This window comes from Mastigoproctus giganteus, chromosome 6, assembly GCF_048544385.1.
Source record: "Mastigoproctus giganteus isolate SK-2022 chromosome 6, ASM4854438v1, whole genome shotgun sequence".
Taxonomy (NCBI): domain Eukaryota; kingdom Metazoa; phylum Arthropoda; class Arachnida; order Uropygi; family Thelyphonidae; genus Mastigoproctus; species Mastigoproctus giganteus.
Genome location: NC_143580.1, coordinates 114,662,556 through 114,806,734, shown reverse-complemented (window position 1 = coordinate 114,806,734; position 144,179 = coordinate 114,662,556). Strand labels below are relative to the sequence as shown.

The 144,179-nt window shown below is 39.0% G+C and overlaps 1 protein-coding gene across 1 annotated transcript; it reads right to left on the bottom strand.

The window, feature by feature from the left end:
• Positions 1 to 35,203: 35,203 nt before the first annotated feature.
• On the bottom strand, positions 35,204 to 117,288 carry LOC150084518 (insulin-like). The gene is made up of 4 exons (XM_090375270.1): positions 117,169 to 117,288; positions 47,527 to 47,757; positions 46,525 to 46,799; positions 35,204 to 35,564 (listed from the first exon to the last, which is right to left on the bottom strand). Exons 2-4 carry the CDS (start codon positions 47,708 to 47,710, stop codon positions 35,427 to 35,429), a joined length of 597 nt encoding a protein of 198 aa, XP_090231396.1. The 5' UTR covers positions 47,711 to 47,757; positions 117,169 to 117,288; the 3' UTR covers positions 35,204 to 35,426.
• Positions 117,289 to 144,179: the final 26,891 nt, after the last annotated feature.

The window sequence follows — 144,179 nt, the reverse complement described above, 5'->3', positions numbered from 1 at the left end:
CTTGGATCACATTAGTAAATGCCAATACCAACGGTTCATTTTATATTCCGACTCTCTTAGCATGTTACAGGCTTTAATATCTGTGAGATATAATCCTCATCCAGTTCTGTCTAGTATTCAGCAGAAGATTCACTTCCTCCGTAGACGTGAATATGATATCCGCTTCTGCTGGATTCCCAGCCACATTGGGATTAGGGGAAATGATTTGGCTGACGCCGCAGCCAAATCAGCAATTCCCAATAATAACCGCTGCCTGTCAGTCCCTATACAGACCAGGCAAATAATACACGAGAAGATACACTCCCAATGGCAGGATTCGTGGAATAGACAGACTGTGAATAAATTATATTATATAAAGCCTGTAATTGAACCGTGGCAGTCTAGTCTGCGCAGGAATCGTAAGGAGGAAGTTGTTCTTGCCCGGACCCGCATAGGACACAGTCATTTAACTCATTCGTTTTTGCTGAGGGCTAATGACCCTCCTATGTGTGAGTCCTGTGGCACAATTTTAACAATCCGGCTGAGCCGTATACACTCAGTCAGATTTTATCTGACAATGACCATGTGTCTGCTATTTTTAGCTTTTTGAAATCAGTAAACCATTTTACCCATATTTAAAAAATCAGCTCTTTTAATGTTTCTTGTTTACTGATATTTGCCTTTTACCGTTTATACTTGTTTTGCTACTTTGACTTGGTGACCTAATTCGTTAGGCCACTAAAAATTTTATTTTTTAATGACCAGGTTTTGGCGCATTATAGCCTTAGTCGCTGATGCGCCAATAAAACCCAACAACAAACAAACAAACAATCCGTTTAGCTGCTAACATAATCGCAGGTCATCCAATTCTATCCCTAATGAGAATAGTATTTTCTCCAATTTCAATTTAAACATTCTTGATTTTCCTTGATTGCCTTATCACATTTTATAGTCTTCATTGAAGTAATTAGAAATATTATTCGGCCAATAACATTATCTGTCCGTTTAGCTGCTAGCATAATCGCAGGTCATCTAATTCTATCCATAATGAGAATAGTATTTTCTCCAATTTCAATTTAAACATTCTTGATTTTCTCCTCAATTTCCCCAATTCTAATTCTTGAGCTAGCTGTAACAATCATTCAAGCATTTGTATTGACAATATTAGTGACTCTCTACTCAACTGAAATTCATTAATGACCTAAATTTCCCATCCATTCCACATAGTAGATATATAAGCCCATGACCCTTGACTTAGAGCTGCAGGAACTCTCTGTCTTACTAGAGGTTGTGCTTACTGATTTCACAATAACTCCATGGTTTCGGTAATTATTTTTTATCAATATTATTCTGATTGCGAGATGTATCCCGATAAGCATCATTTCAAGGCCTTCATACCTCAACAGTGTTAAAAGTCTTAAGATTGGGATAATTCTATTTATTATTTCTGAAGTATTTTAATTCATCTCCTTCTTTTGATCGTTTTTCCATGCTAGCCTAACCCAAAATGTTGATTTAGGCTCAACTTGACCTCCAAGTGGAATTTATCCTTTCAACCCAATACATGTTCCTATGTCTCAAGCAACAAATATTTAGGTGTAACATTGGATGACAGATTATCATTCTTGCCTCATGCATCAAAACTGTTAGAAGAAATCAGGAACTTCACTGACTCCGTGATTAGAATCTCTAAAAAAGAATGGAGATCGACGAATAAAACCCTTTCATTATACTATAAGACAATATTCTTACCGATAGTGTCTTATTCCGCCAGTGTATGGTTCAGAAATGTTATCAGAGTGAAAACACGTGCCAAACTGATATCCTTACAACGCTCCGTTCTTTTGGCTATCAATTGTGCTCCTAGAACAGTATCTAATAATGCTTTACTGGTGTTAGGTGGAATGATGCCCATTGACCCGTTTATTATATACAGAGCAATGACTCACTGTTTGACGAAGGGCCTTGCTACTGAAATATTGGGGATTTCCTTAGATCCAGCAAACAACTTAAAGGTAGAAAAGACCAGAATCTGGGAGGAACTTGTAAATGTGTGGCAAATCCGTTGGGATGAAAGTGAGCACGGATTGGTTACTAGGAAATTTGTTCCTAAAGTTGATTTTGTAACAAAGATTCAAGTTTTCCCGTGGTTTACACCCTATATGACCACATCTTATTTACTCACAGGTCATGGTTCCCTCCATTCGAAAGAGGACTGGAACATGATTCTTATTGTACCTGCGGAGGCTTGGACACGTGGGACCATGTACTGTTCCATTGCCTATTATACTCACAGGCCAGATTGGACCTACAAACTGCAGTTCCAGATTTCACGGAGGCTAATGTAAACATACTTGTGGAAAATAAAACTAAGTTCAAGGCATTACAGATTTTCTCCACTTTGGCTTTCAAGAAGAGAATTAAGCTGAGAGCTCAAACTGCTAGGCAATTTACTTAATAGATCTTGAAAATCTAAAGTAATAGAGGGAAATCGGCTTTTGGGGCATAGTTGCCATATTGTGATACGTCACCTAACCCAGGTCCACAGTATAAAACAACGGGTGTGATTTCTAGATCTGGTGTGACTAGGACTCTATTCACAGTGACTTCTTGGACGTGGACTTCAGGCAAAACGCGTTCGACGGCTATCTATACTATCAACAATACTGTTTGTACAAAACTGGAGACAAACTAACTTTCTGCTTTTCTGTGTTGGATATTATCTATTGGACACATCTGATCCGCTTTGGAGGCTGAAGCAAACACGTACTAATAGTGAAACTACAGCTATGATTTTGTGTAAGTTCATGGCTCTGAGGTTAAGACTTGTAAAGAATCCTTCAGCTTGGGAGAAGGCATAAAACGTAAGTTGCTATGATGGTTGCTGTTGTGTTTGCCCGAGTTAGACTTTGGTAACAACTAAATGTTTATATTGTGAATAGTGTATGTAATGTAATGTTAAAAGCTTTATTCATTTTTGGTGCTGCTCCTGGCCTTGTTTGGACTCGGCATTATTATGAGTAAACTTAATTAATTAGCGATAAATGTTAAATTGGTATAATTTAAGCATTGAGTGCCATGTTTACCTAAAAATAGGTAGTGGTACTATTATGGGTAACTATGCCACTAGGGTTTTTTTTTTTTTTTTTTTTTTTTTTGCAAGAGAGGTCTGGACAACCTGGGAGCGGGATTGCTGGCGCCCACCGGTATTGGACTACCACTGCTGGGTGCGGGTTTTTATGCACATAAGCACATATAGGATAGTAGACCCAGGCCAGTTTCATCATGCCTGGGGATGGGCACCAGGCGGCAGCTGCCCAGGTGTTGGCTGCTCCCTGGTGGCGAAGTGGCCTAGAGTTTCTACACCATCATAGAGAACAAAGGTGGAGATGGGCTATTGCCTTGGAGCCAACATGACACACACACACACAGGACGATACCAGGGGTTTCCCCCAGCTCCGCGTTGTATACTGTGGTGGGCCCCTAGTGGGACCCACCATTGCCCACACTTTGTCACGAGAGGGCAGATGAAGCACCCAGTAGATTTTTTAAGTACTCTGGCAGGCTCTGCCACCTAGTTTCCGAAGATTTCAATGGCAAGAGCCTATAAAAAAAAGGGGAGCATTGTGGTAAATTTACAGCTGAATTAGGGTATAGGTTTAATTGAGAGAGGTTAAATTTTGCGTTAAGTCAATTGAGTTACTTTATGGGCATACTCGGTAAGTTAAGTTTTAGTAGGGGTGAGACTGAAGGCTGGGGGAACAGATAGAGATAGGGAAGGCAACCTCGTTAGAATCAGTGGGGACAGGCCCCACCAGAAGAAGAGGAGGCAGGGGAGAGAGAGAGAGTGTGTGTGTGTAGAGTGTGTTTAGTGTCAAACGGCACCAGGGGTTTCCCCCATCTCCGCGTACTATACATTGTGGGTGTGAAACAGAACAGTTTAAAGGTGTATGGATTTTGTATATGTGCAGTGTCGTGTATCGTTGTTCCTCTGGTCATTTAGCCGCTGGGCCCCTAATGGGACCCAACGTTGTCCACACTCTGCTCCGTGGAGGCAGACCAGATACACCAGTATTGTAGTTATTTACTCTGGCAGGTCCTGCCACCTAATTTCCTGAGATTTCAGTGGCTAGGATCTAAAAAAAAACCGCTATAGATAGGGGTCAGCCAAAAGCAGTACTAGTTATTGGAGGTAGGGGAGAGGAGGAGCGGGAACCGGTCTCCCCTCCTGCCAGGGGATGGGGATTTAAAGTAACCTGGGTTAGGGCACCCTGTTTAGATCGCCAAATGGCGGAAGGTCAGTTCCAGGATGCGGTTCCCAACACCCCGGCTGGGGGAGGGGGACTAGAAGGTCATTCCATATGTTATATTTGTATTTGTCGTCCTTCAGTTGTATTTCCAGTTCTTCCATTTGCTAGTTTCGGTTTTGGTGAGGAATAGGTTTTACTTCTTTTTAGCCATTGCTGACTCACTGCTGGGTAAAGGCCTCTCCCAAAACCTTCCATCTTTTTCTATCCCGCGTCGTGGTTGTCCAGTTTCCTGTCACCACTGAATTGTAAAATGTTTTTGCTCTTAATTCGTGCTTTCTACAGCATCACCGCTATTGCCTAAAGTCCAGAGTTGTGAGCAATGCGTACCCGAATCTCTCGAAATCAGTTCATTATATGGAAATTCTCTTTGCTATACGGAAACTATTTGAAAATAATAATGACAGGGGAAATCAAAAAAGTGCGCTATATAGAATAATTCGTTATATGGAAGTTTGTTAAAGAGAGGTCCGAATATATATATACAGGTGTCTCAAAAATATTGATACAAACGTTTAGGGTAGGTAGGTAATATCTAAAGGAATGTGAATCGCATAGGAACACATAACCGGAACCGTCACCGTAAGTCGGTACACGGCGCTGTTCATCAATTCGCGAGAGGTAAAATTTTCTGGTTTACTCATTCAAGCAGTAGTCGCCGCACGAAGAGGATGCATCGATATACGAACTGTAAGCTGTCAGACATGCACCTAGTGTATGGATTAGCAGAGGGCCCACACGGTGTGCGCCCCCATGCGGCACAACATCGCTTCGCAATAAATGTGTGGGCAGGTATGGTCGGTGACTGCTTAGTCGGCCCATGCCTGTTATCATCCCGCATGAACTCCGCTAAATATCGGATCTTTCTTGAACATGTTCTACCAGGGTTACTTGACGATGTTCCAGCAAATGTGAGACGCAACATTTGGTTTCAACATGACGGGGCGACTGCCCATTATGGAAGGTGTGTTCGCGACCATTCGAACAGGCGTTTTGGGCGTCGATGGATTGGCCGTGGTGGACCCGTTGCCTGGCCCCCACGCTCACCTGATTTATCGAGCCTTGATTTCTTTCTGTGGGGGCCCTCAACTCTATCGTGTATGAATCGCCTGTGGAGACGGAAATGGAAATGGATCTCTTGGCGAGACTCGTCTGCGCTGCTGCTACTGTCAAAGAAACTCCAGGTGTGTTCGACCGTGTCCGCCAATCCATGCTGCGTCAGTCTCACGCATCCATCTCGTACTCCATTGTTAATATTATGTCAAATAAATGTTTGCCACTAATTACTTATTGTGTAATTTCTGCTTCTTGTGCCTCTGCTACTACTACTTTGGGTTATGGGTTCCTAGTCGATTCACATTCCTTTAGATGTTACCTACCTTCCCTAAAAGGTTGTACCAATAGTTTTGAGACACCCTGTATATTAAATGTAATTTTAAAAATTAAAATTTCAGTGGATGAAAAAAGTTTTAGTTGATGAAAAAAAGGTTTCAGTTGGTGAAAAATTAATAACTTAATACTACAATAGCTACTACTTTGCTGCTACAATAGCTACACTTGATACTTTAATAAACGGATTTAATAATAATAATAATAAAAGCGCAAAGCAGCATTAATATACTTCTTTCTCCATATACTTCTTTCTCCTCTTAGAAGAGGACTGGTCGACGGAGATTAGGAAGATAGAAGAGAGTGCAAAAAAAATAAAGGAATGACATTTTGATGTTAGATTGAGGGTAACCGTGGTATTAACAAAATTAATCCCAAGAAGAAGAAGAAGAAGAAGAAGAGACTGGCGCCTACGCGATAGCATCGAGGCCAAAACGTGTGAAATATCACAAATAGGATATGATAAACCAACCACAAAATACTATAAAATAAAACAAACAAAAATAGAAAACAGATAAAAGACGACCATTGTGTCCATCCTCGAAAGAGGGTCCTTGGACACAATAATCGTGTAAATTACTTCAATGTAATGCAAATCATCGGTACGGACAAACAACGACCGACAAAATGCCAGCCCGCCGAAGCAATAACCGCGCACCACGTAGGCCCCAACTTTAAACTAACGAAATATGTTTAAAATTTTTATATGCATGTTACTTCTACTTTTCCCATTTTTCCTTCTTTTTGCTTTTACTTCGGTCTTCGTTTATTTATTTATTTCTTCGCTCTTTTTTCCATTCTGATTCCCTTTTATTTTATTTAATGAACGTTAATAACATTTTGGTCTGAATAACATTTGTTATTCCGAGTACTTTTTTATTAACAACATTCGTATGCAAAATTTTTATAATATTTAGTTTTATTTTATTTTAACTTCTGCATTTGATTAATTTTAAAAGTTCGCAGTGGTAGTTTAGCCGGCACGATACACTGCCGCCTGCCACTTTGGAGAAGCCTGGGTTCGATTCCTGTCTGACTGGAGGAATATTTCACAGACTTCTTCAATCGGGGCTGTAATTGCCATGAAAATCGGCCTGTAAACACGCCCATTGTAGAAGCAAAAGACTTGGCTAGTATTGAGATTAGTCACCCACTGTGTTATACTGTACATACACATTGTTTAATCACAATGTATACGAGGGGGTATAATAAAGTTCGTACCCTGACCTAGCCCCTAGGTAATCGTACACCAGAGATGGAGCCCGGAATCTGAGGAAGGACGCTATGGTTAACAAAGTGGAGTATCTAGCAGTGATCAAGTTTCTGCATTTGCAGGGCAAGAAAGCTCAGGAAATTGACGAAGAAATGAAAGCTGTGTATGGGCAGAATTGTCCATCCTACAGTATGGCACTGTAAAAAAGTGAAAACGGGAGTTCCAGTACGGTCGTTCAAGTATCTTTGACGATCCAAGAGAAGGAAGGCCATCAACATCAACAGACAGTGAGACGATTGCTAAGGTTGAGTAGCTAGTGCTGAGTGACAGACGTATGAAAATCCATTTCATCGCAAATGCAGCGGGAATTAGTTATGGGTCTGCTCACAGCATTTTACATGATCATCTGCACATGTCTAAAGTCTCCGTACGATGGGTTCCAAGATTGCTGACGCCTTTGCAGAAGCAATGTCAAATGCAACGTTTTCACCAACTGTTGGATTTGTGTAATGTGGATGTTGAGAACTTTTCTGATCGGTTGGTGACAAATACTGGGTGTACCGGTATGATCGGAAGACTAAAGCCATGTCAAAGCAGTGGAGGCACACCTCCTCCCCACCTCCCAAAAAGGCAAAGACCACTCCATCTGGAAAGAAGGTAATGAACGTGTTTTGGGACAGAAAAGGGAATATCCTGACAGATTACCTACCACTTGGTTCCGCACTTATCGGAGAATACAGAATTTTTTAAAAATTTCGCGACGCTTTGAAGGTGAAAAGGCGTGGAATGTTAACGAAAGGTGTCTGTCTTCTGTCAGATTATGCACTGGCTCACACGGCCGTTGCCAGTGTTACCCGGTCCAACTTTGTTGCCCGGTGCGGCTTCAAACTACTGCAACACCCACCCTATTCTCCTAACCTAGCGCCGTCAGACTTCTTGTTTCGAGGAATGAAGAAACCATCGCGTGGACACCGCTTTGATTCGTCTCAGTCATCAATGAAGTGAAATCGTGGTTTCAGGCAAAAAGTGCGGACTTCTATGTTCAAAAAAATAAACTGATCCATAAATGGAAGAAATGTGTTACTATACATGGAGAGTACATAGAAAACGATTGAAGTTCCTGCGAAGTTTCACTTTTTTATGGCTATTATTTCTAGGTAAGGGTACGAACCTTTTATACCCCCCTCGTATGTACAGGAATATATACATTAGAGTAAACTTTAAAAGTTTATTCTGTAATGTATATATTTTTGAATAAAAATAAAATAAAATATGGACGTGGTGGGAGTGAAGTGGGAGATGACTATGAAAGGAAGCTGAATTGTTTCTCTACCAACAGCTGCAATTATCAAGTAATTATTATCTAAATAGTATATCTAGAAATATGTCAGAAAGTTTATGAGGAAAGTTCGAAAACAGTTTTCTTCTTTCTTTCTTTTTTTTTTTAATGAAATACTTCAGCTAATATATTGTCGATTTCCTGATTGATCTTAGTGCATTTATCTGTCCCTCTTACAACGGGAGATAAATAGATAAAGCTTTTTATTAATATAGATAATAAATAACAGCTTAAAAACAGCACTCACCACTTTTACCTGCTTTCTGCGTTCAACAAGAAAACTTTTCAACTGCGAGATGTAATACTGAAGGCGGCCTTGATGAAGTTACTGGAGAAAGGAGCATCAATTGCTCGCTTTTAATGCAATGCAGTGACATACGAGAAGTTTCTCTGCACCGAGGTTGTAGGTATGAAAGAATTTCAAACATTTATTTACCGTGATTTGTAATATATAATCTTCCCTTTTGACTTATAGGATCAATTTAACTGATAGCAATTTTATCATATTTTGTTACTGTATGGATAATTAGACAGATTTTATAAACTACTTTTAAGCAATTTTTCTCCTATTAAAATATTTTGATTATATGGCAATGAACAGATTTTGAACTGTTTGAAGCTTATCAAAAAGACGCACTTTTTTCTTTGTTTAATTCGGATGTAGTAATATCTTAATAGTTCTCTCGTTTTCTCTTTCTCAGCTTTCTACTTTTATGTACGCCGTATTTATGTGGGCAGACCACATAGATGTGAGATGATGGTTTTTAAGCGCATTAATCACTTATTCCACATTGTCCCATTGTGTGTTATGTCTGTAGAAATGTGTGTCCACAGGCCGATTTTCACGTTGCCTGGGTTGAAAAACCCGGAATAACTCACGAGGAGGAACACTGCTTCCTCCGCCTGAGATCGGCTAACTACAGCTTCAATTGAAGAGGATTTTAGAAATTTTTTCAGTTGTCGGCGGGAATCGAACCTAGACCTAACCGAACGAGGACAACTGGTAAAACTACTATACTGTTACGGGACAAGCGAGGGGAGTTTAATTATTTTGACTTCTGTGTTTGAGGAGAACTGGGCGACTGGCACCACGTAATGCACTCATGTAGCATCTACCTGGACCTACGTAATCAACTGTTATTGGATATAAATTTAACCACACTTAGTCCGAAAAGCAACCTGTTAAAATCAAAAGAAGCGTTTTTAGCTTTTAGCAGGTATGCCTCAGCAGTCTTCAAAAGGCGTTGGTATCATACTCCACGTCTGATCCCACAACATAGACATCCACACCAGACGTTCCTGAAACCGTTGTAATCTTCTCTCATCACCGGCCACTTTCAGAACTGAATGAACACCTAATTGGACATCTTCCACGCTGGCATGACGGCACTGAACTGATATAAATCAAACTCAGACACTTCCCGTTGGACCTTCCCAACTTTGCAGACCTCCCTTGTTCTGCACGCTTTCTTCCTTTCCCTGGCCTTTGGTGGGCTCCCAGACTAGGGGTGATTCCTACTTCTTCCTTCCCACCTCTTCTTTCCGCTGGAGGATGCCTTCTTTCCTCATCCTCCTTCTTTTCCACCACTTGTACTATCTTCCCCACTCTCTTCCCTTTTTTTTTTTTTTTTTTTTTGTCTTCGTCCAGAAAGCTCAGGCGACCCTGGCGGAGATTAGCCAGAGTATCAAAGCAGCCTGGCTCACCTCCCAGTGGTGGTGGCGGGCAACGTAGGGTTCCACTAGGGCCCCTGCGGCCAAGTAGCCAGAGACACAACAACAGAACATAACAATACTGCATAAACCAGACACCACTTTTTCCTGGCTTATGCAGTAGTTCTGCATTTCAACATAGAGTACATACGGCGCAGATGTGGGAAGCCACAGGCGGCGCCTAAGCCTAAATACTATGCCACTATTTTGATTCCTGCTACTCTTTTCCTAACAGCCCCTTGCGGGATGAAATGTTCCTGTGCAGGAAGAATTACTTTTTTTTTTTTTTTTCTTTTTAATTCCCACTCTTCCTCTTAAGCTGACACCCCGGCTGCTGCTCTCCTTACTGCGTCCGGGTGCGGGATCTCACATATTTTTTATTTTTTCCCGCGTACTGCCGTCTTCGGGCTCCCCAGACGAGGACAGACTCACTCTCTCCCTCTCTTGTTCTAAGGAGTATTTTTCCCTCCTTTCTCACAGTCAGTCCCGAATTGGGACTTCTCTGGGCTGGGAAGTTCCCTCCTCTTTTCCCCTCTTCCTCATTATCTGGAATTTAATTCCTCCCTGAGAAATTCTTTCCTCAAGGAGGAGGAAAGCTAGTAGTAGGGAAGGCATTGCCCTCTTGCGGGTAGGAACGAGTACCTGGAAGCAGTCTTCCAGGTGATTGCTGTTTCTAAAGATCACACACATAGTTTTGCTTTTATTTTTTCCCCTTTCCTGCCATTCTCTCCGTGCGGGATAAAAAGCTCCTGTGCGAGAGGAAATACTTTTTTTTCTTTTCCTCCCTTCTATTCCTCTATCTTCATCTGGCACCGGATTTTCTTGTGCAGGATCAATTTTTTTTTTTTTTTTTTTTTTTTACACTACACTGATATGACCTAATCTTAACAGGGTCTGTAAAAATTTAACACGGCAACGAGGCGGAGATGAACCTACACAGAAAAAAAAATTTCACATTTCTAACCCTTTTTCGCGATGGTATGTTACATTAATGACTAGCATCACAAATAGAAATATAAACAAAATATATTTATTAATAGTTAAGGCAAAGCTAAGTAATATTTGACAGGTGCTCTTAAAATATTCCAAAATGAGCATTTGCAACCTTTATACAACAGTTTTGGAAATACCACAATTATGGCTGAAATGTTATCAGAAGCCCTCAATTTGCTTCAGTTTATCATTTTAAATGGAAAACAAAATGAAAAGTTCACCTGGTGCAAACTAATATTTAGTTGAACCGCCTCTGGCCCTCTGACAGCAGCACACCGTCGAGGCATTGACAAGATCAATTTGTGAAGATAATCAACTGATAGTTCGTGGTACCAAACACGAATTATGAAGTTCACGAAGGGTCTTTGGTTTCTTTCTGACAACTGCAGATTCCACACGATGCCAACGGTTCTCTATAGGATTCAGGTCCGGACTGTTTCCTGACCAGCTAACAGTTGTAATGGACCGTAATTCCAACCATTTTTACAACTCTAAAAAAATGTAAACACATTACTGTCGAACCTCTAATGCAGAAATGAAGCTAAAGTAACCACAGAAGTGCCGTCTTACACTTTTCGCCTGATGACAAGGAGCAGAGTCGTCCTGAAAGATGCAATTACTTGGCAGGTTGAAATGGTCTCTAATGGTGGGCAGCAATTTGCCTTCCAATATAGCCAAGTATCCATTGACATTTACGGAACCTTTTATAAACGGCAGGTGACCTACGCTGCGATACGAAATGCACTCACATATCATTTGGCTGGTAGGAAATTTCACTGTAGATATCATGCAGTCTGGCTGGTAGTGAATGTCACTGTAGACATCATACAGTCTGGATGGTATTCTTCACCACGTCTACGGTGAATCGTTTGTCTCTCATCCGAGAGCGATGCATGTTGAATTTCTTCTCATCCGAGAAAATAACTGACTTCCACTGCTCGGAGGTCCACTGGACATGCTCCTTACACCAAATTAATCGGGCCTTTTTCATTTTTTGTGTGAGGAGGGACTTCTTCTTAGGACGGCGGGCTACAGGTCCATTTTTGAAGAGGCGTCTTCTGACTGTTACTGCACTTGCTACTACCCCTGTATGTTCTTCCCATTCTCTTTTCAGCGCAGACGAACAAGCTTTACGGTTTTTAAGGCATAAGCGCTTCAAAACGCGGTCCTGTTTTGGCATAGAGACCCTGCGTCCGGTTCTTTTTTTCCAATCAGTAGAACCAATATTCTTGAGTTTGGAAAGAAATCTACTCACTGTCGGCTGGTTACAAGACACTCTATAAGCAATATGACGGGAAGAACATCCTTCCTCACTTAAAGTAACAATAGCACTCGTTCTTCGTGACGTCAACTGCACGTAACTCGCCATCCTGTCACAAGCAAGGAATGACTGTCACTCTTGCAGAGCGTGCTTATATAGCTGAAAGTAACAGCTGATGCAGTATTACGTCATCACCTACGCGTGCCAATTTTATCTGATGCAATCTGTAAGAAATATTGCCATGTACTTGCGTTATTCGGACGACAATTACAATTTTAAATGGTGATGCACTTTCTTTGAACACCAGTGTATATTCTAGGAGCCGCCCAAACAGAAAATACAAAAAAAAAAAAAAAAATTTCGACGATAATTATTTTGTTATATGGGACTTCTGGTATTTTAAGGTTATGGTTATCAATGTTAAATTTAGGCAGAAATTAATATTTATTCAGCGCTCAAAATTATTGGCAATTTCTAGAGTATGTAGAACCGTATCGTCTAATGCAATACAAGTCCCAGCAAGCCGTCTTCCTTTAGACTTATATATAACTTATAGAACTTTTTATTTTTTAAGACAAGGAATTTCAATCACCTTCATGAATATCACAGCTGATGTAATAGTTGGTAGGACTGAGGCTAAGAAGGATATTTTGAGCCAGTTGACCAATATATGGCAACGTAGGTGGTACGCTAGTAAAACTGGAGAAGTGGCCAGACTGTTTATAGCGAGGGTTACATTTCTATTTATGAATAAAGTTAACAGTTGGTTTTTTCCTGTAATGCAATTGTCATATATCTTAACTTGCCGTTTTCACAGTGCCGTTTTAACCATTGCCGTTTCACAATGATCACCTTCCTTCCTTCCACACCGTGTGGAAACGTCATGAGTTTGAGTCGTCTTTCCTTGCCTTTCCATCTCTGCTAAATCTACTGAATATTATCCATACTTGCGTTAATTTCAAAGAGCTATATAATATAGATTTGAATAAAACTGATAACTTCACTTGGGTGTTAGAATTGGACAAGAAATAAAAATACCGCTTACTTTTAATAATAAAATTTTAAATAAATAAACATTCTTTATTGTACAGGTAAGTGTGTACAATAGTGCCTATCACGGCAACAATGCCAGGGGTTACAAAGGTTGAATTAAATAGAGCAGTATTAGGGACATACGGGACAAGGACATACCTAATTACATGAGGGCGATCAATTAAAATCATTAAACATAGGACACCAGGAATGTATTGATATTGAACTTGTCATTGTCCTTAGGCTTTATGCATTAAGATTGCATTAGTCAGTGTTGCTGCATCACAAATCGGCTCATTGATACACTTTCAGATGACATTGTTGTTCATAAGGCATTCTTGAGTGTGAATGGTTGATCAGGTTGCTTCTATACTTCTTACTGGTGACAAATTTCAGGAGGTCACCATCAATGCTCAGTAACCTGATTAGCATTTGGTTGGGCAGGAATCGATCAGATAACGTAAGCCTATTGCAAGCTTATTGGAGTTAGCGATTAGTACAGGCGTAGCTGGGGTTGGGCAATCCGACAAGCACAGCTTTCCCCAGAGGTTAGGCTGGGAGATAAGCCCAGTGTTCATTTTTGCGGTGAAGATGAGTTTTTTTTTTTTTTTTTCTTCGACCAAGAATGGTAGCCTTCTTATTTTTAGCGCATTTGTCATTTTAGTTGCTCTATTGCCAATGGGAACTCGAAGCTTATTTCAGGCCCATCTTAATAACCTTGGTGTATAAATTCCCTTTACATTGGTTGGAGGCAGCAGATGCAGGTTTCAACGCCATAAAGAATTATGAATATATACAAGACAAAATATTTGGTGTTACCAGTTAGGGATCATGAATGTTAATCAGCTGATTTTTTGTTAACTGACGAAGCCAATCCACTTCGACCTGAAGTTTGTCAATATGATGCCTGAAGGTCAGTTTTGGGTCAAGCGTCACCCCTAGGTCGGAGTGCTCCTTTGTGTTAGTAATGAAGATGCCGGCGATAGAAGTTTGCAGACGAGATGGATTCTGCTGGAGGGAAAAATTCAACTATGCTGATTTGGAAGGATTGATAGTTTGAATTGCTCTAAATATTTTTCTGTGTCAGCTAGTTTCAGTAAATCTGTATCACGACAAAAAACAAAACTTGTAAAAAAAAAAGTGATCCAAGTTCTTTCTCAAGCTTTAGAAAACCTTCACCGTGGAAAGGCTTGAGATCAAAAAGTTGTGCCAAGTTCATTATAGGCTCAGCCATAAAAAGCATTGAGAAGGAAAAGTAATGCCAAGTTAGCAAACTTAACTGACCAGGTTAAAACGTTTGTCATACACTTGGCGGATTCACCACATTATTTAAATTGCAGTTCATTGTAGGTTCTTAAAGTTGTGAATCTGCCAAGTTTATGGGAAACTTTTAATCTGGTTAGTCAATAGCAAAATTGGCATAACTTTAACATCGAGCCTATAACGAACTTGGCGTAACTTTTTGATATCAGTGCTTTTCTAGCTGAGATTATGATGAATTTGGCATCACTGTTTGATCTTAAACATTTTAACGCTGGAAGTTTTTGTAAAGCTTGAGAAAGAAATAGGCTCACTTTTATCAACAGAATTACCTCAACAATTCAACAGAATTACCTCAACAATTCAACAGAATTGGTCACCTCAACTAACGCTAGACACCGACTAACATGGTGTAAGGAGTGCGAATCCTGGACTGTCGAGCAGTGGAAAACAGTCCTATGGACAGACGAGTTGAGGTTCGCAAACTACCAGTCTGTTGGTCGTTCCTGGGTGTGGCGAATGTCAGGGCAACAGTTCCTTCCTGACTGTATCCTCAGAACTGTGAAGTTTGGTAGAGGCAGCGTCATGGTATGGGGGATCCTTTCATGGTTTGGCTTGGGCCCATTAGTCGTTATCGACAAAACCATGAATGCTGTACAATGCCAGGATAACCTGGACAATTATGCACTTATAACATTATGACAATATTTCGGGGAAGGCCCATACCTGTATCAGCAATACAACGCGCCATGCCATACAGCTCGGTTCATAACAGAGTGGTTTAAGAACATGGGTGTGGAAAAGCTGGATTGGCCAGCCCAGAATTATCCAACTTTTCCCAATCGAGCATCTTTGGGATGCATTGCACCGTCGGATACGTGCACGTCGAGATCGCCCAAAGATAAAGGCTGAACTTATGGCTGTGTTAAAGGCCGAGTGGAAGAACATATCACCTGACATTTATAAAAAGTTGGTTGAGAGTATGCCGCGAATATTGAAGGCCGTCATAAAAGCAAAAGGTTTCAGCACAAAATATTAAACGACACAATAAAAGCTCTTTTTTTGTCTAACCGGATATTAATGATAGGGCAATGTATAGCCATATAGCGTGTGCTCGTCGGCCAAATTGCATATTGTGCTTGATGAAAAGAAATCCAGAATAACTCACGGGGAAAAAACTCGCTGGATATTGAATAGGTACAGCCTTAATTGAAGAGGATTTAGAAATTCTTCCAGTCTTGTACGGGAATCGAACCTAGATCCCCAAAAGAATTCCAGGTAATGATGTAACTTGCCACTTAAACTGTCACGGAGTATAATGTGTGATCACAGCACTGATTTTTTTAATAACCACAATATCAAATATCTTTAAATGCAGTAGACTTTTCGAAATCATTACCAAATTAAATCGTCACAAGGCAGACTCAGTCCTCCATCAAGGAAAGTGTACAACAAAAGTATCGTATATCAAGAGGTTTTATAAACTAATTTATAAACGCATTGTAGCGGAAGATGTTTCTAACAACAAGACAAACTAAAATTCAGGCATAAGGTACTTAGTTCGTATTTATTGATTAACAATAATACGTATTAGTTCGTATTTATTGATTAACAGTAATCGCTAATTTCTTTAATTTGGTAATAAAATATTTTTAAAATGTTCTTTTCTTTCTTTTTTTTTATATTTGAAAATGCGCTGGTAAAGCTTACGAGTTAATATTATAGTATAATTTGAATATATATTTTTTTGAAAAATCCATATGGCAGTCAATATTATAAATCTTGTCAAGCTGTACTCAACTTGTAGCAAATGTATAATGATTTCTTTTGCCATAAATTACGTCTTCCGTGACAGTGTAGTGGTTTTACCACTTGCCACTCCTGACATTCGAAACATGATAATTTGAAATTCCCATTGTGTAATGAATAAATTAATAACTGTTAATCAAATTCGTTTTTCATTCTGCAATCATTTCTTCTTCTTATTATTTTTTCCAAATTTTGGGGAATTGAATTTACTCATTAATGACAGATGTGTATTAAATATTTATTAAATGTATATTAAATGTATATTAAACGTATATATGTGTGCGTGTGAATAATTTTGCTTTCAAAATCAAATCCAAGTCTCTGGGATTACAGGCACCTCCACCACGGGGGACATCACTGTGCACGCACCACTATTTGGTCATCTCTGGGCTTACCAATAGGGGTGGTTGAAGTTAGTTTGTAACGATAAACAGAAGCTTTATGATTACTATCAATTTGTGTAAGTTAGTAGATTTTTCTAAAGTTACGAGTAATCAGATACTACAATATATTTTCATAATGTGCTTTCTGTTTTATTCATCAAGGTATATATAAATAACTTACCCTACTCAACATTTGTTCCTCTTGGATTTATTGCTGTGGAGGACTCTCCCAGTCTCGTCCTTTTGAAGTTTAGAAAGTAACTGTGCCTAATAATTGTAGTACAACTGATTCAATAGAAGTGGTACAGCTGGCGGTCTTAACCTTGTCAACAAAGATGCGGGCCTATTTTTCCTGGGTAGTTAGTTTCTTATATAGTCCAATGCAGGTGTTTTGTGTGTGTGTGTGTGTGTCTGTGTGCATGTGTGTGCGCGTGCGCTCGTGAAGGAATGTCGCATGTTTGGTTTACAAAGTTTCCAAAGCGATTGCTTACGATATCCTGTAGCTACTGACACATATGTGTTATCCTTCCCCTCAAACATATCTATAAAAGGCAAACCAGAAAAATATTGCATATTTGTTCTTTGCTAATTTTTTTCGTTATGTGCACTCGCTTATAACTGAAGAACGAGATATCCGATCGTCACGAAATTTTGGGACAAAGTGAAGCATATATAGGGGTTCAGGGGCTATAATGCCTTTTGTTCAATGTCTCCATGCAACGCATTGCAACTGATCAGGTAATATACCATTATTACGTTCCCAACTTGCATTATTAATGTAAGTAAACCATTATCTATGCAAAAATGGTTTATATAAGCAAACCTGTTTTTTTCCATAGATAATCAAATAATCAAATAATCGATAATGACGAAGAAAAAATTATCAGATTAAAAAATGGATAACAGATCGACAAACACTTATTAGATAAATAATGGCTACGGGTTGTTTTGTTCTGCGTCAAAGCAACTTAGGTAATGAGGCGCCAAAGTAATGTATCTGTTGGGTGTATTTTATGATTGGTTCGCTTGATGAAAAATCTTAGCTACCAGGAAAAAACCTCTAATCCCTCGTTTGAAAGTAGTAAATTCGGCCACAGTGCGAATAAAGCAATACAAATTACCTCAGTCGATTCGAACCTATGCTCTTCCCACCCAGTGCGGAAGGACAGGGATTGTAACCATTTTGCTAATCGCGCGGATGTTGGATATGGGATTAATAGTGAAGATCACTTGACCAGTTCGACAGATAAAACATCATTATTATGCGCTATCTGTATCCTTTTATTTGCCAAAATTTGGTCTCGCCCGTACAATCACCTGGGTAGAAGGGTATACAGAGAAATATAACATTTTTAGTGACTCACAGCTTTTAGTGCAAGTAGATTACAGATATGTACATAAACCTTCTTAGATAAAGTATTTACTTCAAAGCTGCTTTATTATTATTATTATTATTATCCGTTTAATAATACCGTTTTCTAAGCATTTGCTATTTATTTTTTAGTTATTATCCGTTTATTAACCACAAGAAACTGTGGGTCACCCCGGGACGGCAGTGTGCCAGGAGGGCGAGAGATTTACATACCGAGGTGCGAGGTACCACATGTACAATGTACAAGAGTACATGCGTGCTCGACCCGAGATATTTACATAATTGAACTTACATACGTGTCAAATAAAACAAAGTTTATAGCAATAGACATCAGAATTCAAAAAAATAAAAATAATAAAAAAATAAAAATAAAAAAAACATGAAAATAAAAAATACATTAAAAAATAAATAAAAAAAATACATTAAAAAATAAATAAAAAAATACATTAAAAATAAATAAAAAAAAATAAAAAATAAATAAATAATAAAAAAATAAAAAAATGCAGCAGGCAAAAAGTCCAGGTGTAGGTGATCGTCACAGGGTTAATAGTTGGTAATAGTTCTTGAGGCATTCCTTTCTGTAGAGCTTATCCTCACAGAACTTATCAGGGTTGATGCCCAGTTTATTTGGAGGCAGTTGGCCGAAACATGCCCGTAAGGGAATCAATGTTTATAAGTGTAAACCGGAGAGGGTGGCAGGAGTCGCGGCGTTCACCTCTTGTCTTCTTTGGGCCAGAGATTAATGGGGATACAGATGGAGAATCTATTCAGCCTGTGATAAGCCGTGCTAGCATGAATACATTTCTTGTCGTAATGAGAAGTCTCCAAGGAGTGGTCCCTATGTTAGCTTGGAGGATGGATCTGGAGATAGTAAAAGGGTGATCCACCACCCTGTTCATTCATCTGAGCAACCAATATTCCAGGCTGAGGTACTTTTTTTAGGTGGGAGGCAGGAACAGATGACCAAATTTCAGATGCGTAGAGAGGGATAGGGGTAATGCACCTCAGAATGTACCGACAAAACAGCGCTGGCTAATGCACACCAACGAACTCCTGACGTACTACCCAAAGTGCCGCGTATGTCTTCTGTCTCATCCTTTACAAGTAGACAAACATATACATATGATTGTCTACTTGTAAAGGCTACATATGTCTACTTTACAAGTAGACAAACATATGTAGCCTAAGAAATATATCATAAACCGATATATACAGTGGCAGACAAAAAAACTGCATCACCTTAAAAAAAGTAACATTTGTAGTGAAACGTTGTAAGGACCTGTCCTTACAACTGTTATTAATAGTGGTTTTGTTAAATATTGGAAAATTATTTATTTTAAACAGTCAGCCTTCAGTAATATACCGGGTTTTAGAAAACAATGGATTTTGAAAATTGTAGTTCAGACACTCCCAGCTTTAATTATATTCCTTGTTTGGCCTACTATCCTTAAGTAAGTTGATGATTGAAATAGCAACTGTGGGGGGGGCGGGGGAGCGGTTTCGAACTCACGGAACAATGGGTTAACCGATCTGGAAAAATTCATAGTAAAAGTATACTGAGCAAAGGCAGCACCCCACCCTTAATCAAACAATAGACTGTTACTAAACCTGTTTGGGGAAAGAGACAGCACACGATAGAGGAGGAAATTCGAGAATGGGAGTACGCACTTAAAAATTTCATGGGGCGATTAATAGCATGTGAGGTCACAAAGAGGATCCGGAAACTTCAAGACTTCTGGAACTTCCGGTCATCCTTCTAGAACCTTCGAGAAAATTCTGGATGCCGGAAGTTCAGGCAACAAAGTTGGAGGTCAAGACTGGGATGGGAATGAGAAAATGAGATAGGAGATGAAAGGGGCGAAATAGCTAATGATTGGTCAGAAATAAGGGGTGGGGGATAGAACAAAAAGGCGATGCGAGGCTAGGAAAGCAGAGACAAAGTCAGTCAGTTGAGCAAGTGCTGAAATGGTTACGATGGAATAATCAGTTGAGAAAATTCCGGTAAAGTTTAAGACAGCTCGGTCTGTCAGTCAGTCGTGAAAGTTTAAATATTTTTTAAGAAAGCCAGTCAGTTGAGCAAGTGTTGACAAGTTTAAGATGGAATAGTAAGTTGAATAAATTTTGATAAGCTTTAAAAGTCAGTGTGTCAAGCAGTTGAGTGAGTGCTGAAAATATATAAGATGTAGGAATCAGTTAAGTAAGTCTTGATGGGTTTAAGAATGCGGCCCGTCTGTCGAGTAAGTCCTGAGGAAAGCAGCAACCCGAATAGTCAGGGAGACAGAGTTGAGATTTTTGTAGGCGTGAGTGAAAATGAGTTAGTCAAGGAGACAAAGTTGAGATTTTTGTAGGAGTTAGTTAAAGTGATTTTTTCCTGACCGAGTTTTCCTGAGTGAGTTTTTCTGAGAGAGTGTTCCGGAGTGGAGATCATGAAGACGGTCCCCGAGAGGGAAGCGTCGCAGAGCTAAACCTAAAATAAGGGAAATGTATAAGTTTCCAAAGAGTTAAGAAAATGTGTAGTGGGGGAGTTGAGAAGTGAACCTGTTAAAGAAGCGGTAAGGAAGCTGAAAATCCCCGCATAAAGATATCGGTGAGCAGCGCACATTAAAGATTACAGCAGTCCACTTACTAGGCGATGAGTTCTAGGGAGAGATGGTTATTGCCATATATAAATGTCTACAGCAGCTCCAAGCGCAGAGATGAACGCCATGGAGGATGATCCAACTCGACAGCATAAGTGCGTGCCAAAACACGCAAATCCTCTATAGACAAATTAAAAAAGCACCTTAGAGCACGTGTAGTTATAGCCAGGGAGAGTTTGACCCATTAAAATGTATATATATATATATATATATATATATATATATATATATATATATATATATATATATATATATATATATATGTAATAAGGAGTATAGGAGAGAAACAGAACGTTGATCTAAATCTAAAGATAAAATGCAGAACAGTAGGAATAGACATATATGCATGTATGTACAGCATATATATATTGTCTTTAGTTAGCGGTTGCTCATTACCTATATTTTGGAAAGGGGTTAATAAATATGGTATTAGGAAGGATGTTTATATATAATCGCAAGAAATTATACATATATACTTTTTGTACTCATGTTACTTTATTGTGAGCAATCAACGGCTTGGATGCTGATTGGTGGCTAGTGAGACTAAAATCCTGGACCTGATGATATACTTTTATCCAAGAGACATGAAGAAGAATAATGTGCAATCCAAATAAAATATTTGTGCGTATGTAATAAGGAATATACGAGAGGGATAGAATGTTGATCTAAGTCTTAAAATAAAATACAGAACAGTAGGAATATATAAATATATATATATGTAAGTACAAGATATATTATATTGTCATTAGTCTAGGGGTTGCTCATTACCTATATTTTGGAAAGGGGTTAATTAAGATGGTATTAAGAAGAATGTTTATGTATAATCACAAGAAATTATACCTATATACATTATGTACTCATGTTACTCCTTTGTGAGAAATCAATGGCTTGGATATTGATGGGTGACAAGTGAGAAAAAATCCTGGCCCCGAGGATTGACATCTATCCAAGTGACATGAAGAAAATGATGTGATTGATTTATTAATTAGTCTAATCAATACTGCATACATTATATAATTATTTGCTTGATATAGATCAACTGAATTATGATCACTGCCATCAATTACCTATATTTGTAAATAATATTAATAAACAAATTTGTATATGGTTCATATATGAGTTGTGTCAGTCCTTCTGAACACTGAGCCAATAGTCCGTGAGAGGAATACATTATTACGGAAACCCCCCTAGGGCCTAGAATCTTCTGGGAGTTAACAAGTCAGGTGCTATGTAGGAGGGGATTAAAGGGGGGCATAGTAGAGTTTAGTGAAGAATTAATTAAATAAGACTATAAAGTACAGGAGTAGGAAAAGATATAAATAAAGGAATTGAATAAATAAAAAAAAAATATATATATAATAAAGACAAGTAAAATAACAAACTTTTTCCCCCCCACAACGTATAAGATATTGTTTGATCAGTCATTTTGTTTGTCGCAAAGCAAAGGTATTACGTCATATAATGCTTCTATTGCACAAGACAGTAATTGCAAGGTATTGCATCAGCCGTTTCTATAAATACAGCGGTTGAAGGGTATACACGCTCATTAGTATCCTGTTTTGCGGAGGTGTAAGCATGGCTCCATATGTTCAGTTGACACCAAGAAAAAAAGTGTAGCTCTTGCTCTGTCCCAGGAAGGGCTTTCTAGTCACTTTCTTAGTCACTTAGATCTTGGGAAGACGTAGTCCAGGCCGTAAGAAAGTGACTACGCCTTCCCAAAATCGATATTTGAAACGGCTATGCCTTCGTAATCTCCATGCTAGTGCTCTTGATCTAAAACTGGACTTTGAGATGGCCTCTGGTGTTGAAACAAGTGCACGAACTATCCAAAGCCGACTTTCGGAATGTGGTCTACATGCCCATCGGCCCAAGAAGAAGCCTTTGTTACCCAACAAATGAAGAAGAAGTGACTTGCTTGGCTAAAACACATGTTTCATGGACAAAAGAGCAATGGGACATCATCATCTTTTCTGACGAATCGAAATTCAACCTGCATGGCTCGGATGGGAAGCGATATGTCAGAAGACGAAAATCGGAGCCTGTTGTTTGTTGTTTGTTATTTGGTTTTTAGGAGCATTAGCAACTAAGGACATATTGCTCCGGAGATATGCGGTGGTCATTCTACTGACCTTTCCGCATCCTCCGTATTTGGTGGTTACGGGCTCGAACCCCGGTCTAATGAAGAAGCGTGTGCACGCACTGCTGCTCTTGCCCATCTGGCTACGGAGGCGCCCAAATCGGAGGCATACCATCCTGACTGCATAACACCGACTGTAACGTTTCACGCCAGTCAGATAGTCTGGGTATGCATAACAATCAAAGGGGTGGGGCGAATTAAGTTTTTTAACGGAATGGTGAATGTAGAAACCTACACCACTATCTTGGAGAAGTGCCTGAAATCCCTTATTAGGGAATACCACACAGACGTCCAAAACTGCATTTTTAAACAGGACTCAGCACCTTGCCACATAGCAAAATTGGCAAGTTTTATGATATTTAGATTTAATGATAAGTTTGTCTTCTTGTCTCACAAGGCTTAAAACGTACTTACACTAATGTTTTCCCTCGTTTTTCTCCTTTAAGGTGAAGTCATACTTCACAAATGCTGGCATTACAGTGTTGGACTGGCTCGGCAACAGTCTAGATTTGAACCCTATAGAAAATTTTTGGTACATAATGTCGTCTAAAATTGCTCAGAAGCCAACAAGTAAGATTCAGCTGCAAGAGAGCGCTGTAAGTGTGTGGTACCACGAAATTCAGCAGCCGTATATCCAGAAGTTGATCAACTCTATGCCAGATCGTTGCAGGCCGTAATTGCAGCTCGAGGAGGAACAAAAAAATATTGAGGACTTATTTTGCTGATTTACAGTACATAATACTATTACGTTAACTTGTCATTTCAGTTTGTATACGTAAATGCAATAAAATGTATGTTTGGTTGTCATGATTGCCATTTGCATAAATTCTCATATTTCCATTAATTACGCATTTTACCCTTGGGGAAGGGTTAAATGCGTAATATTTACGGCAATTATATATATCAGGTGGAGTCTTTTGATTGGATTTCATTCACAGAGATATATATCCCATCTAACAAATGCATTTCGAACACTTTTGCAACCCACAATGCAGCGCAAAACACATTACAGGAACTCCCCGACTTATGTAAGGGTTGTGTTCCGCGGAACGCTGCGTAAAGCTGAGGCCACACAGAGCGCTACGTACGCTATGTACGCTGTGTTTGCTATGCGTGGGAAAAATAGTCCCCTTTATAGACAACATAAGGGGTCACACAGAACTGCGTAAGCTATGTACGCTATGTTCGGTGTCTAGCTACGTCGCCGTGTTGTTTGATTTGTGGTTAAGCGTCGCTGACGACGGGCATGCGCAGTAGACCCGCATGCAAGAAATTTAGTTCTTTTTCTCTGTTGAAGTCTCGTACGAATCGTAGCCAGTGTGGCCACTTGGTTTAGCGAACGTAGCAAATATAGATTACAAAGCATACGTAGCATACATAGCGTAGCGTTCTGTGTGGCCTCGGCTTAAGTTGGAATTTCCCCCATGCTTGTGCAGCTCTCGCAACTGTGCTCGCTGAATTGATTGAATCAAAAAAGAAATGTTCTACGATATTCGTCGAACATTTCTTTCTCATTCTATTTACATGTTGTAAATAGAATTATTTATTGTATTTATTCAATTTTTTATCTCATGTGCAGGAAAAATTACAAAAGCGTGCAAATTAAAAAATTGCAAAATAAGAGAGGAGACAAGCATAACGTCAGTAAATTTTACCTCTCGAGCATCGTTGTCAGAATCGACGTCTTCAGCTGATAAGTAGGCCGCTGCGGAGGTTGAGGGCTGTGGTGATTTAGAAGGTGTCGGCCGCTCAACCTTACGAAAGAACATACTAATAAATAAATTTTCTGTTTATACTCCGGGACGACCAAACGGTCAGAGTTCACAAGATAGACAGAATACAAGAAATAGCACCATATTCAGCAGTCACGGGCTTGAACCCCGGTCACTCAATGCACGTGTACTTATGCACCCGCGCGCCTGACCACTAGGCTACGGCGACCTAGGATGACTGGACGGTGACATTTTTCTTTTAATCGTAGATTTCTTTGTAGCATCCAAGCATATCATTAACCCCTCTGTTAACTTTTAAGAATCGTTCCCTGTCAGGATCCATCTTCTCAAACCCCGTCATTGCCGATGCAATTTCACGAAATGCCATTCCATCTCTCTGGTGATGAAGCGTCTTGGCTCCTCATTTCGTTCATCTTGAGCTTCCTCGGCATTTTCTTCTTTCACTATCGCTGTCTGCAAGTCAATAAGTTATTCGTTAGATAATTCCTTCTCTTCTTCCTCTATTAACTCCTCCACGTCTTCGGCATCACCCTCCAACTGAAGTAGCTCTGCAACCTTTACAATCTTATCTGTAACCTCTTCATATGATTCGTCTTTTTCAAATCCTTCGAAGTGTTTTACGTACAGTAGGTATATTTTATTCCCTGCGTCATTTAAAAAACTTTTAGTAATTTCCGCCCTTTTTAGTAATTAATGTTTTAGTAATTAATGTTTTAGTAATTAATGTTTAAGTAATTAATAAGTAATTAATGTTTAAGATGGCGTGATAAATATTGTAAGATTTCCAAAAGTCTCTTAACATAAATTTTTCTCATCGTCTACTGCAGACAAAGCCTCAGCAAATGTTGTGCGTAAATAGTATGCTTTTAAATTCGAAATACAGGAGATCCCCGGTATCCGAGTTCCTGCAGTTATGGGGATTGATTTCTGAAATTGATACAGGCAATGAAAATTACGTGGTGGATTTTTGGAAAAGTTTAATATTCTGCACAGTATAAAAATGACTGGAGAAGCTTGGAAAGAAATTCTGTGTAGATTAATGAATAGCTCATGGAAGCAGTTATACCCTGGTGCTGTTCTTGAATAAAAAAAATTCAACGTGACTGGGTTAGAAAATGAAATTGTAAGTCTTGCAAAAGAAGCCGGATTCCACGAAGTGTTGATTGGGTTATTGCACATTTGCTTGAATCAAGCTCAAAACCACTTACAAATGAGGAGCTAGAAGAATTAGGCCAGCTACCCGTAGCCGAGTGGGCAGGAGCGGGAATGCAGAAGCACACGCTCTTTGAATTAGACCCGGGTTCAAGCCCCTGACTGCTGAATACGGTCGATCTGCCAACCCGCACTGGACCAGCGTGGCAGATTATGGTCCATTTCCCTCAGCATGAATTGTTGAGGAGGCTACCACCCTGCAGTGGGTTGATAATGGCTGCACTTTACTTTTACTTTTTTTTTTACCCACAGAAGAGAAAATGATGACGCGATGGAATTGTCAAAAGATAAAGATTTAAAACTTAAAGAATTAAACGAAGTCATTCAGAAAATTGATCAAGCACTTGAATATTTTTGTGAGAACGGCCATCTACATGATCGCGCATCAAAAGTTAAGCGCGAAGGTAAAGGCTAAAGGCTACGACACAATTTTATTTATCTGAAAAATACGGCAAAAATAAAAAATTAAATAATAGCATTTTTTATTCGTAAAAAAACTCAAAAAATAGTGCAACGTCAATAAACTTTACTTAACCTTACATTGTTCAACATATTATAATAAAAAAAAAAGTCTAATGAAATGATTGTCTCATTTTTAATTCCTTCAATCCATTTTTTTACTATTTACAAGTACTGTACATAGCACACATTACGAAAATGTGGTTCCCGTTTTAATTGGATTCGTTTTACGTGGAATTTTTTGGAACCAATTATCCTGAATAACGAGGACCCGCTGTAACACCCTGATCCATATGTTGGATGAGTGAAGCCGTGTTAGGTGGTACAAATATAACTCTCACGTTCGAATTGAAATCATTTAGATGCATAGGATGTCCAGGAGCATTATCTAATAGAAGCAAAATCTTGAAAGGAACGTCGTTGTCTTTACAATATTTTTCAACCTCGGGAATGGAGCAGCATTTAAACCAATCCTCAAAGAGAGAGATATTGTTATCCATGCTCTCTGGTTCGATCGGAAATGCACGGGTAGGGTTATTGATGCCCTTAAATGCACGCGAATTTCCAGAATGGTATACAAGCAGTGGTTTTAATCTGTAATCTCCCGATCATTAGCCCCAAGCAAGAGCGTGGCCCTATCTTTTGACGCCTTGAAATCTGGCATCGATCCGGCATTTTTTTCCGATACAGAGCAGTCTCGTCAAACTTTAAAAATTTTCTGCGTTGAATATCCGCCTTCATCAATAATTTTTTCCAACACATCACAAAATTTCTCTGCAGCTGCAGAATCGGCACTGGCGACTTCACCGCATACTTTACTTGAACGCTGTGGAAACCAGCGCGATGCTTGACCCAATTAAACCACCCGTTGCTTGCCACAAACTTGGGTTGGGGTTCGCCGTACTTATCTTTAATATCTTTATAAATGATTGTTGCTTTTGCTTGAATGGTCATTAGACTTAGGGGCACTCGCTTCTGAATCTGATTTTCCATCCATATTATTAACAGCTGTTCCATATTCGATATAGCTTGAACGCTGTTTTGCCATCACTTTTGATCTTAAGTGCGTTGATCCTTTGATATGTTCTTTTATACGCGCACTGTCCTTTAAAACAATATTCACTGTTGAAGCAGCGAGACCTAATTCCATTGCAATAGATGACAAACTTTGTCCTGCTTTGTACTTCTTAATCATTTTCATCTTCATTTGTAAATCAATTTTGTTTCGTTTGCTAGCATTTCCAGCACTTGCACTTTCCGTTGGTCGATTTCCCTTCATCATTGTAATACGTAAATGGGAATGAAGAGAAGTTTCTGAAAATTTGTTTTTTATATGATTGAAGATTTCAGTGAATGGGAACACGTTTCACCATAATAGCGTAAAAATCCACACAATTGCAGTTATCGGTATTATCGCAAATGCAATACGATCGACTTTACTACCCGTTTATAATTAGATGCACTAACAGAAAAGCCCAATAAACCGGAGAGTGCAAATTGTTTTTATTGTTTTATGGTCGTGACATCCAGAATCCCGGAATCCCGGTCATTTTTTTACGGTATTGATACAAAAAATACCGGCTTTTCGATACTAATTAAAAAAAAAAATAATTGTTTATAATTTAATCACATAAAGATTATAAAATCACCTTTATGTGATTACGACGTCGTTATCTCTACTAGCCAATGTTCGATAAATCATCGATAGAACACCATGCAACATTGCAACCTGTCCACAATTCTTCATGAAGGGCAACTTCATGTCTGACCGTATCGTAACTTCCAAGTCCCGTTCCTCCACTACAGAATTCAGTTCAGCTCCATCCAGTGTATAAGTTATTTTGGGGTTACTGTTCCCCAGGTGTAGACTTTGCATTTTGCTGAAATGCAGGTGTAAGACCTTGTATTTGCATAAAGCATAGCTGTCACCTTTCTGACCATCCCCGGAGTCTATCTAGGTGACTCTGAAGAAGCTCTGCTTCGCAGCGATCATTAATTACTCTAACTGATCTTTACATCATCTGCAAGTTTAGACCTCATGCCCTCCATATATGTCATTTAAGATAATCAAAAACAACAGTGGTCCTAATACTGATCCTTGGGGAACCCCACTGGGTTAATGTACTTACATTAACCCACCCTTGGGTTAATGTACTTACATCGAAATGTAAGTACATTAACCATTTATCACAACCCTCTGCCAGGTGTCCTCAAGCCACCGTGCTATCCATCTAAGTATTTTCCCTATGAGTCCAGCCTGCTCCAACTTATAAAGTATCCACTCATGTGGGACTGAGTCAAATGCTTTGCTGAAATACAAATAAACAATGTCGAAATTATACCCTAAATCCAGCTCACGAGTGACTTGTCAAAATGGCTAACCAGATTTGTTAAACAAGATTTTCCCTTTACCATGCTATGTATCCTACAGAATTCCATTTCCATCTAAATGATCCTGAATTCCACCCTTGATCATTGCCTCCATGATTTTCCCTACTACTGAAGTTAGACTGGCCGGTCGGTAATTTTCCGTTACAATCCTAGAACCCGCTTTATGTTCCAATTTACACCAATCCAACGGAACTTCTGCTGTCCAGTGATGCTCTCATAGTTAGCCTTAATGGTTCAATGCACTCACTTGCCGCCTCCTTTAATATTATAGAGTACATTCCATCAACCGCAAGAGCCTTACTCGCCTGTAGGCGCGAAAGTTCTCATTAAATAATCATTTGAAATTTCAACTTCACTTCCATAATATCTCATTGACACTAAGGGTTTTTTTTTATGTAAATATGGATGCAAAGTAACTGTTGAGTTCATCTGCAACTTCAGCTATGTTATCTAATACTATCCCACATCCATTACATAAGGGTCCAATCTGATTTGTCCTTCTGTTCTTTGCATTTATATATGTGAAGAATTCCTTAACTGCACTCTTTGCTCTCTTCTTTATTCCTTATCCCCACTCACTATTTGCTCTCTCCCAGACTCAGTAAAGATACTATAGTGAAAATTATACTTCGCTTAATAAAACGTCTTTCTTCTTCAGAAAATGATGAACATAATTCAATCATGGAAGACTAACGTGGAACAGAATATCAGTGTTCCGCAAATTCTTAACAAAAATAATAAATTGCCTGACTCCAATGAGATTTTAAAAGATGAACTTGAGTCGGAAATTAATGATACTTTTAACTATTTTTGCTAAAAAAGTTCAAAGCCTAGAAAATATGGACAGAGATCGTTTACGATTATCTCAGTATCAGAATAGAATCCGAAAGGGCGTTTTCTGCCGCTAAACAAATATGTACCAAAATTAGATCCATTTTAAACGATCATATTATTGATTGCTTACGTTTCTTAAGAGCTCACTTTATTCGGACAGGTAGTGTGGATGCTTAAACATAACCAAACTTTGCAGTAACAATATGTATTTTTTTTGTTTTTAGAATAACTGCATTTTAATGATTTTTTTTTCAGAATATTTATTATTGCAATAAAAATTTATTTAAAACATGAATTCAAGTAATTACAGTACTTGTTTTTTTCCTTACTTTATTGCACCTAATTGTCATCAAAATTTATTGAGAAAATTGTTTGTTTTTGGAATACTGGTATTAATACCGGTATCCGGGGTTCATAAATTAAAAATATCGAAATACCGGTAATAAGATTTTGACCGGTATTGTAAGCCCTAATACCCGAATAGATGAGGTAATTTCAGGTGGTCTTAATATGATAGTTTTTTTATAAAGCGACAATATGTTGTTTGTAAATTGCGTGTGTCCTGTGATCGATTTGTTTCTTGGAGAAACCGTTCACCTCTCACCTGATCTCCTGAGACCGACTGATTTAACCACTTTGGAAACTAAAAAAAAAAAAAAAAAAAAAAAAGCCCATAAAAATTCTGCGCGTTCTTGACGGGATTCGAATGTGGACATTTTTTACCGAGTGTGGATTCACCGCTTTTATCCACTGTCCTACTCACGAGGACTTAAATTTAATGGTATACCACAACTGTGTATGCATTTTACTGTCAACTATGTAAGCGGCAAATCTTTATTGGGCAGTGACCTGACAACAGTACATATTGTGAGGTAATGAATATATATTATCTTTGCTTGTTATTACAGGGGGTGGAAAAAATAATGGAAACATCCGATAGTAAGTAGTAGTTATTTTAATGGCTGTATGGCGTATTTGTGGACATGCAGAGACGTTTTTTTTTTTTTTTTTGTTTCTTGCAGTAGTACTGGAAGGAAAGTCGATAAAAACTGATGATTATGGAAAGGTGATATAAAAAGATATATGACTAAAACTGCCGATTTGTTTGTTCTATCCGGAGTAGTTGTACCGAAAGAGATGTCTGAGTTCACCAAGTATGGAAAAACAAAATCTAATAGGACGAATCGTGGCAGAAAATTGAAGCTAACTACAAGAGACTGCCGGACACCGAAAAGGATTTTAGCTCGAAAACATGAAACTAATGACTCAAAAATAATTTCTGAACTTAGTGTGAGTCTCAGCAATCCAGAGAACTCCATAAAGCTGAAATTTATGGCAGAACGGCTATTGCTAAGCCACTGGTTACTGATGGTAATGCCACAAAGAAGATGCAGTGATGTAAGGAGCAAAAAACTGAACATTTGATGATCGGAAACGTGTCATATTTCAGACTAATCATTATTCATACTTTTTCCAAAATCAATCAGTTAGAGTTGCTTGGCGAATGTCAAAAGAAGCGCATCATCCTGACGATCTTGTGCCAACCGTCAACACGGAAGAGGACCAACAATGATTTGCGCAGCAATATCTTGGTATTCTTTAGGTCCTGTCATCATCCTAAACGGTCGAATTACTGCCACTAATTACCTTGATATTCTGAGTGACTAGGTGCATCCCATGGTGCAAACATTATTTCTCACAAATGATGCTGTGTTTCAAGATGATAATGCTCCAATACACAATAAAACGTGTCTAGTCGTGGTTTGAGGAGCATGAAACGAAGGCTAAGCATCTTCTACGGCTTGCACAATCACTAGACTTAGTTTATTGAGCCATTATGTGCATATTTGTAGAGGAGACTGAGAAGCAGATTCCTTCATCACTCGAGAGTTTGAAACGTTCCTCCATGAAAAGTGGTCCACTGTTCCTCTTTAAGACAGTTCAGAATTTATCTGAATCTATTCCAAGTAGAGTACAAGCTGTTTTAAAAGCAAAGGGTGGCTCAACACCATATTGGTGCATACCTGTAACTCTTATTACAGGCGTTTCCGTTATTTTGTCCCCCTTGTAATTCATAGGAGCCAAACATTAAATATTAAATACTTAATTTCTAGCTCTTATAATTAAATATGCAACCACTTTCACTGGTTATTTATTTAATTATGTAGATTTTAAGTACGGCATCTTTGGACAGCAAAAAATAAAAACTGACGTCATTGTGTAAAATGATGAAATTTAGATTTTTTTTTTTTTTTTTTTTTTAATGTTTCGAACAAGCAATCGCGGGTATAAATCTGGATTCGATCACCGTCTTCCCTCCCACGCTGGATGGAAAAGACCAGAGTTTCAATCCTACCATTGACACGAGGAATTTTTATAGGCTTTTTTTTTTTTTTTTCTTTTTTTTTTTTTTTTTTACATAAAGGCTGAGTTCGTCGGTCTCGGGCGAGGGTCGTATGGTTTGTTATTCCGGAAATTCGGTTTTTTCTTCCGGCAAATAGCAAACTGACCAAAAACTATTTGCAATTACAGACATAACACAATATATTAACTACTCATAACCTTAGTTTCTTTGGAATTTAACATACCCCACCGCCTACTAACAATGAATAGAGTGGATCCAAAGTCATGATTCATAGCTCAGAATTTTACATATGCTTCTTCCCATTCCTTGTCCAGTATTGTCATCTCTTCATGTTAAGAAGCCCAGCATCTCCTTCAGCCAAAGGGGATTCTTCTTTCTGGTGGCATCTTCTTTAAGTCTAAACTTCTTTAATGTGCACTTTTTATAATTGATGGTCTGATGGCGTTTTAGTGAGCTTTCTATCTGATGGGGTTATAGTACCTGAGCGTCTTTTACTGGACTAGACTAACTGAATCTGTGTTTTAAATATATGTATTTATGTATATTTTATAAGTGGATTCATGTATCTATGTCTCCAAGTACGGTATTTTATGATATGGCAGGAATGCCAGTTTTTGGCAGGGAACGCCTAGTATAATAAATAAATAAATAAATATGCTTTAATGCATCCCGATTGAGGGTCCATGGAATCATAGGTCAATGATAATGACAATAATAATATTATATGTCTAAAAATTATATAAAACAAAATTATATTTATATAAGCAACTTTAAGAATAAATTTATATATAAAATAAATTTCTTGTCATGTTTCCTTCACTTTTTCTGTGAAGTGGACAAGAGTGATTGGAGACTGAGAGAGTAAAGGTCACTGAACGCCCTTTCGTAACCTAAATATGTTCGGTGGGCGACAGATCTACTGAACGTGCAGGCCGCCAAGGAATCACGTCATCATTATACAGGCGCTATCGTGATGTGAGAGGCCTCTGTGGGCGGGCATTGCACCTGCTAGAATATTTTCTTTGATTTTCTTAGAACATTTTCTTTGATTTTCTTAGAACATTTTCTTTGATTTTCTTAGAAAATTTTCTTTTTTCTATAATTTTCGTTTGGGACGGAACACTGAAAGGGCTTAAGCGCTAGTGTGAACATAACGCCTTGCGATCAATGCGTCATAACAATGACCAGAGATGAACGGCTCTTGTAAATGATGACTCTTCATACCGTGATTCTCGCTGTTGGATCGGTATGCTGTCCCCTGATACAAGCTGGCTTGCCTCTGTCACCTCACTCTCTAGAGCTATGTACGGCCGTCATTGCCTTAACGAAACTGCTATACCGCTAGGTTCGATGGGGTGGGGAGGGCAAATATTCTTCTGGTCCCGACGTTTTTGATTTGGCATAGTTGTTAAATAGTGCAAAATAGATGAGGGGTTCATAGATCTTCCGGAGGAGGACTCATAATTTATAGTTTGGTATTGCGTTACTAGAACTCAAACATAAACATGATTAGTCGCTGATGACGTTAATATTCATTTTATTTCGATTCATTTTATAATATATGTCGCTGAAATGGCTTTTTAATCTTTTTTGTGTTGCCATATTCCCCTTCAATTTTGCTCTGCAAACTCACCTCCCGTATTCTACTTTCAAAATTTGTAAATGAAATATTTCTTAAAACAATTTAATTTTCTGAAGAACGTTTTGTTTAAAGCACCTTCTGCCCATTACAATAAAAAGTAGCAGGTGAAGCAAAAAAGTATAAGTTGGTATATTTTGAGAAATCTTGCTTTCCTTGGCTGCCCCACCTCACCTTCCCTAGGGATGCGAGCCTGTCTGATTAAAAACTTGATTCGAAATATACACAGAGATATCTTATTTTTTTATAAGGAATAAACTCATGTAAAGAAGTGGCAAACGAATTAGTCTTACGTATAATTAGAGAGAATCTGATGTAAGAATGTAATTGCGTCATGAAGATGTGGTGGTTTACCATTCTTCTTTAGAGAGAAGAAATAATCTGGTTTATTCTCTGACAGCCGAAGCATCGACCCTAGCCAAAATACAGAGAGTACGGGCAGGAGACTTCGAGAGGGGACGGGAGAGTATGCAGGTGAGCTGTCTGGGGATCTGCTTGGTGAGGCTGTTTATTTTGCGGCCAATGCTGGCTCTAGACGGCCCTCAGCACACGAATAAGGAATATGATCGTATTCGATGTAAGTATATAAATTTTCAGAACTGAGAGTCTGTTAACCTTTTTAGAAAAATAGAATGAATGTTGTCGCATCACTATAATAAACTGTAGATAGGTAATATTAGCAAGTCCGTCATCGGACCGCAAAAGTGATAACATTTCTCCTGTCTACGGTTGTTTTGCTGCAGTTGCAGTCTGCAAAAACTAAGATCGAAACGTTTTGTCAGAACTTTCCACAGTCATAAACTGCATATCCTTTAAACATTTGTGTTTGAAATATATGCAGTTTACGACTGGCACAATACGCAAATTTTTTAGGGGAGGAGGGAATCACAAATAAAACAGGAATAAGACCAGTTGTTTATGAAGCAGTTGCAGGCTATCTCCTTTGCTTTTCCCCTTGCTAATGCAACCAGCTTTCGTGGATGGCTATCTGTTTTAATGATAGCTTTTTAGAGTGCCCACTTGATTGTTTCTCTTACTTATGAAATTGTCGTTGTTCATTGGTCAACAGTTTCGATATTTGAAATGTGAATAACATAAAACACTTTTCCAGGTTGGAACGCCATCTTAAAGTTAGATATACAGCAGCACTTCCCATATGAAACAAAGCTGTCGAACTTTATTAGTTAAACAAAAAACCTTTTGCGTTATTTTTTTGGCGCTGATTTTGTCACTAAAATTTTTGAAATCGGGTAGATCACTATCAGTTATCCTGTAAACGGTGTTTTCGCAGTACACTGTTCAAAAATTTATATAGAAAAACGTTTTCACAAAATATGACATTTTTACTAGATTGTTATCAACAATACATAAGTCACTATACACGTTTTAAATCGGAAACAGTACAATTCTGGACACGAATTTGCAGGAGAAAATGAAACTTGAGCACCATAATTCGAAAAAAATAAATAGTTTTACTATGGCTATTGTCAGTTGTTTTTTATGAGTTTTAAAAGTACTCACTATGAAAGGCTGGTAAAGGCAGTCTTCGCATGATTAAGACAGTTTTAGAAAAAATAACCACAAATTTAAATTAATCAAGAAATTAAATGACAAAATTCAGAGTGAAAAACACAAGGCTTTAAAGATTTTGCGCAACTGGCTTCAAAAAAAAAAAAAAAAAAACCAACATTTAACACCTTGGTACCTTATTACATAGACAAGTTACATTTCTTGATGAGTTGTCTGTGTAAGGCCAGAAGCATTTTATTCATTGCAGAAACATGTTAATAAACCAGACAGTCATTATTATTAGGCCTGTTTGTTAAAATAAAAGCACGATTACTTCACAGTTGGTTCATATGTGTTTGTTGGTATCGAGTTCAGCAATGTCTATACTCCTGAGTCGAGTAGACGAGGTTCCTGAGACTGGATGTCCTTGAAACGGGCAAAAGGAGCATTAATTAAATTATTTAATCCTCATCATCTGCGTGAAGTGATGAAGTTACAACAATAAAGAAGGGTCGATTTCTGGAAAACAACCCAAGGTTTGGTCTGCCGGCTGATACTGCTTGTATTTCTTGGTGTGCTGCTTCTGCAGAAGAAGGTTCCTGCATAAAAAAAGAAAACCACTTTAATTTTAAAAGAATTTTAAAATTACCGAATAAATATAAATGTATATACACACACTAGTGCTCAAAATTTAAGGAACATAACAACATAAATAAATAAAATTTTCTTTCTGATTATGTCAAAAAGTTGGTGAATTATTCGTTTTGATTGCCCCTCTGCTTTAATATTGGATAAAGATCTGAAATTCTGAAATTACAGTTATACATACGAGTACATAAGCGGCCAAATGACGCATCCTTTGATAATCAATGTAAATGTACCCTAGTGATCCGCGTGATCTCCATGGGGGTTTCGTGTAGACTTATCATATGCTCTGAGAAATACGCAGTTAAATTCTGGAAGTATCATTTCTCATTTTTACGTAAGCGCCAACCCAAGAACAGTAAGGTTTCTGGGAAGGGTTGTATTGCCCTGAAACTTGCTACTTAGAGGATCCCAGGCATGCTCCATTCGATTAAGATCTTAGGATATGGACTAGTAACGGGTAGGCCCACCTTTCTCCCCGATAATGGCAGTCACATGGCGAAGCATTGTGTCCACTAGTTCACGAAAGCGTTCCACAGGTATTTCCATCCACACTTGCTGCACCGCTATCCATAATTTCGTCGTATTCCTTGGTGGAGGATCCAAAGCTCAAACGGATCTTTCCACAGCATCCTAAAGATGCTCCACAGGGTTCATGTCCAGTGAACGGGGAGACCATTCCATGGTGGTAAAATCTACGGAATGCTCTTCGAATCATGTTCTAGTCACCACAGCTCTGTGGGAGGCGAATTTTCCCGCTGGAAGAGTCCACTGCCCTGTGGGTGCACGATGACCATGAAGGGATGCAGATGGTCTGCAAGGAGGGACACGTAACGTGGACCATTCAGAAATGCATCTAGACGTACCAGAGGTTCCAATGTGTGATAGTTGAACACATCCCAGACTATTACCGACCGTCCACTTGCCTGAACAGTTCCTTGTTGACATGACGGGTGCACAGCTTCGTGTGGTTTCCGCCAGATACGCGCCCTCCAGTACGCTCAAAATAATTGGAAATGGGACTCATCGGCCCAGGAGACCCGTCTCCAATCATCCAAGGTACAGTGCCGAAGTTATTTCTTTCGCTCAGTTGAGGCGTAGAGTCCTGTGTCGTGGTGTTAGCGACGGGACTCTGGTGGGTCAGCGGCTCTCATAACCTATTGCAGCTAATGATCGCCTGATGGTCTTGGTGGAGAGATTTCTGGCACCTCCCTCGTTCCACCACCTTTCTCCGCCCACAGCGCGCTGTCCACGATGAGATGTTATTCCGGAAATGGCGTATTCCCGTCGAAAGGGAATAGTGCAGTTTCTGTACCACCACCGCGATAGAGTGACCCATGCATCGGGCACTCACTGTCATCCCTCTTTCAAAGTCGGTTAATTCAAGACGTTTATCCATATTGACATCGAATTACTGTCTGTCTACGTGAATGCAGTGATGCAGTGTACCTGTATACCTGCCAAGCGGAGGTTCGTCCACTAGCGAGAGGGGTGACAGCGTCGCGTTGCCAAGGTGTCCCATAAATTCTGTCCTTTCAGTTTATATCACGCCGATAATAGTATCACGACGGAATCACCTGGAACGTTGGCCACAATGGTAAATACGTGTAAATGTAAAGTGTATTCGTGTATGATGGCACAAGGGGTTTTCGCCATCTCCGCGTTGCTTTCATTGTGGGTGTAACAGTTCACTGCAAAGACCAGAGATTTAAAGGTGTATGGATTTTGTGAGTGTGGTGTTATGTATCGTTGTTCTTCTGGCCATTTAGCCCCTGGACCCCTGCTGGGGCCCAACGTTGCCCACACTTCCTGTGGAGCAGACCAGATGCCCAGGAGCTCTATATTTTACTCTGGCAGGCCCTGCCACCTAGTTTCCTGAGATTTCAGTGACTAGGGCCTTTTAAAAAAAGCATCGTAGGGTAGACACCAGATTTTGTAAGGCCTAAAAGTTTGCGTACTTAATTTAATTTAGAGATTGTTAGACAGAGTTTCACAGTGACGGACGTGCGTTGGCGTATAGATAGAGTGGGGGGGGGGGGGGTGAAAGGCAGGAGTATGGGGACGACAGAGAAGGCGGCCCCAATTGTCAGTGAGGCGGGCCCATGCCTCACTGACAATCTGGTCTCCCCGTTCATCAAAGGCGATGAACGGGGAGGCAGCGGGGGAGGGAGGTGATTGCGGAAACTCTCTCCCCCCGCACAAGGGAGCGTGGTAAGGAAAAACCAATTTGGCCATACAGCAACGCTGCTTTTCTCTTTTGCCGTTATGTAATTCCTATCCGGATCACCAGAATTTGGGAGTCACTCATGGGCCAGATTCCCGTCCGGTGTGGTCAGGGCCGTATAGGCTTTGGTTGCACTTGAGGTGCAGTCTCACCCATTTTCCATTTATAGGTGGAGTCATCTTCATCTGTGTGGACGTATTGTGGTAGGTGACGCCTGGGAGGTTATTTTTCCTCATACTGGTGCCCCCCCCACATCCGGTTGTCACTTGAGAGTGGGTGCAGGTCAGAGCTCTGATATAGCTCAGTGAAAGACAAAGTTCAGTGAGAGTCAGTTTCGCGGTCGCTCGTGGGACCTTTGTCATGTATGTGACATGTATAGTATCTTATGTAAGGTGGCTCCCAAACGCTAGTTTAACTCCTCCGTGGTACACTGCGATGTTACAAAAACTCTGCAGAAAGGCCAGAAATTTGTGTAAATGCTATGTTTGTGCCATGTATGTATTTGTTATGTTGTTTCTGGCTGCTTTGCTATCAGCAAGCAACAAGCACTAGGGAGGTGCGTCCTGATACCCGTCTACGCCGCGAGGAGGCGAGCTACAACTGAGTGCGAACCGCAGCAAACCTCGAGTGTCACGTGTTGAATGTCCAAACCATTCAAAATATGAGCAAAGAAAATAAAAATAAAACAGTAAATTAATAAAAAATTATAAAAATAAAAGGAATTAAAAGTTAAAGAAATAAAAAATTTAAAGTAAAAAAAAATAAAATAATAATAATCAGAAAAATTAAAGATAAAATAAGTAAATGAAATAAAATAAAAATAAAATAACCATGTCCATTATGAACATCAGTTATCGTTGCTCTTAATTCATGTAAATTTATATCCCTCTTTTGCATAATACAATACATAATTCGATTTTGCCAAACATTAGTAAAACATATAACGTGCACGCTGTTTCTGCTAAAAAAAAAACAGTTTGTATTTGGACTTAACACTTCTTAAAAATTTCAGTATTTTACTAACTAAGATTACGATTTTATTAGGTGTTTGTAATTTTCATTTCAAAGTCACCTTCGTGTGAAAAACACGTGATTAGATTCTTATTCGTGCTGTTACTATGCTAACGAGGCATGCGCAATTAGGAAGAAAGAGGAGTATTATCAATGTGCTTTCGTGTGTGGGAATTGGTAGTAGTGTTTATCTTAGAGTGACAGTTTTACAGATCAGATAATTGTGTTATTGGTGCATATGACCCCTTTCGATTAAGAAATTATGCTGGATGTTTTAAGTGAAGTGTTTATATCTTCCCAGTATTCATTATGACTACTTATGCTTCCTAACGACATTTCAATTTACCGCCAGGCACTGCTATAACATGGCTGCCGCTCTATGGCTGTAAGCAACAGAAGTTGTACTTTCCGCTCCAGTTTTTAAGGAATATTATAAGCACGTTGGTGACAGAGGACAGGAGTGTAGAAATTCTGGACATAGCCATTCGCTACGATATTCAAGTAAGCTTGTATAAATTAGATTATGCATGTGCGTGTTCTAATTACTGTACTTTAAAGTAAAAATCCAGTTGTAGTAACGCGCACTGGATGCGAAATTTAAATTTGAGGATAGATATTGTAGCATGATTTATATGAAGTACTCTAGATATATAGGTATTTCAACTGGGGTTTATGAATTTTTTTTATTTTTGTTTGTTTTAGTTTCTCATGAAAGGGATAGATAACGAAAAAAAAAAAAAAAAGTCTGCGATTAGGATATTTGAGATATATTAACAGTATTTGAATACAAATTAAGTTATCCTAAAAGTCCGTGGAATCCCGGCATTCTGCAAATTTGTTCCCAGAGGTTTTTCTTGTTTATACTCCGGCACGATCCCCAGGTTAGTAGAGTTTACAGTAAATCAATGAATACAAATATTAAGCCTATTTACCACTCGGCTACGTCAGATATACTGTTCATATCAATCATTAATTTTTTTTATTTGATTTTACAGAAGTATTGCTGTTATTACTATTTTTAAAGGTAAAAGGTTTCCGTGGCCATAAAGTCCAGAATACGATTACCAAATTTCCCCTTCATCTTAAAGAATATCAGAAAATAAGCATCAGAAGATATATCATATCTTCTGACGTAAAATATATCGTATTTGATTGCAGGGGAACAGAATTAATAATAATAATAATTATTATTAACTTTATATTATATGAAATTTTGATTTTATTTTATTAATAATCGAAGAAATGAAATTAGTTATTATTAATTTTTATTAATTAATTATTAAGATAAATTATAAAAATAAAATTGAATAATTATTTGATAATATTAAATAATATGGAGTTGGGACTACCTTACTTTTAATCTTTTTATTTTTATTTATTTATTTTGCGGCGGCGGCCATTTGATCCATTTACTTAGTGAGAGTGGTGTTAATGCAGAGGACAAAACAAACTTTGCTATTTCACCGGTATTATATTATTTTAAACAAATAATCTCCTTTTTTTGTGATAGTATTTGTTTTGAAAGAGTAATCTGCTATTTTAATTAAACTTCCGATATAGCCCATAATTATAAGGATCCAGCTTTAAAGAGTATTATGTCTTCTCCCCCTCCCCCAATTTTATATTTGATTTTCATGTTTTTTTTATTGTTTTAGTAGATAACGTTGATTTTCTAGGTTTTTCTTAGTAGTTCTTATAAAGCAATTATTTATGGAAAAATTGGAAACTTGGACACTTGTAACTATGCTTGCTTTTTTTTTTTTTAGCATTTTCAATCTATTTTTGCATGCTATTAAGATGAATGAAATGTTTAAAAATATTAAACTATCTTGAATATTATAAATATAACTGTAGTATTAACATAATAATATAATAAAATCATTCATGAAATTAATTCGTAATTTTTCCGCTACTGAAAACGACTTTCGAACAATTTTATTGATGCCATGTTGAACACAACTCTTAACATACACTCATCGGCTGAACTCAGGATTATGGGTACACCTTGTCAGCGCATTGCGAGCATGGCCAAATTCGGGACGGATTCAAGCAAAAGAAGTGGGGATTTTTTAATAGACTTTCATTTTTGCTTAGTGAAAAAAGGTTAGGTTTGTTTTCCCCAGTAATTCGGGATGGATTCAAGCAAGCTACTTCCTCCGGAGGTGTGCCCATAATTGGAGTATAACTCATGCATCTTTGGATACAGTCCAGTTTTCAGAAACTGTAGTTTTTGGTGCTCCTTCCGATCGATCGTTGTTGAGTAGCAGTGACTGAGATGCCTAGCCTCTCCTAATCGTTGCTTTTCCTTGCAGTATTGGAAAAGCTGACATCTTCAGTATATCATAACCATTTTAGTTAGCGTGTTTATTCCACCTCCTTGCCATTGTTTATGCAGATATCCATCAAGAAATAGAATGTTGTCTCTCAAGAGGTTTTATAATACGATGCATTCCATCAAAATAAGTTGCTGTGGGGCTAGTAAACTGAAATTCAAGCATTCACCATAAGGATATTTCTAATTTTTTAAATTTTAAATCATTGTTTTTTATTATTATTGTCGATTAATAATAATAACATTTATCTTTAATTTGGTAATAAAATATTTTCATAAATTTAAAGAAATTTGAGAATGTGTGCTAGGTGCTAAGTAAATGTTACTAGTTAGTACTCTTAACTGCATATAAAACAAGTAATATAAAAAAAAAAATTTAAAGTCAATTCCTACTTAGGTCAACAAAGAAAAATTTTATTTTAGTTACTTGTTATTAAATAATTACAATTAATATAAATATGTATATACATATGACAGAATCACAATATTAAATGGCAAAATAGAAAGCGAATTTCCTTGCAATTTTCCATTTTCCTTTCTATATATGGTGTTGGACTATTATTTTTATTCACATGTTTCATTTTCCATTTTGTTCCCTCCTTGACTCAGACTAGAACCCAGAATTAAAAAAGAATCTGAAAAAGAAATTTTTTTCCAGCGATCTACACGCAAGAAATTTTTTTCCAGCGATCTACACGCTTCGCCACTGACGGTATTTATTCCTAAATTTATATCCTGCTAAATATCTTATATAAGAGAAATTTATTTCTCCCATATAAAACTAAAATTAATTAATTAAATTTAATTAATGAATTAATATTTGAAAAAACTGTATTAACATCAAGTGTCATCCACTACAAGTTTAAAAAAATTTATTTGAACTTGAGTGGATGAATAAAAAGTATTTTATTAACGATTGAAAATTTGAACAAGATGTATAAATATATATAGGGAGAGTGTGAACTAATAGTAGGAATTGAAAAATGGATATGCAAGGGAGTACTTTAAATTTTACGGACGGTACGCCGGCATAGATCAACTTTTAATAAAGACTTAAATATAGGACTTAAATAAAGACTTAAAAAAATGCGCCAATAAAAATTAAACCAAAACAATCTGACAGGTTGTCATAGGCCGTATAAAAAGGACTGTAGGTTGCTCATCCCTGTCATGAACAGTATAATATACAATATTATATTGCATTTTAATTTTATTTGGCTGTTTCTGCGTGTTTTGAATAACGCAATATAGGTTATTTCTGCGTGTTTTGCTAATTTAACGGGACTGAAATGACAAAGCATTTCAGTCCGTTAGCACATTTCAAATGTCCTTTCCCAAATTTCATTAAAATCGGACTAATATAAATCCGACAGTTGTTTTTTTTTTTTTTTTCCCATACTCATCACACATGCTAGCCATATGTATGTATTTTAGCTGAAGCACGGGATATTATGTTTGCTACCATGGGCCGGTTGGAATAATAAATTTTAGCGATGTGGAGAATGCACAGAATCGAATCGTTCTCAGGTTGGTGCATAAAATCGGTGCTTTTAGTTCTTTTTTTTTTGTTTTTTTTTTTGTATAAATTCTGAATTATTATATTTTCTAACGGGACTGAATTGCAATTAAATGCAAAGCATTTCAGTCCCGTTAGCAAATAAATTACAGGAGTCACAGGTTTATTACGAACAGTCAATAATGACATACATCCCATGAAAAACCACTGACATTTTTTCCTACACGTCAGTTTTCAAACAGCTTTATTACATTATTTGCCATATTGCTCCCAATTAACATAGAATATGTCAGGATATTGTAATTTTGTAATAATTAAGGAGGTGGTGTAGGTGCTTTAATTGTTAATTTATCATTAATGTGTATTACTACTACGATGCAATAAAAACCAGTTGTTTGGATAATTTAAAATTTATTCACTTACATTAGGAGCAGACAATTTTTTATGACTGGTCCTAAGCTTCTCAGCGGCAGTATCAGTCTCTCCGGTGTTATTTTCCACATTTAGAAATTAATTGCGAAGTTTTATAAGACTTTTATCAACTTAATCGTATTTTTTTTAAACAATGAATTAACAGACTCTTTATTTTTTTCTAAATTTACATTCATATCACGAAAGTAGAACACCTTGTTCACTTGATTGTCATGCTTCATTTTTAGGTAATACCTAAAACCGAAGGAACATTTTTTTTTTCTTTGTTGAAGGCGTTCTAAAAGCGTTCTAAAACATTCATTCCAAAAGCGTTGTTCGCACAATAAGCCCATAGATATTAGTGTATTTGTTGGTGATGGATTGAACCTAAATTCAAATGAAATTGGATTCATTACATCATTCATTTTGAATATTGCTGGCACTTTCTTTCAGCATCTATTGTGATAATGGGATATTTACTTATCTGAGAAAAAAGAAACATCCTCGTATATATTTTACTCATTAGTTGTTTTTAAATTTTATTTTATTTGTAAATTAATTTATACAATAACTTAGACCTTAAGACAGACGCATGACAAAAAATTATTCATCTGTGTAATTTCAGTTTAATGTGTGACCCCTTTTAGCACGAATCACATCATGAATTAGGTATGGATTTAACTAGACTACTTAAATAATTTATGTCAATATTCAATATAAATCATTTTCTGAAAACGGAAATTATGAAAACAGTTGGGCCTATAATTCACTCAGGTTTCGTGGATAATGTTTTTTTTTTTTTTATTTCACTCTCCGTCCCATACGTTTTTTACACCAGCGTTTTTCAACATTTTTAACTCTGTGGACGCTGTGGGGACTACCTCATTTACTTACACCTACTTACTTTATCTACATTTAACGAAAGCAGTTTACTTGGTTATTTCAGTTCAGTTCGTCATAAAAGGAAGCGAGGTCCAAAACAACTAATTTTTTTTGGAGTACAGTTCTTCGCGTGGCACAATTGATCCGCGGACCATAGGTTGGAAACTCTGCTCTGTAACATTTAAATCTGGTAAGTGGGCTGGCCAATTTAAATGCCCAGTCATTCACTGATGTGTTCCTCGCGCCAGTTTAAAACAGTAGAGGCCTTATGAACCGGACAGTTCTCATGGAATATATAAGTATCGAAATCATGAGTGTCCTTCAAATGTTCAATAACAGGCACAAATATTCTGGATGATCCAGAATATTTGTATAAGCAGCTCGATTCAACCTGGTTGGTATTTAAGGAAGGGGGACTACTTTAAATACTAGCTTCATAATAGTGAAAACATCCACAAAGCATCACTAGCATGTAGGAAACCTTGTATACAGTCGGATGAATTACCTCATTACTCTTCCTTTGAACTCTTCTTATTCTTTCATTACTCTTCCTATACGCTTGATGCCGGTGACTGGCATCAAGAGTATAGACAACATTTTGATTATTTAGACCGCATCACAGTTTACAAATCAAAAATCTACTTTTTATGCCTTTTAGCCCATATCAGCGGGGCTTTTTTATGCACAGCAGTTAACATTGGTCTTTTTTTGGGGGGGGGGGGAGAACTTTACTCCTGATTTCAATGTTTTGAAATTCTTTTCGGGCTGTCCTCTTAGAAATCAGCTGAAAACGTCCTTGTTTAACCTTTTGCTTCAGTTCTTGCCCTTGTGGTAGAATCACAGTTGGTAAAATCGCCGTCATCCCCACACCGAGTGGAAAAGACCTGAGTTCGAGTCCCGTCGATGAGGAATTTTTATGGGCCTTTTTTTTTTTTACAACGCGACTGAATTAGTCGGTCTCAGGCGAGGTAGCACGGTTTTACTCCCGGAAACTCGGCGTTTTCTTTCAGCAAACTTAAAATCGACCACAGAATACATGCAATTTACAGATTGTATATACAGAGCAATATGGCGTTAGATGTGCATAAAACCCGCTACAACAACATCAGCAGCTTCAGTTCTTGCTTTGTTTGAAATCGTATTTCGTTTACCAAATGCGATATTTGTCGACGATCACTTTGTACAGACTTTCGACCAAAACTGTTCCGCTGATTTGTTTTGTTGATTTCAACTCTCAGCATTTCTAATTGCTGAGCAAAATCCAGTTGCTATTCTTTCTGAAAAATCGGCGATTAGCAAATTCAGTTACTTTTATAACAGGATGTTCTCTAGACTTCCCAAATGCTATCACTTTGCCCCTCACAAACGCCTTTTCTGCACTCTATCTTTCGTGGTGGATACTCTTGTTCTTCAGTCACAAGTGGTTTACTTGTAAACGGAAAAAACGGGTTAACGTTTTACTCTAATTCCAGTGCTGTAAGTAGACAAGCCTAGAAGATTCACATGTTCAATCTGTTACAATATAACAGATTGAACATGCTTTGTTAACAACAACAACAAAGTATAATATGCTTTGTTGTTGTAGTACCTTCCTATTTCACCTATCCTTGATTTTATTCAAGCTATCTATTTCCAAAACATCAGACGGAAATTTGTTCCAGCATTCTACTAGCCATTGCGCAAAGACAAACTTCCGCACATCCATTCTGGAGCCATCCTTCCTCAATTTGAATTTATGCCTTCTCATGTGCGTAGGCTGTGCAAGAGGAAGAATCCTACCAGCATTAAGCTTACTCAATCCATTCAACGCCTTGGACACCTCAGTCAGATCATTTCGCAGGTGTCTAGTGTCCAGTCGCTGCATTTGCAGAACTGACGTCTTTCTTGGTAAGCGCACCCCTTTTTTCTCCTTCCCGATCTCGTTGCCTTTCTCTGTACCGCTCCAGCTGCTGCTGCTGTACCGCTCCAGCAGCTCTACATTCTTCCTAAATGAGATCTCCAGACCATTATGCAGTACTCCTTATTCCTGCCAGAGCAAACTGCCTGTTCATTGACAAAACACCATATGCTATCCTTACAGCAAAAATCTGTTGGACTCGTATGACTTTAAGTATAATTGTAAAAGACTTGATATTTATTTTCGAATATTAGGTTTCAATACGGCTCTGTAGTTTTTCCTACCACCCTTTGAGATTTAAATGAAGGTGGCACCATCCTCGTTGGGAAACACTGGGAAAATCCCTTGATGACTGGAGGAATTTTTATAGGTCATTTTTATGGATTTTTTTCTTGGCTGAGTTAGTCGGTCTCAGGCGAGAGTGGTTTTTCTTCCGGAAACTCGGGTTTTTTTGTCCAGCAAAATAGAAAATCGACCTCAGAACACACGCAATTTACAGATAATATACACGGAGCAATATGGCCTTAGTCATCAGTGCTCCTAAAAACCCAATAACGACAACAACAACAACAACTGGGAAAATCATCAACTAACTGTATTAATTGCTGCATAGAACATTATGTAAGTGATAAATACATTACCCGATGTCCATTCTCATTTTCTTCATTTTCTTCGCTGCCACTAGCTGGTTCATTCACTAGAGTTGCTGGACTTTCGAAAATGTCAGTTTCTCCGCTAACATGTGGTTCTGGCGTAGCACAGTAACTCGCAAGCGTGTCTAAAGAGCATGATTTTCTACAGCATTCTTCTACTATTCCGTCATGAGAAACTGAAACGCTTCCTGCTGGAGTTACAGTCCTCCTAAAGGGAGAACCTCGAAGAAGATACGTGTGATGTCTGGTAGGAGCCAGTACGACTGAAATAAAATGAATAAACGAACAATATAAAATCCGTACAAATTTTTAATTGGCTTAATTCCAATATTGGTGTATCCAAATAAATTAGATTACTAGCTTAATTAACAGCCAAAAAAATTTAGAGTTGTGTAATCTTTAAAACGTTGCATAACTACTGTACTTAAGTTTAACTAGGAAGAATATTGATGCAATATTCGCAGGTAGTAGAATAAAATACTAAAAAAGTATGGTAATTTAACTGATATGATATGTTTAGAATTAATAAATACGAATTGTAAACTTACTATACAAAAATAAAGAACTAAGTTTATTCTTACTGTACAAGAATAAAAATAAACAACTAAGCTAGAATGAATCATGATTATGACATTCATACTTCATGGTATTCATAAATCAACCATCTAATTTATTAATACTTTGATTTTTATAAGAAAACTTTCTATTGAAGTAGTAGTTTCTTTCCTCCTGCTTTACAGACAAAAAAGGATAGCCTTGTATTATTCATTAATCAATTCAGATATACAGCTATACCAATTTATCAATTGGTCAATTGGTATATACAGCTATACCAATTTTACGAATGCAGTGTAATGTGACAGTTCAACATATAAAAGTAAAGCTAGGAAACGTTTTAAATTAAAAAAAATTCTTTAAAGGAACAAACTTCGCTATTCGTCTAACCTTTAATTTAAAAAAAAAAATAAATAAATAACACACAAAACATACCGGATCTTCTGGCCTTAACGTTGCCATCTGGAGTGTGGAAACCGCCCCTGGTGGCACAGATTAAAGCCAGTACGTTAGCTAACCCTGTTCCGCATATCTTGATATCTTTTGCTGTGCTTTCACTAAAGTTTAGAGAAATAATAACGAAGGCACATAGTAAGGCAGCAAACAATCGGATAGACATCGCTCAGTTGTGGTTGTAGGTATGTCAGATGGACACTTCCTTCTTACCTGAAACAAAATTACAGTGCCTAAAAAATCTTCATAATTTTAATACAAGTAATTTATTTCAGCTAAAATAATGTGTGAAAAAGAATCTGTTTTTTTTTTTTTTTCATTTTGCTCTGTGACACCGTAGTGTTCAAAAGTTTTCATTATTAGTCTAATAACTTAACGTTGTTTTTATTAACCATGCATTAATTTCATTACGTTGAGTATATAGCACAAAAACTGTAAATATATTAAAGAAATAAAACACTGTTTATATCTTATGATTTTTGGATTAGATGTACTGAAATGTAACAACTCATCTTAATATAAACTGGTTGGGGTTTGAGACTGAAATCGTCTCCTGAACGCCTTAGGATCAAAAAACATAGCAAAGAAATTAATTACAATCGAAAAAATAACGGTGCAAAAAAAGATTAATATGTTATTTTTTTTATCCCACGGAATATCTCGTACAAATATCGTAGGAACCTCAGCTGCTAGTAGGGACTCGAAATTATGATCATTTGAAGATTTTAAGAGAATTTGAAGTTGCATAGATAAGACAATATTGCTGCCTATTATTGGAGAGTGGTCCAAAGCACTCCCCAATAATAGGCAGTGCTTTCAGCATGCGGAAGATTACTATAGCTATGATAGTGTAAATTCCTTGATCCTTAACAATGGGGTTGGGTCGCTCATCGTACTTGCGGCTCCTGCCAAGACGATTAAGACGATTCCTTTTACTTAATATTAGCTTTCAACCTTTTAATAGTGGAAGCTGAAACGCTTATTAAATCTGCATGTATTCGTAAGCGATTTACTCGGACAGATTCTTTATTGTAGAGATATTTCCTTTCTGTACAAATACATTCCAGCCGATAATTTTGGCAGAACTCCATAAGCGGAAGCAGCAGGGATGCTTACGAAGTTCTGTCAAGGAACACACAGATTCTTTCAAGTTACAAACTTTTTTTTTATTGAACATTCTTCTTGCAAAATGCTGTATAATGTATTTATTTATTAAGCAGCTTGCCGTTTAAAACTTGTCTACTGATATGCAGACGATTAAACCGTTCTTCCTGCCCGCCGTCTATTGAAGAGCAGCAACTGACGAGGTATCATCAATCTATAGCATGTCTATCTGTAGCAGTCAGCAATCTATAGCGACTTGCAATACTTTCGAGGAATAGCACTATATAATAATAATAATAATAATAATAATAATAATAAGTTATTATTATTAAATTCATGGGAAATGAATGAATAAATGGAAAATAAATAAATGAACTTATTTAATTTATTTAATGAATATATGAAATGAATGAATTTATTGAATTAATAATTAAACAATGTAAATTATATTAATTAGTAATTTTAATAAGAATTAACTTATAAAAATAAAAGACTGGTTTAAATTACTTAGTTAATGAAATGGTCTTAATGCTCACAGCGGAGCGAACTTTTCCTCCACAACGACTGGTATTTAAAAACAAGTGACATCGCCAAAAGGTAATGAGCACCGAAGAAACAGAAATCAAGGAGTTACTTATAATCTAGTCTGAGAGAAGTTAGTGATTTTGGACGAAAATATTTAGGAATTATGATATAGTCAGATATAAAATTTACGAAGCGCTGTAAAGATTAATGGTGCAAATCGCTGTCCATATTGAGAACAGCGAGAAGGCGCTGTCTACAAAGCTTGGTAAGCTTTGTAGAGCTTAGGGAAGAACTTAAGGAAATCAAATGAATAGGGAAAGCTTATTCTTAATTGTAGGAGAGACAAAATCAGGGTGTACAAAGAGTAGCAGAAGGTTGGACCTCGTGAAGTTAACCTCCAAGAAGCACGTTGTAGATCATTGCAATAAATTCTTTCCAAGGTGGCCAAAGTGGAGGGTATGATAAAATTCAAAGATGCAGTAAAAGTTGCGTCGTTGCATTATTTAGGCATACTAATACTAATGCAAAGAGTGTACTCAAGAGTATTGGACACAAGTTATATATGGTCCGATGCGTCCCGATTTAGTTGGAGGAAGTGTAATGGAGTGTAGCACGTTTTCATGCCATTTCCGTGGTACTTTGAACCCGCTGGAGGGTACCGTGAATGCTTGGCATACCTTTAGTTCATTGCGAATCAGGTAAACCTGGAATTTTGCATCTCTTTGTCAGGGATAATTTCTTGATAATTTCATCCATAATGTCAAATGTGTACAAGAATAGTTTGTGAGGAGCACAAGGCAGACATCTTACATAAATAAATATGATCTTTATTGTAAGGTTCCTAGGTACACGCGGGTACCCTATCTTTACAAACCCTTCACGGTACTAAGGCAGGGGTTAACAAGCGGCAGAGATATCATCTCACCGGAAATGTAATAAATACATAATAGGATAAATAAATAGCAGATTGAATTTAGTTAAAAATAAAATATAATAACAGTAATACATTAGATTAAAATAACACATGACAGTTTTCTTGAATTCAAGTTTCCCTGAAATTCTTGCCGAGCCGGAGCGATCTCACATCAGTTGATGGTTGTGGAACACACGTGCAAATCGAGGATGCGTCGTCTGTACTTTTAGTCATCGACGATTTTGCACAGGTCGGCGTCCAAGGACTGAGCTAGATGGAGCTTCTGATAAGGGAGAAACCGATCTTTAAAATGTAACCTTGACGGAAGAGCAAGAAGCTTGGGAGTAGAGCGGAGTGCTGGTTGAGGGATTCTCCAGCACACGGTGTCCCAAATGTTGGGCGCTGAGATTCTTCAGTGATCATTTTGGTGGTGAAGATTAGTCTTCTTTCGTTCATTAAGGCTGCGAATCTGGTTAAATTCAGTGCTTTGGCCATCGGTGTTGTGTGAAGTTCTGGTGGGAGATGACACTTCCAGGTAGCCTACTTCAGGAGCCAGTATTCCGCGGCGATCAATGGTTTGATCGTTGTCTGAGGCCGAGCCCCACAACTCTACCCCATACAGCATACCTCCAAAGATCATCGTCCTGATATACGTTCTTATCAGATTGGTGTTATGAATATGTAGCAAGTTCTGCTTGGCAATCCACCGTTTCCTGTTGAATTTTGCACAGAATTCTTCCATGTGATGATGGAATCTTAATTTTCGATCAAAGGTCACACCCAGGTCTTTCTGCTTTTCGACGCAGGGGATCAAGACTCCGTCTATCGCAGGTTGAATTATTGTTGGTGTGGGTTTCAGTGAGAAAACCATGATGGCGGATTTTGCAGGATTGACTTGCAAGTCAAATCTCATGAGGTACTGCTTTATTTCTGATAAAGTCTTGTTGATGGTTGCTGCTGTTGTGTCTATTGCTTTATCGGTTGATTTTATTTTTGTTAAGAGCTTCAAGTTATCCGTATATGATGACATATCTGGTCTGTTGTGTACTAGCGGGTTAATTATGGCGGGTTAATTAAGGGGGGTCCAGACAGGACCCCCCCCTTGTGGAACGCCTGCTTGTATTTGCCTAGTATATGTCTGCTTTCCTATGGACATTTTGATGGTTCTATTCTGAAGAAGAGATGTCAGAAACTTCAATACTTGGCCTGTGATATGATAGAAATTTTGAAGGAGCTTAAGCAAGGCAGGGATGTTGACATTATTGAACGCTGCTTGTAGATCCAGGCATGTGATAGCAATTTCTTATTTCTCCTCAAACGATCCAAGGATGGCATTGGTGGTCATATCGCTAATTGTTGATCTATCCTGCAACGCATAATGAATTTGATGTGACCTGTGAGGGAGGATGTGTGTGGTAAGCGTTTTCAGTACTGTTTTCTCAAGCAGCTTCAGTAAATACGAGGAGCGACAGATGGGTCTAAAGTGCTTGGCTTCAGTTGGCTGGGAGACCTTTGGGAGTGGCCTGACGGAATACACGTTCCATGCTGGAGGGAAAAAATTCTCCTTTTAATATGTTATTAAAAATTGTTAAGAGGGGATCAATTAGATATGGACTCAAACATTTTATTATAAACTGTGGAACTTCGTCAATCCCTGCAGTACCAGTTGCAGGCAATTGATTAATTTCAGATATAAGGTCGTGTCTTGTGATTAAGATGGTTGCAAGTGCATCTCTGGGCACATCATTATCAAGCAGAGGAACATCACTGGACTCATGGTTACCTCGCTGAAATCGTGCAATAAAGTCCATCCAGACATTAGGATCGAGCTGTCAGGAGAGATCACAATGTTTCTGTTGGTATGATGGGGCACCTTTACATAGTGTGACTTCAACGTTGTGTTTTATGGCTTGAGACTTGAGTCGATTGAAGCTTGCTCGTACTTTAGAGTAAGCAGTTCGGTCTGGGATTTGTCCTGTTCTTTTCCATTGTTTGTGGAGTTGCTGTTTAATCTTAAAGCTGTTGCTGAGCTCAGGGGTCCACCATCCTCTCGTGCGTTCCGAGATCCTTATTTTCTTTGAGGCTGCAAATTTGGAAATTGTGACGAGCCAGCTAGTCAACAGATCCAAGGCAAGTTGGCTATCACCCTGCTGAAGTGCATTCCAAAGAACTGCAGTGGCTGCTTCAAGGGATTTACTAGTGTTGATTAATTTCGGGCTGGTTATTACCTTTGTGTGGACCCTAGTCGAGACTCCGGTTTGGAGTCGGAAAAGACACGTTAATGAAAATTGGCATATGATCAGATTGAAAGGCAGTTTCTGCTATTGAATTAAGTTCACAGTCGCTTGATGATAGCACAAGATCAAGATAATTGTAACCCCTTGTTGGGAACTGATTGATTAGATAGATTCCTAATGGATGAAGGCTGTTTAGCATTCTTGACTGAAGATGCACAAGTTGAGTGGATAAGTTGAAGTCTCCACAGATTACGTGCCTTGCCGACGGACGAAGCCCATGAATAAGCCAATTAGTTATCTCGTCGATGGTTTCAGCATTGGGTCCTGGGGATGTGTAAATAACTGCAATATCAATGCGGGCTGATTTAAATTGGCATGACGCAATTAGTCCTTCGAACTTATTAGAATGGCTTTTGTAATTCGTTGTTACAACCATGTGTGGTGTTTTATAGAAAAGTCCCACTCCACACCCTCTTTTGTCCTGTTGGGAGCAAAGAATCATATTATAACCAGCCGAAATTGCAAATGGAAAATCCTCTTCATTATGGTCAAGCCAAGTTTCTGTTATGCAAAGCACATCATAATTGTGTGAGAGTAAAAAGCTCTTCTACAGTTTCCAGCTTATTACGGATGCTACGGGCAGGCAGGCAGTTATATAGAAGAGGGCCAGGCTATTATATCTGGGAATCTTCCTTAGTACTTTTTGCCTCTGTGGTCTGTTTCTTTTTATTCTGGAGATGTCTCTTTGAGATATTCTCACAGGAATTGTGTATTGTCTTCCATCCACGATTTCCGTGCTGAGTCAGCTAGTTGGGTTACCTGTACCCTTAATGTGACCATGCAGTATTTCACTGTGCTACTGATGCCTTAAGGCGGGGGATTGAAAAAAGGGCCTGATGAGGAGTCCTCGAGGCCAGGCAGATGGCTGAATCAAGATTTTGTATTGGGTTATGTTTCAATCTAATCTAAAAGATGAATAGGAAGGCCATTTTGTGGGCAATTGGCATACTTCAACAGATAGGTTTAGATTTTCTTTTATGCCATTTTTAACCTGTTTTGTGGTTGTTTGTGGAGCCAATCGTGAAATGAACAGGCTTCTGCGAGTGAGCTGTTGGTCGATATGTGCTGCTTTCCCGCTGGACTGGAGCCAGTTTGTTGGAGCTGTCCTAGTTATATGTGATCGTCTGGATCTCTTGTTTATTCGTGTCTGCGGTCCTTCCCTTGGGTTTGGTAATTTTCTTTAGTCTTGTTACCTCTGGATGCGTGAAGGGATCGCCTAGCGACAACCTCAGCCCAGGAGTGTGGGCCAGAGTCAGTATGACAATGAACTTCCATATGGATTTCATGATAGTTTTTAATAACATAATTGGGATGTCTAGCAGGTATAATTATGGATCCATCCGAGGTTTGGTTTTGGTGCGTCGCTTTGGCGAGTGGTGCGTGTTAGACCTGCTATTGAAAGAGCTGGAGGATTTTCACTCTCAACATTACTTTTATCAGTTGCTTCTTTATAGGTTTCTTTCTGATTCTGCATTGGGTTCTTTGTCAGTGCTGCAATGTGATGGTGTTCAGGTACATCACTTTCTTTTTGTGTCCTCCCATACTGATTGACAGGGGCTATCATTGGACTGCTGCTGTAACTGAATGGTGAGGTTTTGTTCATTTCATTGGTTGGCAGAGAAGAGGCAAACGTAAGTCCTATCTCTCGGCCAGGTTTCAAAGGGGTACAGTTCACGGTTATGCTCTTAAATACTCCAAGTTGGCTTTTCAGTTGGGATACTTCTTGGAGGATCTCTACATTTTGCGCCCGTAGGAACTGGTTTTCCGAGAAGAGGTCAGTGACGTTTCCAGACATTCTTTCCCTTTTGCTTAACATGATCCTTGCATTATCTGTTTTTAGGGCTGTGATAGTTCTCCACACTCTCTCGTGTGCTCGGTGATGATGTCTGTAAGGCTTCTAGGTATTAAATCATTGATGATTACTTGGTCTAGGTTGAAGTTCTGGCTTTCGAGCATACTGGCTTGTGTGCTGGATTCCTTACACGCCATCTTGGTTCCATTGTCGTTAATACCACAGTCATGAGGAGGTTGAGCAGGGGGTAATGACGTCAGTGATGGGGATTTATCGAGTCAGTGGTTAGGACGCTGCTGTCTACTTTCCGTGGATTTACAGATTCATTATCTACATTGATTACGCTGTTTCTATTACATAGATCGCATGTCCACATTTTTCGCCGTTCTTTATTCAATTTCCATAGCACTGTGGAGGTGCATGGCTTACAAAAACCCCACTTGCACAGAAGGCAGCTGAGAAATACAGTTGATTTCACCTTACAAATTGCGCAGATACTTGGATTGTTTGTCATTTTAATGTTGTGTTCTGTTTCGAAAGCTTTTAAGTTCAGTTTCCACGAAGCGCGTGATCGAAGATAAGGCTATACCAAAAGAGTGTTCCGTTGAGAGAGAGAGAGAGCTGGAGACAAAGATTAACTTTACCTCCTTTTAGCAGGTTACCCTTGGGAATTAGTGTATTAGGCACACCTTTGACCTTGCCCTTCCAACGTACAGAGAAGGGATTAGCTTGACGTTGTGCTATACACAACACAACACAATAGTCCAGCTGTATATTCTTAGCAACAGTCTTAAATAAAATTAATATAAAAGATTACCTGGTAACCTTCAAGATCAGTAGATGTGATCATCAGCTCCATGACGATGAGACGGATCATTTGACATAAATTTCATACTTGGGAAGATAAGAATCACTTTAAAATTGCATATTATACGAAGAACTCACTTTACAGTCAGCCATACATCTCTTCTTAAAGTCTAATTCCCGGTTCGTAATTCCATTGAGCACCTGTGGGATGAACTGGAACATCTTGTTCGTCAGCGCAGTTCTCTGCCCACCACATTCTACAAATTGTATGAATGAGTCAGTATTCATTCCCCATGTCACTTTTGAACAATGCATGCATGTTTACTCCATGCCACGTCGTGGGATAATAGTAATTTGGTTGGCGCCTCCATAGCCAGTTGGGAAGGAGCAGTAGTGCGTAGCACACGCTTCTTGTTTAGACCGGGGTTCGAGCCCGTCATCACCACCAAATACGGAGGATGCGGAAAGGTCAGGGAATGACCACCGCATATTCTCGGAGAAATATGGCCTTAGTTTCTAATGCTCCTAAAAACCAAATAACAAACAAACAAACAGTAATTTGGTCAAAGGCGGTACACTATGTTAGAAATGGTCGTGATAAAGTGACCAAGCCATATACACTGTGCTGCCACTTTATTAGGTACACACCTACTGTGCACACAAATGGTTTGTCCTACAACGTTGCAAGTCACAGTTGTGGGTATAAATGCAGCAGAACAACCTGTCTAGTATCAATTAAGCGTAGCAAGATGGAGAAAAGCAGTGATCTAACGGACTTCGAGCGTGGCATGGTAGTAGGTGCAAGGCGTGCTGGACAAAGCATCTCTGAAACGGCAGTTCTCCTGAACTTTTCATGCACCACATGAAAAGTTCAGTTTCAAGGATGTATCTAGAATGGTGCAACGAACAGAAAACATCCTCTCAACGGCACTCCTGTGGAAGAAAATCGCTTGTTTGATGAGAGTGGTCAGAGGAGGATGACTAGAATTGTGCAAGCAAACAGACGAGCCACAATGTTATAGATCACGTCAGAATACAAACTTGGTGCGCAGAAACAAAATATCGCAACGGACCATTAGTCGCACTTTGTCGCGAATGGACTACAACAGCCGACGGCGCCACATCACGTACCTTTGTTATCAATGAAGAACAATAGAGCACGCCTTCCGTAGGCACAGCAACACCAGCACTGGACTATCGATGATTGGAAAACAGTAAAACAGTTGTTTGGTCTGACGAGTCGAAGTTCCTGTACATCATATTGATGGAAGGCTCAGAATTTGGCGAAAACAACATGAATCCATGGACCCGCGTTCTTGACACACGTTGGGTCCATTGATACCCATAGATTCACGTCTGAATGCCACATCATACCTAAACATCGTTGCTGACCAAGTTCATCCGTTCATGTTGACAGTTTATCCTCAGTCAGATGGTTACTTCCAGCAGGATAATGCGCTGGTGCACACAGCCCGAATCACTATGGAATGGTTCCAGGAACATGACAATGACTTTTCTTTGCTGCAGTGGCCCGCTCAATCCGCTGATCTCAATCCTATTGAACATGTTTGGGATGAGCTGGAAAGGGCTGTTCGCTGCAGGCTTCGTATCATCTACATCCGTCGAATCACAAGGAACTGCGTGACACACTCATGTCTTCATGGTACTCCATTCCTACACAACGTTTTCAGCATTTTGTTCAATCCATTCCTAGACAAATTCAGACTGTTTTGAAGGCTAAATGAGGCTCAACACGCTACTAGGTAGGTATACCTAATAAAGTGGCAGCACAGTGTACATGGCTGTATGCTCCACTTCCAGTATTAGTCATATATCACACGTCCTTTGTCCTTTTTTCCTACAATTTAAATTGAGTGAAGCTAAACAAAATAGATGGGCCTTTTTAAACAATGTTTTAAGTTTTATTCCTGGTTTCTCAGCAAATGAAGCGGCAAAGTCTACATTTTCCACTGCAGGAGGGAGGGATCGGGAAACAAGAGAAGCTGTTTTGACCTAACGAAAGTTGCTCTATTTTTTTCCGCTTAAATCATGTTGCTATTATTATTAGTAAGGCAAATGATGGAAGAAACCAAACTTATACAGCATCACCCCCCCCCCCAAAATTCCAAGATGGATTTTTGTTCCAACAATTTACAATCAGCTGGCTGAAAGCAAATTTCCGCACATCTACCCTACAACCATTCTTTCTTATTTTGAATTTATGCCCCTTCATGTGTAGTCTGAGGAGGAAGTGTTCCATCATCAATGAATTTATTATTATTATCCGTTTATTTACTCAATCTATTCAGAACCTTAAACACCCCCTTCAATCAGATCTCCTCGCAGGTGTCTAGTCTCCAGGCAGTGCAGTTTGCAGAACTGAAGCCTTTCCTGGTGCCCTTTTGTTCCCCTCGCTCTTAACTGCATATGTTCAAAAAGATCCATTTTAATTCCTAAAATGAGGCCTCTAGGCATTATACAGTACTCACGATGTGGCCTGATCTTGCCTCGTACAATGGAATAATCACCTCCTTACCTTTAGTGATAAAGGTCCTGCATTTCATTGACAAAATTCCGTGAGCTGTTGGGGTAGTCTATTTGCACTGCTCAAAGAACTTATCTGATTGCAAAAGTAACGCAGGTCTTTTTCATTCTCTTGTCACATTACATTAATCTACAATTGATGCTCCCTATATGAAGTACCTTGCATTTGTCAATATTAAACTTCAATTGCCACGTCTTAGCCCATATACCTAATTTGTCTACATCTTGTTGCAGTAGCAAATCCTGATCACTGTGTTTAGCCACCCATCCCAGCCTTCGTATCATCTGTAAACTTAGACATCAAGCCTGATATTCCCTCATCACCATCACTAATAAATTAATTGAGGTGTTTGAGGCTTTAATTTGCGTAACCCTAGTACTATTGGAATCCTTCCTCTTGCTCAAACTATGCACATAAGGAGGTATAAACTCAAATTGAGGAAGGATGCTTGCAGGTTGGATGTGCTGAAATTTACCTTCAGCTAGAGGGTGGTTGATTGTTGGAACTAACTTGCATCTAGTGTTTGTCGCAGTGGGTAGTTTGAATAAATTCAGAAGAAGAAGAAGAACTCTTTACTGCATACAAACGCACATGCCGTACACAATACCCTTCACGGGTAAAAGCCAGGGGTTCAAGAACTAGATAAACTGTTAGAGGGGATGGACTAGTGAAATGGGGAGTTGGCTTTTTTTTCTGATGCTGTATAAGCTTGTTTCTTGCATCCTTTATCACCACTACTTGTTACTACTACTACTAATAATAATAAATATAGAAAACAGTGGACCCAGCACTGAACCCTAGGAGACTCAGCTAACAACATTAGTCCAAGAAGAGTAGTTCCCATTAATCCGACTCTTTTACCACTCAACCACGTCTTTTTCTATAGCAGTAACTTTCCCGTAATGCTACGCTACAATTTCTATAGCAGTCGTTTATGTGAAAAAGTATTAAAAGTTTTCTTGAATTCCAAGTATGTATATGATATCATAATTGTTATTGCGTCATAGTATTCAATCAGATTGGTCATACCAGATCGCTCCTTAACAAATCTATGCTATAACTGCAGTATAACTGTATTCCTGTCTTAATGGTCTTGCATCACTTCTTTAGCCACTGTCTTCACTATTTTACCTGGAACAGAAGTTAAGCTAGCATGTCTGTAATTACGAGTCTTAACATGTCTCGTACTTTTACACCCTTTGACCCCCCTGAATCTAAAGAAGCTCTCATAATTTTGGCTAAGGGTTTGCCTACCTCCTTTGCTGCCTCCCTTAATATAACTGGAAAGATTCCATTCCCTAGGCTCCTTTTTATGTTAAACTTCAACAATTTCAGTTCCACTTTCCTTTCACATATCCAAAATTATTTAACTTCCCATTGGAGTTTGATAAACTTCTGGCAACTCCCTTCCGTAAAGAATTACTCATGTGTGAATGGAAATGCAAAATCAGGTTGCTAACAAAATTCAGTTTCTTAGCAACCTGAGCAGGATCGTTTACAGTTAAACTATCGACACCAAGTGGACCAATGTGATTCAACCCCTTTCGTGTACTGTTAACATAAGTAAAGGGAGTCAGTCCTGCGTTCTTTTGCATTCTTTGCCAGAGATTTTTGTAGTCTGCCTAACCTCCTCTGTGACTTGATTACAGACAAGTTTATATCTACCATACTCTTCTGTATCACCAGATAAGCCGACCGGGCTAGCCGAGTGGGTAAAGTACCTGCCCGGCAACCCAAAGGTCGCGGGTTCGATTCCCGCCTCGGGCTTGGATCAAAGTACTTCAAAAACCTTGGGAGGTGCAATATGGCCACAGAAGCCGATGCGCCAACAACTACCATTTAAAAAAAAAAAAAAAATCACCTGATAATTCATACGCGCATATGCATGTTTCTTCTCTGTAACAAGTCTTATCTTTATATCCATTTACGTCTAAGACTTACAGTATTTCTTAGTCGGTATGAAGAGCCTAGTAGCATCTACGATTATTCCCTGAATGCTTCCCATTTAGAATTTGCTGTTAGTAACTTCATCGGTTGATTCCACTGCAAAGACTTTAAAAATCTGAGACCATTATAGTCGCCTAAGTTCCTATGGGAGGAGGCTAAAGCCATTACAGTTTAATGTAAGATCTTCTTACGCCTTCAAACATATCGCCTCATGTCACAAAGCGAAGATTGTGAACGTGTTTAAAGTGAATAACATCTGAAAATTACGAAATATCACTGTCTTTCAGATAAACTTCGTTAGAGGAGCTCGCGAGTGCTTTATAGGAGGCTCATGAGTGCTTTCGAGTGCTCATGAAGGAAGCGTTCACGGGTGCTTTCTGCCAGAAATTATAAAACATCTTTGAAACGGCCAAACTTTTTTGATGAGAAACATCCTTGGGGGCATCTACCGAGTAAATCTGATCGGTCACGAAAAATTCGTCACGGAAGTGACGTTTTTCTCCAGAGGCGCTTCCAGCACTCACTACTAGTCTGCGCTCAGCGCTCACTAATAGTGTGATTAGGGCGTGTGACGCATTCTTTGTGACCGTTACGATATCTCAAGTTTTAGTGAACCGATATACAAAATTTAAACGCCATTCGTTTGAATTTCCTTGTACGCATGAAAGATGTTTTATTTTATGTGAAAACATCCTTGGCTTTTAAGAGATTAGCGAAATCCAAGCCAATAGCCTAATTGATTGTAACCCATTTGATTGTAGCCATTTGTTGAATAGTATTACGTCACAATCATACTTCCTGCAGTCAGTACTGCAAGAAGAATGATTGCAACAATATATGTATTGCCATATGACTGCAAAAATACGAATATTTGTAAACATTTTCTTTTTGTTTCTGAAATTCAATTATTCAATTTAGTTTTGTAAATATCAATGAATTATTTACAATACAAAAGGTGTTTTATTTCGTAATCAATATATACAAATCGAAATACCTAAAAGACACGCGAAGGATGTTTCACATAAAACATCTACCGCGCGTGCTCGGCACACGCCTTCTTTTTTATAATTACAAGTGTACCTTGATATTTAGTATGATAGTATACGAGTTTACGTATGTTTATTGTTTTTGGGAATGTTAGTTTAGAAGTATTTTTGGATTCTTCATTTGGCTTTTGTGGTGTACGGCTGCATTTTTCAGAGCTCTTCTAAAGAACCGTTTTTTTTTCAAGTACCCTTGTACTTAAATGAGTGAGGTTATTTGGAAATTTTGACAATTTTTATTATAAGTTGTAACGTATATGTATGATGTTTTTAAAAGCGTATAATTGGATGATAATTAATATTACATTAAGTATATTGTTCATTTTTTTTAATAATTTTTAGTTTAATATTCGTTTAGGTTTAAAAAGTACAGTTCCACTAAAGGGTCCAAATGTCGGTACCTAATTTGTTAAGTACAGTAGATGAAGGGAATTAGTAAAATGCATGGCTGAGGAATATTCTCATTGGTAAACGAAGCAAGAACCAGATGGCAGAAAATCTTATGCAGTAACACTAGATTACGTCCGAAGTTTATCTTCGGGCACGTGTTATGAAATACTGAAACACGTTGCCTCTGAGGATGGCCGAGGCGAAGAATTTGAAAAAAATTCAAGAAAGATAGGCAATTTTTGATGACGGTAATAATATGAGAGGGAGCTAATTTTTATGCAGGTGCAGAATAAATTCGCTTTCTTGAATGTTATTTTATGTTAAATGTTTGAATGTTAAATGTTATTTTAATACTAAAATTAATTTAGATAATGGTATAGTAAAATTTAATTAGTGTATATCAGCGAGAAGTCGAGTTCTCTCCCAGTTAATGTTGGGAAATGAAAATGATAGAAGAAACCTCATAACATGAAAGATGTTTTCTGACTAAGCCATGTTTTAAGACCTCTCTTGTTCTGCCAAGGTTTCTTTTGATTCAGTCTCTCATAATAAAATTATATACTAATTTGATCACTGCACTGATCTCCTGCTCTCGATCGTCAACTATCCGCTCTTATCCGGTTAAGAATCGCAATATATTCTGCTTAATATGATCCCTGTTGTGCCTGCTATGAGAATTGAATCAATACTGTTATCAAAATTTTTATTCTCTTAATTCCTGTGAAATTGTGCTTAATTTTATCCCTATTATAAATTTCATTGCATTCAAGAGAATTTGTTGGATTTACAAATGTTAATTATCTTTGATGCTTCCTATAAATTTCCATTCATTGGATTATTTTTACTAAAGGTCACAGACGAAATTAAATTCTTGTTCTCGTAAATAGGTTAATGCTACCAGATAGTAGATAATTGAAATCCTGCTATTATTTTGTACCACATTCTGTTTCAGATAAATATAATAAAGTAATTTTCCTCCTTGAGCAATATAAACCGATTTTTTTTTACAATAATATAATCGGCATGAATGCCATTTTCTCATCATCTCAAGTTTCTTATTATCGAAACTTGTTTAGCAGTAAACTGAAGAGAATCCAAAGAGTTACCTTGCTACTTTTCTCATTTTAGATTTTATTGATTTGCTGCAAGACTTTTCTTTCAAATATTTGTGCGTACTTGAATTACTCGTGTGTTATTCTAAATACGCAGTGTAATCCTCGCTAAGTTAAACAAGGTAACTGTCAAACTTTAATCGTGTTCCGCTTATACTTAACGATGAATTTATATTCAAACATTGCTGAACTGGGGAGTACAGGCAATCAACAGTAATACTCATATCTTTATTATATTACATTATATGCATTATTATATAATATAATATAATATAATATTACATTATATTATATACAAACACTGGCCTAAAAAAAAGAGGGAGAAAATAAAAAAAGACTAACCGATACTCGGTTTCGAATCGGGCCGCATTTGTTTCGAATAACTGCAAGTGTGCGTCGCGGCATAGATTCTGTAACGTGTTTTAGTGCGTTTGGTCTAAATGTAACCATTCTTCCAGCAAAATTTTGTGCAACTGCAACAAAATATGTTTTCATTTGTAAAATTACCTTTTTTTGTAAATAATTGTTAGATTTTCCCGGAAGTTTCGGGAGGCTGTAAAAATATTTTAGCATTAAATCAGCTCACACACCAACCATAAGAATAAGTATTTACTGTAACTAAAATATTTACATATTAAAATAAAATAACTATTTACAAAAACTGCTATTATATTAAATTAAATTATATACATGTAAAAACATTAAAACTGTGATAAAATCCTTAAGATAAAATACACTAAAATAAACCGGATTAAAAGCGATAAAAACAATAAAAGTCTCTGGAGCTTTCGGAAGCATCGGCTTCCTTCCTCAGCAGTAACAAAACTTCCTGCAGCACGTCCATATATAACACGCTCACGGTACCTATACACGTGGTGCAGTCGGCGCATGGTCTGAACTGGAAGCGGAACTGGAAGGTTTGCGCATCGATGCAAAACGCATGGACTTATACCATATGGCTTTAGAGTCAAAACACCATTTCAGGATGACCGATTAAAGTGGGTTACTTTGTGTTATCAAAGGAAGATCATGAATATTTGGATCCGTAAGTTACACGAGGAGTTAAGAGACACTAGGAGGCAAATAGGTATGTACCTGGATGTTATTAGTAGTAGCGTATCTTCCAGACATTCGGCTCTCATTAGAAGATTAGTTTTGGATAAAGTTATTAGGATAGCGGATACCTATAGACAGAGGCAGATTATGAAGTTTAATAGGTTGTTGGGAGAAGGTACAGTACAACGTAGCGATAGAAGTACTCATTTTGTTTACAATTTGAGTAATAGGCAACTTACGGAAGAGCAAGAGGGAGTTTTAAATTTAGGTCCTAAGTTTACGCTTGTACCTCCCAAACCTCCCATTGCGGAGATAGCAATGGGTATTGAACGGGCCATCAGCAAGCTACCGGAGGCCCTAGCTAATGAGATCCGGGTTAAATCTGCCGTTATTTTGAGCCAGGTAAAGAAAGTATCTCCGAATCTTAACTTTAGTCAAAGAAAAGCCTTGAATGAACTGAGAAGAGACGATGGAATTGTGGTTTTACCTGCGGACAAGGGCAGATCGACGGTTGTCCTAAACAAAGAAGACTATCACAAAAAAGCAATGGACCTTTTACAGAACAATAATACGTATAAAGTTACTCAGAGAAACCCGTTGGTTGGCCTAGAGCGGCGCGTTAATAAACTGGTACAGGATTGGTTAAAGGCAGAGATTTCCAGGGAGACCTTTTGGTTCTTACATGCTACTGGATGTCAACTCCCGAGGTTTTATGGACTTCCAAAAACTCATAAGACAGAAGTCCCACTCAGACCTATTGTATCATTTATAGGAAGCCCCACATATGCTTTGTCAGGGTATTTGGCTAAATTGATTTCGCCTATAGTGGGCCAGTCCAACTATGTCATAAAAGACAGTAAAGAATTTGTGAATTTTGTGAAAGATTTGATTATAAATGAAAACGAGAGCATGATTTCTTTTGATGTGGTGTCACTATTCACATGCATTCCAATTAAACATGGAATATATTGTGTTAGAAAATCTTTGAGTAATGATGTCTCTTTGAGTAATAGATCGCTTTTAAATGTAGAGGATATTTGTTCGGGTGTGGAACTTTGTCTGGCCAGCACCACTATGGTGTACCAAGGTGTTATGTACAAACAGGTTCACGGTACAGCCATGGGATCTCCTATTAGCGCCATCGTGGCCAATCTGGCCATGGAGGAGTTAGAGGACAGGGTTTTTGGTGCATGTCAGTTTCCCATAAAGAAATGGAAAAGGTATGTTGATGATACCTTTACCGTGGTCCAGAAGGGGAGAGAGGATGATGCACTTCATTGGCTTAATAGCTTCTCCCAATTTATACAATTTACCTCAGAGGTGGAAACAGAAGGTACCCTTCCTTTCTTGGATGTACTGGTCTCTAGGGTAGGCCCTAGGCTCAAAACTTCTGTGTTTAAAAACCTATGTGCAGAGGCCAGTACACCCATTATAGTTCAGCACAAGCTGGGCAGCATAAGAATAGTGTAGTGAAAGCTCTACTAGATAGAGCAGGGTCACACTGCACCACCTCTGAGGACAAAGAATGTGAAATTAGACGAGTCACAGCAGACCTTAGAAAATGCGAATACCCCCAGAGGATCATAGACAGATTTAGTAAAGGAATAGAGTCTAACCGTCAGGAACCGTTTGTTCCTGTGGCTACCGCATACATTCCTTACTAGCCGGGCGTTACTGAGCATCTCGCTAGAGTTTTGCGGGGTTATAAAACACGCTGTGTGCAGCTTCCCGGGCGGAGGTTGCACACAGTGTTGTCTCAGGTAAAAGACCCAATAGCAAAGGACCTGAGTAGTGGAGTAGTATACAGGATAAAATGCCCGGATTGTGGGGAATGTTATGTGGGCGAGACAAAACGACGGCTCAAGGATCGTCTGGGGGAGCATGAAAATGCTATAAAAACCGCTGATTACAATAGGTCTGCTGTGGCCGAACATTTTTGGGAGAAGCAGCATCAAATTTCCCCAGAGGATGCGGTTATCGTGGATCGAGCGCATGGGTTCTGGAACCGTAAACGGCTCGAGAGCCTACGAATCTGTTCATCCGACCACAATATTATGAATAGGGACAGAGGTATGCGTATGCATCTTCTGTTTGAAACTATCATCCTAAGTACGGATGAACGGTTCTGCTTAACACGTTCCCGAGCTATTTCCGCTTCCAGTTCAGACCATGCGCCGACTGCACCACATGTATAGGTACCGTGAGCCTGTTATATATGGACGTGCTGCAGGAAGTTTTGTTACTGCTGAGGAAGGAAGCCGATGCTTCCGAAAGCTCCAGAGACTTTTATTGTTTTTATCGCTTTTAATCCGGTTTATTTTAGTGTATTTTATCTTAAGGATTTTATCACAGTTTTAATGTTTTTACATGTATATAATTTAATTTAATATAATAGCAGTTTTTGTAAATAGTTATTTTATTTTATTTTAATATGTAAATATTTTAGTTACAGTAAATACTTATTCTTATGGTTGGTGTGTGAGCTGATTTAATGCTAAAATATGAATTTTCCCAACCTCAGAGGCCTTTTTCAGGGCTGTAAAAATGTAAACCCCTGGCTTTTTGGTCGTGAAGGGCATTAAAGATTATCAAAAATTGAAGGAAGGGGACTTTGTTGCCGAATAGCTCTCTCTAGCATATTCCACACATTCTCAATTGGATTGAGATCAGGTGAATGTTATGTTGGGGGCTAGGGAAGATGGTGGAAATCCGTGTCATATTCTCCGAACCTTTCTTGCACTATGCGCTGTTGCATTGTCGTCCATAAAGTGGCCATCACCTTCTGGATAAAAGCGCAAAATTGCACGTGCAGTAGATCTGATACAAATTCAGGCACTTCTTGGATGACATTTGACTTTCCACCGGTATGAACGGTCCCAGTTCGTGCCAACGAAACATTCTCCATACCATACCACCTCCAGATGCTTGGGTTATCTTAACAAGGCAAGCAGGATCCATCGCTTCATGAGGTTTTCGCCACACTCTCTGCCTATCATCAGTGCAAAATAAAGGGTAACATTATTCGGCTGACCACATGACTTTCTTGAATTTTTTCACTGCCCAATCATGACTTTCTCTGTACCACTGGTAGCTGATTTTTCTATTTTTCTCTGAAACAAGTGGTTTTCGAATAGGAGGCGATTGCTAATATCCAGTTTCTTCAGTTTCCTGCGCATGGTACCAGTTTAAATGGGGCATTTCGTGGGCTTGGTTGAATTCAAATGTTATTTGTTGCACACTGGACGTCCTATTTTCCCGTAAATCCTCCTTAGAGTACGACTGCTTCGCTCCTGAAGTATTGTTTTTATGATATGTTTAAGCCTTTGAGATATGGAAGAACCGCTTGCTTTCCACTCGTTAAAAACCTTTGAAATGGATGTTTTTGAGAAACCAGTCATATCTTTTGTTCCTTGAATCGTGACTCCTGCTAAACGTGCACTCAAGATAAGGCCGCCGTAGCCTAGTGGTCAGGCGCGCGGGTGCCTAAGTACACGTGCCTTGAGTGACCGGGGTTCAAGCCCGTGACTGCTGAATACGGTGCTGTTTCTTGTATTCTGTCTATCTTGTTAACTCCTCTGACTGTTTGGTCGTCCCGGAGTATAAACAGAAAATTTATTTAAGATAAGACCTTTTTTAAAGTTTGATAGATCACGCATCTTCCCTATTCTGGCTTCGGATTATTACAGTCAAATAGCCTGTGCAGTCTTTATAATCAATGAGGCAAGATGTTATCACCCAAGTCACATTTTTCTTTGCAGATGCAAAGATCTCTTTGTGTGCATTACATCTCTCAAATACTGCGTATTCAGTGTGTGCATCTTTCAAATACCTCGCGTATTCATCTTTCAAATACTGTGCGACCAAATTTGACCAAGAAGAATGTAAAATTTTCTGGTTGCACCTTTGAGCTTTATGGCCTATTATGGACTATTATTCAGCTATCCTCCCAACTATGTCATGGTATGGGGCTCTTTTCTTGGTTTGCCTTAGGCCCATTAGTCGACAAAACCATGAATGCTGTTCAATACCAGGACAACCTGAACAATTATGCACTTCCCACATTATGGCAATACTTGGGGGAGGCCCATACCTGTATCAGCAAGATAGCTCGCCATGCCATACTTCTCGGGTCGTAAGCGTGGTTTGAGGACACGGGTATGGAAAAGTTGGATTGGCCAGCCCAGAGTGCTGATCTGAACCCTGTTGAGCATCTTTGGGATGTATTGGATTGTCGGGTACGTGCACGTCGAGATCGCCCAAAGATCAAGGCCGAACTGATGGCTCCTTTAAAGTCTGAGTGGGGGAACATATCACTTGACATTTATAAAAAGCTTTTGAGAGTATGCCGCGATGAAAGGCCGTCATAAAAGCAAAAGGTTTCAGCACAAAATATTAAATGATACAATAAAAGCTCTTTTTTTCTGTCTAAAGGCAGGTGTCCGGATATTAACGGTAGGGCAGTGTATTGTTTCTATAAAGTTAGTTTAATACAGGATTTTGACAATAAATCCTGTATTAAACTAACATGCAAAAAACAGTGATGGCAATACTGACTTCTATAAAGCTGTTTCCAATCAAACATAAACCCGAGCAATGGATATCTAGTGTACGACCAAAGAGAAAAAAAGTAAGTCACCCTTGTCCGAATCCATATTGAACATACATACCTTCCCACTGTTACCTTCTCAGAAAAGATGACTCTCCATATTGTCAAAGTTGCGAAACTCAACGTGCAGTTCGACACCTAATAATTGACTGCCCATTCTATTAAAGAGAGTGATGGTTAACCTTTGGCATCTTTCAGAATTTCATGATTCTACCCCTACGGTATACACATGTACTCGGGGAGAATAGGCAGGACATTGTAGAACGTCGTATTAAATTTTTAAAAGCAGTCAAGAAATATTACATAATTTTGATCTTTTTGTTGCATAAGGAATAAAATATGGTGTTGGCATATTATGGCCATAATACGCCGACACCAGATTTTATATGGTATAAAGATGTTCGATACCATACTTGTCAATGCGCCAATAAACCCACAACGACAGCAGATATATAAGTGTATCTATTCCGTTGTCGATTCTCTAGTTTGCTTGATGGAAACTTGTATTTCTGTGAGGAAAATAAAAACATGCAACCCTCGGCCACAGTATAAAAAAAAAAAGCCCATAAATGTATCTGCCGTGTAAGTAGATCTCCACCGAGATCTCCACACTGGGCGAAATGATAGCGATCGTAACCGTTCTATAGGGCTGTTCTCCGGTATTAGATTACAGCTACTGTTTACAGTTACCATCAAGAGTTAAACTTGGCACGAGTTAATCACCGTACAATCCTTGCCACCTGTGTCTTGGATACGCAGCCTCAAGATTGTAAAGTGTTTCAATTTAGCTAATCAGAATTCGGTTTGAGCTCATTACAGGCTGTTATCGTGCTGGGTCTAATTACACGCGAAGAAATGATTAAGGTAATAATTTTTAAAAATTTTCAGAACCTCTAAATGTGCCTTATTATCAAGGGTGATTGAGGAGGAATAGTAAATATTTTGGGAGGTTATAGTATGGATTATTCTGAGTAAAAAAGTTCATATAAACGTGCCCAATTCTCAATGGATACGGAGATCCAGCTGTTTGAAACTGGCGCGCACAAAGCCATTATGAGAAGTATTAAAGAACGATAAATGACTTACTGTTTGTATTTATTGACTTTTTGAATGAAAGAAAACACACATAATTGACACATTTTTTACAGTTCCTTAATCCCTTAAAAATATCGGCCGAAATTTTGTGACGCCAGACATTGATATGGATGATTCTTATCACTTTCTGTAACATCACTATTATAATAATAATAAGATTCTTTATTAACATAAATTTTATACACTAGTGATTCCTTACACAGAAAGCCAGAGGAATCTTACAATTAGTTGTTTATACCAGTGATTTTGATTTATAAAAAAAAAAATAAATAAATAAAAAAAAATAATAATAACTAAATAATAATTAACAGATCAAAGCAAAGATAATAGTCAAAATGTAAAAATGAATGAAGTAGTAATTACAGCGGAAAAGGACAAGTTGAGCAGAACATGAAATGACATCGGCTAACTAAGATCGGCACTTACATAAATGTCCTTTACAAACAGTAAGATAGGACAAGATGCCATCGCGATATGCCTTGTCTACAGACCACAGGTCGATGTCGATGTTGAGCGAGTTGAGAGTGTCCAGAGTCACATTTGGGAAGTGTCTTTTGAAATTCTGTAACCGCTGGAGCCTTGAGCATAAGGAGGGGGTACTACGGAGATGTCTGCCTGGCAAACGCCAACCAACTGTGTTCCAGATGTTGATGTGATCATGCTTAGCTGAGCACAGATGAAGGAATGACTTTATTTTTAGCACATGGGCTCTGTGGATTATGGGCGTATATTGCAGGTTGCAACAGAGAGTAGATTTAGATGTTGTGTAGATCTGGTGCGACCACAAGTTGGCCCACTTCAGCACCCAGAATTCGAGGCTCCATAGTTTCCTGAGGCTGGTGGGTGGTGCCGCCGACCAAACTTTCACGGCATAGGAGAGTACACTACAGAAGTAAGTTGCGAGGTACTTCTTGATTATTTTCTTATTGTGCGTTTTGCACAGATCAATTTTCATTCCCCAGAACGCTCTCAGTGCTTTGGAATACTGAGCTTCGATTTGTTTTTTATAGGTGAGGTTGGCATCAAGGATTACTCCTAGGAAATTGACACTATCTGTGGGAGTCAGGACATTTCCTGCCAATACCGGAAGTAGAGAAGATGCAGTATCAGTAGAAGTCCTCCGACTTGGCGTAAAGATGAGATAGTTTGACTTCTCTGGATTGACTGACAGGCCAAAAAATTTAGCAACTTATAGAATGTATTTAGGTAGCTGTTTACAGATTCAGAGGCAGTTTGTCTTTCTTGTGAAGGACCAACATGGCGTTTGCATGGCAAGTAGCAAACAATATCATCAGCATACGATAGGAACGCTGGAATTTGATCCATTAGTGGAACGAATATTGCTGCAAATAACAAGGCTGAGAGACAACTACCTTGTGGGATCCCTACTTCGACGCTTTTAGTGACTTCAATTCCATCGCCTTTGAAGTGAAACATTCTCCTAGATAGTAAATTATTGAGGATCTCGAGCATATTTCCGGATATCCCGTAGAATCTCTCAAGTAAGGCAAGAAGGGGTGTTATTTGGACTGAGTCGAAAGCAGATTTCATGTCGAGAAAAATGGTGTGAAGATCTTCGTTGTCATTCCAGGCCTGAAGTATTTTCTGTGATAATGACTGTAGGCAGGTTACCGTAGATCTATTAGGCATGGCATAATGGGTGTGTTCTGGCCTATGCGCAAAGATATCATTATAGATGCACTTCTCGAGGCATTTCAGGAAGGGAGAGGCAATTGATATTGGTCTGAAGTCAGCCGGTCTTTTTGCATGAGGCTTTTTCGGAACTGCCACGACTCTGTATGATAACCAGCTTGAAGGCACCTGTGCAAATTTGAGTACTTTGTTGTAGAGTTGAGTGAGCTCTTTGCTGATGAAATGAGAAGCAATTTTTAGACTAAACAGAGCTATTGCGTCAATTCCTATGGTGGACTTGTCAGGTAGTGAATTTATTATTTTTATTAGTTGTTCTTCGGAAATTTCTGTATTACTAGAAGGTGAAGAAATGTTAAACGCTTCGTTCCAAGGATATGCTTCGGACACACGATGATCTCGCTTAAAACGCAGCACATGCTCACACCATTCCTGGACATCTAAAGACAGAGGGGTGCAAGTATGACTTGTGGACCACACACGTTTTCCCCTGGATAGACGGCGGTTCATGAGATTGTCAATAGAAAATTGTTTCCTCTTCTGGAAATCCATCCTTGCTTTAGAAAATCTGGCGTATGACTCTTGTGAAGGGGACTTCTTGTAAGAGGCATGGGCTGCCTGTTTTTCCCTAAAGGCCTTGGTCAGGAGGTCATTCTGACATTATCGATGCTTGAAATGGTTAATTTGGTAATGGTTAATTACATCAAGGAACAAAGCTCTGGTTTCCCCTTCCCAACTCGTTCACTGTGCATCATGAGCTGTGTCTTTTGATGTGACAAGAATTACTGCGAAATTATGTGTGTTAAGCGCCAATGCAACTAAGGCTATGACGACAGTACGTTCTTTCTCTAAATTGCCTGTGTTCTCTAATTTGTCGAACCACTTTGTGAAAAAAAAACTGATAAAAATTCCTTTTGTCATTGTCGAGTCCGTAGTGAGATCCCACACACTCCTTACATTTAGAAAATAAAGTTTGGAATGGTTTTCCTAAGGCGGTCTCTAAGTAAGCCATTGGAATAAAACCATTAGTAATATTCTAAAAGGAAGGCGGATCAGATAGGGAATAATCTCGATGCCGCAGCAAATATTCAGGCTGTGGCGGGAGGAAATCCTAAACGTGTGTAGAGAATTTTGTGTAGAGGAAATCCTAAACGTGTGTAGAGAATTTTGTGTAGAGGAAATCCTAAACGTGTGTAAACGTGTGTAGAGAATTTTTTTGAAGGGTATACTCCAAAAAGTAATTTGAAATAAAATACACAAGGCATAATTCTTATGGGTTTTGGTAATTAACTCTATAATATCGGTGTAAATATACCATAGTTAACCCATAAATTTGAACTATATAATTAGTGTGGAAGGCATCGTTTTAATTGTATCTCATTTATGATGAAGCTCAATAGCTTCGAAACGATCGTCTGGGTGGTGGTATCCTCTGAAAATAAATGACAGTAGTCTTCTCTACTAGAGAAGCGTTATTTATTTGAAGTAGTGCAATATCTCGTTGTGAAGGCAACCACAATATGAGATACAATGGTGTATTTACACCGATATTATATAGTCCAAAAGTAATTTACGAGAATTATCCAACTATTGGTGGGTGCGGGACTTGTGCATTTCGGCACGAACAGAGATAGTAGACCCGGGCCGGGCTCCTCGTACCTGGGAGCTGGCACCAGCTGCCCTTGTATTGGTTTCTCACTGGTGGCAAATTGACTTGCCGCTAACACACACACACACACACACACACACACACACACACACACACACACACACACACACACACACACTATTTTCTGACCAATTCGTAGAGGTTCTACACCATCACAGATGAACTAGGTGGAGATAGGCTTTTGTATAGAAGCCACCCTCGATACCAGGACACGCGCACACAATGCACCAGGAGGTTACATGTAACATGACATTATATATATGTATAATGAGACTGTAAATATATATAAAATTGTTTATAAATCTTCTATATAAGTTGTGTATATAAATGAATGTATATAAAATTGTGTGTATAAATAAATGAAAAAAAAAAAGTCAATTATCTTATTTATTATACGGCACGTCAGAAAGCTTCAGTTCATACTAAGTGTTGCTCACAGTACCCAGATTTTACTTCAACTCCCCAAGTGTATTACGAAAATAATGGTAAAAATATTAGTCAAATTAATGGAACAAATAACCTGAGATAAGACTTTCTAATTCATTTTAGAAATACAAGGAAGTAAGTTCACAGCTTTAAAGTCTGTAAATGTCATGGCAGTGGTAAAAATAAGAGCAGTTATTAGGTTTTTTTTTTTTTTTTTTTTTTCATGCTAATAGCCGTCTGCGGCGCTGCTGGAATATAAATAGAAATGGTGATATACAGTGTGAAAGAGCACTGTATATGCAATTTTTGCACAAGCAATTTTTGGATAGAAGAAACGAAGTCTGGGACACAAATTAAGCGTAAATTTCGTTAAAGGTCGGCAAAACTCCACCTAGCAGACATTCAATCTACGGTTGGCATAACACTTTTGTATCCTGATCAGATGTTCTGTGCCATGTTAAGAAGCTTGTCAGGCCAGCATAGGATTTGCTGTTCCGCAAAAGGTAGTGTGGAGACTTGCATAAAACCATATTGTTGCATCTAAAACCACACCAATTTCAAATGGTATAACCATTACGGCGGACGACAGATTTAGATCGCGGACATTCTGTGTGGAGGAGTTTAATAAGATGCAGAAGATGAACAGCTGTTTGAATGCTTTTTGTTTAGTGATGAGTGCAGGTTTCATGTCTCAGGTAAATACACATAACCCAAGAATATGAGGAAGTTGAAAACCCAACATGGTTTTGGAGCACCTCCATGAAAATATATAAACGTGTTATTCCAACAAGATGGCCCACTCTCTCACTTCCATATGGTTGCAGGCTGTTTTGGATCGCCACTTTGGTGATCCAAAATTACTGTTTTGGAACAGTAATTGGCTTAGGGAAATCAGTGGAAATAGGACCTATGAAGTGATGAGTCACACTCTTCCAGCCTGATGGACATGTTTGGGCATGGAGGATGCTTGCTAACTGTGAATTTGGGAGGAAGAAGGGAGGATCATAGCCTTGGGAGATGTTTCACGTGTCGTTGGCTTGGACCAGTGTATGGAACCATCAGTGCTAAGTTATACTGATTTCCTGGACAATATTATGTACCCTACATTGTGGAAATTATAGAAGCAGCCCTTGCACCTTCCAATACGGGAACATTCCATATCACAAAGGAAGGATTATGAACACATGATTGAAGCGGAATAATATCAGAACAGTAGTCAGCACCACAATCTCAACTCGCTTGAACATCTTTGGGACGAAATTAAATGAACTTAGAATACAAGGACGGGACAGCTCTCTTCGTTTAGTGGAGCTCAAGAATGAACTAAAGGAGAATTCCTAAAGTAAGTAGAGCACAATAGCATCAGCTTTGTACCAGAAATTATGATGAGAGGCTTTCACAAGACGGCATGAAGCATTTATTACTGTCAAAGGTAGGGTAACATCAATTTCTTTGAATAAATACTTTTTTTATAACCACAAATCGCCCATAACGTTTTACAATCCAAAGAACTGTATTCCTTGTTATCACCCGAGCCTGCCGTACGGTCAGTACACATCCTCTGCAGGTCCTCACGGGAGCCCTCCCGCTGGACCTAGAAGTAATCAAGACAGCCATGCTATTATACTTTGCAAACTGAGCCCCCATCACCTTTGCTGGATACACTATAGATCCCACAAAAAATCAGAAGACGGAGAAAGCCAACCTAATCCAGCACCTGCAGCGAGCATGGCAGAATAGATGGGCGCATTCGACGAAAGGAGAAGTGACAAGGAAATTCTTACCAGATATTGACAGGGTGTACCCCCGGCCTCCTCCCTGGTTTCATCCAGGACTGTATATGACCTTTCTAATCACAGGACATGGCTCATACAACGCCAAATTGGCAGACCTCGGCTTGGTTGAGAGCCCACTGTGTATTTGCGGGCAGGCGGAGACATGGGAACATCTGATACACCGATGTGAACACTATGAGGACCTGCGATGCCTACTAATAACAAGGATAAGAATACACGCTGCTGAATCAAGAATCGCACTTACTCGAAACGGAGGACGACTACAGAGCGCTCTCATACTTCGCCCAGGACTTATTCTCCTGGAGAAGAACGTTGGTTGCTATTCACGGTAACAACTAAAAACAACTGGAACTAGATGAAGTGACAACACACACAGGAAATTCGAAATTTGGGACATTCCACTCCTTGGCTGGACAACGTATAACCCGGCCAGTCACGCAAATTGGACCTTGAGTGGACCAAAAACTACCAACGTCAAGACAACTTCATCGGACTGGGCTTTCCCCATGAAAGACTCACGGACCTCCGACAATTGATGTAGACTCTAACACTGACTGTGAAAACTCCCAGCTATGCTGGCGCCATTGGCGATCTGTACCTCACTCTCTTGTGAGGTGCCCTTATCTTTCCCCTTATGGGCGGGGGAGACAGCGTGCTGTTCCCTCTCCTCCCCGTTAGGCCCTTTCCACTGAAATCTCAGGAAATTAGGTTGCAGAGTAAATAACTATGATACTGGTGTACCTGGTCTGCCTCCACGGAGCAGAGTGGGGCAACGTTGGGTCCCATTAGGGGCCCTGCGGCTAAATGACCGGATGAACAACGGTAAAAGACACTACACATACAAAATCCATACACTTTTAAACCTCTGGCATTGACAGTGTTCTCTTTCACACCCACAATGTATAGCACGCGGAGATGAGAGAAACCCCTGGTGCCGTTTTATACTAAACATACTCTACTCACTCCCCCCCCCCCAGCCACTTCACTCTTCGCCTAGTGAGGCATGGTGAGGCCTGTCTTACTGATACTCTGGGGCTGCCTTCCGTATTGTCCCCATTTTTCTGTCTCTCAACCCCCCAGTCGTCAGTCTCCTTTCCCCACTCTAGCTATCTCACTACTCCCGTTTGAACCCTTGTCGAAACTACACAAGCACCACACTCAAAATTTTTAACTTTACCCAGCATAATTTATAATCTCTTTCGGCCTGACCTAATTTCTAGCGTTTCTTCCCCCCCCCCCCCTTTTTTTCCTAGGCCAGGAAATTAGGTGGCAGGACCTGCCAGAGTAAATATGTAAAATATCGGTGTAGGTCTGCCTCCACGGGGCTTATGTGGTCCCATTATAGGCCCCAACGGTAAAAGGCCAGATGAACAACGGTACAAAACATTACACAGCACAACGTCCATACACTTTTAAGCCTCTAGCCTTTACAGTGTTTTGTATCACGCCATAATGTATACTACGCGGAGATGGGGGAAGCCCCTGGTGCCGTTAGACCCTAAACACACTAAACGTGTTAGTAATAGTGTATATATGCATTCATGGGGGCAAAGTTATTCTGTACTTTTTCTGCATTCGTCTTCCCCACGCCGACGGTCTTCTTTTGATAGAGGAATTATACAGTAATTGAATAATTTAATAAGTAGTTCTTTATTTCATAATTTAATTATAAAGGCTAGTAAGTGCGAATTTTTTGTTTTTTTTATTTCAGCGATATGATTATTATCCATATCAGATAGCGCAGGAATATTCCAGAACTGACCGCAATCCACATAGTATACGGTTAGAACAAGAACCACCTTACCGGGAGTGTAATGTTAATTAAGCTAATGATAGGGATGCTATAGTTCCCTTTCGTTAGAGTGAAACCCTTGATGGAGTTACATGCAGTTGACGCCAAGAAGAAAGAGTGCAATTATTGCTTTACGTGAGGAAGGACGTTCTTCCCGTATTATTGCTTATACAGTGTCTTGTAATCAGTCGACAGTGAGTAGATTTCTTTCCAAACTCAAGAATATTGGTTCTGCTGATAAGAAAAAAGGAACCTGACGCAGAGTCTCTACGTCAAAACAGGACCGCGTTTTGAAGCTCACATGCCTTAACATTAAAAACTGTAAAGCTTCTTCGTCTGAGCTGAAAAGAGAATGGGAAGAACATACAGGAGTGGTAACAAGTGCAAGTAACAGTCAAAAGACGCCTCTTCAAAAATGGATTTAGAGCTCGTCGTCCTAAGAAGCCCCTCCTCATACAAAAAGGAAAAAGGCCTGATTACTTTGGTGTAAGGAGCATGCCAAATGGACTCCCGAACAGTGGAAGTCGGTTATTTTCTCGGATGAGAAATTCATCTTGCATGGCTCTGATGGGAGACAAATGATTCGCCGTTGACGTGGTGAAGAATGCCATCCAGACTGTTTGGTGTCTACAGTGAAATTCCCTACCAGCTAAATGATATGGGGGTGCATTTCGCATCGCAGAGTAGGTCACCGGCAGTTTATAAAAGGTTCCGTAAATGCCAATGGATATCTGATAAATTGGAAGACAAATTGCTGCCAACCATTAGAGACCATTTCAACCTGCCAACTAACTGCATTTTTCAGGAAGACTCTGCTCCTTTTCATCGGGTGAAAAGTAGAAGTAGGCACTTCTGTAGTTACTTTAGCTTCATTTCTGCATTACAGATTCGATAGTAATGTTTTTATATTTGTTACAGGTGAAAAAATGGTTGGAAGAACGGTCCATTACAACTGTTAGATGGCCAGGGATCAGCCCGGACCTGAATCCTATAGAGAACTGTTGACATGCATCGTGTGGAATCTGCAGTAGTCAGGAAGAAACCAAAGACCCTTCGTGAACTTCAGGAAGCCATAATTCTTTTTTTGGAACCAGGAACTATCAGTTGATTATCTTCAGTCAGAAATTGATCTTGTCAATGCCTCGACGGTGTGCTGCTGTCATCAGCGCTAGAGGCGGTTCAACTAAATATTAGTTTGCACCTGGTGAACTTTTCATTTAAAATTATAAACTGAACAAAATTGAAGGCTTCTGGTAACATATCAGCCATAATTGTCGTGTTTACCAAAACTGTTGTATAAAGGTTGCAAATGCTCATTTTGGAATATTTTGAGAGCACTTGTCAAATATTACCTAGTTTTGCCTTAACTATTAATAAATATCTTTTGTTTATATTTCTATTTGTGATGCTAGTCATTAATGTAACATACTATCCCGAAAAAGGGTTAGAAATGCGAAATTCCTAGGTGCTGCACTTTCTTTGAACACCAGTGTGTATATATTATTATTATTGCAATTAATTATATGGTGCAAGGAAGCCTGAGGCTTTTGCAGCACTAGCCAAAAAAAAAAAAAAAAAAATTTCTGAGTTACCCTGAGAGAGAGAGAGAGAGAGAATTACCAAGAAACAAGAATGATGGTACCCAGCTCAAGACCTTGGGTGTACCAAGCGCATAATCACCGCATGTGTGCCCCTGGGGATAATATATATATATATATATATATATATATATATAGAACCGCGACAACCGGTGGTGCAAGTGATGTACCGCGCCGGGGCGGCAGAGATTGAGGCCGTAAAGACCAATGTTTTGTAAAAACAAAAAGAGACGGCTAAGACTAAGGAGTCTAAAAGTTAAATGTGTCGAAGAATGTGTTTTATTGTATTTCATTTTAGCAAATATTGAATTTTAAACTTTTGTTTTCAATATTTCTCAGATATTTTAGGAAGGAATTGCCTCTCTGGTTAAGAATACAGAAAAAAAAAAAAAAATGAAAAGCGACCAAATAAAAAAGCAACAAGTTCCATTACCAGATTTCTGGACATCCAACCACTACCAGGTTCATCGACTTCGATTTCCCCTAGCTTTACTACTATTGATGAAGGAACTGAAACACGTGAATTATCACCTGTTCAAGATGTTGACATTCCAATTCAGCAAGAAACACTTGGTGCAAATGAAGCAAATTCCGTTAAGAGAAAAGTGAAGATCGCAATAGTGGTATACAAGATCAACTAATTTTTAGTGACCCCGGTAAATAGCCACAAATTTTAAATAATAAAATAAGAATGATGTTAGTTGAAAACAAAACTGAACAATTAAAAAAATTTGATTTTTCAAAAGATAAAGATAATAATAGAAGAAACTTTTCTATTGAATATTAAACTAAAAAATTACAAAACGGTGAATCACTTTCGCGTAATTGGTTACTTCATTCGATTTCGCAAAATGCTCTTTTGTTATACAGTAATTGTAAATTATTTTTAAATAGTACTGTTTCAGTTCCACTTGTAAACGAATATTGGCAACATTTAACAAGACAGTTGAATATTCACAAAAAAAAGCGATATGCATGCTGATGGCACTAACAAATTAATTAATTTGCGTAAAAACTTAGAATTGCAAAATTCAGTAGTAGTAGTAGTAGTAATCCAGGCATGTGATGCAAGAAAGTAAGCTTATGTAGTACGTGTATCAGCCCAAAAAAATAAATAAATAAAATAAAAAAATTTCACACATCCATTCCCTCTAAACGTTTGTCCAGTTCCTCCTTGAATTTATTTAAGTTATCAACTTCCACAACGATAGATGGAAGTTTGTTCCAGCAATCAACTACCCCTTGGCTAAAGGCAAATTTCTGAACATCTGTTCTATAGCTCTTTCCTCAATTTGAATTTATGCCTCCTCAGGTTCGTAATCTGAGCAAGAGGAAGAATCCCACAAGAATTGAGCCTGCTCAACCCATTCAAGGCCTTATACACCTCAGTCAGATCAACTCGGAGGTGCCTAGTCTCCAGACTCTGCAATTTGCAGAACTTAAGCCTTTCTTCGTAAGACCACCCTTTCGTTCCCCCTCACCAATCTTGTTGCCCTTCTCTGTATTCGCTCACGCAACAGTAGACGCACATCATCAAAGTCTGATAAATCAAAAACAAATAAGATGGCAATCAGTATTAAAGAGAATTGTTCTTTGCATTCATTATTTGGCAAAACAAAATTTGGCTTTAAGCGTTATTAATTCAAAATAGGGGCTTAGAGGGGAACAGGTATCCTGTGTGTTAGACACTCAGCCTAAAACACTGATGGATCCAATATCTCTCTATTACAGAAGATTTAGGAGAAGTCCGGTTGGCCTGCCTCCCTAAAATACACTCATGCACACCTTCTCGATGGTAAGCCCTGTTACGTCACTTAGGTGGCAACGAACGTGTAGAGTGGTTCACTTCAAGACGCCTGGTCAGCGTGAAGAGGAAAAGACCAAATCCTCCAGCATATGACAGCACAACAAAGCAAATGGCCCTCAGTCCCCAGCAGCTTTCACTCTCCCTCTTACGGCAGCGAGAGGATCAGAGTGGAAGCAGAGGGTGCTAAGAATCTCTGGGTACGACCAGGCTGCCATGCATGGAAATTGAACACTTGGACTGTTATAACGTAAGATCACTCATCGGTGAAGACAGGATATTAGAGCTGGAAAAGGAATTAGAAAATGTGAATTGGAATATTATCGGTTTGACTGAAACAAGAAGAAGAAATGAATCACTTATAAGTTTATCAAGTGGAAATCTGCTGTACACCAATGGAAACAGTGAAAGGAGTGAAGGTGGAGTTGGGTTTCTGGTCCATAAAGATTTTAAAAATAACATTTTGGAATTCAAAAGTACATCACCAAGGGTGTCAAGACCAATACTCAAGATTTCTAAGAGGTACAAGCTAAAGATTATAATGATTTATGCACCAACATCGAGCCATGATAATGAAGAGGTTGAAGAAATGTATACGAAATTGAGGGTCTTCTAGATGAGCAGAAAGCCCACTACACTATTATTATGGGGGACTTCAATGCTAAGGTTAGAAAAAGGCAAAACAGCACAGAAAGAGGAACTATAGGAAATTTTGGAATTGGTGAAAGAAATAAAAGAGGTGAAAGACTTGTGGAATTTGCAGAATCTCAAGGACTGTCAGTAATGAACACTTTTTTCAAGAAAAGAGGGAACAGAAAGTGGACATGGAGGATTCCAAATGGATTAACAACTAATGAAATCGATTTCATCCTCACTAACAGAAGATATATTGAATCATGTTACCGTCCTGAATAAGGTAAATGTTGGAAGTGATCACAGAATGGTAAGATGTACACTTGATATAGATGTAGGAAAGGAAAGGAAAAAACTGACTCGAGTAAATAATACAAAGGTCTTTGAGATAACAGAGGAGGAGAAAAAGCAGTATGTACTGGAACTTAAGAACAAATATGAGCTTCTGCAGACTGCTCAGGACCAAGATATCGATGAGAAATATTACAACTTTCTGAAAGTGATAAAGCCCAAGAAACCTATAGGGAAAAATAAATCCAAAGAAGAAAAAATTAGTCAAGAAACACTTGTCATGATCAATTGAAGACGACAAATGAAGAGCAGGAAAAACACTGACAGGGAAAAAATTGAGTATACTGAGTTATGCAAAGCCATTAGAAAGAGACTCAGAGAGGACATAAGCAGATTTAACACAAGAAAAGTAGAACAAGCATTAAGGGAAAACAAAGGATTTAAATCAGCAGGCATGAGCAATAATACAGAAAGACAAATGATACTGAAACTGAAGAATAGAGATGGTGTACTTATAAGTAGCAGAGAAGGCATAATTCAAATAGCAGAAGACTACTATAGAGAATTATACAAGGAGCGAGGGAATGATACCAGCAGTGGGGAAGATGGATTGCAAAGTAGCAACACATACGACATACCCGATATTCTTCCTGATGAGGTAGAACATGCATTGAAGAAAATGAAGAATCGGAAAGCCCCGGGGGAAAAGAAGTTACTGTAGAGTTGTTGAAATTGGGAGGAAGAGACATAACACAAAAACTGGCAAGGCCCTTCACAAAGTGCATTAGAAAAGGTGTGATGCCTAAGCAGTGGAATAATGCAATCATAGTTTTGCTGCATAAGAAAGGAGATAAATCAGAAATCGGAAATTATAGACCAATTAGCTTGTTATCCCACATCTACAAGTTGTTCACAAGGGTCATTACTAACAGATCAGAAAGAATACTTGATGAGAATCAACCGAAAGAGCAAGCTGGCTTTAGGACAGGATTCTCAACTATGGATCACCTTCACGTAATATCACAGCTAATGGAGAAAGAAAATTAATAGAAAACACAATTATGCCTGGCATTTGTGGATTATGAAAAGCCATTTGACTCCACTTGTCTTTCCAGTGCCCGAAACATTGCCTTATGGCAATGTTTCGGGCACTGGAAAGACAAGGCATAGATATCCCATATATTATGATTTTGAAGAAAATATATGAGAGTGCTACCTCCTTTATTAGACTGGACAAAGACAGTAGGAAATTTAAAATCGAGAAAGGAGTTCGACAAGGAGACACAATATCTCCGAAGCTGTTTACTGCTGCCCTTGAGGAAGCTTTCAGAAGATTAGACTGGTCGCAGAAAGGAGTCAATGTGAATGGAGAGTACCTAAACCATTTACGATTTGCAGATGACATTGTGGTCATAAGCCACGATCCCAAAGAATTAGAGGAAAATCTTAATCAGTTATGCACAGGATTTTGGACTAAAGATGAATATGGCTAAAACAAAAGTAATGATGAACAAGTATGCCACAAAAAGGGAAATAATGATTGAAGGAGCAGTAATTGAAAAGGTGGAGTCATATACTTATCTGGGACAAGTTATTAGCTGTAATAATGATAAATGGCTGGAAGTCAAGAGAAGAATAAATTTTGGATGGATAGCATTCAGGAAATATAGTTACATACTGAAGAGCAATATCCCAGTTTGTCTGAAACGTAAAATAATGAATCAATGTATACTCCCCACCATGACTTATGGAAGTGAAACTTGGGCACTCACCAAAAGAATGGAAGAGAAGCTGAGAACTACACAGCGAAGAATGCAACGAATTATATTGGGAATCAGACAGTTAGATAAGAAGAGAAACACATGGATTAGGCAGCAAACTCAAGTGAAGGACATTCTTATCAAAACTAAAGAACTAAAATGGTCTTGGGCAGGACACATAGCTCGAAGACATGATGACAGATGGACTAAGAAAATAACAGAATGGTACCCAAGAGGAGCTAGAAGAAAACCTGGAAGACAAAGGCGGAGATGGCGAGATGAAATTCATGAGTTTTTGGGCAGTAAATGGATGGCCAGTGCTCAAAACAGAAGGAACTGGAAAGTTGCTGGAGAGGCTTTCCTCCTGTAGTGGATTGAAAATGGCTGATGATGATGAATTCAAAATTATTCGATAACAATAACGGAAACGTTTTGCAATTAATAAAATTGTTTGCCAAATTTGATTCCACAGAATTCATATATACGTATACATCCAACGTATTCAGATGGATAAACTTCACATGCCACATTATTTAGGAGACATAATTCAAAACGATATTTTAAATATAATAGGAAACAGCGGGCAATATCAAAAACAAAGTTTTAAATCTTTCTCTGAAACTTTTATTGTCTGCAGCCAAAGCAAATTAATGTATTTTAGTTATTTTATTTTAATTTTAACATATTTACTTCATGTATCATAATGTATGTTTTGTGTTCAAAAATACACTTATATATTACAGTATTTTGGAAATGTATTTTTTTTTAAATCTCTCCCCTCCCAAAAAAAAATTGATATAAAAAAAATTACCGTGGGAGGTTGGGACGACAATAAGAAGTTTGCACCAGGGCGACTATGTAGCTGACACGGCCCTATATATATATATATAGAGATATATATAGAGATATGTGTGTATATATATATATATATTCATATATATATTCATATATATATTCATATATATATATATATATATATATATAAATATATCTGAATACAGAAATTTCATGCAATATTATTAGTTTTTTTTTTTTTTTGAAAAGGGGAAAATATTTCGGCTTTACATTTTTAATATTGCCAGAGAAAATGGTACAAAGGGAGGTTGATTCTGGCAATTTTTTAGTTACAGACTCAGTCATATATACGTATACATAAATAAAAATAACAAATAATGGCCGGTAGGATTTGTTGCCTTATGCGTGTCAGGTATTGCGTTTGGGAAATGAATGTTATAAGCTATTCCGCCTGAAGCACGAACCGTAAACGAGAAACTGAATCATTTATTGTTTTCAGTAGTATCAAATAAACAGCAAACCAATGGTGTTAAAGGATATTATTAGGTTGGCTCGATAAAGTAGAATTCTTTGTACGGTATAAACAAGATACTTGGCAGTAGTGTCTAGTGATATTGTCAGTCTACATTATATCAGTTATTCAAGAGTTCTTCAAACATGCACTCTGCTCCATTCTTTATGCTACTGATGATGGCCACCGATGATTCCAGAATGTCAGCTGTGAGCAGTAGTACTTCCACTTTTGTGATGCTGTGCGTACTGTACCCACTGAAAAACACACACACAATCGCCAAGACGGAGATCATTCAAATTGGTAATCTCTGTGTTCGATCACCGCTATTAATTAACACATGCCTATTAAAGAAAACCACTTCAATAGTGATATATACGATAAATGATATGTTTATACCCTGGCACGACTATTTGAGGCAGAGGAGGTTGCAGTTAACCGTTTCGAGAATAAATGCAATCAGTAACATAATCAGAAGTCACGCGGGCTTGAACCACGGTCCACTCAAACGCGTGCGTTTCTGCACTCCCGCACTTGACCACGTGGCTGAGTGGGAAAGGTTTATTATTTCTTTTTCTTATCAGAGGCACTAATTTTGGTAGAATAGTGTACAGATATCAAGGATAGATTTAAAAATGCTATGGGAAAAGTACAGATGTCACAAACAAGCTTAACTAATTTCAAATAAGCTTAATTGTCGGATACCGTATCAGCAATTTGTCATTGTGTGCGATAGGCACGTTAGATTTTTTTCTTAAATTAAAGTTCTGTGATTAATTGAATTTTTTTTTTTTTATGTAAACCACAAACACGAGAGGTATTAGAACCTATAGTACTTAGTACCGTGCTTGGGTTGGAGGTTGAGAAGACGAAAGAAGATATTTGTTGACATTGGACTTGAACTTCTGTAGACTGTAATTTTCAGGAAATACGCATGAAGGAAGGTTGTTCCAGAAAACGGCAATTGAATGAATAAACGAGGAATATCAAAAGTTGGTTCTGTGAGTTTGGAGTTAGAAGAAAACCTGGTAAATGGATGTTGGCTGGTGGCGGCACGTATTCGGACTGTTTTGAAAGAGAGAGCGGGAATTATAGAAGCCATTTCAGAAGAACAGTGCCCATGGAAGTATCTGTAGAAGAGGCATGCAGCAGAAACAGTACGTCTATGAGACAGCGAGTGGAGAGACGTTGTTAAAGATAAATCATTAATTAACGTAACTGCCCTCTTCTGAATGGAATCAAGAAGCCTGAGAGAGGTTTTGGGGGCACCACCCCAGATGTGGGAACAATATTCCATGGCAGGGCGGATTTGCGATTTATACAGAGTGAGCAGCTGTTCGGAAGAAAAGTAACGCCGAGAGCGAAAGAGAAAACCAAGTTTTTTAGATGCAGAGGAAGCAGTATTTGTAATGTGCTTGTGCCAAGAGGGATTAGAAGTCTGGGTAATCCCCAAAAGAGATATATAATTTTTCCACTAAAGATAAGCATAGGAGCAGAAGAATCCTTTTTGCGAGATATAAGACAAGACTGATTTTTAGAAGGGTTGAAATCAACTAGGTTGTCTTTGCCCCACTGGAGAATTACCAGAAGATCGGCATTTAAGGAAATGGTAGCAGGTTTTCGAGAAGTTAATTGATTGAGCTGGACAAGGTTTCTCAAAATGGAAAGTGGAATGCAATGTGCTATCATCGGCAAAACTATGGAGAGGATTTCCAGTCAATGGAAGGTCATTAATATACAAGAGGAAAAGTGTGGGGGAAAGAACTGAACCTTGGGGGACACCGGCATTAGTGGAGAAGTTAGAAGACAGAGAGCCATCTACCATCACCCTCAGTGAACGATCAGAGAGAAAACTGGATAACCAATTACTAAAAACAGCTGGCAAACCATAAGATGGAATCTTGTTAAGAAGACCTTTATGCCAAACATGATCGAAAGCCTTTGAGATGTCAAGAGCAACTACTTGTGTTTCACCGACCCTTTCCATTGAATTAGTCCATAAATGGGTAACATAAGCCAGAATATCACCAGTGGATCGACTCTGACGAAACCATAATGGCGATCGTTGAATAGACGGAAGGTTTCTAGGTAGTTTAAGAGTTGGCGGTTAATTTATTTCTCCATTACTTTAGAAAGAGTAGACGTAATTGCAATGGGACGATAATTGGATGGGAGAGATTTGTCACCCTTTTTAGGAACTGGCCGGATATGAGCAAATTTTCAAGCAGAAGAAAAAACACCTTTGGCTTAAGAAAGTGAAAAAAGGCGGCAAAGAATAGGAGTAAGCTCAGGAGCACAGGTTTTAAGAACAAGTGGAGAAATACCTTCGGGACCTGGAGCTTTCTTAGAATCAAGATTCTTCAAAATCCTTCTGACATCCTTTTGACGAAAGACCACAGGAGGCATTTAATGGAGAGTGTTGGGAATGGTGGGAGGTGTTTTACCAAGATCATTAATACAGGAGTTGGAAGAAAAATGGGATGCTAGAATGTCAGCTTTATCCTCCGCTGAAGTGACAACAGAACCATCTGGTTTGGACAGAGGTGGGAGCAGAGATGGGCAAAAGTTGCGGCCAATAGCTTTGGCAAGAGACCAGAATGCTCGGCTACCATCAGGACAAGAAGCAAGTTTTCTACTCTTAACATGTTCAAAATCTAGTTTAGACTGATTAATAATTGCTTTACAATTGTTGCGAGCTTTGGTGTAGCCAGGAATTGAAACTGAAGAATTGGAAACAAGCCAATTACGGTATGCAACGTTTTTCTCTTGAACAGCCTTAGCATATTTATTGGAAAACCAAGGTTTAGATAAAAGACGAAATTTTAAAGTGGAGTGTGGAATAAAGGATTCCATTCCTACAAGAATAATTTCACCGACACGATTTGAGCGAACCTTGACATCAGAAATTTTGAAACAATAATACAACCAAGGAAAAGAAGAAAAGAAATCTCGCAGGTCGCCCCATTTTGCATTCTTGTAATGCCAAACAATACGAGGTTGGGAATAGCCATGAGATAAAGTCTTCATTGGAGAAGAGGCAATTACGAAAGTTGTGATCTGAGGTGCCTAAAGGACCACTCTTCGACCGTGTACTTAGAAGGGTCGTTTGGAGAAAAAAGATCAAGCGTGTTGGCTGTATGGTTAGGATTTTCCGGTATTCTTGTAGGTAAATGAACAATCTGTGCAAGGTCATTAGTAATAGCAAAAGCCTCATCATCTCGACCAGCTGTGTCGGTGTGACTAGAAAACAAAAGCTAGCTGGAGTTGTAATCATTAAAATCACGAAGGAAAATTTCACTTGGGGTGGTAGAAATTGAAAAAAGACCTGGGAGTAATTTTGCAGTCAGATATGAAGTTTCTGAGCAATGCATACAGGCTGCAAGAGCAGGTCATTGGTTTTTGTCAATGATATATTGCTAGAAGGGAAAAGGAGGTGATTATCCCTTTGTATAAGGCAATGGTCAGGCCACGCCTTGAGTACTGCTTACAGGCTGGTTGCCTCATTTTAGGATGTAGATTTGCTTGAGCGTGTACAGAGAAGGGCAAAAAGATTGGTGAGGAGAATGAAGGGATCCTCTTACCAAGAGAGGCTTAAGTTCTGCAAATTGGAACGGCTGGAGACTAAGCACCTGCGAGGTGATGTGAATGAGGTGTATAATGCCTTGAGTAGGTTGAGAACGCTGAATTCTGATGGGATTCTTCCACTTGCTCAGATTACGAACCTAAGGGGCATAAATTGAAATTGAGAAAAGGCAGTCGTAGAATAGATCCGGAGAAATTTGCATTTAGTCAGCGGGTGGTTACTTGCTGGAACAAACTTCCATCTGTCGTTGCGGAAGTTGATAGCTTGAATAAATTCAAGGAGGAACAGGACAACCGTTTTAGAGGCAATGGTTGTGTGACTTTTTTTAGTTTATATTTTTATTGTTTATTTTTTTACGCCTGCTTTCATGCATCGTATGCCTCTATTACTATATATATATATATACACACACAGGGTGCCTCAAAAATATAGGTACAAATGTTTAGGGGAGGTAGGTAACATCTAAAGGAATGTGAATCGCATAGGAACCCATAACCGGAAACGTCACCGTAAGTCGTTACACGGCGCTGTTCATCAGTTCGCGAGAGGGAAAATTTCTGGTTTACCCATTCAAGCAGTAGTCACCGCACGAAGGGCATGCATCGATATACGAACTGTGAGCTGGCAGACATGCATCTAGTGTATGGATTAACAGAGGGCCCACACGGTGTGCGCCCCCATGCGGCACAACATTGCTTCGCAATAAATGTGTGGGCAGGTATGGTCGGTGAATGCTTAGTCGGTCCATACCTGTTACCATCCCGCATGAACTCCGCTAAATATAGGATCTTTCTTGAACAAGTTCTACCAGGGTTACTTGACGATGTTCCAGCAAATGTGAGACGCAACATTTGGTTTCAACATGACGGGGCGCCTGCCCATTATGGAAGGTGTGTTCGTGACCATTTGAACAGGCGTTTTGGGCGTCGATGGATTGGCCGTGGTGGACCCGTTGCCTGGCCCCCACGCTCACCTGATTTATCGAGCCTTGATTTCTTTCTGTGGGGGGCCCTCAAATCTATCGTGTATGAATCGCCTGTGGAGACGGAAATGGATCTCGTGGCGAGACTCGTCTGCGCTACTGCTACTGGCAAAGAAATTCCAAGTCTGTTCGACCGTGTCCGCCAATCCATTCTGCGTCGGTGTCACGCATGCATCGCGTCTCATGGTGGAACCTTCGAGCATCTGTTGTAACATCATGAAATGCATCCATCTCGTACTCCATTGTTAATATTATGTTTGCCACTAATTACTGTCTTGTGTCATTTCTGCTTCTTGTTCCTCTGCTACTACTTTCCCGTGACGTTTCCGGTTATGGGTTCCTATGCGATTCACATTCCTTTAGATGTTACCTACCTCCCCTAAACGTTTTTACTAATATTTTTGAGACACCCTGTATATATAATGTGCGTATTATTTTCCATGTAAAATAATACTGATAATTATATATACCCCGTGTTTTTAGAAGATTTATCATGTTCTCCCGCCCTTTTTAATTATAATTTTTTTCAATATTTCGTTTTAATCTTTCGTCCATAGCTATAAGTTTGTATAGAAACACAGTAATTTTCTACATAATCAGGTGTAGTCCCGTGATGAAATACCTGATTTATGTACCAACCTTCTTGCATCAAACTTTTTCTTTCCCTTATGTTGTTTTATTATCTTCCCACCTTCAATTTGATGCTCACTATTTTTCATTAGTTATTAGTCATATACAATATTATCCGTTCCCTTTCAGTACTTTTAATTGGCTCTTTGATTCAGACTTTAATTTCAGATAATTTAATACATCTTTTAAGTTCTTCAAATTCTCCCCCCTCCTGTTTTTACTTTATTCTTTTCTTTTTTTATCTTTCCTACTATTAGCCTCGGCACCTTGTTTTTTGTATACTGCTCGATCTTTTTACATTTCTCTATTAATTAATTCTGAATTTAATCTTTATTATTATTATAATATATATATATATATATTATATACAGACCGAAACCTCTTTTTACACGATATATACGTTCCTAAAATTACGCATAAAAAGAATTCGCGTAAAAAGAACTACTGACTCCATAGAAAAAGTGAAGATTGGTTCCAAACCTGAAATTTTAGCAAAATAATGAAAAAAAACAAACATTAAATTCGTTAGGATCATTAGATTTTTATTTACATTTCATGGAGAACACACATACATATAATGAATTTTAATAACTTAAAAAAAAAACCATATTCATTTCAGTTGTTTTTCTAAGGATTCCATAAAAAAATATGTTATTCGCTATCAGTTTCTGACAATAAACGCGAAAGTTTTCGTGAGACTGTAATATCACTAGAACTACTAGATATGGTATTATCGCCATCGACTTCCGCCTCAACTTGTGGAATTATTCTTGTCATGGCTTGAACAAAAGTACCACTGGTTGTTTCAGTACTTTTAGGCATGAACTCAGTTATTAATCGCTGTGTTGATGCTTTAGATAAGTCGCGATATAATTCTCTATATGAAGACATTAACAACTTAAGCTCACGTGAAAACTTTCCAGCACGTTCTTCATTTGGATCATGTCGGGCAAAATAATTGCCTAAATTACTGGCCAGTTTAAGACCTTCTTTAATTATACCAGCAGTAAAAATAGGATTATCTTGATCATTATCATTAACTTCGCTTTCAGGAGTCTCAGAAACAATCTCTACTCTTTCGTCTTCGCTAAGAGGTTTATCAATTAACAATTCTTTGATATCTGTCGACGTAAGATCATGGAATCCTTCTCCGCCAATTTCACATGCCAAACTTATTATATTGGGGAATTCTGAAGGGAACAGGAGCATTCTCTTTAACACATGCGGGCCAAATAGCATTCCAGCATGCATTCATAGTTCTGGTCTCAATTCCGATAACGAAAATCGAACCTCATCAATACGATCCATAATTGAAAATTTTTTCCACACAACCATAACTGGCAGTGTTTCATCATCATTTAGCTTGTTCAAAACGAACTGAAATGTTCGTCTGACATAATGTTTTAAAAGTCGCAATTATACCCTGATCTACACGTTGTAGCAATGATGTGTTATTGGGCGGCAGAAAACAAAATGCCACATTTGGGTGTTCTATGGCAGGATGACCGGGTGAATTATCAAGAATCAAAATCACTTTAAATTCGAGACACTTGTCATTCAAATAGCGTCTAACTTCTGGCACAAAATGTTTGTGGAACCACTCAGCGAAAATATCAATGGTCACCCAAGCTTTTTTGTTGACCATCCAATGAACTGGCAATTTTTGAAAATCTACGCCTTTCATGGATTTATGAGCAGTGGTTTTAACATCCGATCTCCTAAAGCGTTCGAACAAAATAGGAGTGTTATGCGATCCTTTGCTGCTTTGAACCCACCAACAGTTTTTTGCATTTTTGATACGTAAGTTCTGTTTGGCATTTTTTTCCAGAAAAGGCCAGTTTCATCCATATTCCAAACTTGTTCACTAGTGTAACCTCCATCTTCGATTATTTTAGCAAGTTTTTGTGGAAATGCTTTAGCAGCTGTTTCATCGGTAGAAGCCGTTTCACCTTTAATTTTTATATTATTAAAAAAACTTAGCCAGCCAACCATTGCCTGCATGAAATTCATATTTTTTCCTCGATTGAGATGAAGTATCTAGCTGCAGTTTTTAATCTGTTCATAAAATCTCAATGCTGATTGCTTGATGGAATTTCCGTCAACTGGCATTCGTTTGTGTACATTATCTTCTATCCACATCACTAAAGTTTTTTCGGCGTTTTCTAGAACAATATCTCTTGTGTATGATGATAATTTCGCACTCGATTTTGTACCAGAACATACCGCTTTTCTAATAGCCTCTTCATTTTTCTTTATAGATCTGATAGTTGATTCACGGACTCCAAAATACTTACCCACAGCCGTCGTACCTTCCCCAGTTTGAAGACGATCTAAAATTTGAATTTTTATATCCAAGGAAACGGCTTTCCTTATTTTTTTGGTTATCGGCAACATGTGAGGACTGGATTAAAATCTTCGGTTAATGAAATGAAAGTTTGAAAATTACACACAACGTAGCTTACCATTTATTATTTCTTGGCAAAATTATTAATTTTATAACGCGATTTTTATTTTGATTTCACTTAAAAAATGCAAATACAAAAAATGCGGTAACTGTGTTGTCTACTGAAGCACCAAATTCAAACAGCTAAGAACTGCTTTTTTATGCGCAGTCAGTTATGTAATTCTGGGAATTCCCAATAAATGAAATTCGTAAGAAATTTCTAAGTTGATACGAGAAACCAAATTCAAACTGCAAACAACTGCTGTTTTTTTTTAAAAAACAGCAGTATGTATATATATATATATATATATATATAGAAAATTATTTTTAATGTTATGAGTAAATCTTTAATTTAACTTATGCTAATAATGAAAATACCGTATACCATGGCAGCGATGTATGTTGAATAAAGGGTGAAGAACGGAAAAGAAAAGTGTAACGTTATAAACAAAGTGCGAATTTTGAAAAAATGCAAAATTTGAAAAGAACGACCAAGGTAGAAATAGCAGATTTTTGAAAAGAACGACCAAAGTAGAAATAGCATTGCAGTATCTTTCTACTTTGTACTTTCTATTTCTACTTTCTACTTTCTTTCTACTTTCTATTTCTACTTTGGTCGTTCTTTTCAAAAATCTGCTATTTCTACCTTGGTCGTTCTTTTCAAATTTTGCATTTTTTCAAAATTCGCACTTTGTTTATAACGTTACACTTTTTTTTCCCGTTCTTCCCCCTTTATTCAACATACATCGCTCCCAGGGTACACGGTATTTTCATTATTAGCATAAGTTAAATTAAAGATTTACACATAACATTAAAAATAATTTTCTATATACATTATGGTTGTAGGGTACCTTTGCTCTTGCAGTGTCCCTGATCCATAATTCATATTATCGATATTTCATTTTATCTCTATTCAAATTCAAATCCATTTTCTTTCTTTACTTAATTTTAATTTTTTATTCATAATTATATATATATATATGGGGGGGAAAAGGTTCTATGCATGCAATACGTCACAGAACCTGCTATAAATATGCACACTGGGCTTCGAACAGACAATTACAAAAGTGGGCATGCAAGTAGGTGGTAGATGACTTTCATCAACTGGTGAAATACCACCACTTTGCTTATTGGAGGCTTGAAGTGGTGAAACCCATGTTTAGTCTCTAGAGCAAAGTTTCCTGCATCCCCCCCCATACTTCTCCTTCAACCCATGCACGGTACTAAGTACTATAGGTTTTGATACCTTTCGTGTTTGGGGTTTTCATAAAAAAAAAATGATGACATGTCCAACATAATTAACAGAATTCCAACGTGGAATGATAGTTAGGATGGCACGTAAGCAAGCGTTCTGTGCGAGACATCGCAATCCATCCTGGGGATCCCTAGGTCACTGATTAGTGGCGTCATATGCAAATAGAAGAGGAATGGAACTGAATCTGACAAAACACGGCCTGGTAAATCCCGAAAACTAACAGAATGGGACAAGAGAATTCTGCAAAGAACTGGGCGCGCAAATCGTAATTTCCCATTGTCTCAAGTCACACAAACCCTCCGTATTGGGACTAATGTCAGGACTAGTACAATACGAAGGACACTCCATGATATGGGTTAAGTGGTCGTGTAGCTGTTCACAAGCCAGCAAGCATCTCAACAAATGCTCGACGCCGATTAACATGGTGTAAGGAACGCGAATCCTGGACCGTAGAGCAGTAGAAAACAGTCCTATGGACAGATGAGTCGAGGTTCGCACTCTACCAGTCTGATGGCCGTTCCTAGGTGTGGCGAATGTCAGGGGAACAGTTCTTCCTGATTGTATCCTCCCAACAATGAAGTTTGGTGGAGGCAGTGTCATGGGCTTTAGCCCATTAGTCGTTATTGACAAAACTATGCATGCTGTGCAATACCAGAAAAAAGAATGGACAGTTATGCACTTCCAACATTATGGCAATACTTCGGAGAAGGCCCATACCTGTATCAACAAGACAACGCGCCACGTCAAAATGCTTGGGTCGTAACAGAGTGGTTTGAGGACATGGGTGTGGAAAAGTTGGAATGGCCAGCCCAGAAACTGATCTGAACCCTATAGAGCATCTCTGGGATGTACTGGATCGTATGGTATGTGCACGTCGAGATCGCCCAAAGAACAAGGCCGAACTGGTGAATGCGTTAAAGGCCGAGTGGAGGAACATATCACCTGACATTTATAGAAAGCTGGTTGAGAGTATGCCGCGAAGATTGAACGCCGTTATAAAAGCAAAAAGTTTCAGCACAAAATATTAAATGACACAATAAAAGCTCTTTTTTTTTTTGTCTAAAGGCAAATGTTTGGATATTAATGGTAGGGCAGTGTGTGTGTGTGTACACACACACACGCTCGATTTCCATGGGAGTTTAACAATGCCCTTACGCATTGAACTTCCGTCCACGCCACGATATTTCATTCTACCTGCAACAGAAAATAATGGCTAACAGTCATTATTTTCTGTTGTCATAAATAATGGCTGTCACTCACTGTAGCACCTGAAAAGAGCCGTTATTCCCCTATATACCTTAGCTAAATTGGCTTGGTGTGAAGCTGACCTTGTGAAAAAGGCTGAAGTGCGTATACACGGTTTGTAAGGAGCTTTACTGGACTAGTTTTCAAAACAGAGCTGTGACTCTGCTGTAAGAACCCATAACACATCAACAAATATAAGACCTCATTTTCACTGGTGCCTATCACTGTCATTCTTCGACCATGGCAGAGTGGAAGCAGATTCTGTTGAGCGAGGAGTTCAGTTACACAGTCTTCAGAGCAATCGGTAGAGTCTGGGTGTAGAGAATGTTTGGCAAAAGCTTTCTACCGCACTATATTGTAAACCTACACCAAACCTTTTTGTGCGCACAATGAAGTTAAGAAGAGGCAGGATTATAGTGTAAAGTCTTCTGTTCGTAGTTCGGAATTTGAATGTTGTGTCAAAATGCTATATTGTACATGAGTCGTACACCGACGTCTTGAAAATTCGGCGATGCCTGCACTCTGTGGAATGTTGTCCTCCCTGCTTCAGCATGATAATGTTCCGTCCCTTACAGCAAATAGCATAAAAATCCTGGTTTGAGGGGAGCGAAGGTGAGAAAGTTGCCTGACCAATCCGAAGTTCAAACCTGACTGTAATTAAATACCTTTAGGATGAACTGTAACGCCTGTTAGTGTGAGGCGTTTCAGTTCTTGCAGGAAGAACAGACACCGATTCTCGTTGCTTACTACAAGGAACTTGTGGAAAGTGTTTCGCAATAGATCAGTGGCAATTTAGGGCTCAAGGTGGGCCTATATCTTATTAATTTTTTCATTAAAACTTGTGTTTTTCCAAATGTGAAAGAAGCGGCAGAGTATTTTTAGTACGTTCACTCTCTAGTTTCATTTTATTTTTTTATGAGTATTCTTGTGGTGTCATTCATTATTTCATGTCACCTAGTCCTGTATATTTCTAATAATACCTAATAATAATAATATAAACTGATGAGCCAAAACATTATGACCCCCTACCTAATATGATGTTGGTCCTCCACGTGCATGCAAAACAGCTCATACTCGGCGAGACATGGATGCTACAAGATTTCTAAATTTGTCTTGTGGTATCTGGTACCAACACGTAACCATCAGATCCTTTAACTCCTGTAAGGTCTGTGGTTGAGACGCCGCAGATCGGAGTTGCTGTTCCAACGCAAACCACAGATGCTCAACGGTATTGATGTCCGGGGAATTTGGAGGCCAGGGCAATACAGGGAAGTCTTCCTCATGTTCCGCTAACCAGTGTCGAACAATCCGGGCGGTGTGGAGTGGCGCATTATCCTGCTGAAAGCCGCACCGCCAGAGAGGGAAGACCGTTGCCATGAAAGGGTGTACTTGGTCAGCAGTGATGTTTAGATAAAGTGTAAAGTGTGTTTAGGGTAATACCTCACCAGGGGTCCCCTATCTCCACGTAGTTTACATTGTCCTTTGATACAGTTCGCTGTAAACACCAGAGATTTAAAAGTATGTGGTTCTCGAGGTGTGTAATGTCGTGTACCGTTGTTCCTCTGGCCATTTAGCCGCCAGATCCCTGCTGAGGCCCGACGTTGCCCACACTTCGCCCCTTGGAGTCAGACCAGGTACTCAGTAGTTTTAATTTACTCTGATAGGTCCTGCCACCTAGTCTCCTGAGATTTCAGTGGCTAAAACCTAAAAAAAAAAAAAAAAAATTAAAAAAAATTTTTTTTTTTTCTTTTTTTACGTTTGCGTGGGTTGAACGCTACGTTGAAAGACCGAAATACGGGCGAATTTAATTTGGATTATATTAAATTTTGACGTGTGGGGTACATTCTGGCGTGCAGATAGAGAGGGAGAGGAGACTGAAAACTGGGGGGGGGGGGGGGAGAGAAAGACAGAAGAAATGGGGTAAATAGAGGAGACGACCCCATTATAAGTCAGTTGGGCATGCCCATGCCCCACCAGGAGGAAATCTGGGTTTGCAAGGAGGCAGGAGGGACCGCCTCCTCTACTGCTGCCTTAGGAGGCAGTAAGAAAGATGGGCCTGGCAAGAGTGCCGGCACCGATTGCCATCATGGCTGGCATATGCAGAAAGCTCTGCGGTGTCATTCGGTTGGTTGGAATTCAGCTGAGTAGAAAGTCACTCATGAGACTGCGTCGCGTCTGGGGGCTCCACATATCGGGTGTGCACCTTTCGTGGGTCAGGTCAGGTTCGTTCAATCCTCCTGTTTTTTTTTTTTTTTTTTTCTTTTTGCTCTCCTGAGGCAGTTGGTTTCTATTGTTTTCTGTCATTGGCACTTGGTAACTGTGAATTCTCGAGGCTGGTGAAGGTGGGGTTGTGACTTATAGACGCAATTCGGCCAAAGTTCGCACTGGAAGGTTATTCATGGGTTATTCATGGTTGTTGCTGTTGTGGTGTTGGATGCGGGATTTCGGTTAGTATTAGATATTCCTGGTCTTGTAGCATTATTCGGGTGGTGGTTATAAATCGTGCAGTGGACAGTCGTACATCAAGTGCCCCCGTGTCTTGCTTAGACCGCAGTGGCATAGGGGAGTGTCACTTAATCCGAATCCATGAGTTTTTCTCTTATAGTGCCATGGCCCGTCAACAGGTAACTGGAAAAAAGTACAGGAAAAAGCCAAGGCGGATAGTTTGGGTAAACCAATTGGATATCGGGAATAAATTTTTTGGTGATTTCACCTTTGGTTGATGTCTGCCAGCGGTTTTGCCAGGTCTGGTTGAGGTGTGCGAGGAGACGTTTGCGTTCCACTTTGTGGTCTGTTTCAGGGTCCACAGTGAAGTTCAGGTGGTTAGCATCCCATCCCTTGGAGAGTTGATATGTTAGGCCACGGAAAACTATTTCCAGGCACTCTCTCCAGGGCCTGGAGAACGTGCCTGCTTACAGTATTGAAAGCTCTTGTTATTGTAAGTAATTATACCGCTGCATAGTTTTATAGAATTGAGGGCTCTCCTCCGCAGGCCCCAATCCTATTGGGAGACTCTCATGAACAGAGCAGAGCAGAGTAACTTCTGTTCTTTTACTGTATGTAGGTCAGATGAGGGGTGAATGAGAGGTTATTGTCTAGGACAACACCGATGTGTTTTAGCTCGTTTGTGAGCTTAATTGTAATGCCTTGGATGCGGATTTGGGGTGGTCTCCTGATGTCCAGTGTACCTTTTAGCAGTACTAAGTTGGTCTTCGTTGAGGATATGCGTAGATTGTTTTCATCGGCCCAATTCTCTAAGGTGCCATTGGCGCGAGTAGCGGAAGCTTCTAGCATGGCTCTGCTGTCCTCTCGCAGTACTAGGTAGTCCGCGTTAGCCTGAGTTGCCACACGACCTAGGTCAATGGAAACCACGGCAAACCAAGCTATTTTCACCCTCCAAGAATGAGCCAGCCAAAATTTCCTCAACATCTCGCCAGAGAAGACAAGCTCAATTCTCTAGACCGAAGAAGGCCCCCCCACAAATAAAGGTCGGAGGGACAACAATGAAGTTCAAAACTGAACTCAAATATCTTGGTTTGGTTCTGGACAAGAATCTCTCCTACACACCGTACCTCTGCTATCTACCAAAATAAGAAAATTTTCTGCACTCAATGCTAGGGTTACCCGGAGGGACTGGGGCCTGAAAAGGAAAACGCTCTCCCTCTTTTACAGTGTTGTCTTTGTCCCGGTACTGGCTTACGCAGCTGGTGTATGGTATAAAAAGGCAACTACAGTACCACTCAATTCTGCCAACGATCACTAGAGCATGTTATACAGTCAGCACCCACGCGCTCCAGGTCCTTGCATGTACTCTTCCCCTGGACCTGGAAATTGTCCGCTGTGGGCTGCTTTTTCAACTGTCAAAAGGGAGAACAACCACTTGCATTGGCTTCACTACCGACCCAACAAGCAACAAGAACCTGGAAAAGGCACGACTCATGACATTCCTGAAACAATCCTGGCAGGCCAGATGGTCAGCCTCGACAAATGGCACAGTTACCAAAAATATCATCCCTGAGATTAATCTGGTATATCTGCATTCTCCAGCCTGGTTTTCACCTGGACTACACACTGCGTATCTTCTGACTGGACATAGCTCTTTCAGGAAAAAAAACTCTGACTTGGGAATCTCGGAAACACCGCACTGCTCCTGCGGGCTAGAGGAATTGAGGGAGCACCACATACACGACTGTGAAATCTATGAAGACCTGCGATGCCAGCTGGTCGCAAGGATCCATTCCCTACTCCGAAACCAGGAACACCTAATAATACAAGAAGAAGAATACTACAGGGCATTCGCCCAATTTATTCAGGACCTCTTTTCACGACAAAGATCCTTGCTACCTCCATAACAACTCGTGATCTCTCAACTCTGGCCGACACCCCAACGCTAAATGGCGACGGAACTGCACAGCTGTGTGACAACAGTAGCCTACAAAGACAATATCAGGAACAGATAACCCAGGCGCAGCAAGCCCAAGGATTCCAAACTGAAAACTCCTGGAAGACTGTCCCATGACTCACGAACAGAACTGGACAAGACAACTGTAGCATTGCATCTGATTGCCAGTCCCTGGACCCCCGTACCAGACACCCACTAACTGCAAACTCAACCACTGAACATCGACATACAAACTGGAACTGTCAATGGACTCCAACAAACTTAACAGAACAAGGACTCTCAAAGGAGTGGATCCCTATGTTCAAGACAACACTGAACTGAAACGACGAAACGTGACCAACAAACCAGTAAACAGAGACATGACTGTACACTGACTGGACCTGGGTGCCACACATTTGACACCAGAACAGTACACTTAAGCGAAACACTCGACTAGACTGATAAAATCAACTCGCGAGATCGGACTTACACTGGATTGGACTGCGTGATATGACCCACCAGATTGGACTACTTTCCAATCCACCAGATTGGACTAGAAGAATCTGAACTACCTGATATGACTTCCTCTTGCAGTTATGCTGCCAAGGCACCCACTGGCGATCCAATTCCAATGTTACCTTGCATGGTACTTTCTTTCCACCACCTGGGGGAGGGAACAGATTCTTTCTCCCCCCTATTTTCTTCCTCCTGGTGGGGCATGGGCTTTCCCTACTGATCTTTCCAGGGGTCATCTTTCCTATTGACCTCCTACTCTGACTTTCATCTCCCCAGTCTTCAGTCCCCCCTACTCTGTCTAAGTCAACAGCAGATGTCCCACACAACGAAATTTTAAAGCATCCAAATTAATGCACAAACACTCTCGGCTTCTCATCCCTAACAGTGTCATCCCTTTTTTTAAAAATAGGTCCTAGCCACCGAAATCTCAGAAAATTAGGTGGCAGGACCTGCCAGAGTAAATATCTAAATACTGGTGTACCTGCTCTGCCTCCACGAGACAGTGTGGACAATGTTGGGCCCCACCAGGGGTTTAGCGGCTAAATGGTCAGAAGAACATCGGTACACGACATTACACACCTCAAGATCCATACACTTTTAAAGCTCTGGTCTTTACAGTGAACAGTGACACCCAAAATGTTCGAAGAGTTTACTTAATACTGAGAGAAGGGTTGTTGGTCGGTATGACTCTGGAAGGCCCTGTTGCTTGTTTGGATTTTTCAGGATTAAGTGCAATTTGGCAGTTCTCCAAGCTTGTGGAAAGCATCCGTCATTACGACAGTGATTAAAGACGGTGAGTATTACCTCTGGAATGGTCTCGTCGGCTTTCTTGACGATTTCAGGCTCCAGTAGGTCGATACCCGGTGATTTCTTGTTGCACAGTTTTGCTGCAGCAGTGTGAAGTTCGGTGCTGGTCAGCGGTTCTTCCTTATTGGTGGTTGTTGTTGTTATTTGGTTTTTAGGAGCATTAGCAACTAAGGCCATATTGCTCTGGGGATATGCGGTGGTCATCCCTGACCTTTCCGCATTCTCCGTATTTGGTGGTCACGGGCTCGAATCCCGGTCTAATCAAGAAGCATGTGCTACGCACTGCTGCTCCTGCCCACCTGGGTACAGAGGCGCCTTTATTGGTGGTAGTATAGGTATTGTGTTGACAAAATTGTTGGTGTTCTGGTGTAGTGAGAGTAATATGTCCCAGAAACATGCTGTCCAAGATGTTGTTGATATTATCCTGCCAGTTCTTGGTATAAGTCCCTAGTGGTGTCTTTGTTGCGGAGATGACTTCTCTCCTGGGGAGTTTATTCGTCGTTATTCTGTAGACAATCCCCAAGGGTGCTAGTTTCCGGTCGTAGAAACTAGTTGCTCCTACGAGCGCTGTTTCCTGAGTCGAATTAGAGCTGTGTACTTATTTTTTATGGAGTTGGTCTATTTATGCTGCTGGCTAGGAACGTTGTGCTCTCTGGAATAGTCTCCTTCTATTTACCTCGCGTCTGAGCTGTTTTAGTTCCAGGAACCACCAGAGCATGGCACCCAGAGTTGGGTTTTTCCTTTTTATTGAGCAGTTTGCAGTGGCATTATGAGGTCCACCACAGCGGTTTGGTGCTGGTGCGGGCTCAGTCCCTCTATTTGGAGGGTTTGTTCTGCTTTCCTTAAGGTAGTCTTGAAGAATGCCCAGTCTGCCTTCTGTATGGCGTATCTATGTTGGATTTGTCGGGTTGGTTGTTGCCTGTCTCTGGTGCATCGGAGCTCGAAGGTTATGACCCTGTGGTCCAGCTTTCCCTGACCATCCACCGCGAGAGGTGACCCAGCCAGATGTGGTAGACGTCAGAGTGCCCAGCACACGGATGACTGGACCCAGGGTATCCCAGCAGAACATCGCCCAAAGCATGACACCACCGCCACCCGCTTATTTTCCCATGGTGCATCCAGGCGCCGTCGCCGGTGAACCGTGGTAAGCATGGGCACTCGGAGCGGCCTGCAGCTATGCAGCCTCATTTTCAGCAGGGTTCTATGTACTGTGTATTGTGACACATTACTCCAGTCACCAGCATTCGAATTACCGGTTAGTTGCGCCACGGTCGCCCTTCTGTTGCCACGTACTATCCTGGAGAGCCTTCGCCCACCTCGAGCATCGATAAGCCGTGGTCGTCTAACACCTCGACGGCGGTTCGTGGGGTTTCCCTCTTTGGACCATTTTCGGTAGGTACTAAACCACGGCTGACCGTGAGCATCCCACCAGCCATGCCTTTTTGGATAGTCTCTGACCCAGTCGTCTGTCCATTACAATTTAGCCTTTATCAAACTCGCTTAAGTCTGCTGCCTTTCCCATGTGAAGAACAGGAGTAACACTGATTAACAGAGCTTAGCATCGGGTTTTTTTTATACCGTGTCCCGACCCGCGCACGCGCCGTAGTTCACCTGAGTTGCATCGATTTGCATAACGACTCGCTGGTTATAATGTTTGGCTCATCGGTGTATTTCAGATAATTCTCTATAGTAGAATTTCTCTCATACAGAACATTTTGCGGCAACCGATTTTTTCTGATAATCGATTTTAAATACAGTTAGACACTGTAAAAGTCTAACATTATATAAGAGAAGTAGGAAACCATTACAGTAATTTTATTTTATTATTTATACATTATATACTGAACTTGCCTATGCAGTATATGATTGCCAATGTTTTTGCTTGGTTTATTTATCTTCCACTGCAAGATTCTACATTTTGTCTCTATTTGTTTCTTCTTGCGATTCGCTCCATGCAGTAGTGAATGGAAGGATGTTAATCACTGACTGTTTGTTTCCGTTGTATACGAGTATATTCTTCACTTTAATATTAGTCTGTGCTATATAATTATAGCCCAATGACGTTTAGTTACTGTGTCTTACTAATCTATTATTAAAATAGGAAAAGCTAGTTTTTAGAAGTGTGTAGAAGTGATACTGTAATCTTTTTCCATTAGAAAAAAAGTTCAACGTTAGTATATCGTATAGTAAATATACAGCGTATCATTTCTGTCATGATACTGCTCGAAGTGATTCGATTAGAGAATATTTTCCGAATTATTGTAAACGTACAAGTAAGCGAAGATTGACAGGTCATTTAAGAATTTGATATTTAGTTTTGACTTGTTATAGTTTAATGACACGTTTTTCTTAAATTGTCAACTTTTCATCCCATTAACTGACCGCAGAATACACGCAATTTACAGACAAGATATATATTGAGATCTCATGGCCTTAGTTGCCTTTAGCGCAAGTTCAAAGGTGTATTACTGACAGATTCGCACGGCTCGATTGCTAGGGTAATTTTAGGCTTATTTTCAACCAGTCTGAGAGTTGCGATGACTTACTGGTCGACTGTATTTTTTAATTAATTCAATTAATTGAATTAATTCAACGGAAAAAATCAATTAATTTTTTCCGTTTGAAATAAACCGGCTACATACAGTACCTTTTACCTTCCACAAAATTCATTATAGGTATAGTAATATAAGGAATGTGTGAAATGTTTGTACTTGCAGCGGACATTACAGGACAGCCAATATGTTTTAGTCCACCCGAATGCATTAATATTTTCCTGACTTCCTTGGTGAAAACAACAGCTTGCGTTTGGGGTTGAGATTAAATTATAATAGCTTCATATGACAAGTATTTAATTGCCTTAAATTGCACGCTTCAAATACACACATTTTAAACGTAATCCTTGCATTTTTTCCCGATATTAAGCGTCATCAAGTATAATTAGAAATACTTTCTAGTATAAACCCGCCGACAACTAATTCTGTTTCATATGTTTTCGAAAAAAAGTAGAGAGCTTATGTGTGCTGAAGGTAATTAATTTTACTGTTGTCATGCTTGTTCGCCGTTTGTACTAAAGATAACCATTAATAACTATGGGGGAAGAGATTTTGTGCTATTTTTTAACCTTTTCTGTGCAGAACTAACAGTGGAGGTGATAACAACTGGTTCAACGAGAAAATATTCGCGTGAAATATCCGGAAGAAAGACAGTATTTAACTTGGCAGTAGCAAAATTGTGGGAATTACATTTCCGAAAGCTATAGTAGCAGCATAAGTTATTTCTAGTTTTAAAATTTTGCAACGACTTAACTTCAGTATGTAAACCTAATTTTTGGTTTACTTTGAAGATTTGATTAAAAAAATGAAAAAGAAACATATTTTGAAAGTATTTTTTCAGTTTTTTTCAAAGCTCAAGTTTGGCAGACTAAACGTTATTTGGTTTTGATTATTATTTTTTATTTATAACTCATACGCAAAATTACACTACCCAACATGGTTTTTACCTCCAGCAAATCGATGGTTGTTTCTGGTCAAGCTTTATATGTAGAATTTAAAATCAATCAGGAAAATTTCCTATCACGTCTCAGTTTTAAGATATAGATAGATAACTGGATTTTGTACAAGATATGATTACTGTTTGAAATACAACTTTTAAACTTATAAGCTTTTGGTTGGGTTTTGTTTATTCGGCTAAAAGTTAAGCAAGTACATCATTACTGTTCTTGCAATATAGTATGTATTGATTTTGATGCACTTTTCCAGACAAGTCACTATTTTTTATTAATTTTATTACACCATTCAACTGTTCAATATATAGTGTATGATAAACTACGCTACAACAATTCACCTTCTGTTCAATTTTGCCAATTGCTTTTACTGTTTTTGGGTTAATGAATTGTTAAAATAGAGAAGACAAAGCATAGAACTTGCATCGGTCACCCAGACAACTTCTGATATGTTTGTGGATACTTAAACCCATAACCTCAGAGGTAGAAAATATACAGTGTCACGAAAGTTGCATATTTATTGTACTTCGGCTGCAAGATCGGTGACTAAGAATATAATTGAGCTCCGCATATCTGTTGTATTATTTGTACAACGAACTTAAGGCTGTGGTTATATTGCAAGCTGAGAGCATTACCTTTTGCCGTCCCTATGGTGTGGCGCGAGCCCAAGAATCATTTCGACAACTGCTATTTCTGCATGATAAAAATAAAGGGTATTTCCAAAAAGAACAAGCACTGCATCAAATATCCGAATTTCTCATCAGCAGTTAGGCCAGTGCCACACGGTAAAAAACTGCCAGTACCTGTGCCACCAAAATCTTCACGTATTGGAAGTAGTGATGAAGGTACAGAAGAAATCGTTTTACCAGATGTCGCGGAACCATATACTTCACATGATTTGGACTACGAGCCAGAAAAAGAAAAGGCCCCCACACTACACTGAACAAGAAGAATTAAGTGACTTGATCAGAGACTTGGGCTTGCTAATTTTATATAATAGATCCCAGGGATCAGAATTTCCTGTGGAGTGAACTAAGTGTTTACTAACAGGAGGCAAGTTTTTGTTTTGCAATTGTATTTACGTATTCTTTCCGCCGGCCTTTATAGATATTTTTTAGTCTGGTGACTTCCGGTTAAGGCCAGGACCTTTTCCGTTGAAAGTCTCTGCGTGCTTTGTGTACTTTTTTTGCGCAGAGTGAAAGTTCAGCTATCCACCACGGAACTGTAGTATGCTTGCTAATTTTCTTCTTAGCGGGGCGTTCTGTAGCACAAAGTAAGGCAGCCTGTACATAGAATGCACATTCTGAGGCATTGAACTGGTTCAAAGACCGGCGAGTGTCAACGTTAAAATCCTGGTGAATTGAAGACATAAATAAAGGCTATTTGATGGTTTTGATAGAAAATCTTCTAAGATCTTTTGGTTAGTATGGAATTAATCATTAGAAATACCGGATCCTACCATTACCGGTGCCGTAGCACATCCATGGCTAGGATCTTATTTTCCTGGCATCTGAATCTTAGGTAACAAATTATTTATAAAATTAAAATTTTAGAACTCAATTTTTAACTCAAAATAAACTTGTGACCACTTAGCCTATTCTGAGGAGCAATACATTTGGACCAGGTCTATGTATCCTGATCAGCATAGTTCCAGTCCCTAACCACGGGGAGGTGGGTCGCCACTATCTATCAGGGCTCTTTTATTAAACATATCATTAACAAACTTGTTAAAAAGAGCAAATTTGTTACAATCTGTGAACAGGATCCCCAGACTATCCTCGTCTAATACTCCTACAAGCATTTCCAACCTCCTGCGTATGTCCAAGTATGCGTTGCATTCGAGCATCAGATGTTTTGAGGTTTCATCTTCTCCGCAAACACACAATCCAGAGTGATGTAATCCGAGCTGTGACAACTTATATTTCAAGCCATGTCCAGTTAATAGAAAGCTCCCTCTCAGCTCAAACTGTAGCCAAGGTTTTAACCTACAGTCAACGAGTCTTACATCAGGCAAGAACATATACGTTTGTCTACCTTTTTCACTGGTTTCCCAGCTTGCTTGCCGAAGACCAACAATTTCAGTATTTATTCTTATTTTCTCTTCTCGGACTTCATTCCTAGAGTATTCTCGCCCTTCATCTGGGCAGGACGTCACACCCATTATAGTCCTTCTAATATTGTTCTTAGTAAAGTATACTAGCCCTCTTAATAATACTTCAAAATAAGCAGGTTTTCTTCCTGCCAGGACCTGGAGTGCGTCAGAGGAGACCGTGCGGCATGCACGTGTAGTCCCGAGTAAAGCAAATCTCTGGGCCTGTACAAGATGCTTTTGTATCTTGGTCTTGTCAATTCGATGGACCCATGCTCCGGAGGCGTAAGTAAGTATTGGGACGAATAAGCATTGATATAGCATGTTCAAGGAACGTCCTTTTATGCCCCAGTCTGTCCTTACTACCCTCCGGATCTTAGCATACAACGTTCTTGTTTTATCCTTGATATATCGGACATGCTCGGTAAAAAAACAGCCGCTCCTCCAACTGCACACCCAGGTATTTTGCTGTCTTGACATAGCGTATTGGCTCTCCTTCCAATTGTACGGTAGGATGTCTATTCATGCTCAATTTACCTTTCATTAGCATCTGGACAGTTTTTCCCTTGGATATTTCTAATTTGTTCAACTTAGACCATGCGCTCAACGAACGCAGCGCATTATCTGCTCTGGTCTCCAGTTGGGAGCGGGAATTGGCACTGATTAACATCACTAGATCGTCCGCATACGGTATCATATTTACCCCATCAAATCTGTTCTGGAGAAAAGTATCGAACACCATATTCCAAACGTATGGACCGATTACCGAGCCTTGAGGGCATCCCCGGTACATAGGCCTGATGATCTCTCCATAATTATTTCTTATAATCACATTCCTGTCTTTGAAATAATTCTCACATACTTGATATAAATTTTTAGGACAATCAGTTTCTCTGATTCTGGATAGGATGCTCACCCACCAGAGTCTGTCGAAAGCACCACGGAAGTCAATAAAAACGGCAAGAACATACCTATCACTACTTCCCTCAACAGTGCGGACAAGTCTATATATAGCGTCCTCTGTGCTTTTCCCAGTTTTAAATCCAAACTGGAGCTCAGAGGACATAGACTTTCTTTCATATCTAATCATTATACGACTTACACAAAGTCTTTCATATACTTTGCCCAGCACCGGAAGGAGAGCAATGGGTCGGTATGCTCCAGTCTCGTTTAATAATCTGTCTGTTCCTTTTATTATCAACTTCACGTGGGTTAGTATGGAATGAGGAGAATATCTTTCCAGGCTCATCTCCTGAACACAAAAAACAAACATGTTCTCTACAATGTGGGCAATCCGCCAGAAACTACCGCGGATACATGATGCTGAATTGGTCAAGAAATACTTTCCCCGATGTCTCTGTTCAATACCTATAGATATGCAGCAACTGTGTGGTCCTCCGCCACCACAACACATTTCAAAGGTTCCTTAGCCTTGAATACTAGCACCCAAAATGGCTCAACTATTTTAATCTTGAAGTCATCACATGGAAACAAGATATTGGGGCAGCTTATATAATTCCACTGGCCAGACTCATCACAGGACACCTCGACATCCCTGATATTACAGACCTGATTAAAACTCCCCGAATTGCCGAAAGAAGCCAAGTAGACCGTAGGCTCCCATTCAGAAACAGTTTTTAACAATCTCAAAAGTCTGAGACGATGTTTCCCCAAAACATGATATTTCATTAATAATCTAGCCATTGATCAATAAAATCTGTAATCAGAAAGCATACAATCACTTGAAACTAATGGAAACATACACACATTTATCGTTATGATTTCAAAGATGTCAGATGAAGGAAAACCTAATGTTAAGGCTACCCATGAAAGACAAAAAAAAGTTACTAATCTCCACCCCTTATTACCTAAGACATTACAAGACACCCAACATAGCAAGCTGAGATAGACAGAAAAGAACAGAAACCTCAGACGACAGCCTGTGATGAACTATTGAAACTGAAAGAAACTTTACGTTATTGAAGCTTTCTTAAAATGTGTATTAACTAATATACAGTGTTATTAACGTTGACGTTGTAATTAAATCTTCATTGCACTTCAGTATTACCCATTACAGTTCGAACGTTCGGGCAAGGAGTTAAATTAATAATTATAATTATAAATAAAATTGTAAATAAAAATCAAAATTGCATATTATTGTACAGCACATATTAAAGACAAAATTGTGATGTGTTGTTGTTGGGTTTAGGAGGATCAGCGACTAAGCCATATTGCGCCGTATAAGTTGCGTGTGTTGTGTGGTCGGTTTTCTGTTTGCTGGACAAAACTCCGAGTTGCCGGGAGAAAAAACATGCTATCCTAGCCTGACACCGACCAACTCAGCCAGGTTGTGAAAAAGGCTTATAAAAATCCCTCAGGTCATTGACGGGACTCGAATTTAGATTTTTTTTCACCCCATGTGGGAGAACTGCGATTCTACCAACTGTGCTATCCACGAGGGCAAATTGTGATATTCCACAAACTTTAATAACAAGTATGTATATAAAAACTATGTAAATATCTTTCAAGGTTAAGCATACAGTGGCTCAATGTAACGCAGGGGCATGTCTCTGATTTAACCCCCTTGGCTTACCGCTGTCCAGGAGAATGGCCTATGAAAAATAATAAACAAATACTGCTATTACTACTAATAATAATAATAGGCCTCTCAGAGACCACTTACATGAAACTCCTGAAAGTCGTGATCCTGAACACCTGTAGGATAGTCAGAGAGTTCCTCGACCGATACTACTAATAATAGTAACCGGGCACTAACCACCCTGTGCAGTTAGTACCAGTACCTGTCATGGGGTGGAAAAAAATCCCACAAAAAAAAGTTTTGTGACAATGCTTACAGCTGAAAAATATGTAATGTAGAAGTAATTGTAAAAAAAAAAAAAAAAAAATATAAAGTACAGTATATATACAGCGTTGTCTGAATTAAGATTAGATTACACTTCGTGAATTGTGCTTACCAGATAAAACTGAAGACCCGTGGAACAATTTTTATATATAAAATTATGCGAAATTATGTTTAAATATATTATTTTTGTATTTATTGAACGTAAAAACAAAAGTCGCTATTATAATGAAGAAACGGTTGAGCACCAACTTGGTGGTCGATTTCAAACGGCTTGCTTGTTGAAAGTTGTGGTTCTTAATGGTTTTTTCTACCAATGTATCCCTTGAAGTCTTCATGGTTTTTCTTACGCATCCCCACTTCAAAATTATGGGTTTACAGGAATGGCACTTATACGTTGAGCATCTTTGCAATTAATGCACCAGTTCTTCATATTGCCTGGGGACGAGCGTAACTCCAGTTAAGAATGACTGTATTAAAGCACTTTCCATGTGGAAAAGAAGTTGAGCTTCTGACAGAGCATTTAAGAACTGTCGTGCTTTTAATCAGCAGGCACAAATGGCCCAAGAGGCCCTTGTGCCAAAAACCCAAATACAACAACAGCTTTTATTTAGCATGTTATTAACAAACAGTGGAATCCAAACCGAATATCCTACATATCACATGCACTTCCAGCTGGTTATATACCAGTGACAGCACGCAGTCTAGATTCTCTTCTGATTCGGTAAACATGACAATGCCACACGAAAAGTTACCTACTAAAACAGCGACGATAGTCCGATGATAATACTGTATTACCAAATATGGTCCGCATGCGTTGCTGCCGTCGTCTTTCATCCCGTTCATTCATATCGGTTTCGCACTTCAGGATTAGGCAAGTGGTTGTTTTGTCTCAGTCTTCCGCTACTGGTGGAGTTTAACTTGCGTTTTGGTGCCGTACTACCTAACACACACACACACACACACACACACACACACACACACACACACACACACACACACACACACACACACACACACACACACACCTCTTGGTACATTCACAGAACTCGTAGATGTGCAGAACAGCTCGGATGTACTCCTTAGAGAAGGCACTTTGCATCAAAAAGTATGACTAGTTTATAGAGTACGCCATATAGTGGCCTTTTCTTAGCTTGTCACTAACGCTATCTGCCATATGTACATAATACCCAAGGAAGCTTTTATTACAGCGGCAGTTCATATGCTCCCATTAAATAAATAAATAAATTTTCTGTTTATACTCCGGCACGGCAACCAAGCCAGTAAGTTTGGTCGTCCTATTTTCAATAAATTTTTGTATAATGTGTGTAGTAATATAAAATGAGGTCTGGACTGTTAATTGGCTATCGGTTATTATCTTATTAATGTACAGTATATACAGCGTTGTTTATCAACTATATTTCGTTAAAAACTCTGACCAGATTTAAGTGACTAGAAATGGTTAAAGGTTTTTAAAATTTTATATGAAGGTAATATCTATTGATTGCTTGATTCCGTTGGCGTTTTTTTTCCCTTTTTCCGTTTTAGTTATGATCATATGGATTTTCCGTTTTACTTTTGATCTGCTCTTTGTTAAAAGCTGAATTTCTGCAATTACGAAACTGGCGCGTGAATCACCGATCTCTTCCATGCTTACGATCTAGCATAAATTTATGGCATATTTTGTTGATATAATATAAGGTGAAGACAAACACATTGTTTGATATTTTGCTGGATATTGCAGATAATTCTTAATACTAATCAATATTCTCCAAGTATTATTAGTATTAAGCTCATACTTGCTTTCCTCATTCAGTATTTTTTAGTGATTGGCATAATTGACCTGTTGTAACCGAGTCATTCGATTATGGAAAATCAGTCGATTGATAATTATTAGTTACTACATTGCCAGTTGTTAGATTTTTGGCGCATTAGCGACGCCATGTTGCGCTATTGTGTATTATGTCTGTAGAATTATGTACATGTTCACGGGCCGATTTCCGTGTTGCGTTAAAAATTCCGTAATAACTAACGGAGGAAACGCTTTTATCTCTGCCTGAGATAGACTAATTACAACCTCGATTGAAAAGGCCTTTAGAAAGTCTCTAGTTTATGACAAGTGGCGAAATCACTATACTGACACGGCAGACCATAATTAATTTATTATTATAGGAAATCATGTTATTATGCTCGTGCAATTTGAATGATTAGTAATTAAGAAATTTTATTTTCAGTTAGTAATGCTTACACTAGCCAACACGATTTTTACTCCAAGAACTTAAATGCTGTTTTTAATCAATTTTTGTGCGTAGATTTCTAAAATCACCATGATTGTTTCATATCACGTCACAGTTACTAAATATAGAGGCGGTTACGTTTTACCAAAATATGCCAATTTCACATAATCTAGCCAGTAACGTATGATGACGTAGCCCAGTGGTCAGGAGCGAGAGTACATAGCACGTGTTCCTTGTGTGGACCGGGGTTCAAGCCCGTGACTACTAAATACGATAAATATTTATATTGACGATTTATTGTAAACTCTACTGACTTGGTTGTCGTGCCGGAGTATAAACAGAAAATTTATTTAGATATAAGCCAATTCTTTTAATTTTAGCAATCGATTTTGGCCTCGGTTTTCTTGTAATAAACATAATCAGACTTCTACCTATGGTTCTTAGGTTCAAATTCCGATGCAACAATTTACAATTTGAAGAGAGCGCACAGCGTTTGTGGTGAGGTTTTTGTAGGCTGTGCCAAAGTTTTCCAAGTATTAACTGATTCCAATAATTCCAATAGTTCTTTCAGAAGTCCAATAATGTCTTTTTACAAAGACATTATTGGACTTCTGAAAGAACTAGGTGTTGTGCATAAGTCAGATGAATGGGGTTTATTCATAGATTCCTCAAAATTAAGTTTAAAAGCAGTTTTGCTTTATAATGGCAACTAATTTCTATCAGTTCCTGTGTTTCATTCAGTTGGTCTTAACATCATGAAAAGCATGTCTAAGGTAAAGCATGTCATGATGTAAAATACCAGGTTATGGTTGGAACATATGCAGTGATCTTAAGGATATTAGTTTGCAGGGGGATTTCATAAAATATTGTTGTTTATTTCGTTTGTGGGACAGCCGTGCGACAGAAGAACATTATGTTGTGCAACGTTGGGACAAGCAGGACGAGTTCATACCAGGCAATGTAATGTTAAATATATTCCTTTACTACAACCAAACAAGGTTCTTCTTCAACCCTTGCACATCAAACTTGGATTGATGAAAAGTTTTCGTGAAGGGACTAGATAAAGAAGGTAACGGATTTGCATACTTGAGAAGTGTCTTTCCTAATTTGAGTGACAGAATTCATTAATTCGTTTTTTTTTTTTCACTTTTTTCATCTTATTTTATTCTTCATATATGAGAGAGAATTGACTGGAAGCATTCCACGAAAAAGATTGAGGTAACTCTTACTTTTTAATATTCCTAATTTAACATATGCCAAACTTAAGGAAGGAATTTTCGTAGGACCCCAAATTAGGAAACTCCTGAAAGACGATGTGTTTGAAACCCCGTTAAAAGAGGTTGAATTGGCTTGGCCATGATTTTTTGGGTAATAGAAAAGGGAAAAACTATGAAGTGTTGGTGTCTAATTTACTCGAGTGCTACAAAAAATGGGCTCGAATGTCCTTAAAAATTAATTTTCTTTCTTTCCCAGCTCGAATTTCCCCCCGAAAATATGGGAGATGTGGGTGGTGAACAAGGGGAGCGGTTTCAAGATATTTCCACGATGGCAAAGCGGTACCAACCAAGGTCGCTGGGATCCTGTAATGATGGGGGATTACCGCTGGTTCCTTGTTAGGGAAAGAAGCAAGAATACAAGGGAAAATCCCATAGTAGCAAACATTTAAGGATAATTACAGTATGCTGATTATATATTATCGAAATATAACTATTTCGCTTTGATTTATGATATTTTTTCAAAAGTTAAACGAGTTATAGAGAACGTATAATATTTTTTAACACTTGTGTTAGAAACTTGAATTATACGTATATATATCCTTTTTAAACATTTAACGTTGGTACATCTTTTTATGTAGACGTGGTGGAGGCTTTCTATGATTTTCGAAATCAGCGCGTTTATTTTCTCCAGAATCATATATTTTCATTGCTGAGGTATGAAAAAGTATTTTTTGTTGGCTAGTATTATTCACCAGGTTGGTAACGATTATTCTCTTGATAACATTTTGAATGATTATTATATTATGATTATTAATATTTGCTACACTTTGAAAAATTCTGAATAATTTAACGCAAGCTGTATTGTACTGCTTCTGCAATTAGCCGATGTCAGGCAGAGGGAGAACGTGTTCCACTTGAGTTATTTCGGGTTTTTCAGCCCGCACAACGTTCAATTCGGCACAGACTTGTACACACATTGTACACAGTGACCCAACAACAAACAAAATTACACTAGGCAGGTACTGTAATACAGTACCTGCCGATCCTGTTAAACAGCACGCGCTGATCGTAGTTCCTGTCCCAACGTTTATCCTGTAATTCTTCCCCAATAGGAGATGCCCCTTCTATCATCCTAACACTGTACCCAGTAACATTAAATGCAGCTTTTATCCTCCCTATATATCTTTCATCTGCAAGTTATTTTTTCATCAGAACGCAATTTTTTTTTTTCAAGTGATGCATAGTACTCTCTTCCCCCCCCCCCCCCCCATTCTGGTATACCTGTCTACCCTCCGCCACTCCTACTGTTGCCCCTCCTTCCTTTATTGTGCTGCTCCACTGCAATCCCAGGATCGTGGTTGGGAGGCTCAGAAACCGTATTTCAATTTTGTATAGCAGACGAACTGCCACTTCGTGGTTATAGGATTTTTTAGGAACATCAGCAACTTGGGCCATATTGCTCCGTGTATACTGCTGTAAATTGCTTGTGTTCCGTGGTTTATTTTCTCTTTACTGGACGAAAAACCGGAATTTCCGGTAGGAAAATCATGCTACACTCGCCTGAGACCGAGAACTCAGGCCCATAAATATTCTTCACGATATCGACGGGACGCGAACTCGTCTCAACCTGGTGTTGGGAGGACGATGATTCTACCAACTACCTTACCCACGAGGGCGTAAGGATGGGAACGAGCCAAAAATTTACAGGTTACTCTTGCTGGCTGCTTGATAAGAGGCTAGTCATACGACACAGCACCACTAATCACGGAAAAAGCAGGTTTGCGGTAATCCCCAGGTGCCGCTGTAACAAAGCTGCATATTCATACATACATGCATAACGGTGTACGTTACCGTGATTATCTTTCAAGATAATCTGTGCTCTTTTATGGGTTAGAAAACAAAACAGAGAAAGGAAAACATGCGTTTCAGACCATAAACTGAAACTGAACTTTCAAAGTTTAAGTAAAATGTTTTTATAACATGGGTTGGTTTATCGTAATGAATACTGATGCTGGGTGTCAGATCTTTATTACGATTTTGCTAAACTACGAATGAATTCTCTGCGCATCTAATAAAATAACAGAAAAGACAAAAAATATTTAAGTTTGGTCTAAGTAAGATTTGGTAAAGTAAAAAATTGACAGTGTTTCCATAATAATAATAATAATAATAAGTTTTCTCTCTTAAGGAGAAAATGTCATAAATTTTATAATATCCTAGACCTCATCATCACACATGAATCAGATGACATAACAGGGCTGACAGTAGAGGAACCAGTAGCAGGAAGTGATCACGGAGTTCTACGGTGGATGATGACGAGAGAGGTAGCAGAAGTAAAAGGCAAAGGAATGGGTTTTAATTTCAGAAAAGGAAATTACGATGCCTTAAGGTACTACATGGCCTCTATTAACGGGGTAGATATCGCGCAAGAATGAATACAATTGAACTGTGGTACGCTTTTAAAACATTAATCACAGATGCCTTGAATGCGTATATACCATTAAAAAAAATACTCCACGAGGAGGGTTCCAAGTTCGATGAATAGTGAAGTTGCCACATTGCTACAGCAGAAAAAGGTGGCATGGAAAGGTTACAGAGCAATAAAAAGTACTGAAGCCTATAACAGCTACAAGGTGATGTGTAATAGAGCCACAGAAAAGGTTCGACAGGCAAAGGCAGTTTATGAGAAATCACTAGGAAACAGAGCAAAGAGGGGGGGGGATAAAGAATTCTTCACATATATAAATGCCAAGAAGAGCAGGACAAACCAGATCGGACCTTTACGTAAGGGAAAGGGGATAGTAATAAATACACCAGCTGCCGTTGCAGATGAACTCAACAGTTATTTTGCATCGATATTTACAAATGAAAAGCCTTTTGTGGCAATGGGAAATTGTCGGAGCAAAGTTAAAAAAATGTAATTAATGATATTGAAATTTCGCAAGATTATTTAATGAAAAACCTTTCGAGCCTACAGACCAGTAAGGCTCCTGGAGTTGATGGAATATATCCTATAATCTTAAGAGAGGCGGCAAGCGAGTGCATTAAACCATTGAGGCTAATTATGCGAGCATCACTAGACTCTGGGGAGATTCCCTTGGATTGTAAAAGTGCAAATGTATCTCCCATACATAAGGGTGGCTCTAAAAGTGAAGTTGGAAATTATCGACCTGTCAGTCTGACTTCAGTAGTAGGGAAAATGATGGAGGCAATGATCAAGGGTGGAATTCAGGATCATTTGGATCGAATTGAAATTCTCAAGGATACTCAGTATGGTTTTGTAAAGGGGAAATCATGTTTAACAAATCTGGTTCGCTTTTTCGAAAGGGTCACTCACGAGCTGGATTTAGGGAATAATTTCGACATTGTTTATTTAGATTTCAGCAAAGCTTTTGACTCAGTCCCACATGAGCGGTTGCTTTATAAGCTGGAACAGGTTGGAATCACTGGGAAAATCCTTAGATGGATAGAAGGATGGCTTCAGGGCAGGAGGCAGAGGGTTGTGATAATTGGCTATTCCTCAGATTGGGTTGATGTAAGAAGTGGGGTTCCCCAAGGATCAGTATTAGGACCACTGTTGTTTTTAATTTTCATAAACGACATTGATGAAGGGATAGAGGGCGTGATGTCTAAATTTGCAGATGACGTTAAAATTGGTAGAGTAGTTAATGATCACTGTCAAGCTGAGCTTCTTCAGAGAGACCTAGATAGACTTCAAGAATGGTCAGAAAAATGGCAGCTGTGCTTTAATCCAACAAAGTGTAAGGTATTACACCTGGGAAACAGTAATCCCAAAAAAACTTATTCACTTGGTGGAGTTCAACTAAACCCAGTACTGGAGGAAAGGGACTTGGGTGTTACGATACGGTCAGACATGAAATTCTCTGAGCATTGTAAACCGGTTGCAAGGAAGGCCCATGGTATCCTATCGATGATCTATCGGACTTTTGCAAGTAGAGATAGGGACGTGATAATCCCATTATATAAGGCTTATGTTAGACCACACTTGGAATACTGTGTTCAAGTATAGAGACCGCACCTAAAGAAAGACATCGAGCTTCTTGAAAGGGTGCAAAGAAGGGTAACTCGCCTGGTGAGATCGGCAAAAGGGCGTCCTTATGAAGAAAGACTTCGAATATGTGGGTTGCAGAGTTTGGAAACTAGACACCTTAGAGGAGATTTGATTGAGGTGTTTAAGGCTCTGAGAGGCATCAGTAAAATGAATGAGGACAAAATTTTCAAGATTATAAATGATGCTAGAACTAGGGGACATAAATTCAAGTTACGGGGGGAAATGTTTAGATTCTGCAGGAAGGTTTATTTTAGCCAGCGAGTTATAAATTACTGGAATAAGTTGCCTTCATGGGTGGTAGAGGCCGACAGTTTGGGGAAATTCAAAGGTCATCTGGATAGTACTTTCGGGTAAGGGAAGCGCATAGGATGATAGGTTTAATTTCCTTTTTATTTATATTTTATTTTATTTATATATATTTTTTATTTATTAATTATTATTATTTAGTTATTTATTTTATTTATTTATTTGTTTTTTGTTTTTATCATTGTTTTGTTCGGATTTTTTTTTTTTTTTTTTTTTTTTTTTTTGGCTGGTGCAGCATAAGCCATAGGCTTTCTTGCACCATGCGGCCGTTACTAATACTAATATCAGAAAAATTTAGAACTTTTATTCACTTTCAGCCTTTCAATTTGGTTAGAAACAGTTTTTTCCATGCCTTTTGACCCGAATTATTTTTATTCCTAAAAATGAATTATTTTTAGGAATAAAACAAATTTTTAGGTACTTTTAAATTAAAAGTAGTGCTGAAAAATTTGGGGGCATTATGGTGTAAATTTCATGGCTGAGATTAATTCTGTATAAATTATTAAGCATGATTGTAGTTTTATATAAATTTTTTAAGCTTTAAGCGATAAATTATATTCAGTTGGGTTCGTCTTTAGAATTGCATTGGTTGAATCTTTTCGTACTAGCTTATTGTGTGAGAATCTGAAGTATTTCTTTTAAAATATTAATTTATTAGTCATTGGGACAACGTTCATTTCAATGATTCTTCTTCACGCGTTAAATTTCAGGATTCTTTGAGTTTGTATGTATGTATAAATGGGGTGGGGAGTTCTTTATAGCGTAGTGGACCTTAGTATAACGGGCCATAATAGGATGGAATTTCGAATTGGAGACCCACTACAAGAAATGCTATAGTTTCTAAAGGTATGTGTTGTTATTCAATTTATACAACAAATGCAAGCATATATTGTACATTGTAGTGATGGTTATTTCGTATGATCCAACACGAAGTCCAACTGGTACAGTGTTCTTATATTTTGTGTCAGAAATATCCGTACCCATTGTTTGTTGCTTGAAAGGGCGAGACCATTCGGTGTTTTAGGGTGCACTATGCTTGTAGACTGCTATGAATGCAATGATTACATTCATAGATTCCAAAGCAGAAACAGTAAAGAAACGTTCTACTCACCAATGATTTCAGTTATTCTTCTTTCACTTGATAACCAAAGTGTATTTTGTTAAAATCTCATGAACTAATATTATATTTGCACGGGACTGACTAACAAATTTTCAGTTCATTAATAGATTCGCAGAAGACATTAATCGTTTTACAATAACTCCACTAATAAATTCTTACCAGATCTCGATTACTAGATTTTAACTAGCTGGATTAATAGAGTTGTATTCGATTGTCTAATAGACTACTAAAACTCACAGTTGCGCATGTTTCAGTCACTTGAATTCAGATGAAAAAGTAGTCTGAATATCGTTTCAATGCATAAAGTTTGAATACATAAAAAAAAAAAAAAAAAAAAAAAATTGAAGTTTACGTAAAAACGGAAGCAGTATTTCCGTTGAGGCGATTTGAACCAAGAGTAAGTAATGAGTAAAGGCACATACCTTGGCAGCTTTAGCAGAGACGCTGGAATTCTTCGGGCTGGCTAACACAAAATCACTGGTTGCTTTACCCAGCACTGCTATACCGACTAGTTATGATGGTGGTGGTTGTGAGTCCGCCATCCGCCCTCGCCTCTCTCTCAGGAATTTATACCCATCTTTCTGCATCACGGTAGTCATGTGTAGGCGTCTCTGTTAGCACACGCGCATGTACCTTTCTCTGTCTCTAAAGAAACAAGAAAACAGAAGTTAGGGCATTCGATTAGAGTTCGGCAACAAACGACCACGCACGCGTGTTTTCTCACTATGAATTCATGTACAGTTCTTGGTCAGTAATTAAAAAATATATATACAGTATATAAAAATAACACGGAGTGATGGCTTTCACCTACATCACGAAGTTGAAGCGAAAAAAAAAAGTATAAATCCCAGTGGTGAGGTGAAGCGAGAGCCTTATCTTAATGAACAAAAACTGTTCGTTATATCCACGAGAGAATTTTAAGAGACATTCGAGGTAAAAGGCTAACACGAGTTAGAAAAAAAAAACTACTTTATGAAATTGATGGCATTTTCAAGAAATGAATTAATAAAAACACAGTCGTTAATTTGTTTCCGTCAAACAACATGTGGTAAACATGCACTGGATGTATTTAAACAGCGGTAAGTGTGCTTCAATCAATTCTGCACGACTTCCTGAGAAACTGTTACTACATAAATGCTGTGTGTTTTCTTTCATGCCGTTCAATTTCATGATGTTGGGAATCTCGAGCCCTTAATAACCTGTCCGGAGATTGGATTCTTGTTTATTCAGAATCATCTTTCTCTCTCTGCCTACCTTAAACGCAAGCTGAAAATCATTTGCATATGTGGTCTGTATAACACACATACCACATACATGCACGCACCTAGCCTTCTATCATACAATTTTTTTTTGTTACATCAAGGAAAGGTTCGCCAACTTAATTTAATGATTCTAACTAAATATGTTATACATTATAAATATTTGAATAAATAATGCTTTACTGGTATTGGGAAACTTTTACAGTCGTAAAGAATAATAAAGTTATAAGCTATTAGAATTCTTGAGATGGTTAGAAATGCATTCATATTTAGTGTGCACTGTGCAGTTAATGAAGGGAAGAATTTCGAAATAAAATTTTAATTTCTAGAAGTCCACTCATGATTTTTGGACAATGATCCCATGCAGAATTGGGAGAATTGTGGTGAGGTCATATACAATATTTGTATATAACACAAACAACGCTAGGGGCACATACTGTATGCTGATGTCTGTTCTATGCAGTGCCGTACTTAGGTTCGAGCGGATCGAGCAGCTGCCCAAGGCCCGGAAATGTAGGGGGTCCGAATTCTGATGATATTTTTATTTTTTTAAATATGAAAAAAAATGGTTGTTTCTTAATATAATGCTTTAATTATACAAAACAATCAATGGCTTATCTATTACAGTAAATTAATTTATTTTATAATCAGATGTTAAAAGAAATTAATTTTTCCTATTTTTATTATTTAAACCTAGTTTTAATACAACAAAACCCACAATAATGCAGGCTCTAGGCTCTCGTGGGTAGCACAGTTGGTAGAATTACCGAGTGGAAAATACCCGAGTTTGACTCCCACCGATGACGTGAGGAATGTTTATGGACCTTTTTCACAACCTGACTGAATTAGTCGATCTCAGGCGAGGTGTAGCATAGTTTTTTATCCGGAAAACTCCGGGTTTTCGTCCAGCAAACAGAAAATCGACCTCAGAACACTCGCAATTTACAGACAGTATACACGGAACAATATGGCCTTAGTTGCTAATGCTCTTGAAACCCTACAACGACAGAAATGCAGATTCACATTTAAAACTTTTTGCTTTGCTCTTAATGTGACGTCATATTGCCTAAAACGAGATGGAAGATACATGCGCGTTAACGCAGTACGTTACAAGTTGCAACCTGTACTAGAGCTCAGTACTGTCTGTTGGCGAGTGGAACATTCAATTACTGTATTTTAGATTAGATTGTACTTCGGACGTAAGTCACGTGGAATAAATGATGGTTATAAGTATATAGATTTGTTTCTGTCTAGATGCACTGACGCGAGGAACTTTAATGGGCTTTTTCACCCTGTGGCTGTTAGTCGGTCTCAGGCGTAGACAGCAAGGTTTTGTTCCCCAGAAACTTGGGTTTTTTCGTCCTGCAAAACAGGCAAATCGACTAGAGAATACATGCAATATACATGGGTATAGTAAGAAATTATCGGGTGACCCTAATATAATAGTTTTTTTTAAGCTGCCCTGACCCTGAAGGTGCTCCTTAGTCAATGAACTGAGAATCTATTGTCTTATTAAGGTAATAAGATTAATTTAGATCTCTCTCTCACCAGACTGTACATATAAGAAAACTGTATCCCCTCCTTCCGGAAGGAGGTGGGTCAAGTTTTTTCTTATATGCTCATTTTTATGTGCGCCTGGATGAAAATACAGTATTACGTTTTTCCAGGTACACTTGAATGATGAACCTAAGGGATTTCGTCCTAGTCTAGTGTAAGGAAATTTCTTCTATTACGCTTAGTTTGCTTGGTTTTATGAATTAAGCAGCCCTTATTAACTTTGAAGCATTACGGGGAAGGTGCATTTACGCTCTAATTTCCTATTTTCAATTTTCTGTCGTCGTACATATGCTTTTTATTATATATATATATATATATATATAAATATTTTTTAACACAAACACGAGAGGTATTAGAATCTATAGTACTTAGCATTATGCCTGGATTGAAAGTTGAGAAGATGAAAGAAGATATTTTTTGACATTAGACTTGAATTTCTATAGACTGTAATTTTCACGAAATACGTATGAAGGAAGGTTCCAGAAAATGAAAGTTGAATGAATAAATGAGGAAGAAGAAAAGTTGGTTCTATGAGTTTGAAGTTGGACAATAAAAGGGTATTGACTGGTTGTGGCATGTGTTCGGACTGACTTGGAAGAGAGAGCGGGAGTTATTCAAGCCAATTCAGAAGAACAGTGCCCATAGAAGTATCTGTAGAAAAGGCATTCAGCAGAAACAGAACGTCTATTGGACAGACAATAGAGAGACTCTGTTAGAGATGTGTCATTAATAACCTAAGTGCCCTCTTTTGAATGGAATATAGAAGCCTGAGAGAGGTTTCGGGGCCGCCCCAGATGTGGAAACAATATTCCATGATAGGGCGGATTTGTACAAAGTGAACAGCTGTTTAGAAGAAAAGTAACAGCGAGAGCGAAAGAGAAAACCCAGTTTTTGGACGCAGAAGAAGCAATATTTGTAATGTGCTTATGCCAAGGTAGAGATTAGAAGTCAGGGTAATCCCAATAGAGACACATGATCTCTAGAAATTGGAGTGTCTTCGAAGATAAGCATAGGAGCAGGAGAATCCTTTTTGCGAGATATAAGACTGATCTGGTTTTGGAAGGATTGAAATCAACTAGGTTATCTTTGCCCCACTGGGGAATTACTTGGAGATTAGCGTTTAAGGAATTGGTAGTGGATATTCGAGGATTTAAAGCTGTTTGTGCAGGGTAAGGTTTCTCAAACTGCAAAGTGGATTTGTAATATGCTATCATCAGCAAAACTGTGGATAGGATTTCTGGTCAATGGAAGAAAGTAATTAATATACAAGAGAAAAAGAGTGAGAGAAGAACTTGAACCTTGAGGAACACCAGCATTAGTGGAGAAGTTAGAAGACAGAGTCATCTACCATCACTCTCAGCGGGTGATGGTAGATGACTATCTTCTGGATACCCAATTACAAAAAAAAAGTTCGCAAACCATATGATGGAAAGTTATTTAAAAGGCCTTTATACCAAACACGATCAAAACCTTTGGAATTTCAGAGGCACTGCTTGAATTTCATCAAACGTTTCCATTAAATTTGTCCATAGATGGGTAAAAGCCAGAATATTACCAGTGCATCGATACTGACGGAATCCATACTGGCAATCCATACCGGCGCATATGGAAGGTTTCTAGATTATTATTATTATTATTATTATTATCTGTTTATTTCCATAAGGAAACCACCCCGGGACGGCAAAGTGCCAGGAGGGTGCTAAGTACATATCAGGGTACGAGATACTACGTGCAGTGGGTTACATATACTGAACACGTAGTCTTGTCCCGAAATACATTTTATACACATTTTATGCTTAATATATACAGTATTTACACATTAATGATTCTGTACATACATTATACAATTCATATATTTACAATTCACTAATAATTCCATCTATAACTTACATATTAACATAACTGTTACAGAAGGTATATTTTTACAGTCAACAAATTATTATTGTTCTTAACGCAGAAAGTTTCACTTTTATTCACAATTCTTTGGTACTTTGCAGCCGATTCATATTTCGGTAAGTCTGTACGAATCCTGGAAGATCTCTTTCCGGTATGTTGCATCCTCACACAGTTTTTCGGCATCTATGTGTAGTGAGTTAAATATTTTCGCTGCATTTGATGGGAAGAATCTTTGCAGGCTACTAAGATTGTTCAGGACTGAACGCAGTGGATTATTTACTTCTCCGCAACGTCTAGCAGTGGCACGCGGTTTAACTAGAATATTATCCAGGACTGGAGCATCTATTCTGCCTGTGAGCATTTGTGCGAGAGTGTGTATGTTCCTTTTAATTGTCCGCTGCATCCAGGGTGTGATGTTAAGGTTTGAGTAGAGAATGGCCCTTGAGATAGTAAAAGGGTGGCCAGCAACTCTGTTAAGCCATCGCAAGAACCAGTACTCGATCCCAAGGACGGACTTATAATGTGAATCTGGAGCTGAAGACCAGATTTGCGAGGCATACATTGCAATTGGCAGGACACACATTAAAATGTACTTGGTCGCTAGCTGAGGATCCCTAATTCCTACCAGTTCCTGTCTAGTAGCCCATAAAGCGGCGAATATTTTTGTCTTCATATGGGCGAAGTGTTGAGCAAAGGTGAGTCTGTCATCCCAATTAAGACCCAGGTCCAGGTGAGAGTGCACTTTTTCCACTCTAGACCCGTTCACAGAGATCGAGATGTCATTTTTATGCTGCTTGTAAGTTATGGTCATTTGGGCAGACTTCTGTGAATTAATACGGAGCCCGATGCAATCCAGGTAGCTCTCAAATTCTCGGATTGTGCTATTTGCCATCTGACAAATACCTTCTGCTGATTCATGTTCGTTGGAAGTGATGAAGAATTTACATCGTCAGCATATGTTATAAAATTGTAGTACCGTGCAAGAAACGGCTCCAGGGCGGCCGCGAAGAGAGTAGCCGAAAGAACTCCCCCTTGTGGCACTCCTTGCGAGATGGTAAAGCAGGATTGTAGCTTTTGGTGCTTAACAATAAGTTTTCTATGTTCTAGCAGGCTGGTTATTATAGTTAACAAATTTCCTCTTACATTAAAATAATTCTTTAAAATCGCAATGAGCGCTGGAATTGAGACGTTGTCGTAGGCTGCAGAGATATCCAAAAAAATAATATCAATTTGCTTTTTCTCATTTAGTGCTTTCTGCACGCGAAAAAGGGTTTCCAGTAAGTTTGTTATTGTTGATCTACCCGAAATGACTGAGTGCAAATGTGGTGGTCTATGGCTGAAGCAGTGTTGATTGATAGTGGGAAGCAATGCTTTTTCGAATACCTTCTGTAGGGTGCAACTAGCAGAAATTGGTCTGTAATCCTTAGCCAATTTAGGGTGTTTAATCTTTGGTATTGGGGTTACAATGTAATTTTTCCAGACTTGCGGGAAAGCTCCTGACCTAATGATTTCCTGATAGATGTGCAGTAATAGATCTATTATAAATGGGCTACTTATTTTAAGGATGAACATTGGAAATTTGTCTGGTCCAACAGTGGCCTTATTGGGCAGATCGTTGATTGCTTTCATTACGCTCTCTTTGGTGATTTGTATTTCACTCAAAGGAGATAGTTTAACAGTTGGCGGTTAATTGACTTCTCCATTACTTTCGAAAGAGTAAAAGTAAGTTCAGTGGAACTTAATTGGATGGCAGCGATTTGTCACCCATTTGAAGTGAAAACATCTTTAGGTGCGCTCCAGGCAGCTTTCAGATGGGGGAGTAACTTGCTTTTATGGATTGACAAAAAACGCAACGAAAATGCGACCGTTAACGCATTATAGGCACTATGAAAATCCAACTGTCGTACTACGTAGGTTAAATGCTGCGGTTCTTGTACAATCACCGAAGGTATGAAGCATTAGACTCCGTTAGTAATTGGAAGGGTAACAACCTGGGAATATCCGCTGTAGTTGCCTTTCTTTTTTTTTTTTTTCTTTTGTTAACCTGTGTAAAATATTCTTCCGATTTTCACGTATTATTTAATTTTCTTAATTTATAAGGTAATAAAGTGTAAATCTGTGCTTCATATCTTTACTTTTATAGCCTGTGATACTATTCCTTCTATTTCCTTTTATTAGAATCGCCTTTAATAGAATTAAAATTCAAATCGTAAATGTGATCAAAATGACCGGCGCTTATTACATATCGTATAGTGAACGGTATTTTGTTATGGACTGTCCATCGTAAAGTGATTTTGTCGTATAGTCAGCCAATCGTAAAGCAGGGGTCCACTGTAGTGAGCGTTGTAAGGCGTATAGCACCCATAGAGGTGCAGTGCGCCCGTCGATTGACAAAAATCGCCAAGAAAATGCTACAGAAATTATTCTCCCCCCCCTTCCCACCATTGAAACCACTCCGTACCAGGCACGAGCGACGCATGACCCAATCAGTTCCGCTACTGATACTGATTGCGTCATGCTATTTCTTTCGTAATTCTCCACTGTATTTAAAAAAACATTTCGACGGGAAAAAATTGTAATTCAACATGTCGAAGACTAATAGTGAGCATTATAAGGCGTAGAGAGCACGCACGTTAACGTGCAGTGCGACCACCTCCATTGAGTACAAACAGATATCTAAGCTATTTCGATAGCGGAAGAAATTTCAGCGTGCGATGGAGTTGAACAAAGAAGCCGGAGAATGTCCATCTACATCTTGAGAGCCTTACATCTCCTCAGAAATGTTAGAATTGCATATGGAAGAAGATCATGGAAGTTGATACCGCAAATGAAAACGAAGAAGTGTCCTCGAAGCCCAGTCGTAAACGAAGAGCGAAGAAGCCAAAACTGACTGCCTGAAGTACTCTATAAGCGACAGGTAGCTGGCGTAATACACAGCGGGAACAGCAACAGGATTTTAAGAAACACTGAAGCATCCATGCACAGTTTAAATTCCAGGATAATGATTTCGCTTCAGTCTGTTTCTTGTTCAGTCTGATCGGCTTTGGTTCAAGAACGATATTAAGATTGTAGCAGCTCGAGATCTTCAAACAGCATTTCTAAACCAGGATGTAAGTCAACTGTCGGCCTGTAACAACTCTCGTGGCTCTCTCAAGAACAAAGTGATTCTAGCTATATCGAAGTCAAATGGTTTTAAATATCATCCGATGCCACAGCATCGGATGATTCTTGCCGAAACTAGATTTGGTAACGGAACGTGTCATATTTCCGAGGCTCCAATTCTGGTGGATTCCTCGCCTGCTGTATTGATACGGTCAATACGGGTTCCTCGGTCAAGTGATAGATGTTCGCCTAAAGACGTTTCGCTTAACTTCCGCTAATGTGTGCTTGGCACACACAATTTTTTTTTAACAACTGGCTGGATATGAGAAAATTTCCAAGCAGAAAGAAAAATCCTTTGGAATTAGAAAGGGAAGAGAGGCGACACAGAACAGTAGTAAGTTCAGGAGCACAGGTTTTAAGAACAAGTGGAGAAATACCGTCGGGATCTGGAGCTTTCTTAAGATCTAAATTGCTAAAATCCTTCTTACATTCTTTTGACGGAAGACCAGAGGAGGCATGAATGGAGTGTATTGGCAATGGTTGGAGGTGGTTTACCAAGATAGGCCTGATGTAGCCGAGTGGTCAGGAGCGAGCCCGTGACTACTAAATACGATAAATATTTTTGTATTGACGATTTATTGTAAACTCTACTGACTTGGTTGTCGTGCCGTAGTATAAACAGAAAATTTATTTATTTATTTATCATCAAAGTACAAATTGTTAGAAAAATAGGATGCTATTTTTTCCATTTCCATTTATTTGTACACACAATTATTACATATATATATATATATATATATATATATATATATACAGTACTTACAAGAAGATATATATACAGTTTTATGTACATTAACATTCTCGTTACACATATATAAGATTTTATATTTGACTTCCTGGTGCATTGCGTACGCGTATCCCAGAAACAAGGGTGGCTCCTAGGCAAATGTGGACATGTGTTTTTGTAAAGGGCGGCTCCTAGAACGTGAGTTCATCTCCGCTTCGTATCTCTGTGAAGATCAATATCACTTCAAACGGGCCAGATGTGTGTGACGTAGGTTTGTGTGTATTGTGTATGTGTTCTGTTGTTCTGTTCTGGCCTCTTGGCTACCCAGAAGCATCAGTCACCTGGACAGATGATTCTGGGTACTCGTCCACACCACGGGAAGGTGGACCAGTCCCAATGGAGCACGTACTGTCTCGATACGAGACTCTGAACCACCTGATGTTGCCAAAAAGGTGGGCCAGATTTCTCTGGGGTCCCACTCCAGAGAGGGAAAAAAATAATAAATAAATAAACTAAAAAAAAATAAAAAAAAAGGCAAAAGCCCATCTCCACCTAGTTCATCTATTGTGCCGTAGAGCTTCTACAAAGCTAGCCTAAAAAACATGTGTGAGGTATTATACCACCGCCAAAACAAGGCAGCTGCTGCTCGGTGCTCTTCTCTAGGCCCGGGTTTACGTTATCTGTTAGCAGGTCAACTTTGGCTGAAATGGCAATAGAACCATCTGGTTTTGACAGAGGTGAGAACAGAGATTGGCAAAAGTTGCAGCCAATAGCTTTATCAAAAGACCACAATGCTCGAGTACCATTTGGACAAGAAGCAAGTTTTCTACCCTTAGCCTGTTCGAAATCTACTTTTTACTGATTAGCAACTGCATTACAAATTGTTGTGAGCTTTGGTGTAGGCAGAAAATGAACCTGGGGAATTGGAAACAGGCCAATTACGAAATTTAACATTCTTCTCTTGAACAGACTTAGCCTATTTTTTGGAAAACCAAGTTTAGATGAAGGACGAGATTTTAAGGTGGAGTGTGGAATAAAGGATTCCATCCCTACAACAATAATTTCACGGATATGATCAGAGCAAACGTTGACATCGAAAGATTTGAAACAGTAATCCTACCAAGGAAAAGAAATCTCATTCCATATTGCATTCCTCTAATGCCAAACAACACGAGGTTGAGAATGGCCACGACAGAAAGACTCCATTGGAGAAGAGACCTACACCAAGTTGTGATCTGAGATGCTTAGAGGACCACTCACTTCGACCTTGTTGTTTGTGAGAAAAAGATAAAGCGTATTGGCTACATGGTTAGGACTGTCTGATAATCTGCCAGGTAAATGAACAGTCTGTGTGCGAGGGCATTAGTAATTGCAAAATCCTCATTGTTTGTTTCTTTGTTATTTGGTTTTTAGGAGCATTAACAACTAAGGCCATATTGCTCCCGGAATATGCGGTGGTCATTCCCTTGACCTTTCCGCATCCTCCGTATTTGATGGTGACGGGCTCGAACCCCGGTCTAATCAAGAAGCGTGTGCTACGCTTGTGTGTGATTCCCTTGACCTTTCCGCATCCTCCGTATTTGATGGTGACGGGCTCGAACCCCGGTCTAATCAAGAAGCGTGTGCTACGCACTGCTGCTGCTGCTCCTTCCCACCTGGCTACGGAGGCGCCACAAAAGCCTCATGGCCTCTACAATGCCCCCCCCCCGCATATACACTATTCGGACTCCCTCTAATCAGTATCTGGCAGAATAGAGACAGCAGCTTTTACGCTAAATGTGACGGAAGTCTCCTGGAGAGTTACCAGTAGGTTCGGTCTGGCGGACTGTCTAGCAGCCGGCCTGCGAACACCGTTTTAGAGCTGTACCCATCTAGACCAGCTGGATCCGTGTGACCAGAAAACGGAAGCTAGCTGGAATTATGAACGTTAAAATCACCAAGAAAAATTACCAAATTATCTCACTGTTAGGAAAGTTGGATTCGAGAAAGTCAAGTTTCAAAGAGGGGAAGTCATACAGTTCTAAATGTTTAGTGGAGTAGGGAGAACGATAGAGGTAACAGATGAATTGACAGAATGTGGTAGAGAGATTTTGAGCCAAAACAAATCGAAAAGAGGAGATTCCAAATTACTAAGTTTCTGACACGGAATATTAGAGTGGATATATGCACAAGTACTACATTTGAAGAGGGAAATCATACAGCAAATAATTCGGACAACTGAGATGAGCAGTGGTTGAATCAATTGATAACAGGGATTTTATCAGAAAAAGTACATAGCGTTTGGCAGACTGTAACTGGAAATGGAGATCGTTGAGATTAGAACTGAGACCACGTATATGTGATATGAAAAAGGAAATATTTGGGAGGTTTAGATCTTTTCCCAGAAATAGTTTGCTATATTCGTTTGACTAATTCATTGTATATTCAATAGTAAGAAAAGGTGGTGGGGGGTGTGCTGTATGAAATAATAAATTTTTGGATATGGTGTACACATGGTAAGAATATACCCAGTTCCTTGACATAACATGATCTCTACAATTCCCCCCCCCCCGCCGAATACACACTATTCGGACACCCTGTAGTCAGTATCTGGCAGAGTAGAGGCAGCAAGCTTATACTACGCTAAATGTGACGGAAGCCTCTTGGAGAGTTACCAATAGGTTCGGTCTGGTGGACTGTCTAGCAGCCGGCCTGCGAACACCGTTTTAGAGCTGTACCCTCGAAATGTAAGGAAGATTGGATATCGCCATAATGCCCGTCATAACCTCAAAAGACATCAATCATACTGCATGATAAAATAGATGGGGGAGGGTTTTCCAGCATTTGTTCCACCACTTCAAGCCTCCAATAAGCAAAGTGGTGGTATTGCACCAGTTGATGAGGGCCACCGAGTATTGCCTGATAACACAGAGGGGTGGCATTCCTCTGTGTGGTGGGACGCCACACCTCGACCCCTGCTTACGTTGGTTCGGTCATTTGGCATGTTAGTACTACCTATTATATTAGTGTTTGTGTGAGAGAGAGAGTGGCGATATTGTTCTGCTTTGTTGTTTAGAGACTGAAGTGTAACTTAATTTTTAAAAAGATTTTATTATTTTCAAGCAAGATCTTTTTTAAAAAATTAAAATTTGGATCAAATTTGTGTGAGTAAAAGTGGATAAAGCGAAAAATGAATTTTTCGAAAGCTGATATTTATTAAAATTTAAATGTTGGAAGGGGTGGGGGTTAGTTGCTTGTTTCGAACAACAATTTCGCTACTCTTTAAGCAGAAAACGGGTTCGCTGCTTCTCTAAGTGACAATTATCCCCTTTTTTCTATTCCGTATATCAATCAATAAATAAATTAATTATTTTTGTATTTTATTTTCTCTTGAGTGATGTGGCAGTTGGCATCTCTTAAGCATTATCTGTGCCGTTTGCAGCAATTTCTCTGACCACATGGTATAATAGTATTTAATTTCGTAAATGATTATGTGAAGCTTATAGGTTCTCGTGTGTAGCGCATTGCATATAAGCATCGTGCTCGTCATCCCTCGTGGAAAAGGCATTGGTTCAAATCGGTCAATGACGCAAGGAATTTTTATGCACTTTTTGATGTGAGAACATCTGTATCGGCACGTAACAATGGAATATAACGGAAGCGTAACAGAAATGCCTTCCGTTACATATCTCCACAACATTTTCAACAATGCAAATGTTGTAGTCAATATTTGTATTGTTGCAGTCATACTTGCTGCAGTTACGCAGGAAGTATGATTGTGATGACACAATCATATTTCCTTATGGTTATGAAGTTATACTATTTTACAAATGGATTTCTCTAAGCTCTTCCAAGTCAAGGATGTTTTCACATAAAACATATTTCGTGCGTGTAGGGTACACGCGCTTTAATTTTTTTCACAACATGTCTAAATTAGTCTTTCGCAGCCGAAAGTTGCAGTGTTTTTTCTTGCAAACTCGAGATTGTCATCCTTCAAACTGGAAAATTGCAACATGTCATATACGGATCAATATGGTCTAATTCGCAGTACAGTGTACCTAATAGTACACTGTACTGTACAATAACAGTCTGATATTTATGTACCCATTTTTAAAATACATGTGATTAAAATTAGCATTTCATTTAAAATACATACTGTATAGATATTCGTTTATTTTAAATCTAATATACTTTGTCCACGATCCTCCCTTTGAATTTTGAATCTATAAAGACATACCCTATATATCATTCGAAAGTACGGCGATCGTATCCATTGTGCTGGCTGCGAGGAACTCCATGAAGAATACCTGTAACGATGCTACGTGAAAGAGTGAATTTCTTGATGTTGAAAACAAATGTTCTCCTCCTTAAGGGGGCAAATAAAGCCAGAATATGTTACTTCGCATCCCGAAGTAATTATCCCACAGGTAGATTAGCGACAGTATGTGGATTACATCAAATGCCGGTTGAAGTGTAGATAAGTTACTTAACGGCTGTCATCATGAAAGAGGATTTGAAATTGACAGTTCATTAAGGACAAAGTACAGCCCCGCTTATTAATTGCTACAACTTAGAAAATCTTGCAACAATAAAATGGGGATGTATCATATTATCTCTTGGCATATAATATGCTATAATTTTTAAGTTGAAATTAGTTGACTACAGCAGTTTCTTTTTCCCCCCACATTTTTTATGTAAAGCTAATTGTTTTTATGCTGTTATTTTAAAATCATAATCTGAATTAAAACCCTTATCAGTAGGTCTAACTTATTATAACATTTATTAATCATGACAGAGTGATTTGTTTCATACAAATTAAATTTTAAAAGTAATTTAAGAAAATAGGATTGCTAACAATCGTATTTCCCGTTTATAATTATAGTTTTAGTGGTTGTTCCCTTTGAAATATTTGAGCATGAGTATATTGCTTAGTATTCGCCGTGAAATGAATCATATGATATGGGACAAAGCATACACAAATTATTGAATATGATGTAGACCGTACCGAAGAAATAATATGCAAAGTATGTTATATATTGTACATAAAACCGAGTGGAATAGGCCTGGATTCTTCATTAACGCGAAGAATTCCATAAGTTGGCACAAGCAATGAAATCTGGACTTTCGCCGCTACCATACATGTATAAAAAAATTCTACTTCTCAGAAATCTGGCTGTATAAATGGCATCGAAAAACTTCGCCTTTTCTTCCCACCAACGCTCCACCCTTAAGGCTCGACATTTCCACCTGTTAATTTGCCCACAGCTATTCAGAAAACGAGAGCAATTGTTCAGAAGAGAAATTTAAATTACGAGGGAAGAGGTGGCATCAGCCATGAATACTGCTCATTTATTATTAACCTAAATTATACGCAACAGGCAAGGGCCCAGTTAAAGTGTATAACAGAGGAGTAAAATACATGAAGATACAAAGATTGCACATAAACAAATAAATAAATAGAAGAACAACACACACAAGTACAATGACAGTTCTCTTCAGACGGGAAAAGTCCAATTCAAGGAAATCAAAGGAATTCATGACGTCATTAGGCAAGTATCATGAAGAGAATCGCAGAAAACAGGCAGTAGCAGGAGACATCACATCCCCTTCCCACACACACAATTAAAAGAACAATTTCCATCTTGTACACATCCGTCAACCAGCCAACCTGCTCCAGTTATTTCTATGAAACTCTTTCTTGTCCATATCCAGATCATATTCGTTCACTTTACATCTGAACACTGGTCCAGCGAGTTGTTGATTACTGGAATAAGTCGTTGCCTCCATGGGTGGTTGAGGCTGGCACTTCGGGAGATTCAAAGGAGATTTCAAATAAAAATAAATAAATAAATAAAAAAGAGGAAGAACCGAAATGTGACGGTTCCAAAGTCAGAGCGGCAAACGCGTTCCCAGACTGGGGCAAGGGAACCGCAGGAAAATTCCACATCCCAAAAGGACCCCAGCAACGAGAAACAGCAGGACCAGCCACTGAAACCCACCCTGCCAGAAGGTACACTACAAGAAAAAATACTGTTCCTTAAAACGGCACTGGAGAGCCTATTCAAGGAACACCGAAACAGGATTAGCACCGGACTTAGGGCGCAAATTGTGACGATCTTCAACAAGATGGAAGCAATATTAACTGAAACCCATCTAGAATGTGAAAGAGCGATAGCTAAGCTACAAGCTTACATCGATTGTAGGGCAAACAAAATGCCACAGCGTGCTCCCATATACGCTCAAGCGCTGGGGACTCCACCTAATGAAGAGAAAGCTACAACCACTGACATGGAGATAAAACGCAAGACCCTTCTGCCGAAGCCGAACCTGGTGATTCTCAGATCGACATCAGCAGACGATTACAGTACTGTACTAGCGAACAAGTTAAAAACCTGGTAGTGACAAACCTGACAGAAGACTTCAAGGATACAAAAATAAAGTCAGTGAGAAAAACCCTAAATGTCGGCGTCATAATCGAAACGCGGACTAAGGAGGACGCCAATAAAATACTCCAAAACCATAGGATTCAGACACTAGGCCTCGAAGCTTTCCCTCCCAAAAGAAAAGGACCAAGCATAGTAATCTTTGATACTGACAAGGATCTCACCCCGACCGCGGAACTATACTGGAGAAACCTTCAACACAAGCACCCAGAAGAGGAACCAGCTAGCATGATCGCGCCCAAATACCAAACCAAGGCCAGGACAAGAAATGCCGTAAACAGGGTGGTGGAGCTCTCACCGGCCGCATAGAGTACAATCAGCCAAAGCAATAGAATTTTTATAAATTGGGGCATTCACCGCTACAAGGAGCATGTCGCTGTCCCCAAGTGTTTCAGATGTTGCCGTTTTGGGCACACTACTTACATATGCGCCCAGACACAACCCTGTGGCCACTGTGCGGAGTGGGGACATAACTTTAGAGACTGCCCGAAAAAGGAGGACCCACCTACCTGTGCAAACTGCAAATCGCAAAAGCTGCCGGCTGACCATTCACTCAGAGACTCAAAATATCCCGGATACTGCAAAACAAAGAGCGCACACCAACTGAGAATTGACTATGGCCGCACGATTTAAACTATTTAATCACAACAAACTAAACTTCGTACAGCTTAACGCTCAAAGATCAAAAGTAGTAGCAGCACAACTCACGGAAAAAGCAAACGAAGAAAATCTCGACATCCTCCTCATCCAGGAGCCCTATGCACATCGTAAAAAGGTGAGAGGGTACCCCCTAGCGTACAAAATAATACAGGACAACAGAGAAGCTCCCTGGGCCTGAATATTAATAAGAAACCCGGACATTACCGTAACTAAAATTCCTAACTACTGAACGTCAAGGGCCACATGTGCCCATATTATCACGTTCCGTTACCAAATCTAGTTAGTTTCTGCAAGTGCTGTGGCATCGGATGATATTTTAAACCATTTGACTTCGATAGGGCTGGAATTACTATTCTTAAGAGAGCCACGACAGCTGTTACTGGCCGACATTTGGCATACATCCTCATTTGGAAATGCAGTTTTGAAGATCTCGAGCTGCTACAACCTTCACATCGTTCTTGAACAAAAACGGTCAGATTTAACACGGAACAGAATGAACCGAAATCATTATCCAGGAATTTAAACTGTACGTGATTGCTTCACTGTTTCTTAAAATCCTGTTGCTGCTCCTGCTATGTATTACGCCTACTACCTGTCGAACCATTTGATGGAGTGCTTCAGACAGTCAGTTTTGACTTCTTCGCTTTTCGTTTACGACTGAGCTTCGAGGACTCTTTATCGTTTTCATTTGCAGTATCAATTTCCATGATTCCTTCTTCCAAATTCACTTCTAAAATTTCAGGGGAGACGTAAGGGTCATGTTCTTTGCCGCCTTTTTTCACTTGCTTATTCTAAAGGTGTTTTTCTTTCTACTTGAAAATTTGCTCATATCCAGCCAGTTCCTAAAAAAAGGTGACAAATCCCTCCCATTCAGTTATCGTACCATTGCAATTACTTCTACTCTTTCTAAAGTAATGGAGAAATCAATTAATCTCCAACTCTTAAAATGCCTAGAAACCTTCCGTCTGATCAACGATCGCCAGTATGGATTCCGTCTGTGACGATGCACCGGTAATATTCTGGCTTATGTTATCCATTTATGGACTAATTCAATGGAAAAGTTCGGTGAAACACAAGCAGTTGCTCTTGACATCTCAAAGGCTTTCGATCGTGTTTGACATAAGTCTTTTTTAAACAAGCTTCCATCTTATGGTTTGCCAACTGTTTTTTGTAATTGGTTATCCAGTTTTCTCTCTATCGCTCACTGAGGGTGATGGCAGATGGCTCTCTCTCTCTTCTAACTTCTCCACTAATGCCGGTGTCCCCCTATGTTTTCTCCCCCCCCACTCTTTTCCTCTTGTATATTAATGACCTTATTCCATTGACCGGAAATCCTATCCATAGTTATGCCGATGATAACACATTGCATTCCACTTTCCATTTTGAGAAACCTTGCCCTGCTCAATCAGCTTCAACTTCTCGAAAATCTGCTACCAATTCCTTAAATGCCGATCTTCAGGTAATTCTCCAGTGGGGCAAACACAACCTAGTTAATTTCAACCCTTCTAAAACTCAGTCTTGTCTTATATCTCGCAAAAAGGATTCTTCTGCTCCTGTGCTTATCTTTGGTGACACTCCGATTTCTAGGCAAAATGATATATCTCTTTTGGGGATTACCCTGACTTCTAATCTCTCTTGGCACAAGCACATTACAAATATTGCTTCCTCTACATCTAAAAAACTTGGTTTTCTCTTTTGTTCTCGGCGTTACTTTTCTTCCAAACAGCTGTTCACTCTGTACAAATCGCAAATCCGCCCTACGATGGAATATTGTTCCCACATCTGGGGTGGTGCCCTCAAAACCTCTATCGGGCTTCTTAATTCCGTTCAGAAGAGGGCAGTTAGGTTAATTAACGATTCATCTCTAACAGAGTCTCTCCACTCTGTCCTGTCTCATAGACGTTCTGTTTCTACTGTATACCTCTTCTACAGATATTTCCAATTCTTCTGAATTGGCTTCTATAATTCCCGCTCTCTCTCTTTCAAAACAGTCCGAACACGTACCGCCACCAGCCAACATCCATTTACTGTCCAACTTCAAACTCACAGAACCAACATTTCATCTTCCTCGTTTATTCATTCAACTGCCATTTTCTGGAACAACCTTCCTTCATACGTATTTCCTGAAAATTACAGTCTACAGAAATTCAAGTCCAGTGTCAACAGATATCTTCTTTCGTCTTCTCAACCTCCAACCCAAGCACGGTACTAAGTACTATAGGTTCTAATACCTCTCGTGTTTGAGGTTTACATTAAAAAAAAAAAAAGATGAGCAGACACCAATTCAGCCGATATGCGCAAAATGCCTACAGCTGAAGAAGAATTGAACTTGCCCTCCACAAAGAACGACAAACCAGGACATTGACTTTACCTGACAAAAACTTAAAGGAACAGGAGAAAACCCAAATTGATGAGGAAAATATACCCACTTAAATGGACCAAGAACGAGCGCGAGTGAAAACCCGCTAGGACAAGAGTGAACGGAGGATATCCCCCAAAAGATGTTGGACGGAGTGCAAACTTCAACCCTCTGATTGCACCTGGGACACAGGGTTCATATCTAGAACTGAGATAACTAGACTTGATCCTGAAACTGACTGAAATAACCTGTAAGAAAACGAAACATAAGCCAAACAAGTGTACTGGAAATCCAAACATCATAACTGAACTGAACAGCAGCAATTGCTGCCTCATGCCATATTGGCAACCTGTGCTGGGCTCTAGCCCAACACACTTTCATTCCCTTTCCTAGTGGGAGGGAGGCAAGAGTGCTCCTGTCCCCTCCTCTCCCCGCCACCCCCTATGTCTTCTCCTGGTGGGGGACGGGCATGCCCCACTGTGCCTTGGGTCGCCTTCTCTATCGTCCCAGTACTTCTGTCTTCCTCCCCTCCAGTCTTCAGTCTCCCTCCCCACTCTGCCTATATCGCCAGCGAACACAATATATTTTTTTAAAGTGTCCAAATTCTCATCACATATGTGAACCCCTTTCGGCTTAACTGGATTCTAGCGTCCATCACCCCATTTTATTTATTTATTTATTTATTATTTATTTTTTTTCCATAGTCCCTTGCCACTGAAATCTCAGGAAACTAGGTGGCAAGGCCTGCCAGAGTAAATAATTTCTCAGTACTGGTGTACCTAGTCTGCCTCCACGGGGCCAAGTGTGGGCAACGTTGTGCTCCAGCAGTTGTCTAGAGGCTAAATGGCCAGAAGAACAACGATACACAACACTACACTCACACAATATCCATACACTTTTAAATCTCTGGCCTTCCAAATGAACTGGTACGCCTACAATGAAAGCAACGCGGAGATGGGGAAAACCCCTGGTGCCGTTTGACACTAAATACACTTTACTTTTACGATTGGTTCACTGTACGATCAAATGACTTTACGATGGACACTCCATAGCAAAATACCGTTCACTATGCAATATGTAGTAAGCGCTGGTCGTTGTGATCACGTTTACGAATTGAATTTTCATTCTATTAACGGCGATTCTAATAAGCGAAAATAGGAGGAATATTATCCAAGGCTATAAAAGTAAAGATATAAAGCACAGATTAACACTTTATTACCTTACCAATTAACAAAATTAAATGATATATGAAAATCGGAAGAATATTTTCCGATTTTCATTTTTTTAACAAAAAAAAAAAAAAAAATGCGGGAGTTAACAAAAAAAAAAATGACAAGCAATTACACAGGGTATTCGCAGGTAGTCATCCTTCCCATTATTAACCGGACTTAATGCTGTTTCATTTTGATGATTATACGATGATCGGGGTGTTCAATCTAGTACGATAGTTGGTTAGAACGCCCGTAATGCATTTACTTATGACATATGTCGTATTTTCGTTGCGTTTTTTGTCGATGCATGAACACAAGTTACTCCCATCTGAAAACTGCCTGGAGCGCGGCTAAAGAAGTTTCAAATTAGGTACTGTTTGTCTCTAGAATTTTCACATTTCTTCTTTGCTTCTGTTTTATGTATAAGTTAGTGAGTAATGCAGAATATTTAAGAAATTTGGCTTTATTTGTCTTTTAGAAAAATGTTGCGAAATAATAATAATCCAACGTCGCTGTACTCATGGATATTCGCATTCAAACGTTATCAACGCAACTTTTATTTCCAGAATGAAGATGAAGTTGATGAGCAAAAGCACCTCACATATTCATATTCAGCCGTTGTCAGTAAAGTTAAAAGTGTTAATAAAAGAGATGACGTTAAAAGTTTTCAACGCAACCTTTTTTTAACTTTACCTTCTAGAATAGAGATGAAGTTAATCTTTATCTTCTTGATGTTTTTCAAAAACCTGAAAAGATGAAAGTCAAAGGGACAAGGTCAGTGATGAGCAAGCATCCCCATCCGCAAACTGTAAACTCTGTTATTAGTATCGTATGCAGTGTCAGCAGTGTGAGTTCGCTCTGTTTGAACTGATTGCACTAAAAAAAGACATGCCTTTGGACCATACATATCTTTCGATTTCTGATGAATTTCCGTGTGCTCACACCCTTTGAAAAGCAAAATCGTATAACTGAAAAAAGTTTTTTTTGGTTTGTTCGCATTTCAAGTAGGACAACTATTTTGGTTTATTACCTAATGCCAAAAAAGTATTCATCGACTTGTAACAATAAGAGAAGGAATGCCAACAGAGGTAACCTTTGGTATGTTGAGTGAAAGGCGTGACTTTGGGATTAGCAATTAAAAATTTTATTATAATGACTAAACACTAACTCCACAGTTTTATCTTTCTTTTCTTCTTTCGTTTGTGGTTTTATTCGTGCAACAATTCATTATTAGGGAAGGCACGGTTTCTCCCTAAAAACATCTCTTAATTTGCTTTTTAAACAGCAAAAGAGGGATTTAGCTGATTCGGGGCCTTAAGCGGTTTAGGCGACCAGTTTCGTGTGAAAATACTGAAGCATATGTTCACTCCCGCAAGAAATACTGGCGCTTGTACCCAACTTTTGTTGTTAGTTATCTTTTACTTCCACCATAGGTAACGGATGTTTTTTTAATGAACTCATCAGGTTTAAAAGATATTTTTATAGAAAATTTGTAGTAGTGGCTGATTGTCCATTTTAAGTTTAAATCCGCTACTGTAAAATAGTCGTTATGCACTTGAAGGAATTCTGTTAAATTTTTCGTGGAAGGTAAATTAAAATTATTTTGAGACTCAACGAAATTTTCCTTAAATGTGAAGATTAATGTGGGCTATTCATCGTATCCCGAGGCAGAGCATACTGCTACCGAGTGCGTCCACAGGTGGCAGATAGTGGAACGATCTTCAGATATGGAGGTCAGCTGTGAATAACCAATAAACAGCCGCAGACCAAACCTGGGCTCATCTGGCTCCGGCTGTCAGTACCCAGCAGGGCCCTTGCCAAGGGCTACAGGCTCCCATGCTCAGGATAACGAGCGATGGCCAATGGCGGAATCCACAGTTAGTAAACTGAGGAAGAAGGCAGATGAGCTACGACCTCAGAAGACAACGGTTTTTTTCAAGCGGAGGAACTTTTGGGAAGGGAGATGATGTTCTCGGTAAACACACCCGGCAGAAGGCAATGGCAAACCACTGCTGTAAAATACCAATCATGTCATGGTCATGCACAATTTAAGAAAGGTAGACAACAGCGTGAACGGGTTCTCGGTGTCGTCAGATGCAGATGCCTCGCTCGGTACGGATAAGCATGGACTGCAGGTGGTGCCGGATCGTCAACAAGAAACTGTAAGCAGAACTAACAGAAAGTAAAACAGGGCCGCGTTGAAATTGGCTACTTGGAATGTGAGGGCTCTTTTTCCAATGCAGCAAACTTGATAATGTAAAACAGGAAATGGAACTTTTATAAATTAACATACTCGGGTTATGTGAGATCAGGTGGAAAGAGAGCGGAGACTTCAAGACAGGGCAACAAAGAATGATTTATTCGGGAGGAGACGGACATGAAAGAGGAGTTTGGGTTTTGTTGGATAGGGCAACGTCTGAGAGCGTATTAGGTTGGTGGGCTTTATTGGACAGAATACTGCTGGTCAAACTCAAAGGAAAACCTTTTGATATGGCCATCATTCAGGTGTATGCTTCAACAGCAGAGAGCAGTGAAGCGAAACTAGAAAAGTTTTATGAGCAGCTGGAAACATCAAGGAAATAATGCAAATCTCAGGAAATTATAATCATAATTGGAGACTTAAATGCAAAAGTAGAAAGTAAGCCAGATGGAGATGTGATAGGAAGATATGAATTGGGAAATCAAAATGAAAGGGGCGAAATCTGGGCACAGTGGTTCAAGATAAATTAACAAGTGATTACCAACACTTGGTTTAAAGAACATCCAAGGCGCACTTGGACATGAAAAAGTCCAGGAGACAATATAAGAAATCAAATAGACTATATCACTTATCACTATAAATAAACGCTTTAGGAACGCCATACTTCAGGCAAAGACATACCCAGGAGCGGATTGCGGAAGCGATCATGTACCAGTAGTAGCCAAACTCCTGGTTAAGTTGAAAAAAACTGAAATAAAGCTCAAGAACGGAATGTTTTCAATTTGATCTGTTGCAGAAAGATGATGGCATCGGGAATGCATATGCTGAGGCAGTGAGGCAGGTATGAGATATTTGCAAACGAAGGAAACAGCAAATGGCACGCACTGAAGGAAGCCTTGACCAGCACAGCATGTGAGATTATTCCAAAGAAAGAAAGGAAAAGTAAAAATCAATGGATAACGAGAAGAATCCTGAGCTTGATGAGGCAAAGGCAACAGATTTTTCCAAAACGCAGAGAAGAATATCGGAAGATGGACAAGGAAATTAAGAGGGAATGGAAAGAGGCAAAAGAAGCATGCTTAAATGAGCAGTGCCAAGAGATTGAAAAATATGAACGCTCAGAGCCAGCTACAATATACAGGAAGATCAAGTAGTTGGTAGGATATAAGATCTGTCCAGCGTCGGGCTGTATAAAAGCGAAGGGCGGAACAGTAATCATGGAAAAAGGCAAATTTATGAACAGAATACGTCGAAGAACTCTCTCAGGGCGAACGCAGGGAAAAACAAACAAGCTATAGGACCCTGAAAGGTCCGGAAATACTGAAATCGGAAGTCAGGGCAGCTGTATCCCGATTAAAAAGTAATAAGGCGGCCGGACCAGACGCTATCGTGACAGAAATGATAAGGGCTTTGGATGATTTTGGCATTGCGATAATAGCTGAGGTGTTAAATGAGATATATGAGAGTGGAGTGATACCAGAGGATCTTAGTAAATCCATATTCATAGCTCTGCCAAAGAAACCAGGGGCTATTGATTGTGAAATACATCGCACCATTAGCTTAATGAGTAATATTACTAAAATTCTTCTAAGAATAATATTGATGAGGATAAGGAATAAAATAAGGCCGGAGATAGGAGAAGAACAATGTGGATTTATGCAAAATACTGGAACAAGAAATGCTATCTTTATGATAAGGATATCGGAGAGGGGTATTGAAATGCAGAGAGACTTGTTTATGTGTTTCATTGATCTTACGAAGGCATTCGACAGGGTGAAACATGAAGAACTGTTCAACATTTTAGATTGATTAAACATAGACGGGAAAGACATAAGGATACTCAGGAACTTATACTGGGAACAAACAGCCAGCCTGAGAATTGGAAAAGACAGGGGTGAGAACATAAGAATTCTGAGGGGGTGTAAGACAGGGCGGTGTTTACTGTCCGGACATATTCTCTACAACCTCTACAGCGAGGAAATTATGAGAGAAACACATGGAATTTGAGGATTCGCAATTGCGGACAGAATGTAAACATCAGATATGCAGACGATATTTCTCTCATTGCCGAGATAGAAGAAGAACTACAGGAACTTATAGACAAAGTATTGGAACAAGGTAGAAGGGACCTAACAATAAACATTAAAAAAACATAGTGCATAGTTTTCAGCAAAAAGAAAATTGTGCCCAAATGCATACTGAAAATAGGGAACAACACCATAAGACAAGTAGAGAAATACAATTATCTAGAGAGAGAGTTGTGTTACACAAGATGGACGATCAGACAATGAAATCAAAAGACGGATTAATATGGCCAAGGCCACGTTTCAGAAACTGGGAAACATACTAAAACATAGGAAATTGTCAATGAAAACGAAAAACAGAATTTTGAACTCTTATGTGATACCTGTCCTTACGTACTAAAGTGAATGCTGGACAATCTCCCAATAAATGGCAAAGCGTTTGGAGGCGACAGAAATATGGTTTTATAGACGGATGCTCAGAATATCCTGGACTACATAGTATTGAATATGTAGTACCACGAATTAGAGGTACTACAAAGAGCAGGTACGCAAAGATCATTACTGAGGAACATAAGAGAAAAGCAGCTGAAATTTTTTGGGCACATCATAAGGAAGGAAGGTTTGGAGGAGATAATCATGACAGGCAAGGTGAATGGAAAGCGAAGCAGAGGAAAACAAAGAATAAACTATATTAGTTGTTTGACCAATTGGATGAATGTACGGAATCTAGACCCGCTGAGAACAGCAAAAGATCGAGAGCTGTGGAAGACCATGATCACCAACGTCCTTAACGGACACGGCACATAGAGAGAGAGGGATTCGTCGCATAGAACGATTCCGTTCTATAATGTTAGAAGAATGGGCGAGTGTTCTACGTTTTCTCCAAATGAGAACACATCAAGAATCAGTCGAGAAAGATTATACTGGTCTATTGGCTAAAGCTAACAGATCAGTTATTCTTTGAGAAAAGAATATGGGATGATTATACTGGTATACACGATATTTTTTTCTGACCGAAAACTGAGAGCACAGTTTTATTTCCTTCTTGATATAATTACCGAAAACCTCCTGTCATTTTTTTCCTTACACGTCAGTTTTCAAAGATGAGCATTACAACACTTTCCGCAGTAAATTTTTACTGCATTTGAAATGCTAGTTGGTCATTTAGAATAGAATAAAGCCTCTCTTTAAAGGACTATACGCTGGGTGAGGGGTGGAGGGAGAAATGAAACACCGATGAGAGTATTTCCACACGTAGTTAAATGAAACTCATTTAACTACAAGTTGAAATACTTACAATGAACTCATTATACCTACGTTGTTGCTCTAACGTATGCTGAACCAGCTTGATCATCCGAGATCCACTTTGACTTAAATGGCTTGAAAGTCATCTAATTCATCAAGGAAATGATTTTACTGTTTGGTGGAGAATGGAGAGCATTAAATTCTCCAGTCTTAGAAAAGGAAATAAAATGCTCTCCAGTCTTCATAAAATAAAATAAAAGGGATCTAATTAATTCTTACAGCTGAAACAGTTAACACACAGCAAGTGAATTTGACTAAATAGAGTGAAGGCAATTTGAAGCAGTTTCTGAAGAATACTTGGTGCGAGATATATACAAATACCATCTGCACACCGGAAAGAACTGAAACAAGATGGAGCGATTTAGAACGCGTTGATTTTGATCTTAGAATTTAGATTTTCAGCTGAGTGTTCTTTTTTTCTTGTGCCGAGCAGGGACGAACGCCTTTGATCGGTTTGCCTCTTTTCCTGACATAAAAAACTTTACGTTTTAAGGTTTTAAGAACTGGGGGGGGGGGGTGCAATGCAAGTTCGAATAACTTAGCTATGAGGAAAAGCCCAAAAATGTAGCTTGATTCTTTATGTCATTCAAAGCCAGACATTTACCCACGATGTGGAAGGGCACGATCATAATCACTCTACTATACTCCAGTGTAGTTTGTTTATTAACCTTATTGTAACGTGTAAATATGCAAATGAAACATGTAACTGAAAGAGATACTGTATAGCTTCTTTAGTGATACGTTTGCACTTCACTTTGCTTTTGTTAGAGTACGGAACGTATCTACAATCACTTTCACAAAAATCAGAGTTATTTTCCAAATTTAGACCTCCAACAAAAAAAAAGGAAAAACTTTCTTAGTTTAATTTTCACCAAATAGGACATAAGTAACTTTACAAATGACGATGATTCCTGTTTGAGCTCCGGCTACATCAAAGAGAGTTAGTCGCATTGATTAGCTGTGATAATTGCTGCCTCTTATTGCTGATGCGTGTCACGTTCACCACTTTCCCCAACTTCATATCAACTTCCGCTACACTTCGCAGGATAATTTAGTTCAAATTAATGACGCTCTAAAAGACAAACATACTTTAAATGATTTGCTCGTTCTTAATGCAGAAAATCTTCGCAATTTTTTAAATTCATTCCTTTCTATTGCTTCTGTCATCTGATTGCCCTTTCATGTATTCTGACAGAAATAAATGTTTAGCGGCTTTACAGAATAAAGCAGCAACGGTGTTTTATTCTATAAAGAATAAAACACCGTCCACTCGTCACGGCGTGGAATCCCCCACTCAGGGAGCAATAATATAAGCGCAACAACAACAATAATAATACAATACAATAATAATAATAATAATAATAATAATAATATACTCTACATAACAGCCTAGCAGCAATAGGTCTCCCAGAGAACACCTACAAGGAACTCCAGAAATTCTCAAGCCTGAACACCTGTAGGATAGCCAGAGAGTTCCTAGACCAACAGTAACACCATACATTACAACCACCCTGTGTACTTGGTAGCAATACCTGTCACGGGGTGGATCCTCCCAAATAAGGGAGAAATAATATAAGAGCAACAACAATAATAATACTTTTTTGAGATTTTATAATAAAAGGGTTAGTGAAAAAGTTCGGAGCACAAACAATTAAAAGACATAGATACAGAATTAATTTTATTTGATTTTTTTTATTTTTCAGTGTATTCACCCCAAAATTCAATATATTTATTGTATTTAATCTGCAAAAAGTTTACTCCAAAAAAAATCTTCAAGTTGGACATGAAACCAAGCTTTGATTGCTCAATTATTGATATTTCAGAACTGACTTTGCTGCTGCTGTATTATTATTTATACAACAATAATATTTTTATTATTATTATTAATACGACAATAGTAATAATAATAATAAAAGCAATAGAAGTCAGTTCTGAAAACCCAATCCTGAGCGATCAAAGCCTTTTTTTGATGTCCAACCTGAAGATTTTTTTTTGGAAGGAATAAACTCTTTTTAGATTAAATACCATTAAATACATACTTCGGGGTGAATACACTAAAAGAAATAGTAATAAAATTTTGTACCTGTCTTTTAATTTTATAATATTTACATATTATAAAATTTGAAAAACATCACACGTTTCTTTGTGTCCGTAAATGTAATTTTTCAGTTTTAAAATGTTGGGAAACGCGGTATGATCAGACAAAAAAAAAAAAAAAAAAAAAAAAACACACACACTATATATATATATATATATAGTGTTTTGACGATGTGTTCGTAGTTATCCCCAGAGATTCAGGTCAACGAATCTTAGCCCACCTCAACTCTCTGTCACCTTTCATAAAATTCACGATCGAGCTAGAGTCGAACAACACCATACCATACCTAGACACCCTTGTCCGGCGCTAGGGCACATGCTTGAAGACGACAATCTATCGTAAACCTGTGTGTGTGTGCTGGCCAATTTACCAACTTCCGGTCAGCACACGCACGTAGTCATCTTCTTGCCACTGCGCGAACCTTGCTAACTCGCGCCTGGACACACTCTAGCTATCTAAGTGAGAGGCGCACAGAGATCGCTAGAGTCAAAGCGGACCTTGCGAGGTGTGGCTATCCCATCAATACCCTTGACAGGTGTGGCCTACAGGCACG

What these genes read in the sequence shown, in the direction of transcription:
- LOC150084518 (XM_090375270.1), bottom strand. Translation starts at nt 47,710, where the DNA reads ATGTCTATCCGATTGTTTGCTGCCTTACTATGTGCCTTCGTTATTATT. An exon ending in CGTTAAGGCCAGAAGATCCG is followed by an intron (nt 46,800 to 47,526) that starts GTATGTTTTGTG and finishes ATTTTATTTCAG; the next exon opens with TCGTACTGGCTCCTACCAGA. An exon ending in AAAATGAGAATGGACATCGG is followed by an intron (nt 35,565 to 46,524) that starts GTAATGTATTTA and finishes TTTTTTATGCAG; the next exon opens with GAACCTTCTTCTGCAGAAGC.